General features: G+C 38.2%; 5 protein-coding genes across 5 annotated transcripts; 2 read left to right on the forward strand and 3 right to left on the reverse strand.

Moving 5' to 3' along the window:
• Positions 1-4323: 4323 nt before the first annotated feature.
• Positions 4324-7571, reverse strand: insm1a (insulinoma-associated 1a). Its single transcript, XM_058379671.1, has one exon. The coding sequence runs from the start codon at positions 7408-7410 to the stop codon at positions 6103-6105; it is 1308 nt and encodes a 435-aa protein (XP_058235654.1). The 5' UTR covers positions 7411-7571; the 3' UTR covers positions 4324-6102.
• An 822-nt stretch (positions 7572-8393) lies between these two features.
• Positions 8394-47302, reverse strand: cfap61 (cilia and flagella associated protein 61). Its single transcript, XM_058379670.1, has 25 exons — positions 47164-47302; positions 46892-47040; positions 42188-42338; positions 41996-42072; positions 41593-41660; positions 40442-40559; positions 39918-40047; positions 38331-38540; positions 36910-37022; positions 35069-35108; positions 33971-34104; positions 33639-33750; positions 33469-33537; positions 32561-32767; positions 32052-32180; positions 26105-26232; positions 20725-20817; positions 19967-20135; positions 19559-19733; positions 16917-17203; positions 16186-16513; positions 14628-14713; positions 12026-12231; positions 10764-10851; positions 8394-9508 (listed from the first exon to the last, which is right to left on the reverse strand). Exons 1-25 carry the CDS (start codon positions 47182-47184, stop codon positions 9326-9328), a joined length of 3471 nt encoding a protein of 1156 aa, XP_058235653.1. The 5' UTR covers positions 47185-47302; the 3' UTR covers positions 8394-9325.
• Positions 47303-47460: 158 nt separating this feature from the next.
• crnkl1 (crooked neck pre-mRNA splicing factor 1) lies at positions 47461-53683 on the forward strand. Its single transcript, XM_058379495.1, has 14 exons — positions 47461-47671; positions 48426-48578; positions 48673-48764; positions 48863-49021; positions 49112-49278; positions 49881-50059; positions 50213-50383; positions 50750-50941; positions 51048-51107; positions 51366-51446; positions 51529-51768; positions 51854-51955; positions 52486-52734; positions 53062-53683. The coding sequence occupies exons 1-14, from the start codon at positions 47624-47626 to the stop codon at positions 53419-53421; spliced, it is 2253 nt and encodes a 750-aa protein (XP_058235478.1). The 5' UTR covers positions 47461-47623; the 3' UTR covers positions 53422-53683.
• Positions 53684-54034: 351 nt separating this feature from the next.
• Positions 54035-58254, reverse strand: naa20 (N-alpha-acetyltransferase 20, NatB catalytic subunit). Its single transcript, XM_058379496.1, has 6 exons — positions 58119-58254; positions 57453-57477; positions 57262-57352; positions 55557-55692; positions 54424-54569; positions 54035-54332 (listed from the first exon to the last, which is right to left on the reverse strand). Exons 1-6 carry the CDS (start codon positions 58244-58246, stop codon positions 54247-54249), a joined length of 612 nt encoding a protein of 203 aa, XP_058235479.1. The 5' UTR covers positions 58247-58254; the 3' UTR covers positions 54035-54246.
• Positions 58255-59694: 1440 nt separating this feature from the next.
• On the forward strand, positions 59695-93769 carry cd109 (CD109 molecule). Its single transcript, XM_058378668.1, has 33 exons — positions 59695-59821; positions 59954-60126; positions 60214-60242; positions 61531-61767; positions 61846-61971; positions 64161-64200; positions 64312-64393; positions 65697-65787; positions 66110-66224; positions 66736-66845; positions 68029-68316; positions 68716-68814; positions 69663-69725; positions 69841-70017; positions 71223-71375; positions 72647-72730; positions 72823-72892; positions 73934-74036; positions 75257-75371; positions 76012-76125; positions 76763-76981; positions 77608-77749; positions 80217-80393; positions 81313-81394; positions 82655-82883; positions 83327-83498; positions 84147-84337; positions 87332-87484; positions 87566-87631; positions 89710-89843; positions 91457-91613; positions 92123-92225; positions 92330-93769. The coding sequence occupies exons 1-33, from the start codon at positions 59754-59756 to the stop codon at positions 92524-92526; spliced, it is 4359 nt and encodes a 1452-aa protein (XP_058234651.1). The 5' UTR covers positions 59695-59753; the 3' UTR covers positions 92527-93769.
• The last annotated feature ends 50410 nt before the right edge of the window (positions 93770-144179 follow it).

A 144179-nucleotide genomic window follows, 5' to 3' on the forward strand; every position in this document is an offset into this window, starting at 1 on the left:
TTGCTTTCTTACAACATTTCTTGTTCTTTCCATCATAATGTTTTCTGTCTCTATCTCTCCTTGTCTGCTTCTTTCTTTCTCTCATTTACCCCCTTCACTTCTCTTTCTCACTTTCTCTCTCACTCTCTCACCTCCTATATCTCAAACCCCTCTGTGTCTCTGTGTGTGTCTCACTTTCTCCCTCTTTCTTTATGCTCTGACTTTTTAATAATAATAATAATAATAATAATAATAAGCTAGTTTGGTACAGGATTGGTGTTTGTACCTTTTCATATGACTTCATCACTATGAAATAAAACTAATCGAAATACATCACCAAACACTGTAATGTAAGTGTAAACACTGGGCAGGTGCGTGTGTGTGTGTGTGTGTGTGTGTGTGTGTGTGTGTGTGTGTGTGTGTGAAATCTGACGCATTATAAGTCTGGACTTGTTTTGTTAACAAAGCAACTTCACGGAACACTGGCATTTCTGGTATTCATTAAAAACACACACATACACTCACTCTTATCCCACATCATGCCATACCATTTGAAAGTGTCCTACTATAGACACACACACACACACAGTTATATATCCACCATCACACTTACTGGAGATGAAGTGATTCGGATTGATTACTGTAAGGAGAGATTGTGTGTGTGTGTGTGTGTGTGTGTGTTTATCTGCTGTTATCTCTGGCTCGCCTTGCAGCTGCACTCCACCTGTCACTCAAATAGGGAGTGGTTTGTGTGTGTGGGTGTGTGTGTGTGTGTGTGTGTGGGCTTAGTCTCTGTGTTAGCGGGCATGTGTGTGTGTCCACGTGCATGTGTTTGTGTTATACTGTAAGTAAAAAGTTCACTAAAGGAATGTCTGATGAACAAGAAGACTGGTTTATTGTTTATTGCATTCATGTGCATCACATTCCTCCAGGAGACAAAATAAAGGAAAAATCTTTTAAAAAGTGTCTTAGCTTCACTTAGCTTAACTTTTTAACTCACATAACCTGCTCTTTTATAATACAGCCTAGCTGAGACAACATAAATGTTTAAAATGACACTAAGTTTTGGGACACCCCTCCAAATCATTGAATTCAGGTGGTGTTTTTCAGGGGTTTGGGCTTGACCTCTTAGTTCCAGTGAAAGGAACTCTTAATGTCTCAGCATACCAAGACATTTTGGACAATTTCATGCTCCCAACTTTGTAGGTGAACAGTTTGTTCCAACCCCCCCTTCCTGTTGGAACAGGAAGGACCCCTTCCTGTTCCAACATGACTGCACACCAGTGCACAAAGCAAGGTCCATAAAAAAGACATGGATGAGTGAGTTTGGTGTGGAGTCCTGACCTGATGGAACACCTTTGGGATAAATTAGAGTGATTGTAATATGAAAGGCTGGTGACTGTAATCGTAGGAGTGCAGGTGGTTGTTGTGAGTTGGAGTCTGTAGCGGCCATGTTCTTAAGCCACAGTGATGTTATGTGATATGATGGTTGCATCATCACTGACTCTTTTCCCATAACAGCATGCCAATAGATGTCTAGATAGCAGGCAGGTTTGGTTTATATACTTTATTTTTCTAGCATGGTCATTTAATTAGAGTCTTATTTCGTTGTTCTGTGCACCGATTTTAGGAAAATCTACAGTCTACAGTCTACAGGAACGCTAACCCCTCCTTTAAGCTCTGAAATAAGCCAGGGAATACTCTGTATGATACATTAAATATTCAACAGCTAATGATGTTTAATGTCAGAGTGCCCTTATAATTCAGAAAGCTTTGATCAGTGTGATTCCTCTCTCTCTCTCTCTCTCTCTCTCTCTCTCTCAGTGTGTGTCTGAGCAACCTGATCTCATGAAAAATGTAGGCGATGTTTTAAGTAAAGTCGTAAGAAAGGATTTGACGGAAAACCCCGCCCCTAACTCTACCCAAACAAGTTAAAAGGAAAACTTGCAAATGTAAGATCTGGTTATTCTGATGTGGAGTGTGGAAACAGATAAAGCATTATCTTAATCTCTTCTCCAGTTTTTGTGTTTTTGTAGCAGATCTGGAGGCTTTGGTTCTGCTTGAACATCGGGGTGTTGCTGTCTTGTTGTGCCGCTCCTGTTGCTCCTCTATCATGGGACTTGGTTGCCAGGGTGAAGCAGGTGCTACCCAGGTGTGTGACCTGCAGAAAGCACCTTATAACCCTGTGCAAACTGCATGCATGCGCTCAAGATCACTTTCTAGATAACTCGATTGAAGGTAGTGTATGTTTTTTGAATATGCTTTTAAGTACATGGAAGGAGAAAAACACCCAAAGTGACCTTAGCTATTTTGAAAAACTCTGAAATAAATGAAATAAAAACTATGCAAAAAAAGCATAAAATATCTTAACAAGTGAAAATACACTGATCAGGCATAACATTATGAGCAGTAAGAGGTGAAGTGAATAACTCTGATTATCTCCTCATCATGGCACCTGTTAGTGGGTGGGATATATTAGGCAGCAAGTGAACATTTTGTCGTCAAAGTTGATGTGTTAGAAGCAGGAAAAATGGACAAGTGTAAGGATTTGAGCGAGTTTGACCAAGGGTTTGACCAAATTGTGATGGCTAGACCACTGGATCGGAGCATCTCCAAAACTGCAGCTCTTGTGGGGTGTTCCCGGTCTGCAGTGGTCAGTATCTATCAAAAATGGTCCAAGGAAGGAACAGTGGTGAACCGGCGACAGGGTCATGGACGGCCAAGTGAAAGGCTGGCCCGTATGATCTGATCCAACAGACGAGCTACTGTTGCTCAGATTGCTGAAGAAGTTAATGCTGGTTCTGATAGAAAGGTGTCAGAATACACAGTGCAGGATGGGTCAGGGCTGTTTGGGCAGCAAAAGGGGGACCAACACAATATTAGGCATGTGGTCATAATGTTATGCCTGAGTGGTGTATCTTGATTAAGAGCAAATGTTCATTATTATAAAACATAAAGCTATCAAGCCTGCTGGTAGAGACATTTACTCATTTCAAACTGTAAATATTCCCATTTTGCCTCTTTCTAGAATTAAATAGAAAAATGATCTGCATATAGAAACCTGAAATAGTTTAATAAAAGTCTACAAATATGTTAAATAATCATGCATGAGGTTTATTGTGACCTTTCAATGTCTACAAGTAGGCTACTATAACAGGATGCTTGATAAATCTTACTGTATTCAAGACATTTTTACCTGCAAATTGGCTTTTTTCTTTTGCAGTGATGGATCTTTGTATTTCCACTCATTCACCCACCAGGTGCTTGCATTTGTGTGACTTTTTCTTTTCTTTTCTTTTTTTAAAAAAAGGGTAGAATTGAAGGCAGTTATAGATTACACAAAGAGCAGAAGTGCAACATTTCCTTGTGACTAAAAGTGGGACTGGAAGATTCACAATTTAGCAGTGAATTAGCATTTTAGTCACGGCTAGTCACATCAAAGAAGTGTATTGTGATCTCTATTGCTACACAGGTGCAGGAAAAAAAAACATGGGGTTGTTAAGGTGGAATGTTTGTGAGCTTATTTATCTTTGCTTTTCAAGCCTGCCTAAGTTGGTTGTTAGAAAGCTAGTGAGCTATATACAGTACATGCAGTGAAAGAGAGAAAGGGAAAACATTCAGTAGCATCTAAATAGCTTCTGTAATTCACTGGTTGCTGTGCTGCTGTTCCCCTTATCATTTTTAAGAGTAATTTATTGTCAAGTTAAGAATGCTTAAATGAGCTCTTCCACATGTTGGATCTCTCTTTTTTTAGAGGTCAACACAGCCAAAGCAGCTGTAGCGGTGCTAAATTTCACCAAACCTGATGTTGATTGCTTTCAGCAAGTGTCATTTTCCCTTTCGCCAACCATTACACTTTTTCACTGATGCATGAATACCATGTTTATAGTTACATCAAACCAACCTGACTCTCCCATGGTGGAAAATATACAGACAGTGTACACAGGAGACCCTTAAATAAACTTCTCCTTCCAGATTGATTATATACTTTGTTAAATAAAAGCGTAAGCTTGTTTAATCAACTTATTATTGGTCTTGTTAGGCCTTGGCTATGTTACTGTAGATATGTAGACATTAAAATGAGCTCATGAAATGACCTTCTGTGATAGAAAATTAATCAATGGCTTCAAAATTCAGCACCAAGATGATCATTTATCATGTCATTTTTTATTACTATTATTATTAAGTGGAAGGTCCTTAAATTCTTAAAGAACAAAAGCAAAAGCCACTGAAAGGTTCTTCAGAGAATCAAAATGGGTTCTTCTATTAAAAAAAAGACCTTTTCTACAACCTAAATTTTATACTTTTATACATAATTTCACAAACAGACACTGCAGTCATTAATACAACTCGAGTGGATTCTGTTTAATTTTTTTTTTTTTTTGATTGTTTTATTGTCATTAACGTTATTTGGACACATAGCAATACTGCAGAAACACACAAGCACTGACGGAATGATTCCCCGAAACTAATCGGCCTATAGGGAATAGGCTAATTATTGTAAGGCTACCTAACAATGGTGGGAAAAACAGTCTTGCGACCCCTATAGGCTACTTTTTTTTGCCTTCTTACTGTTGCATTGATTGAGATTGAATCAATTAAATTAAACATTTGGCCGTTTCAAAGTGTCTAGCCTAATTCGGACATTGAAATAATTTAAATAAAACATTTGCAATAAATAAATACATAGATAAATAAAGCCAGTGTGAACGTATACACACATCGGAATGATATAAAAATAAGAAGCGTACCATTTAAAGGATAAATAAGACATTTCAGTCACCCCACATTTACACGATTAAGGCAGTTTTACAGCAGAATGTGTGTGAACTATTTCAAGGCATTTCTGGCTACACTAGAAGGCTAAAACCCTTTTATCATCATTATTATTAATATTATTATTATTAAGGTCTTAGAACAAAAGCTAAAGTCCAAAGTCCACAGATCCACAAGCTAGATTAAAGCTAAAGTCATATAGGTAGATTTCCATTCCTGTGATTTAGAAGGCATTTTCAGTAACGGCACAGCCAGGATTATCAGTTTCTTAGGTCTAGATGAGCTAACACAGTAAAGAACGTGTGCAGAGATTCTACAAAAATAAGTTAACAGTCTAAGAGTGCACAGCGAAAACCATTGCGTTGAATCAACACTGACCAGTGATGGCTCTGAGGACAGGGAGGCAGAGTGTCAGGAGAGGTCTCAGAGCCCGGGTTTATGACTAAGTCTGACCCATCTGTGCTGAGGAATCTGAAATGAGGACTCTGTCATCACTTCGCACAACATCTGAATTGCAAGGTGCGATCCTTTGCATTTACTATAAAGCAAACCTGAAAGTTACAGTGATACTAAAGAGTAAAAAAAAATCCAAAGCCTGAGATAAGCCTGCAGAAAACACTAATCTAGTAATCACCACTTCATTTAGATACTAGAGCATTTTAACTGATTTTCTTTATACTGTTTATTGTGAGTTTTCATATACTTCACTTCTTTTACTGCACTCATATTCATGTCTTTGTTTGTTTAATGTTTAGTTGATTGTTGATTTTAGTAGCATAAAAGCATCAATTTTCATAGTCTTAAGTACAAGATTAGTCGAGTAAATAAATAAATAAGCAAATAAATAAATAAATACGTTTAGTTGAGTTAAATTAGGCCTATAAAACGGTTTAGGGTCTCGACCTTCTCCCAGCTCACGACCACCTGCAGTGTTTCATTAACTCTAAGTGAAGTGAGACAGTGTTGTATTAACTAACACTACTGCATTAACCCATACCTGTTCTCCTGCACAGTGGATTAGAAATCGTACGAGTAAGCGCGATTTCGTAGCATTTAATACGAATCATAAGAAAACTTACTTTCTTACGAATAAGCATGCGCGAGACCATGATGATTAACTGACAGAAGTGTGAAGTAAAGTCTTCGGTGTCTGTGTATGTGTTAATTCCACACTGTACATCAGTCTGTGTTAACTGAACACCTAATATTTTCGCTGTGCACTTCATTCTGATAAACTACGATCGTGTATATTTCAAAAGCGAGGCTCTATAGCTGTGTCGTTTCCCCTGCACGTGCCGCCGAGTTTTTCTTCCCCCCCCCATTAATGTTTAAAGGCACGCGGGCTCTTCAGCAGGCGGGCCGCACGGGCACCTGCAGCAGAATCACCTGCCGGTTTTCTGACGGGTGGCACTTGTTGATGTGGCGCGTGAGCGCTGGGGAGCTGTAGAAAGCGGCCGGACAGTGCTTGCACGGATACACGTGAGACGCGTGCTGCACGCGAACGTGCCTCTCCTGGGCCACGCGACTTGGGAAAGTCTCCCCGCACACGGGACACGCGCTCAAGTCCAGCGGCGCCTGCACCGGCACCTGCGCATGCTCCAGCCGTTTCGCATCATTCTCTTGTAACGGCGCGTGACTCTCGCGACTTGCACTCAGCGGACCGTGATGTGTCAGGACGTGTTTCTTCAGATAAGCCTGCCGTTTGAACTTCCTCGCGCAGCGCTGGCACTCATACATGCCGTCTGAGTCCGAGCCTGAACCCGACTCGGAGGCTCCGGGACTGGGCGTGTCGCGCTCTCGCTCGAGCTCACCTTGCACATCCTTATTCGTGTCGTCCGGCGTACGGGGTTTTTTGTCAGTGCCATCATTGCCAGTCGCGGTCAGCTGCTTGGGTTTGTGCCAGCGCCGGTGCGAGGCTAGATTGGCGGGGCAGCTGAACGCCTTGTCGCATTCGGGGCACCTGTACTCGACACGTACAATGCGCGAGCACCTGTGCTGTGCGAGGGCGAATGGGTCCGCGTATGCCTCCCCACACAGGCGGCACACGAACTCGCCAAGCGGTTTGTCCAACCCGGAGCGCGCACTGGGCTTCTGCTCAACCGGACCCTCTTTGATCCTCAGCCCTAGGACCGGTGAGGTCGTGACCTCGTCCTCGAACTGCAACTTCCTGATCGCTTTGGTTTTTTTGGGCGCGGGTTTGCTCTTGCGCTCGGGATCAGGCGCTGCTCGTTTGCTCGCGATCCGGTTGCTGTCGCTTGTGCCGATCTTTAGGTCCACGGGAGCGCACGCGAGGTGCTGCTGAGCTTCGAAGCCGCTGAGCGTCGGGAAAGACTCCGCCGAGACGGGCGAGCCGAGGTCGAAACGGCGCTCGAGCGACACGCGCTCGTGCTCTCGGCTCACAGGGCGCGTGGGGCTGTACATCGACTGGCACATCGTCTCTGGGTTTCCGAAACGCACCGGTTTGGGAGCGTGGCTCAGACTGTCCGCCCGCTGCGTTGCTGATGCAACTAATGCTAAAGACGCAGATGCTGATTGAGGCGCATCGCTCGGTCGCTGTATCTGCTCGCGCTCCTGTTCTTCCTCGTGCTCCGCGCGGATCCGGTACGACACGGGTGTCGCTTTCCGGTTTCTCTTGACTAAAAATCCTCTAGGCATCTTCACAAACGAAAGGAAGGCACTTTCAGATGGACAGGTGGCACTGAACTCGTCTCAGTGCGCGCGGGATGTTTTTTGTTTTAGGCGTTTCCGTTCTACAGTGAGCGGTCCCCACCCTCCGCCTTTATTTCCGCGAGCTGCCTCTTTTCATCACCAAGGCATAGCTGCACTGTTTTTAAGCCGAAACGATGAAAGCGACGTCCCCCTCCCAGCCAATCAGATGGAGCACGAGATCCCTGCGGATCGGTGAGTGGGAGGGGAGGAGAGAGAGAGAGAGAGAGAGAGAGAGAGACGTTTCGGTTTAGAGGAGCTACAGATTGCCACGCAGATGTACCTGAGAGCTTTTCATTAGAAGAGGATGCTTCTTTTTTCCCCTCTCGGTCTGATGGATTTCTATAGACATGCACGCGCGATGTGGGGTGGGGTGGGGAGTCCGATCATTCCAGCAGCATTTGAAACTGCACGAGAGGAGGGTGAAAATATCAACGCAGTACACTGGGTTCTGTTAAGATGCTAGAGGAATGCACAGTGCCGTGGATGAGTGTACTCATGTATCTGCTTTAAGACATCCTCATTCAGTACCACAGTGCACAGCTCTGCATAAACACCTGCAGGCTGAATACACTAACAGCTTATCTAACACACTTCAAATACACACACACACACACACACACACACACACACACACACACACATGGCTCTTATCTGTGAACAAATACATACATTGACATGCAGCTACTCTCTTCTCTCTTTGACTGTTTTTCTCTTCTCAAACCTTTTCCTTTCTTTCTTTCTTTCTTTCTTTCTTTCTTTCTTTCTTTCTTTCTTTCTTTCTTTCTTTCTTTCTTTCTTTCTTTCTTTCAGTTTAAATATGAATAGTTTAGTATCTACTTTCTATAATTTAGAAATATAGTTTAGATGAAAAATAAAATATACAGACAGTAGACAAAAATTAAAATAGGCAGAGAATCTGTGCTTTTGTTCCTTTGTTCCTTCCTTCCTTCCTTCCTTCCTTCCTTCCTTCCTTCCTTCCTTCCTTCCTTCCTTCCTTCCTTCTTTAAACTTTGCAAACAGTTTAAATACAAATATTTATGTATCTAAGCATTAAAGTATTTGGAAATATTTTTAGCAGAGACAAAAATCCATTCTTATCTCAATGCAGCCAGAATGCACTTTCATAGAAACTATACATGCTGTATATGATCAGAATTTGCTGTGACGCTGTTTGTGTTTCAGATGATGAAGTTAACATAGAAGGTGATGCTAACTAAACTACCTGACATTTAAAAACATGAACTGTAATTTAGTTATCTGCCATGAGCTACTGTAATTAGTGAATAGTTATTCTGGTGATGTTTTCTCACTCTTTAGCTCCTCGAAGTTGCACGTTTGCTTTTATGTGTGACATGACGGCCCATATGGATGCAGACGTGTGTGTGTGCGCGGGTGTGTGTTCATGTTGAACGCACTGGAGCTTTGCGTCACATTACCATACAGCTGGCAGTGACTCTCTAAAGCTCTGCAAATCCACCCTGGTCTTTTGTGGTCATGTGGAGGAGTCACACTGCGCTTTCCAGCCTTACCTTAAATAATTCCACTGTAATTAACATCTCAGCAAATAAAAGCTAAAGAGTTGCATTTGATTAGGAATTACTTTTGTTTTTCCATCATTAATTAGTCTATATTAAATAATTATGCCACTATTTACTCTAGTAATCTACTACCAAGTGTCAGATCCATGAGTGATTTAAATAAATCAACAGCAGGAATCGTTTTCATTTTTCATATTAGATTAAAAGTTTAATGCAATATTTTCTAACATAATAATGAAAATCGGATTCGTTTTTTTACATGGAAGCTGTGCTGATCAGTTTATTCTAATATTGTGCTATAATTAAACATGCCCTTATTAAAGTTAGAGCAGTCCAGGTTGTGCATACATGGGCAGATGGTATTGATTGAACTTTAAATACTCCAAAACACTTTCCTTCACTTTGGCCAGGGCTTCCGTTTGTCCACGTCGATCTTCAGAGAGCTCCAGTGTGCTGCTACTGACCATCTCCAAGAGTTCTGTGACAGACATCGAGTCAATGCCGAGCTGAGAACAAAACAAATGAATGAAATCAGTGCAGCTTTTTGTAGTTTTAGCATATAATGGCAAAAAAAACCAACAGTTAAACTTAAGACTAGGGCTGATGGCAGCAGAACTATAGATATATTTAAAATACTGTAGAGTTTCTCCTTTAATATAGTACTGATACCAAAACACAGTCCATACCTGATACAGACACTGTGTTTCACTTCAATAACTGTTTAAAATGACTTTGTGTGAGTACATTGTTTTCTTGGTAATGAGGCACTTAAAGGAAATATGTTTATACAGAAGTATGTGTGATGATTCCAGCACTAGATTGTTGGTTGCTGCTGCATTTTTATTACCCCTGTGTGTATTTAGGGGTTATGTGCCATGCTGATACAATGGAGACAAATTAAGAAATAAATAAAGGTTGGGTTTTTACATTTAGCTTCTAGAAACATTGATATGTATGGCATTTGACAGACTCCCCTATCCAGGGCAACTTATATGTATCTCACTTCTAAGCAGTTAAGGGGTTAAGGGTGTAGCTCCAGGGCCCAACAGTGACAGCTCAGCAGTGATGGGATTTGAACTCCCTTTGAGCTTTTCAATCAGCAGTCCACTGAGCTTCCACTTTTACTTATTTCTATGCCACTATTTTTTTTTCTAATGCACCATTTTCCAGTGATAAGAACTCCAGCGCTGTAGAGAGAAAGCTATTGTAGCGAAACAAAACTGCTGTACTGAATTACTGAGAATTACTGAATCAGCTCCGGCACTTACAGATCTACAAGGTGACGAGAATAAATCTTCGACATGACTGAAGATCACATTTTTTTTTTGTATTTTTGCTCTACATGAGCCATTAATAATATAAAGAAGAAGAAGAAGAAGAAAATTGTTGTAAATGATTAATAATTATAACAATCATGAAATCATAAGTTATTTATAAGAATTGTGTATTATAAATAAACCCACATTTTAGCTTAATATTTTGCACTCTATATTTCCCTCTGTATTAAATCTGTTATAATACACTGGTTATAATTAACTATTTTATTTTCTGTTGATCTGAAGCACTTCTGAGCGTTTCAGTGTCATTCAAAGTGTCATGCAATCCAAGATCATTTTTAGGATTTTAGGAATTAATTAATTCGTTAAACAAACAAACAAATAAATAAATAAATGTTTATTTATTTATTTATTGTTATTATTCATTCATTCAATCATTCATTCATTCATTCATTCATCTATTCCACAAACATCTTGCGCTAACCTCGGCCGTCATGATCTGTTGAACTTCCTGTTGGAAATCAGCAAAGCGGTCGTGGAATACAGCCATGCACCAACTCTCTCTGAAATAGCTGCAGAACAAAAGAAAACATCGTTTGAATCTTCGCTCTTGTTCGTCTAGTAGCATCTGTGTAACAACATGGCCAATCCATTATCATAACAGTTCTGGAGGTGCAGTGAGTTTCAGTAATGACATTCAGAGCAGCTTCTTTTCAGGGCACTGAAGGATCAAGATTTAATAAGTGGCTGAGCGGCTGATGAGTGCGGCTGGCCGGGCGATCTGCCTTTGTCTCCTGGCCACGCAGCAAAGCAGATTGGACACCTGCATAAACAGATTAGACCTGAGAAACAATAGCACGGATGCTCCAGGGTCACCGGTGTTAAAATATTAGAATGGAGGTCATGCAGTCAGACACGGAGCGACACACAGCCTGCTCTCCATAGGGACATTGATAATATGATTAAAAACGCTCGGCCTATAAAACAGAAATACCTTAATGACGTGGTCTCAAAAAAGCTTTATTGATATAACACTAACAATAGCTTACTTGAAACTAGAATCAATTAAGATAAACCGAGCATGTAAATAGAGAATGATTAATGATTCTTTGAAGAAGATCTTAAACTGGGATGAAAACTAAGATTAGGTTTAGCCTCGGACTAGGAAACGGTTTGACTAGCCACTGAAAAGTCTTACACAGGGTTAGACCTGATCAATTGACTATAACACATATCTTTCTATAAAACACACACACACACACACACACACACAGAGAGAGAGAGAGAGAACTGCTATTTTATTAGGTGCACAAATATATAACAGCATATAATAATGAAATATCATCACTGGCAGGATAATCTAATAGAGTATAGAGAATATAAATTGAGAGCAAAAAAACAAGACTTTGATGCCTAATCTTAAACTGAGATTAAATTAAGATTATTTTAAGTTATTTTAGTTTGGTTTTGAATCTGTAAAGAAATTTTCTTTAATGTTGTGACAACTGTGATCTGGACTTTTTTAAAGGAATATTATACAATATTGTTTAGACAATAGTACACTTAAGTTTGTGTGTACTGCTTGTGTAGTGTGTGTGTGTGTGTGTGTGTAACCTGTAATGATTGTGAAGTATGTGTACTACCTATAATGCATGTGATGTTTGTGTTTGTGTGTGTGTGTGTAACCTGTACTGCTTGTGAAGTGTGTGTACTACCTGTAATGCATGTGATGTTTGTGTGTGTAACCTGTAGAAGTCGTGGATCAGTTCCTCGTCAAAGCGCGCATACAGACGGTTGAGCAGCAGCTGGTGTTTGCCATACAGACAGAGATAGTTGGAGACAGGAAGTGGATTAAAGGACAAACAGGTGATGCTCTCCACCATGTTATGTTGACTGAACCTCAGCTGGAAGTAGTTGCCTGTCTCCACACTGCCTGTCAGAATGCTCCGGCCCTGTAGGACACACAGGAACAAACCTGACCCTTAATATCTTCTTCACACTAGAAAGTAATGTCATCACTTTCTATGCTCATGCACGACAAAGTGAAATGTTCAAGTGAGATTTTCTCAGTTATGTCTGACGTATTGAGTTTTGCCTACTTCATGCATAATCTTTGCATTTTTCAATACATCTGATTAGACTTACTGGGCTGTCTTCTATTCTAACACGATCAGGCTTTCAGTCACATGACAACATGATGTGTAACATGGGTATGTTCAAATTGGATAGTTTTGAGGCTGTAAATCAGAGGTGGCCAATCTTACCCAGAAAGGGCCGGTGTGGGTGAAGGTTTTTATTCCAACCAAGCAGAAGCCACACCTGAGTCTACTGAAAGCCAAGATCAGTTGATTAAACAGGTAGAATAAGGTGTGGCTCCTGCCTGATTGATATAAAAATCTGCACCCACATTGGCCCTTTGCGGATAAGATTGGACACACACATTTGGCTATTGATAATACAAAAAAAATTTACATGCTTTTAAAATACTCACATTGTATCCCTAATAGAGCAAAAGAGGCGAAGTGTCACGAGCCCAGTACATCCAATCATAACCCTTCAAAAGAACAATTTTTAACGTATGAATGTTCAATGCTCAATATGTTTAAAAATGAGGCAAAAAGATTCTTTACATCTCAGCCTTATTCAGATAGCGTAGTGGTTGAGGTCACTATGTTGGTGCAGAGTGAAAGTTTCACACGTTGCTAAGCAACATACAGTATGTTTGTGCCGGAACATTGATATCCAACATACAGAAGGTGCTGCAGATACACTGCATGTGAATGGGGGTGTTTTTATGCGAGTCTGGGTTCATGGCAGACTCTTCTTTCATTTCCTACACACAACTTTTAATTCAATTGAATTCAATTTATTTCTGTGACGCTCTTAAAAATGGACATTGTCTCAAAGCAGCTTCACAGAAGTATAGAAATGGAGAAGGAAAAGAAATTATGAAGTTTAAAGTAAAGTAACTATTTTATCCCTAATGAGCAAGCTTGAGGTGATGGCGGTGAGGAAAAACTCGCTGAAATGATATGAGGAAGAAACCTTGAGAGGAACCGGGTTTCAGAAGGGAATCTCATCCTCATTTAGGTGTCACTGGACAGTAAATGTACTGTAAATGTAAATAATGTCCTTTCTATGGCAGCAGCCAAGGGCTTATGAGGAACTATTAGGTCAGTATAGTTTCTGAGTTTTATTCCTTTTAATCCTACCTGCATTAATGCCTTACTCCCAAAAATGAAAGAACTTACAGCTGTGAATTCTCATCCAGAAACATGAAGACAGATAGTTTGTGGTACCTGACAATTGTTAGTACCTCAGTAAGCTTGACTAAATAAAGCTAGTACAAAAACATACATGTAACAAGTAAGTCAAACAGTTTTTACACTATTATTATTATTTGATAATTAAAATTGTTTTTTGATCAGTTTTCGATACCACTTATCCCACACAGAGACTTGGGGCAGAAGACATTGCGGGACACAATGGCAAACATACACCCTCACACACTTATTCACACACTATGGACAATTTGGAAATGCTAAACAGCCTATAACACACATGTCTTGCGTATTAACTGGGGCAGGAAACTGGAGTACTTGGAGGAAAACCAGAAGGAGATGAAGAACATGCAAAATCAGGACGTAGACAAGATTCAAACTCCCAAACCGAGGTACGAGGCAAAAGTGCTAACCACTAAGCCATTATTTATTTTCATTTTCATTGTCTGTACCACTTATCCGATCTATACCGGTCACGGGGAGCCTCTCAGGTGTCATCAGGCATCAAGGCAGGATACACCCTGGACGGAGTGCCAACCCGTCACAGGGCACGCACACACACTCACTCACTACGGGCAATTTAGAGATTCCAATCAGCCTAGAAGCATGTCTTTGGACTGTGGAGGACCATGGAGGTGTGAGGTGAACATGCTAACCACTAAGCCACCGTGCCACCACTAAGCCATTATACCACTGTAAAATTTTATACTGATTTAGGGAAAAAAATTTAATACAATTATTAAACTTTATCATTTTTATTTTGAATTTTTATATTGTTGAATGGACTATACAAAAAAATAATTGAATTGGATTAATAATAATTATACACTATTACTAATCTGCCTTTAAATACTAACGATACTAGATATACATTATTTCTGCTAGCGGTTCTCATCAGAATGCACACTCACAAGCGGTTATTACACAGCCACAAAAGGCGAACCATAAACAACCCCCACAAATGTCATTTAAACACAGGGTCTGTATCATGGGATTAAAGGTTATTGTTTAAAGACGTCTACAGGATACACAGCTCGGTATCCACTTATCCTGATAATGAAACATACCTTAGCGCTGAGTGATGGAGACATGTCGGTGTAGCCTGAAGGTTTTGTGACATGGAGATAATGGTATCCACCTGGTAGCTTTGCACCTGTCAATAAAAAGCACAATGAGGGAAGGTGAATAAACTACTTCATTTCGTGACACGTTTTAAAGCGGTTATGAAAGATTCTCAGGCCTAACATGAGGGATGGTTAATTTAATGATAGTGATACTGTTAACAGCAAGGGATAAACAATGATGTGGAATGCTTTTACAGGAAAATAATCAATGATGGGATGGAACAGAGCAGTTCCAATGTGTTTTATTCCTCTTATACAACAGCCATTGCTTGATGACTGCATTCAATAAAGAAATCACCTCATAGTTTTTAATCAGTTTATAGATACATTAACACTGTAGTATGTCTAAAAAAGTTATTATCACTTGTTTTAGCAGCTAGATAGTAAACATGCACCTTGACATGTCTAATATGTAAATGAACTCTTTCCAATATATTATCATTTCATATTATAGTTTTCTGGGACAGATGCTCCACATAAACGAATGTTTTCTGTGAGGAGATCTTTACAGATTTTTTTGGAAGGAGTCTCCAGTGTTGACGCTTCATAACAGATGAAGTTAAAGCTGTACGTTTTTACAGACGGGAATGACTTCAGCACGGAGAACTTTCTCAGCAATGTGATGACCTAAATTCTTTGGTCTAATTTACTTTAAGGGAGAGAAAAAAGGAAGAAAGATTTCTGCTTGTATAATGTGCCATTGGTTGATAAAGGAACATTGTTAGCAATGCTGAATTGTGGTGGTTTAAGAGGAATAACCTACTTTGGGATGTTTTGTTAAAGGAAAATAATCTGTAACTCCATTTGGTGTCAGGAACCTGTCATTGTTTTCTAACAACAGTATATAGTGATGATTCAAGTATATCTCACAAGTAAAAAAAAATCAATCAGTCAACAATTAACACTTAAAAATGCACCTAGATAAAGTAAGTAACATAGGTAAGTGTACCGAAGTGTATATAACACATTGCCAGACCATATTTCTATACATTCCACTTTGTAAGTCTCTTACAATAGAATTTATCCTCCTCAATGACAAAAAAAAATAACATGGCCTCTTGCTGTAAGTACAATATAGTGCATTTAACAACCCCGCTTAAATAACTCAAGGTAATTCCACCTATTGATGCATGGCAAATGTGAGTGCTTTCTTTGTCAGTAATCCTCTTCCAATGACCTCGTTCACAAACGGACTAAGCAAACACACCACAGTACACAGCTTTGTCTGGATCATCTGTGCTCACAGCTCAGCTCTGTAAAGAAATGAGCAGCTGAATATCCCTCAGATTCCACCAAAGGGAGGGAAAAAAGAAGCAAATAGAAAGTTCTGGAAATCCACTCATCTACACTCAGCGTATACACATTGCGTTATAAACCCAGGTGTAAGTGGAAAATGTATTACTATTATTATTATTATTATTATTATTATACAGAAAAAGTGGTTCACACCTTACCACAACATATTATTAATTTGGTAAAATTAGCTACTAAAGGGACTTGCCTGTTATCTTAGGCTGCTTGTAGATGGGGATGAGTCGATCAGCATCTGGTGCAGGTTTGGCTGGTGGATCCAGTGTTGGGTCGAATATGTGCAGCAACATGGATGCCAGCTCCTGGCCCACCTCCTTGGAGTTAAAGAATGAGTGGGACCACTGATCAGCATAGCAGCGACGAGATAACTTTGTTAAAGGTCCAGCAGCATGGATTTTGCAGTCGTTTGTATGGTAGGTGGAGTCGATTACCAGCCGACCATCGAACAATAGATAGGAACTGTTTATGGCTTTGAACGAATCATAGTCCACACCTTTACAGGAGAAGTTAAAGAAGACCTGAAAAGGTAAAGTTTTCATATGAGAAGCATTTAAGGAAAAAAAAGATATTTGTCTATAACTGCTGCTCTTGAAGTGTTACAGGGCAGCATAGCATACTTGGAGGAAAGCGCTATTCCACATACATCTAACAGAATTATATATATAATATATATATATTATATAGCAATATATTATTATATTGGTCTAACAGAATCCTAAGATTAGATATTAACAGTGTGATTGACAAAGTAGAATTGACAGAGTTTCTTTCCTTTCGTTTAGCGTAAATGTTCAGTGATGAAAGAAGGAAAGAAAGAAAGAAAGAAAGAAAGAAAGAAAGAAAGAAAGAAAGAAAGAAAGAAAGAAAGAAAGAAAGAAAGAAAGAAAGAAAGAAAGAAAGAAAGAAAGATGTGTTACTCACCGCACATTCCAGTCTGAGGGGCGGGCCATCTGTTGTAAATGAGACAGATGTGAGTGGCTCAAGGTGCTGTCCATCATTCATCTGAGCCAGCAGGCAGTTATGATGGACCCAAACATCCTTTTTCTCCAGAGCCGTCCTCACTGCCTGATACACGGTCAGGTTTTGGAAACTTTTGGAAGCTGCAGTCTGATGGACCACATGAATGCGGGCTCCTGTTACCCCCAAATTCAGGAGTGTCTCCACACAGGTGTAGACATCTATGGTGTCCCCGTAAACCACAGCGTTACCTGAAGAATAAGAACGTACAAGCTCAACTTTATCTTTATCACAAACCAACAATTCATATCAGCATCTCTTCTGATTATGTTGAAATTCCATCATATAAATGCTTCTGTAACAATAATGAATTACACTAGGAACAATAGGAATGATTACAATGATAACACATTAGAACTTGTTAATATAATGTATCTATTAATTAATTAAATAATTAACAGACACCATCAGATCTGCGAATTCAGTAGTAGAAGACAAAATATCAAATAAAAAATACTAATGAAAATAAAATGTTAACAAACAGAATAGTCCAAATTGTAGAAATTTCCAAAAGGTAAAACATAGATTTGTCTCCATTCCCCCCCCCCCTGTTTTCTCTCTAGTACAGTCTTGACCAGTCTCTCCTCTATCAAGTTTTGCTTTTTAGAACATGGATGGCTGTGTCATCATCAGAATTCAAACTCATGATTTCCAAATGATAGGGTGAAATCCTTTTCTGTTGTGACTTTTGGGAATAAAGTTGGCTTGCTTTAATTATCAGCTAAGTAAAGTGTTAATTATAAATTAATTATAAATATCTGTTGAAGTAAGAACAGCTCTCTCTACTGGATTGTACAGCAGAGTGGACTACGGACCATACAGAAGGCAGAGGTTGTGGGATCTCTGTCCAGGGTGCTGAAACAGTGATAGATTAGTGGTAGTGGTGTAACGATGAGGCAATTCAATTGATGCATTGATTTTTTTATTTTTTATTTTTTTTCACCATTTTATTATTGTTATTATTATTTTTTAAAGGTACAAGCAACCGGTGTGTAAAAAATAATTTATATTTTAAACTGATGTGTAAATTGGCCCTTAAAATTTTAAATAGTCAATCTCTATGTCATCATCTTTCAATAATTAGTAGGCCTACTTCAGATTGAACAGATATTGTCCAATACTTAATTGTTGACTTATCAATTAAAATTGCATTATACTTGAGCAGAGTCAAACCAGAGCCTTAAAAATATATATAAAGGTGAACCGTATGGTGTTGAAGCCTGAGGTTTACAGCCCTAATCAGTGGTACAGTTGATAGCATGTAGTGATTTATATTTTTATTGTCTATAGATTGTGAAAGCCAATGATCACAATACATCAACATCATCATCATCATCATCATCGTAGGATCATGGTGTCTGTTAAGTTGTTTGGTTAGACAGCTAGAACCTAATTATATTTTATATTTTGTCCAAATAAAATCAATTTTGTTTGTAATTACCTGGGAAAAACACGAAGCTAAAACCTGTGAATGCACTGAACTAATTTACCTGTTGAAATAATATACATAATACATACTGTACATGTGGAACAGGCCACTTGGGGTATTTTATAAACTATTAATTAATTAATTTACTTACTTATCGTAAAGTGAATGTTTATAATGGTTACAAATAACCTTTGGCCTTATACAGAGCAACAAAAGTATTTTAAAGTCACGTGGACTATTAATATCATAAGTCTTAATACTCTTCTGGCAGGTAATATAGCCAGAAAAGCACACAGACAGCACTTTTTTTAAGTGCTATTTTAAGTACATATAGGTCTTAAGACATTGTTGGAAGGCAGTCAGTCACTCAACTGTTTTGGACATTGAGGGTTAATTTAAACACCCGTACAGCAACATACACCGGCATTACAATAGATCTATTTGTTACAGCCCAAACCTCTTGACTAGGGCATAAAACGTCAACTAAAGGGTCTAGAAAAGTCCTATTGCCCCCTCTCCCTCCACAGACACTTGTGGATGAATTAAATTAAGACACTATTCCACTGCTCTGTGATAGAATTAAATAAATATCTACCTATATATATTTTAATTAGAACAAATAAATTATAATTCAAAAGCAGTGTCCGACAAAACAAATGCAAACATCCATCATGTCAAGCTGATACTGTTTGCATTGGGATGGCATAATTTGCACTCACTCATAATTGTGCTACTTCCAAGATTATTAGAGGATCCTGTCATTAGTAAATATAATAGGCCCAATCAGACATTGTTTGTATCACTGGCTCTCTCCTCGCTCTCTTCACAGAGTAAGATTAATTCTAAAGCCCTCCTGATATTAATATCATCCCCTAAATAGATGAAGGAGGCCGACCCACATCTGACAGATGAAAGATTTCACTCTGACTAATTAGCTCGTCATTACAGCCTAGCAGTTAGAGCAGGAGTCCATGTAGGTATAATGGAGCAATCGTAAATTAGAAGTAAATACTGATCCTGAATCAGCTTCAATGACACAATGTATCTTAGGATACATTTTCAGACCTCTCTGACACACACATGGGCCATGGATTAGAGTCACAGAATGCTAACTTACCTTCTTGCTGGACAAAGTTCTCCATAAGCCAGTGGTAGGCCTGAGTGCAGTCCTGCTGGTCATTCAGAGTAAAGAGGTTGGAGGGGATGTGACCGGTATATCTGCTTTTGTGTTGCTCTGGCACAGAGCTGGTGGAGGACCATGTAGTGATGTCTACTCCAGTAGGACAAAGCATCTAACAAAAATATATAAATAATTTAAATATAATTTGAATATTTAATTTGTTTAATCAAACTCAATCTGCTTTTTTATGAAGCTCAGGTTTTTTAAATAAATCCTTCTTAATGTGCTGATAATTGAAATGATGGGTTTATATTAATAAGTATTAATATGTTATAAATCTATGGAGACTAATCTGCCATTTGTATTAACACTGTGTGAATACAGTTTGGTCATACTATCTGTCACCTGGTATTGCTGCCCAGTGCAGAGGATGAGATGATCATAGGGAACGCGGTGATCTCCGTTGACTTGTACACATGTCATTCTCCTGTCTATAGCTGTCATCTTGCCCTTTATCACATTGACCCAGGAGTGCAATGAGAGCTGAGCATGATCTCGCTTGCTGTAGCAATGACTGCAGAGAAGTCACAACTAAGCCTTTCTTATTGCTCCTTATTTACACTGCATGAATAGTCAAATTCATAAGTCAGGCAAACAAATTGTATTTATGATCATATCCAAAAGGACAGACGGAAAACAAAAAAAATGGCAGGAATGCAGAGGGCTAGGAATGAGGATCTGGGAAGGAAGAAATGTAGTGACTAGGAACATTACTTTCTAAAAAAAGTCAGATAATTAAAGACAAAGGTCCTCAACTTCTTAAATACAGCACTGACTGGCAATGTGTTGAAAGGAGTGAAGTAATAAAATTTCATTAGACATGGCCAATTGATGACTGTTTCCAATGGCCAATTGATGACTCCTTAAAAATAAAATAAAATAAAATAAAATAAAATAAAATAAAATAAAATAAAATAAAATAAAATAAAATAAAATAAAATAAAATAAAATAACACTGGCCATGAAAGATTTTGTGCCAGTAAAATCCTAAAATCCACATAATGAAATTAAATGGTAATAAAAATCTTATCCCAGACACATAAGATCAAGAGATTTTTGATAAGCTTTTTCTGTGTAATTATGTTCTAGCTAATTAAGCTTACCTTGTAGCTAGAAAGCTCATGTTGTCAGTGCTGAGGTGTTTAGGTAAGCCATGAGGAGAGATGAGAGTCAGGTTGTTGAACTGCAGGTGAGGGCTGCAATGAGGAACACATGGAAATGTAATTTGGGGCAGATATTGAACCACCCAACAGTGTGGGCTGGTTGACTACATTTGGGGTAAAGGGGAATTGGTTTAGTTTTGATTTTGTTTTTCATATACTTTTAACTAGTCGCTGAATCTTTTTTTTTTTTGCAAGGCTGTACTTTATTAAAATCATTGAATAAAAAAATAATGCTATTAACTCATAAAGCACTTTTTAAAATAACATTTTTAGCCTGGAACAATTTAGAGCGATTTTGTTCATGTCTTTTTCATTTCTGTTCCCAGTAACATTTCTAATCCCTGCTTATAATTTAATTGTCAGTAATTTACTGTAAAATCTAAAGGAAATGGTTACCTGGCTATTGTATATCGTTTTTGTTTAATGACATGACAACTACTTACTAACAGCAGAAAAAAATAATCGAATTAATATGTGGCCTGTAAAGTAAAACATTACCTTTTTACCTTTGTTTGCATTCTCACCAGACTGCAGAACTATTTTTGTGACTGAAATACCATCTGTTTTCACTACGAACGAATAAAAAAGAAGGCCTGACCCTGCACTGTGCTTTGTTGAATATAATGCTTTCATATAGATGCCTCGTAAATGAAGATGTATTTGTAAAGTGGATTTTGTCCATTTACGGTAATCAGCCTTTCTGCTTTTTTTTTTCCTCCATGAAGAATGCCACTGAAAGCAGGGACATGAGCATGAGGACAGCAGTGATAACCGCACACCATTAGAGGTGGAACAAAAGGCTGTGGGGTGTGTGAGGTTATTCTGTGAATGCTAGAGGGGCAGATGCAGTCCACTACTGACATCCCTCCATTTCCCCTGCTGCATTGGCATACATTAAAGTGCTTTCTTCACCAAGCATCACGGTAAAAGCCCTTCCTTTGTTTTCTCTTTTTTTTTTTTACTCTCCGCTGCGTGTTTTGTCCCCCTCCCTGAGGCCGCGTTTACCCTCAGGAGTGTAAAAAGGTCCCTTGTCATGTAAATGGCCTGTTGTGTGTGTGCAAGAGCGACATTATCGCAGTGTGTGTGTGCGGCTCTGCAGGCCTGGAGATCGTCAGTGTTGATCTGAGACACAAAAAGTGGACACAGGAACACTTTGCTCTCAGACCTCTGCTCTGGATTAGATAATTTCTGAGCGATTGGGAAAGACAGGAAGACAGTACACCAGAACTATAGTCTTATTTGATGTATGGGGGCAATGTCCATCAAAACATACAGTTATTGTGTCTGGAAATACATGATGCCATTTGGATGTCTGATGTTGTTCATTACAAAGCTTTGTACTTTGGCACTTCAAAGTAATAACAAACCCAAACACCATGTTAAACAGTTCTGTTTATTGTCTAGGAGTAAGTATGTTTTCTGTTCCATCTGGAGAATTAAACACACCCCCACACATCATGTCTGCTAACAGAAAAACACTAAATATACACCAATATTATGTACTGTGTAAAGGACTTTTTTGTTGCCGGTACTCGAACCTTTGGCACCGCTATACTGAAGCCGCAATTTTATTATTTGCCTCAAGACTATGACTAAAGGTACATGAACAGTTTTGAACTACAATCCCTATCTTACGCAGGCCCAGATAAGCAATCAACATAACTGAATAACGAATGTTACCTTTTTGCTAAACATTAATTTAAAGTAGGACCTCCCTTTCCTCTGTTATTTTTTTCCTACCTTTCCTGCCATTTTTAGATACCGAAAAGAACATGACTGTCACCTTGATTTATGAATATGAATGTACTTTTTTTCTTTCCTTCCTTCTCATATCTTGGAAGACTACCTGCTTAACACTTTTCTTTTTTCCTCAACATAAAAATAATAACAACACTTCATGCAAGTGAAGTGTGAATGAATTATGAATTCATTTCATTAATTTGTGTGTGAGTTAATATGAATCGCGAGTGGTGGAAAATGAATTGGAAGTAGACTGTGTTTTTCAGGGGGTTTTTTTGTTGCCTTGTTTTTTATGTGGAGAAACAACCTTAGATGTTAATGCACCAGCTTGGTTAAAGATTACATGTAATCTGGATTATATAATCTAATTACAAAAGTCAAGTACTAATCAAAGAAGGGCACATTAAAATGAATGTAATCTGATTAGTTACTTATAGATTATATTTTTGACATCAGTGAATCCTATTTTTATTAATATGTAATTTACTAAGTGCAACATAAACTGCTCAGAGAATAAGATTACTTGGTATTCTCTATTACTTATACTATATCTCAGTCTTATTTATGAGTGCCTGTGATTGAACTAGGTCAAGTTTCATCTTTCCTTTCAGTAGACCAGGATGTCTGATCTTCAGATCAAGTCAAGATACTATGGTCATTTCAACTGTAAACAACTAGTGCAGTAAAATGAAACAACGTTCCTCCAGGAAAATTACAGGAAGCAATACAGAAAATGCAAGTGTGTAAAGAGTGCAAGACGGTACAACTTGACAAGGGACAGTAAAATGTTGTGGATGTAAACATAAAAGTCTAATTTGCAGTTTGGGTTCAGGTTTTAAGTCCAATCAAACAGGAGCCACACCTGATTGGTTGTGGAAAGTATGGCTCCTGCTTGATTGAAATGAACATCCGCATACACACCAGTTCTTTGCTGATAAGATCGGACACCCCTGCATTAGATCTAATCCTGCCAGCTATCTGTTTAATGCTACATGGTGATACACCTTTTAGGTAAATGTAGGGCTGTACTTAAAAATGTCAAATCCAAGACAAAGACCAGGACTAGCTGAGATCGAGTCAAGAGTGGGTCTTAATAGGGTTGAGGAAGTCAGGATCAATTCCAAATGGAAGACTGTGTCGAGATCAAGAGTGAAAACTTCAGCCAAGCTTTTAATTCAATTGGCTCCATTCATGCATTAAACCAATAATTAGATTATGTTGTGTAAACGAAGACATTATTTCTTGTCAAATTTTCTTTATTACAAAATCATTCTTATTTATTTATTTTATTTTATTATATTATTATTATTATTATTATTATTATTATTGCATACTGTGGGTCAAAACCAAGATCATATAAAGCAAGAGCAATGCCCAAAAGACTAAAACACGTTCAAATGCAAATAAACCTAAGATAAGTTCAGGTCAATACAAAAAATTTTATCTTGACTTCAGTCTTGAGAAATCCCCTGATTTACAATGTTGCACACTTAAACAAATAAAACCTCAATTAAACAAATGATAATAAGAACAAGAAAACAAAAGCCATGTTGTTGATGAAAAAACTACAAGCAAAGAATTTATGCTGGGCTTTGAGGATTCAGACCAAAGTCAGGAAAAGTCAAGGTCATTGTTTTCCATGCAGGCAGCATAGTGCTACAGCAGGTTGTGTTTCTGCCTCATAGCTCCAAGGTCCTGAGTTTGATCCTGAGTGTGTTCTTCACATGTCCATGTGGGTTTCCAAAAAAAAATTGAACTGGTTTCTCAGGGTTGTGAATGAGATTATGAAAACTTGTGTACCTGAACTAGGAGGGTGTCCCCTTCACAAGGTGAATTCCCCCTTTATGCTTCAGACTCTGAATCCATCCCCAAGTGGTTAATAAAGAATGAATTTAAGGTAATGTGACATAGAGCTTGGCATTTCAAAAGAGTTGTCTGAAAACCTTATTTGACATTCAGTTGGTTCCATTTTTTGTATCATATTAATGTGTCAATACTCCTTCAATAGCAAAAAATGAAAAAAGAAAAACAACAAAAGTTCAAAAAATGAGCAATGGCTTTGCTGTGTTAATCTCAGTCCTGGCTGTAAAGCTGAAGGGCAGAAGCATTACAGTCACTGCTCCTCGGCACAATACCATCCTGTGTTTTTTTTTTCCATCTTATCAGTGACACACAGGCCACCATTGTGGCCGAGCTCAGACCTCCGGGGCTCAGAGGACAAGCAGGGGAACCCATGAATCTTTATCTGTCCCTGCTGCTACTGCTCATGACCCCTTCATAGTGACTGATGGAGAGGAGGGGACAAGGGGGAGTGAGGGGGATGAAGCTTTGGGTTTAGGAGATAAGAGCTCGGCCACCCCCGTCGCTTACACGTCCCGAGCCGCCATCACTTTTAGTGGACACTAACTGCCTCATTAGTCAAGTCATTAGTGACAGCAAACACCGATCGCCTGACAGGAGAACAGTGGAGCGGCTAATTAAAGGGCTAGCGCCCGTGCGAAAGCTGCCAACCTCAAGCAGCTGCATGCCCACTGAGCCTGCCAATGCCGCAAGAGTTAACATGGGAACACACACACACACACACACATAGAGACACACACATTCAAGCTGACCTCTTGTTGCCAGGTAGTTATCTGCTTTTAGGGAAACGATAACGGCTCTAAAATGCACCTTTTGTTTGGCTGAACGTTGTGTGCAAACATGAAGCATTTATATGACTGTCCTATAAAAATGTCCCTAGATTGGAATCTTTCAATAAATGGACAATACACAGCATACCTTGTCACTGCTGTGCAATACGAACCGTTAAAGCTATGAAAAAAATTAATCACAGGCTTCAAGCATACAATCACGGGCTTTGAAGTACAAATACAACTCAATCTCGGAGCATGACAGAGGCACTAATTGCCTTGGTGAAAAAGCCATGTTGAGATGAGTATTAGCGTATAAGCCTCTAAGCTCATATTTCAGGCAATCAATGTCTGTCCCAAATCCCTGGAGTCACTTCCACTAATTATAATCACCCCAAAGATGACATGCTATGCTGTTTTCTCTCCTCTCACAAAAACCTTGCTGTTAGTCTTTCTGATGAAAATAATGAATGCTCTTGAGGGCTTTAGCATTATTTGTTTCTTTTTGATTGAAGTGGGGTGTCTGCTTAAAATGACAGCTCAGGCAAAAAAATAAATAAATAAGGAAAAGAGATAAAGCCTGATTTCAATCAATTTATGACATGTTTGGTGTCTAGAGCTATGAGATTGGTGTTGCCCGCAAGTAAAGGTAACACAGACCTGCCACAATGCACTTGAGCTGTTCGGTATCTTAAGTAGACTTAATGATAAAGTATCTGACACTCTTGTCTATTACAAATGGCTAAAAGTGCATAACAGATCTGAAAACAGCAAAATACAGCAGATATGTATTTATAACACTTCTCGAAAATCTTGAAAACTGTATAGTTTTGTATAATATATAGCTGCGTTTATGTGTGGATTTAGGTTTCATATTTAAATTTCTATAAACTTGTAGATTTGATGCAGAGCCTCAGTGATTTGTCTGATTCATTATGAACCATCCTTACCAGAATGTTAGCGCTTCCAGAAAGGCCAAGCCCGTGTCCGAGGCTCCTACCACCACAATCTTGGCATTGATGTTAACTTTGTTCTCCATCGTGAGCTTCCGGTTAATGTGATTCAGTGCATAGGGGACCTGGTGAAGACAGACGGGAGTAAGAAGCAGCCTACATGTGTGACAGCTCTATTAAGGCACATATGCATAACAAGGCCAGCTAAATTGCCGCAATGGTCCATCTTTCACTTAACCAACAAATTCCAGCTAAGGGAAATTACTGCATTCTTAAAAGCTATACTGATTACCTGCACACATTTTGTGAGAGTCTCCCAGTCCCTAATGATAATGGTCTAATGGAATGGACCAGTCCATACCGTGCATTTCGCAAAGCACTTACACACCAAAAAAGTAAGAAGCTGTCAAATGTAATAAATTGAAATTCCCTAATGCTTCAAAAGGTCCACGCTGGTAATAAAAATGGAGGAAAAATTGTTATGCTTTTCTGATGTAGACTACTCACTCGTTCTGCTTTTCTTCTAACATTTGTAAAGATTTAACATGTACAATACGCCAGTGGCATTTGAATCCATTTGAACTGTCAAACCCTCCCAATCATTTCCATCCCTAATCTCCGGCTCTAATTGGTCCTTAAGCAAGGATAATTTGAAGGATTGCTCCTGTAGTACACCTTGTCTGATTGAGGATGGGTGCAGAGAAGAGAGAGAAACGTACTAAAACAGACGATGACAATTTTTCATCACAACATAAGGCAATGTAGCTGATTGCACACTCGTCAGTATTTGACCCTCTTATTCCTCTGCAAAATCCCATAATCAATGAGTGAGTTTCAAGGGCTTTATGAAATGCCTAACTGAAGTGAAAAATAAAACCCACAAGGTTAACCTTGTCTGAAATCACTTTTCTGATCATCTAAGAGTTGAAACACTGTAAACACACCCACTATGTTACATATATAATATATTGATTTTTTCTCCTACAAAAGTTTCCCCTTTGACATTTTTGAATCGGTTTTATTTATTGCAAAAAACATTACTTTTTAGTCATGTATATTCATTTAGGGATATTCATTAGTTTTAAGCTATCGTAGGCTAATATCCTTTAGATTAATGGCTGCTAATAAAAATAAATTGCTTATGAAAATGAATTATTGAAAATTTGTTCATGTCTGAGACTATCCAAGCACACCTTCTGACCAATCAGATAGGAGCGTTTAATGGTGATGGGCTATTACTATACTAATAAACTGATTAAGAAAACCATGTTATATAGCAAGGTGAAGTTTTCTATTAGGAAAGGGACATTTAAATGGTTATAGATGAAGGCTCCAGTGTCAGCGCCTTTAAATGATTAGTATGTTTTCCACCACAGAAGAAGAATTTTCAGAATAGATAACTTTGTGCTTTCCAGGTTCTCAGTACAATGAAAAAAGCCCCATTTTTGTTTTTGCCTAATTACTTTGAAAAGTGAGAAAAGACACAGACGTTTCATAACATTAAATGTAACAATAAATGGATAGAAACTGTGGTTTCTATTATTAAGTTAAAAAAAAATGATGGCCAAACACTGTGGTGTAAGAGAAATAAAGCACTGGGGACATGCAGTCATGTAAAAATAATCTATCAAACTGTGAAGTAGTAAAAATAAAGCCTTTCCTTATGCTTCCCAAATGTGCCTGTACACCTAGTGGTGGATTATCTGCTGCATGGACTTATAACAATTTAAATTTCAGATCCCTTAAAGGTCATTCATCTTGACTTAACCTGGATGACATGGAACTGTACGTGTTCTGCAGGTACAGAGAGAAGCAGGTGCAGCAGCCTGCCCTTCGTCCCCTCATGGACATGCAGGAGCAGCATGGGGCATAATGGCAAACCGTAACACGATCTGCTGTTGACAAAGAAAGTGAACAGGTGTTTTAAACCTGATTAATCCGTGTGCGTGCGGGACGCAGGGCTTTACTGAACGCTAAGCCAGCAGGCGTGCTCTTATCTCGGCCGCTGCCTGGACACCACGGTTGCTGCGCTACCAAATGGAGCTTTCTAATGGAGATAGAGTGTGGAAGAGCAGTGGCAGCTTGTTTGGAGCTGCTAATGCACCTTGTCATTGCACACACACACACACACATGCAGGGTAGCACACCTGGTCATAACCTGCCTCTGAGTTTTTGTATAACTGTACTTTGGAATTTATGCGCTTGTTGGAAAAAACTACACTCTATACTCTTTTTTAAAAGGAATATTTTAGTCCAAAAACACAGAAAAGTACACAAATATGTTTGTTTTGATTCAAAATCTTGATTCTTTACTATGCAATAGACCTGTGAAGCTTATGCTGCTAAGAATCAAAAGGTTCAGACAGAAAGAAAGAAAGAAAGAAAGAAAGAAAGAAAGAAAGAAAGAAAGAAAGAAAGAAAGAAAGAAAGAAAGAAAGAAAGAAAGAAAGAAAGTTTAAAAAATCAAATGAATAAAAAAAATGAAAAGGACATTCTCACAATTCTGCCTTCAAACCTCGGGCCTAGGTCTGATAACTAACACCAAACTCTACATGCTCAACTGGAGGCTATACAATTTCCTTTTTGCTACATTAGCTTTGTATTTCTTGTGCAAGTCTGACAATTACATGTAGAAAATGTAATTCTTTTGAGGCTAAATCATTCCTTTAAGCAGTCGATTGTATTTTTTTAATTTTATTAGTTATAGGGAAATGGAAAATGCTTTCTCTTTTTTGCGTCACAAAAACCTGCCAATTTAACAGGGGTGTGTGGACTTTTTTTTTAAATCTATTGTAGATAAAATGCAGGTTAGGTCAGTAATTAAATGAGGTATTGAAATAAGCTAGTGTAGCACAGAAAGGGTATTCTCAATAGGTATTTTTAATGATACATAATTCAGCTGCTGTTGCTTTTAGGAAACCTGAAATTTGAATTTGGGTTTAATTTTTTGGAGAATAGTAGCACTGATAAGGCAGCATCATTCATATATAGTACACAATCTCTCTCTCTGTATATATATATATATATATCTACACACACACACACACACACACACACACACACATCAGACTGGGTTGCAGGTAAACATGCGCAGGTGGGGCAGCTGATGCAGCATGGATAAGAACACTGCTTTACCTGTTAAACACCAGCGGTAAACATTTCCCACTTCCATCTGTCGCTGAGGCCATCTGCTCCATTAACCTGCACCATTAAATAACCCCTGGCAAAACGGTTTCCCAAACACGGTTATAAGCAGGTATGAAACAGTATGAAAAATTCATAATATAATAACTGTCTAGCAGAATGTGACAGTTTTCCATATGTCAGGACTGAACAATAATAGCTACTGAAAATCATAACTGTAATTGACATAATACATGATATTGAAATTTGGGCAATGTTTATTGCACTATAAAAGTTTTAAACTTTTAACAAATTTCCCTTTGCGGATTATTAAAGTACTCCATTCTACTCTACTCTATATCAGTTTAAATTGACAATTAATTTCATATAATTCTCCATTCCTAACTTAAAAAAATAAATAAAATAAAATAAATAAATAATGCTAGTCCTATTGTACCTCCTCTAATGTCTATAAGCTTTGCCTTTGTGCTAAATATCGTGCACCATATATGCAGGGGTCCTTGAATGTACTATTTTAATATTTTCTAACATTTCTCCTATCAAAGTTATTTAACATAGTGTCCATTAAACGTATTAATATAAATTATTAATAATTTATATTATTGTCATTGTAGTTATAAATATAATTTACTGCTAACTTAAATTTGTTAAGTGTTCAGTTTTTTAAAGAGTAAAAACGAGTGATGTCAACTTAAATCTAATACTAAGTTACACTTATTTTAAATTTAATTTAATAGCATTTGAAATTGTATAATTAATATTCTAAATTTTTATATTCCTGAGTACAGATGTTTTGCATGAATATAATAAAATGTAAGTTAAACATAAGTAATGAAAACTAAGGGCTAATTTCAATTTTAATACTAATTTAAATTTAATTTCAAGGAATTTTTATATTCCTGTAATGCTGCTTTGTGACAATGTCCAGTGTTAAAAGTGCTTTACTAATAAAATTGATTTGAACTGAATTGAATTGAAGTAATACAACTGGGAGAACTGGTCTTAATACAATACAAAACACGTCCACACTTCATCTTTACAGTGGATCTGATTTAGGTTTTATGTGTGAAAAGCTCAAGGATAAACGATCTAAAATGCTTCTTCAATAAATCAATGTGCCTAATAGCTGAACAGTTTGTCTGCAAAAATGGCTCAGTGCTGGGAATATATGGGAGAGCTCCCATGTGTGAAATCTCAGCAGGTTTGGGAAGCAGAGAATGGAAAGTGGTCAGTGCTCAGATGCTGTGATTGGTCAGACAGTTAGTGCTCCATAACAGCAGCTTTGACAATAGTGCCAGCTGTAACTCAAATCACAGGTTTATATTAATGCGCTCATTATCATTCTCTGGGGTAGTGACCATAACTCAACACAACGTAGTTGAATATATCTGAATGAACAACACATCCCAAAAAAATCCTCAATTGTACTTAATTACTTCTGGGGAAATGTTAAGGATCGAAACATGGCTCATTGTGCAGCGCTACAGTATATCACGTGTCTGCTTACAAATTAGAAAACAAATGGATTCTTGAGAGTGAAATGACGATAATGTAATCTGAATTATTCTGTTTGGGAAAGGTGTTTATTAAAAACTTTAATTTAGCCTTCCGTAGAAATTTCATCATTGTCATCTATTATCTAACCAAAGACCAAATTTTGTAAATGAATTACAACGTAAATTGTTCTAACTGTATAGACATATCAGAACACGTGGTTTTCTCCAACTTAGTGGTGGTTTGTGAGGAACTGATTAAACATATGTAACGTCAGATTGCTCAACAGCGTCCTCTGCTGACCGGGAAAGCAGCAACGTCTCCTAAATCTAAGCTTTTAATATTTTTTTTTTTCCCCATGACATCTTGGCCTTGTAGGTCAAAGTTTACACTTTTACTTATAATGATTAAAAGAGATGTTCTGATAAAAAAAACTATGTGATCATAAATCAACATAAAAAAGCATAAGGCTGTAATAGAAAGTTAGAAGAAAGTTCGGAGGTTTTGCAAGTTGTAGGCTTAAATGCTTGTATAACTAAGTCCAGCAAAACTCACTTTTATTACAGATATACTGAATTGTGTTATGCTTTGCAGATAAAACATGAATATATCCGCTTGTAATATTTTTACATTTGAGTCATGTTTATTAAACTTTAAATAGGATTTAAATAGGGGTTTTTGTCCTGAACCAAACAACATACCACATGGATGTTGTTGAATTAAAAAAAAAAAGAAAAGATAGAATTTAATTGACAGAACAAAGATTTCCTAATTTTTCACCCCTGCTTCTTACTAATAAAGTATACACCACTCAGTTTGCAGCAGCAACAGATACCAGTCTTTTTGGGTAGATCTCTGAAAGGGTGGATTTGAGATCTTCCAAACAGTCTTTTAGAACTGTTCAATCAGGGAGAGGTTAGGTGATTTTTACTGATGGACAATGACCTTCAATTTGGAAATCTATCTATCTATCTATCTATCTATCTATCTATCTATCTATCTATCTATCTATCTATCTATCTATCTATCTATCTATCACTGCTGAGACTAAACAACTTTCCTCAGGGACAAATTAACTACTTTATCAATCAACGAATCCAACCACCCCTCCATGCATCCATTTATTCATTTATTCATTTATTCATTTATTCATTTATCCTTCCATGCATCCATCCATCCATCCATCCATCCATCCATCCATCGATGTGAAATGCTCAGTGCTATGTGTACACTGGTTCTTTCTGACCTCCATGAGGCATCACTGTAATGAATGCTATAGTGTGGCTATGCTGCTGCTCTATCTGACCTGCTCTGTGGTGATGAGACTGGAAGGTGCATTGACGCCCAATTCCTCCAGCGGGTAGATGATCTGGCATCGTGGATGCACTGGCACCGTACAGCTCAGCACTGCTGTCAGGGAATGGGCACAGACACTCTGCAAAAACAATGGAAAGCAAAAAGCACCCCGCTGTCAGTGAAACAGTAGGTTAGGCATAGTGAAATAGTGATGGCAGAAAATTTCACAAAATTGTCTTGAAGGAAGACCATGTGAAAGGATGTATGCCCTGCTGAATACTGTATTACCAGGAACTGCCTTGCTCTTTCCATTTTCTCCCTTTTTCCCTGTTAGTTTACTATAATTCTATTTACACCTCATCATCCCTCAATCCGGCTCATAATTCAGAGAAAAAAGTGTGAATGATGACCTCTACAACATTGCATCAACACCTCATTTATGACCACTGAGAGAGTGAATGAAGAGAAAGACAATGATGGACAGTGATAGATGTTTAAGGAATACACCACTGCACCAACCTTGTCATTGTGGTAAGATGGGTAGATGCGGTAGTACAGGCATGATTTGTGAGCGAGGCGCAATGCCTCCTTGAGGAAGTGCTTGGCATAATGCTGGAAGATAGGGTTCAGGGTAAACTGGCACAGCCGCCCGTGTTCCTCACGCTGATGCTGACTGAAGTACACAAAGTTCTCTATGTCATAATTGGCTCGGATGTACTCGATGTCCTGAGGGAAAGAATGAAGAAGAGAGGATGGTGGGTGCCTTTACAGAACACTTTTACCAAACATAAAAAAAAAAAACAAGCTAGTTAAATATAGTTAGTTATAAGTTCCTCCTTCTTGGTTATAAGTTTTCCCCTCCACATCATGGGGAGATCGAAGGCGGATCTGTCTTGGAGGAAGGAGAAATATATTTCAAATATATATATTTCCAAACTGCTGCTCATGCTGCACCACAGCATTATCTGAATCGTTCCACATACTTGAACTCACAGACATTAACGTTTGGTTAGTGGCACTAAGAGACAGTATGCCATCCCTCAAACCTAGATCACAGACAATTCTGTTCTCATGGCTGTCTCAATAGCTGGATTAGAGTTTTAAATTTTTTTAGTTCGGAAGCCCAAAGCACTTTTTGAGAAAGTATGACACTACAGGTGGATTTCAAGTTTTGCTGTTTCACCCATTAATTAATAAATAAGTCCGTATATTTTTAAGATTTAGATGATAAATCCATATGTTTTTAAGACATGGTCGCCATCACATGGTGTTTTTAAGACATGGTCTTTTAAGGGTTAAAAACAACAACAAAACTAATTCATATTTCTATTCATATGCTATAAAACATTAAATGACACTCCTTATAATTGGTCAGTACAATAAACTGTCTTTGATTTAGTTTTCTTTTCCAGGGCAAATCTAATTACCTGCTCGTCTTTAATAACCAATACACCGATGATCTGGCCTTCAACCTGTGCTACAAATGCCTGAATTCCCTGTGGATGAAAAAATAAAAGCTTTCATATAGATCTTGTTGCATTGTACAGTATATCTCAGTTTTGTGCAGAAATGTGTGCACATGTAAGTCAAGACAGACTGGGTCTCGATGAAAGAATAGCTCCAGGTCCTCCATCAGGGCTTCGTGCTGAGGAACCAGCCCTTGAATTGCAGATTTATCTTCAGAAACCACACCACGCACCTCTAGTGTCCTACAAAAAATGACAACTTTTACTATATGGTTGCGTTTGTGCACCCGTAGTGTGCTGCAAAATATCTGTGGAATATAGAGATAAATGAATGAAACGGTGTTTTGTATGTAAACCTGTATAAATGGAAACATATATATAAAAATATATATATATTTGCTGAAGAAGACAACAGTAGATCTACCATCCTTAATTTCTTCTAAGAAAAATTGGGGATGATTACCTGAGAAGGCCTGCGCCGTGGAGGACGTAAAGATCACGGTGTCTGTAGTCACGTGGCACAGCTCTGACGAAGGTCTGGAGTAGAGGGGAATCCGGATCCAGCGTATGCACCAGTATGATGCAGAAATCCCGCTCCTGATTTCCCAGACCAAACAGAAATATCCCATAAAACAGTGATACCTAAAGTGCTGAGCCACACACATAATTCCCCCAGTGTTTGAGGTACATGAAACATTTTACTTCACAGTGACTTAACCCTTGTGTGGTGTTCGGTTCAAACTGACGCCTATTATTTTTACTAAAAGTGTTTTGCATATGTTGGAAATTATCTGATTTTCTTTCTTGATTTATGCCACCAAGGTCTTTATTATAGAATATTTTGTCACCCAAATTATAAATTTATCCCAGAAAAATGACACTCTCATTGTTAAATGTGATCTAGAAATTGCAAACCAAACCTTTATTACAAATGTTATCTATACTGATTAGGATTGAGATAAAGACAATGTGTTAAGGAATTTTAAAAAACCCAATAATGTCCTGGGTCAGTTTGACATGAACAGTACCAAATGGACCAAGGAGTGTACATACTGTAACACAAGGGTTAAGGACAATGAATCCACATTTCTGTTTCATCATTTACTCAGTAGGAAAGAACAAATGCAACAGACTGTCCTGACTCTTTTAATTCAGTGATAGTGTGTATGTGTGTCTCTTGGTGTAATTTATGTGGTTCATTATACCTACGACTGTATTTCATGTACAGCTTCTCAATTACCTCTGATCATGTGATACATGTGTCAGTGAAGCAGAAGCTGAAATATATCGCAAATAGAGATCTAATCAAGGGGACATTTCACTCCATGTAAAAACCTGACATGACTGTAGCACTGATGTAGGCTGCATGAATCTACAGTCTGGGCTAAAAAGAAATCAGCCCCATGCTTGCTTCTTCATACCAGCCTGTGTCTCTTTCTTAGAAATATTGGTGGTGCTGTTGCATTTTGTTCTACAGAAATCCCAAAATATTTCTGGCTTATGAACTTGATCTTGTTCATGAAGTAGGAACATGTTATACTTCATGGAAGTGTGTACTCACCGGGAAAAGTTGAAAAACATAAGGCAAGCAATCGACGGCCCTGTGAGGGAATGAATAACAAATGAGGAGGAAAAAAAGAGCTGAAAGTTGTATTGCACAGCATCTCTTTGTTGAGAGCAGAGTGAAAATTTGCCATGTTGGACGCTAAGTACGGCGTCTATGGCCAACCAATCTGTGCGCTCAACCCCTCTCCTCTCGCCTCGCTGTCACTTTAAGCATTCGGCTCATTAATTACATGCTCACTCTCAGCGGGGAGCAAGCGGACTCCATATTCCACAACAGCTGGGGAGTAAAGCGGCAGAAAGCTGTGCCCAGCAGGAGCCAACGAGCAATCAGACTCCCCCCCCACACCCCCACCTCCCGTTTACACCACAACAGATCTTAAGCAAAGGCCACTGGAGCAGAGCCAAAGGCAGGAAAGTTTCCATCCACATACACTACATCACCCGGGAAAATACTCACCGCCCCTTAGATGCTCTGTTTAGGTCACAGTGGCCTAGTATAATATTAAAATGCTATTTTTTCCTACATGATCTTTTATATACTTGGCTTATTTAATCTGACAATATTCAGGTCATATTGACCCTCAGGGTAGCAAGATGGAATGAAGAAAATGATTGTCATCTGTAAATCTGAAGCCAAATTCTGGTGTTAGTGGATTCCCCGTTCCTTCATTTTTCATCAATATGGTTTATACTACTAATAAAATAGGTTAGTATTCTATATACGGATATAAATTAAGTAATAAAACATAAGGCATGCTTACAGGAAACAACAATTAACGACAAAGTGGTGCATTGAGCTCCAAGGTGAAGTGAGTTTTTGTCAACATTTAACATATTTTATTCGTTATAGAACAACTCATAATACTTCTTACTCCATTTGTAGGCCAGTTTAAAGCTGTGGAACATCCATGGAATAAGTTACCTCCGGTCATCATTTATAACAGTGATAAGCAATGTCTTTTGTCCAAATCCCTTGTCAAACTCGCTCAAATCCTTACGCTTGCCCATTTTCCCTGCTTTTCCCACTAGCAGGTGTCATGATGAGGAGATAAATCAGTGCTATTGACTTTACCTGTATGTGGTCATAATGTTACGCCTGATCGGTGTATAAACCACAAAGTAAAAATATGTCCTGATGTCAGAAATTCTCTAAAATTCTGTGAAATTCAGTTTTACCTGTCAGAAAGCACTGACACTGGAGACTCCTTCTAAAACATGCTACATAAAAATCTTCTCACAGAAAACTTCACCATTTACCCAATTACTTGTTTTGCTTTTTAATAAACATATAATTAGGCTTCAATTATGTGGACCATCAGCTTTAGGGATGTGGTGGCTGCTATGGTTAAGGTGTTGGACTACTGATTGGAAGGTTGGGAGCTTGGATGCTTGGTCCACCAAGCTGCCACTGTTGGGCCCTTGAGCAAGGTCCTTAACCCTCAATTACTCAGTTGCAGTGAAGTACTCATTAATAAAATATAAGCTGCTCTGGATAAGGGCATCTGACAAATGCCATAAATGTAATACATAGGTTTCTGTGAATTTGCTGTTACTATAAACCTAAGACCAACAGATCAGCATCACACTCAAGAGTTTTGTGATGTAAAATAAGGTTTCATTCCATTGTTAAACATTCAGAAGTAATGCATGTACATTTTAAGAAATGTTCATGTCTTAGTTTACCCTGTTTCACTCTCTGAAATGATTTAGAAAGATCTACTTGAACAGAACATGATATGAAAACTTCACAACCAAACACAATAAGGCTCCAGTTAGTTAATAGCGGATTTAGCTTAGCAAAGCTATGAGTGATGAATAAAGTGCAGTTGAACGTACCTCGTTTCAAACCTCTTTTCTATCTGTATTTGGATCAAGAAAGCATTATCTTCTGCTTCTGAGGCTGTGCTGTTTCCTCTGTTGTCTGTAGTATGAGCTCTAATGTACTCTGTCTGATAAAAAAAACACACAAAATGCCACTAATTAAAAACAGTAGCGTTAGTCACAGGATGTATGGGTGCATAGGCGTATTGCAGTTTATTCATATTGTATTTACACTTCCTGATGGTTTTTCTCCACAGTGGAAATAAATGTTACATAACCTGCGAACCTACTGATTAATTTGCCTCGTTTGTAAAGAGATTTAGTCAATCTTTCAGATGTGCAATCTTTCAATTAGAGCTTTACTCAAATCAGACCTTATAATTAATAACAATAAGCATTTGTAAGTGGTGCAGTCATGATCGTTACTGATAATTACACTATACTCTGGGTTTTCGTGGCAAATTTCTGTTATTCCAGTGGAACCTCAGCATATCAATTTCCAAGGGTCAAGGGTCCTCACAGGAAGTCATGCCACAAAGCGTGGGCTGAAAATAGAACAGACCAACCAGGCCAGCAATCTGTCAACAAAAACACGCAAAAAATCACGTAGCTTTTGGTTGGTATAGCGGGTTGACTTTTTAGAAACAGCTGACTGAAAAATTTGTAAACTCGCTTCGGTTGGCTTCGGCTGGCTTTCCACTGATGCAAACAAGTACAATGTACACACAACTAAGCCACCGTTAGGTTCGATTCGTATGCTTGACGAAAATGCTTCGTATACTGATGCAAATTTCTTACAAAATTTCGATTCTTAAAGCAAATATTCATAAGGGAGGGCATTCATATACCGAGCTTCCACGTATATTGTATACAATTCCATGTATATTGCACATCTGAAAACAGCAAGCTTTCCTGAAATGAAGTGTTTCCCTTTTGGGTGTATCCCGAAGAGCATGAGTTTAAAGTCTGTTTACTCCTAAACAGAAAAATGTGAAAAGGAAGAAAATGACTAAAGGGTCAGTTGTGAATGAGGTGCAGGAACATCTCAGACATTTTAACATCAGGTAAATGAACAGAATTATGTTCATGTAGCTATGGCATACAGTTGTCCAACAGCTTGAGTGAAGCTTGGCATTCACTCAGAGTGTCAGGCTTTAATCATTATTACAGTGAAACATTTTTTTCTAAAAGTTAAGACAACAAAAGTGTAAACAGACAACTCCAGTTTTGGCCCAATCTTTCAGGTTTTGTTTTGGACTGCATACAGCTGGCACCAGGAGCTGTGTTCCTGGGTGGGTGGATTGATAAATGGTTCAGAAATGGTCCACTTCATGAATGAAGTGGATAATGTCATTTAATAATGAAACGCTGGCTGAATTCTGTGCTCTGAATAGCGCTAATAATCAGAGCTGAACTGTGACTCCAGCGTGACTCACCTCCTTGACCTCAGACTCTGTGCTTGGTTTCTGAGGATCACTGATGTCATCTGTTGGCTCGGTCTGCGGTGATTGGTCCAAATCCTCACTTTGCTTTTCTGCTTTCTTCTTTTTCAGTCCATCAAACGGCCCGAGCTCGTATTCCGTGTTCAGCAACAGCAGGTCAAATTTACCAGAGACAATGATAAAGCCAACGGCAAAGCCATCATTCTGAACACACACACAAAACACACATGACAAGAAGGTGTATTTTTCATAATATTGTACTATTGTCACTTGTTTAATTTCTTTTCTTTTCTTTTTCTGGCATACTTTTTCATTATCTCTTGTAAGTTTTACATCCATCCATTCATCCATCCATCCATCCATCTTCCTTCCTTCATTTTGGAGATCTTTATTTCTTTGCTTGTTAGATTTTTACTTATAACTACTGACCAACTGATGGTTGGTTTTTCTTTTTCTTTCTTTTCTGTCTTCCTCTTTTCTTTAAAGAGTAACCTACACTTGTCATTAATAGAGATGAAAAATTTGAACTCCCCCTTCGAAAGGTACAGTTTACTTTGCCCTTTACCTTATTTACTTTTAGTGCTGACCCTTTCATAAAAAAAGGAACAGTATGTTCTGTGCGGTTGGAATGGAATGCAATATTTAAAAAGCTTTAGTGCGGAAAAACAACAAAAAGCCCTGTGAATAATTTATGACATTCTCTGGAGTGTCACTTTCATAACAGTGTTAGGCGATGTGGAGCAGATTGCTGTGTGTGTGGAGAGAGAGAGAGAGCGAGAGAGAGAGAGAGAGAGAGAGAGAGACAGAGAGAGAGACGACATGCAAACACAAAACTGCAGAAATGCTACAGATGTCTGGCCTCAGCGTGCTGAGTGCGAGCATGTCTTGGCTGGCCGTTCGCTCTCATCTGCCATATGCTGCTATGAACACATGTCAGTATGAAAGGAGGGGGACATTGTGGTGTTCCTGAGGGAAGCACGACACCATACTCCCCTCCTCTCACCAAACACACACACACACACACACACAGGTTTTTGACATTTATACATGGAACATCTGGTTACGCCCTAACTGCATACATTTTAGATGAAGTAGCAACATAATTTAACACAACTCCAACTGTCGGTATATGACTGTAAAAAGGACATTATTCATAATCACACTCTCTGGTGTCACCCAAATGCGGATGAGGTTTCCCTTTTGAGTCTGGTTCCTCTCAAGGTTTCTTTCTCCTACCACCTAAGGGAGTTTTTCCTTGCCACAGTCAATACATAAATCATATAAAATAAATTTAAATATGAGTCTAATAATAATCTTGAACTTTTTATACTAGATTTCTTATGTTCTATGAAGATGCTTTGAGACAACGTCCATTGTTAAAAGCGCTATACAAATAAAATTGAATTGAATTGAATTAATTTAGTAAGTTATAGTTTTTATCTTACTTGAGCATGTGATGATTCAGTTAGTTTTAAATGATCTTTCAACATAATAAAGTTATTCATTAAAACACTGACACTTTACATTCATTTGGAATTTTGCCATTATGTCAATGCATTCTTACTGTATTTATTGTCTAACCTCAAATACAGCCACGTGATTCATTTCATCTTCAGCCTCGATTTTCTCAGCCAGTGTGTCCACCACAGGCCAGCAGTCACCCAGAGTCTTTGTCTGCTTTAAGTTTGTGAGGTCAACGAGATCTTCAGCCCTGTATCACATCATATCACATCACAATGCATCACATCATAACACATGACATCAACAACACCATCAATCCATCCATCCATCCTCTAAAGTGCTTATCCTACAGGATCATGGGGAATGCTGCAGAAAGTCTTCAGGATGGAGAAGTCTGATCATCGCTAGCAAGCCAAGTTCATCAGTGTGGATCATTCTATGTATTTGTGTCTCAACTAATACTACATTGCTCACTACTTGTGAATGCTGGGTAATACTGGCACTTCAGATTGTTTTACTTCCTCCGAACTGCATACTTTATTAATTATCAAGAATTTCTGTTTGCAAAGGGTTGAACATGTGTGTGTGTGTGTGTGTGTGTGGTTTGTGTGTGTATGTGTGTGAGGTGTGTGAGGTATAAGCACCTGGCTTTGCGCACATGCAGTCTCGGACTGTAGTTGTGCCTATGGCACACGAATGCACCACACTGGAATTCATGTGTAACACAGGGCATGGGCTCGAAAATGTCCATCAGAGCTGGCTCTAAAGAAAACAGAGCATCTGAGCATAACTCTGTGTTCTTAGTTCTATTGTATCAGCACTCTTTAGCACATCTGGACAAATCTGGAACTGTTCAACGCTTTAAGAGCCAGCTGTTGGCTGGCAAAATTGCTACATGTTCAGCACTGAAATTCTGTTGGTCCAGAATTATGAAGCTGTATCATCACCATGAAAACAAATTTACTTAGACTGGAATGAATTATATTATATTATATAATATCCATGATTTATAACACTTAAACTACACAGGGTTGTGGGGAACCTGGAGTCTATCCCGGGGATTGTGGGGCACAAGACTGGGGACTTCCTTATCCAGAGTGATTTACATTTTATTTTATTTTATATATATATAACTGGGCACTCAAGGGTTAAGCACCTTACTTAGGGGCCCTAACAACATTCTAATCAGTAGTCTAACACCTTAACCACTAAGCTACCACATCCTTGACCCAGGAGGTGTGAGGAAAACATAGTAACCATCATCCCCTGACAGCTGAGGGGGAAAAATCAGCTAAAAAACTTCAAGGGAAATATTGCACATACGCACCTTATATCTCTATGGACTTTTGCATGTTCTCTCTGTGAACCCTGTGTTTAGGTTTTTTCTGCATACCTCCCACCTCCCAAAACCGTACCAAATGGTTTATTAGCTTCTCTTAATTGAACCTAGGTGTGAATGAGTGTGGTGATCCACATCCATGGTATATTCCCACCTCATGCCCAGTATTCCCAGGAGTCCACCATGACCCTTACCAGGATAAAATGCTTACTGAAGGTGAATAAATGTTGCAAAGGGAGGATAACAAATCCAGGGAGGACAATGAATGTGTTCAAATTCCAGGAATAAAAGCTCTAATGTCTCTGATTATATAAGCCAAAATATTACTGTATACATTTAAACAATTTTTTATACAACAATAACGAATGGCTTCTTTATATCCAAACATCTTTGGATAAAGGTAGTGTAACTAGGAGAATGTCTCAGCTGAAGATGGGCACTGTGTGGATTTCTTACCTAGGCTGTTGCTGTGTGGTGTGACGAGGCAGATGTATTCCAGCTCTGTGATGGCATTAAACACAGTTCTGGTAGTGATGAAGAAGACAGAGACATCATGCTTCATGTCTGCTTTGCGTAAACCCTTTTAAGCTCACAATGTAAAATCTAACTTTATCTGATTGCAGAATTCAATGTAAAGGCTCTGAATGGAAACAGGAAGACATTGCCATGGTGGAAATGTAATTTTCGCTGCCTCAAACAAGATTTCAACTGGCCTTAACTGGATGACTATAGAGAAGTCTGGCTTATTCAAGTCTAAATACATAAAAGAATGACAGGCACAACAAATCAAAATAATGCTGTGTCGTTCTCAGAAATGCACAAGTTGTTTAAAATACTCTATTACATTTTCATTTTTTACCTGATAATCTCTTTAGCACTGGAAATAGAAAAAGCAGGCTGGGCCACAAAGAGATGCAGGAAAATTGTGTTTAAAGGCTACAGAGATATAAAAATCAATAAATGATTAGAATGAACTTTGGACATGAGACAGATCACAACAGAAAGTTTTCTCTTTATTGAATCATATAATCATTAAAATCATTTTGCCTACTGTGAACTTTGCGGCATTGAAATGGGTTTGAAGAAGCTGCTCCCATGAAGCCTGATCCACCAGGTCACCAATGGGATGGTCCACGAACGCAGCATGGGCCAGGACCTCATTCCTTGCTGTGCTTATAGTAACCGCCAGATTAGCCTTTTCCCTAAAAACAAAGCACACAAGAGGTATGAACACAAAATTGATATGATATCTATTACATAGACAAGAGACTGGAATGATGGACCCTCTTTACCAGTACACTGGCGTTCCATTCTCCAAGCAGAATCAGATTTTTATAAAGTATAAACAAATTAAATTTTATAAAGTATAAACAAATTAAATACATTATCACCATAATTCTGACATAAAATGAATCAGGACTCTGTTGGCTTTCAGTGAGAGACGTTGTTTTCCATCTGCTGGGATAAACTTAATTTTAGTGGTTGAAGAAAACACCTTCAAATTTTAGATCCAACCTTTTTTTGTAGTCATTATGTCATTATGATAGTAATAATGTTCTTTTAACAGGCTATATAAAGTAATTTATACGTGGCCTAGGCGTCTCGTTACCAGGGTTATTAAATGTCATGACGACTGCGACGTAACCCGGTGGGCCGTCAGGGCCAGCAAGGTCTTCTCTGCTGGCCTAAACAGCAGGGATCTGAATCACTGACTTGCATTTTAATATATTTAATATATTTTTCCATGAATGTGTATTAAATTATTCCCAATAGTCTATTCTCTACATTTCATAGCTTTTCTCTTGGTTGCACTGCTTCCAGTAGTGTATATTTATGATAAGAATATTTATCCAATCATATTTCAGCCAGTGGCTGACATCATGTGTTGCCAGGGTGAAAGAAATCTGCCTTAAGGCCTTCAGAATCAATAGTGCAGGCACCTGTAGCTTAAAATAAGTGACAATGAAATTGTTACATTAACCAATCAGATTTCGAGTTGGTGTCACTGGGGCCGATCTAGCAGGCATACAATTACGTCAGCAGTTTCCAGTCCTTTGATTGGATAATTGGAGTAGTCAGAGGCAGCGAACCGCACAAGCTAAATAAAATATATATTTTAACTCACAATGGCTGACAGAGGAGAAGAAATCGATTTGGTGGCAGACATCCTTACAAATACATTTTAAAGGCTAATAAAATGGACTATTCCTTGTGAGGTGTGACTAATGTAGTCACTGTAGACTAATTTCTTTTTACTTTGCTATTTAACGGTTAATTAGTATCTATTGTCGTAGCGTCATGATGGAATAGAGGTGGATTAATTCAGGAAGGACACCAGTGAAGGCCTAGGTGTGAAATGCACGGCCCTCCACTGCAGTAAAACGGGATTTTTTTTTTTTTTTTACGCCTTTTCGCTTTTCCCACCAGTATACAAATATTTTTTTTTTTTGTCAATTGTCTGTATGGTCCATAACAAAAAAAATAAACTAGTCTAGCATAAGGAGGCATAATAAATACATTTAAAATCATAATAAAATCTCAACAATAATACTAGTAGTCACACTGGCCCATATAAATTTCTGGTAAAGGGTCGGCCCAGTCCTGCCTTAAAGAAAGGAAAAATTATGTCACCCTTACAGGAAAAATGTTTGGGGACCCGTGTTCTAAACCCTGCTTTTAACCCAGGTAGAGGAATGTTTAACACTAAATTAGGTTTAGCAGTGCTTTTTACCCGGGGTTATGAAAAACTGCTCTGAAGCAGAATTAGCCAGGCTTTTTGCAGTGTTATCCCCACATTGTGGTGACAAACGTCTACAGTGTGAAACGATGTGGTGTTAGAAAGTTACAACTCAATGTGTAGTGACAGACAACTAATCAGAAATAGAACAGTGCATGAAGGGAAAAAATAATAATAATATCAAATGATGATGGAAAACATGTCAATAGGAGAGAAGAGGAAGCAGTTGAGGGCAGAAAAGTCTGGTCAGGAAAAAAGCTGGATGGTGAAGTCAGAAGTAGTCGAGTATTTAAGGAACTGAATGAAAGATTAACGCAAGCTGGATATCAGTAAATATCTGATCAACTACATGACCGACCTAAAGAAGGATTTACATCCCAACATTTTTACTCACCAGTGCGAGATTTTGTTTAAAGTGGTCGTCCATTGTATTCATCCAGTCATGGTTGTTTATGACACAAATAGGCAAGGAAGAAGGTTAAGCCAGGGTTTAGGAATGTACAGTGTAATACGTCAGAATAGAAAGAGCCAGGATTAATTGTTTAAAGTATGCGCAGTGTTGAAATGTTAAACCCAAGTTTCTCTTTACACAGAGTTTACAGTCAGTCAGGGTTAAATATTTCAAGTGGGAAAAGTCTTGAACGAATGCCTTTGAGGTCCAGCAACATGTAAAGTAATCACAGAACATATATTGTCTTTAATCTTGCAGAGATCTGTTTGCTAAAAGGGAGACTATCAAGATGGATATTGAGTTCTGAAATTAAATCAATACCCATCGTGGTATTGATACCCAACGTGGTAGCAATTTGAATCGCTGATCCACCAATCTCCTAAGCAAGGCTCTTAACCCTCAACTGCTCAATGAGATAAATTGTAAGTTGCTCTGGATAACGGCATCTGCCAAATGCCAGAAATGTAATGTATATTAGCTGTGTTTAGAAATGCATTAGGGCATCTCTACACAGAGAAGGTTGATTCTCAGAGTAAAGCCCTCTGCAACTGGCCGCTGACTTTTTGGTGGATGGCCTTCGCTAAATGTCACAAATACAAATAAAAATGGATTTAAAAACATCTTGATCACAGCTGTTATTGAGACTACTTATGAACTGGACTAATGGAGCTGAGGTTAAGGAACTGTCACAGGAACTGATGGAGCTGAGGTTTGAGAAAACAGGCAAAATGTACAGATCATGCTGATATAAACTGGATATAAATAGATCTATTCATAACTCATTTGCACATGTGTTTACACAAACAAATGAGAAAAAAATAAATGAAATCCCTTAATTTTTAAGGGGAGGAAAACAATGAACCTCCTCGTACACCTGAGTGAGTGTAAAGTTACACAGAAGAAGACTTACTATTGTAAACCTTGATTTGATCAACATAAACCTATAAATGAAAGCAAATAAAACTCAATTATGACAACACCATAACACACCTTCTAATTCCATGGTCTTTCCTGATGTTTATTTCTTTCTACATTGTAAAACAATGCTGAAGGCGGCCGAAATACACAATAATGTCCTTTGAACAGTTGATATTGAGATATGTCTGCTACTGATGCTCTGTAAAGCCTTCATAACGGCTCTAATCTGAGGTGCTGTTAATTGGTGATTTCTGAGGCTGGTAACTCTAAATGAACTTCTCCTCTGCAGCAGAGGTAAGTTTTGGTCTTGCTTTACTGGGATGGTCTTCATGTGAGCCAGTTTCATCAGGGTGCTTGATGGGTTTTGCGAATGCACTTGACAATACTGTTCTTGCAAGAACTATTCCAGAACACCTGACCTTCGTGTCTTAAAATAACAACTGACTGTTTTTTGTTGTCATTACATATGGATTACTGAAGTCCATGTGTGTTATTTCATAGTTTTGAAATCTCCAGTATTGTTCTAGAATGTAGAAAATAAATCCCTAAACAAAAAACACTGAATTAAATGGTGTGTCCAAACTTTTGACTGGTAGTGTATATTTAAAAAAAAAAAAAAAAGTTTAGTGGCATAGTAATAACCTCCATTGTGTTTTTAGGTTTATTGCAAACATTAACACACATCTTTTACCAAACGATTTATAAATGAGGAGCAGTGTTGCCATTTCTATCTGGTTTCTATTTGTTTGTTTGCTTTTAATCCAGTGCTTTCCATGGGTCACACCATTTTTAGGTTTAAATCCAGATACAGATACAAATAAATCCATTTAAATCACTAAACCTAAACCTAAACACTGCAGAAATCAATATTGTGGTGGTGATGTCTTATAATATATTGTCACAAGTTACTTTATAAGATGATATACAGTGGCATGAATTAGGAAATTCTGAGTTTAAATCCATGCTGATTTGTGATGCACTGTAATCCATACTGAACAAACAAGTATCTAAGATATGTTGTATGATATATATATATATATACAGCTCTGGAAAAAAAATAAGAGAGCCCAATCTCCAGATTTGAACCCTATTGAAAACTTCTGGAATGACATCAAGAGGAAGATGGATGGTCACAAACCATCAAGTAAAGCTGAGCTGTTTGCTTTTTTGCAAAAAGAGTGGTATAAAGTTCCCCAACAGCAGTGTGAAAAACTAGTGGAGATCATGGAGCCAAAAGGCATGCAAATCGGGGTTATTCCACCAAATACTGACTTCTTAATGTTATTCAGCCAAAGCATTAACACAATTTGTTTACAAATGATTTGCATTTTGTTTTATTTGAGTTATTAAAGCTCTGCAAATACTGCATGATCTTGGGTTATTTTGACGTGTTGTCATTTTCCTTTAAATACACACTCTAAATAACAATAGTTACATTTTGAATTTAATAGAAATATTGTCAGCAGTTCACAAAAAATGAAACAAAACTGTTCATCTCACCAATACATGAACCTGGAAGAAAAAAACATAAGAAACTGATTATTTTGCAGTGGTCTCTCTATTTTTCCAGAGCTGTGTATGAGATTGCTGTAAAGTATATCATGCCACTGAACCTGTCCCTGTATGAATGAATTATCCTCAGCACTCACAGCAGATGGATCACATTGACGCTGCCAAAAACTGCAGCAGTGGCTGGACTGGTCAGTGCAGTGATCTTGTGAGCATCACAGGACTCTGTTCTTCTCACAATTACAGATGTCTTTTCCCCACTGGAAGAGGTAATGGCCGTCATGTTCTCCTGAAAGAAAGAAGGAAGCATACAAGAGAAATTCGATTATCACTCATCAGCATTAAATCCGTTACACTGCATTACAGCACAAGGCTAGATAGTCAAAATATATATATATAAATAAATCGCTACCATTCCTGCACTCTGTCTCATCAACACTTCCTATTAGTTTGGATACTGAATTAGAAACTGAACGTGGCTTAGGCGTCTCGTTACCATGGTTATTAAACGTCATGACGACTGCGACGTAAACGGTTACCGTAAACGAAATTTTTACGTCTTTTCGCTTTTCCCACCTGTTTTCGAATACCCCCCCCCCGTGCCTGCTGTACGACTCCTCATTCTAATTGGCTAGTTCAAACCGGAAGCTTTCTTTCTAACGCCAAACCCTTTAAGGAGCAGCCAATCATAACGAAGAAAGGCAGGTCTCAACGTAATACGGGTGGGGAAAATAACTCGAGGAGGAAAGTTATGGCGGAAAACTTGGTTTTGATTGAATATCGTTGAGGGGTTTGTGTTTAAGAGATTAAATTGAATATCGTGAACTCTTTTTTTTTATTTCATTCTCGTGGTAAGATAATATTTTGAAGCCATGGCGTCCACCGCGGCAGGGAAGCAGAGAATACCGAAAGTGGCAAAGGTAAGAGTTGTGCTCGTGCATGGAGGCTAATGTGTGTGTGTAGCTAGCTAGTCGGCTAAGCTAGCTAGGTATTTTAAATTAAAATGACAATAGCTGTCATTATAACCGTACTATAAAATAATGTATAGTTTTATTGCAGTGTAGTTCATCTGTATACTGTAGTTATACGGACCTATTAGCTATACCTCTGTTTTAATAATCATTATTTTTTTTATGAAATGCTATGCTGTTAGCTCTACCGAAGCTACAAGCTATTAGCCTTGTTTGCTTGCTGCTTGTTTGTTTGTTTGTTTGTTTATTTATTTATTTATTTATTGGGTAATTAATTAATGAATTCTCAGGGCTTACACATGATATGAATAGATATTAAAGAGGGGGGCGAGAGATTTAAGCAAGGCATTGCACAGCGTCTGTACCTTACTGGCATATTTGTTATTTAAAAAATAAAAAATAAAAATTCTGAATAAAAGCAGTACATTTATTCTATTTGTGAATGACGTCACTTAATAAATGACGTCACGTATATACTCAAATTGAAAGCAGGTAAACAATGCAGGGGGAAAAAACATTTAAGATATTGTTCAACATTCTGTTCAAATTGGTTTTGGAGATACTGGAAGTCCAACATCGAAGGTCACACAGTGAATCATTACATGCATCCTTTTGTACAGTGTTATGTATTCAGTTGTTTAAGGAAAGATTGTATTGCTAGATGTGATGGTTATTAAACAATGACGTGCTTTTCCTCTACCAGGTGAAGAATAAAGCCCCGGCTGAGGTGCAGATCACAGCCGAGCAGCTGCTTCGAGAAGCCAAGGAACGAGAACTCGAGCTACTCCCCCCTCCACCCAAACAGAAGATCACTGATGAAGAGGAGTTAAACGATTACAAACTACGAAAACGCAAGGCAAGATGACCAGCCTGGGTGTTTTTTTTTTTTTTTTTTGGTCTGGTTTGCTTCATCATGCTCACCTTCAATATCTTTGATATCTGCTCCTCAGGGATTTGAAGACAATATCAGAAAGAACAGGACCGTCATAAGCAACTGGATCAAGTACGCACAATGGGAGGAGAGTCTGAAAGAAATACAGAGGTATAACATGCTGGATATCTATTAATTGTAACAATCATAACACTCAGTTAAATGAATTCAGGTTAAATGATTTTGCATTTCCGGTGTCTTGTTTAAAGAGCTCGGTCTATCTACGAGCGAGCGCTGGACGTGGATCACCGGAATGTCACGCTGTGGCTGAAATACGCCGAGATGGAGATGAAGAGCCGGCAGGTCAATCACGCTCGCAACATCTGGGACCGAGCCATAACCATCCTGCCTCGTGTCAACCAGTTCTGGTAATCATTACACTATAGCTTAACTTCGCTTCTTGCTGATCTGCTCTGTTTAATGGGACTGACCTGGTGCTGGTCTGGATGTGTTCATAGGTACAAATACACCTACATGGAGGAGATGCTGGGGAATGTAGCAGGCTGCAGGCTGGTGTTTGAGCGCTGGATGGAGTGGGAGCCGGAAGAGCAGGCCTGGCACTCTTATATTAACTTTGAGCTGCGCTATAAGGAGGTGGAGAAAGCCCGCTGCATTTATGAGAGATATATCCTTATCAGAGCGCTCGTGTTGGGGATGTAGAAATGGTGACTGCTTTTTTTCACTACACAGAAATTATCGGAAACTCAGGAGCTTTCCATTCCAATATGACTAAACAAATACAGTTCTATTTGTATTGACTAATAAATACCCAATGAAATTAATTAAATGGATGGGATGAGGGTGTCATAATTTGAACACTGTGGTCTCTGAACTCACATGGAATAAGTGTATCAGGCATTTTCACCCACAAGAGGCTTTTGAGTCACTGGTAAACTCTGTGATAGTGTTTCTTTCCTTTCAACTTTATAAGTACACACTTCACTCATGGCACCTTGATTTTCATAAAGATTTAGCTCATTTTGCTCAGGATTTCAGCTAATGCAGATGAGCTGTCCTTCACAGCTCTCATCTGCTATGATGCTGTTTAACTGCGTGTTTATTATATATACATATTGTTCCTTACAAACTGGTGTTAAAGAAATGGGTGTAATCTCAATTCTAAACCAAAATATTGTGATTCTCAGTAAGCTGTATGCTGTTGTGTTATTCATTACTTTTATTGATTTTTGAACTTGTGTCAAGTTTAAGTCCTTAACTCCCCTGCACTTGTGATAGTCCATCCCGAAGTGAAGAACTGGATCAAATACGCCCGCTTCGAAGACAAGCACGGTTACATTGCTCATGCGAGAAAAGTGTACGAGAGGGCCGTCGAGTTCTTCGGCGAAGAGCACATAGATGAAAACCTTTTTGTGGCTTTTGCCAGATTTGAGGAGAAACAGAAAGAGGTAATTTTTCTGCTGAAAATGGCATCCATCAGAAACCGAGGTTTAACTCTGGTGATGTTTTTACGTTTATCTGTGAGATATCAAATTGTTTTTATTTCATCAATGAGATTCTGTTACCCATTTCCTGACTCTGTATGTGTGTGTGTTTTTCAGTTTGAGCGTGTGCGGGTGATCTATAAGTACGCCCTGGACAGAATCCCCAAACAGCAGGCCCAGGAGCTTTTCAAGAACTACACAGTGTTTGAGAAGAAGTTTGGGGACAGGAGAGGAATCGAGGACGTCATCGTCAGCAAGAGGAGATTCCAGTACGAGGAGGAGGTCAAGGTAAAATATCACTAAATATTCTAAGAAACATGAGTGTTTATCTACACGTTGGATTGCAAACACCGTGCTTACAGAGGTTCAGATAAGCAACTAACATGACTGAATAATAACAGCAGTTACCTTTAATGCTTAACTATTTATAATTCTAGAAATGTACATAATCAGAAATACATGCTATCAAACATGACTACAGTATTCTAGGGCATTTAAATTTGTTCTGTTTAATGTTGCAAATAAATACTATAAATAATAACTCTTCATTTTTATACCACTGCAAATCTTCACCTACATGAAACTGATTGATTAATATAGTAAAGAATAGAGTATAGTGCGAGGTATTAAGTTGTCTCTTGACTCTTATTACAGGCAAACCCACACAACTATGACGCCTGGTTCGATTACCTGCGGCTAGTGGAGAGCGATGCAGACGCCGACACGGTCCGAGAGATCTACGAACGAGCCATCTCTAACGTTCCCCCCATCACAGAGAAGAGACACTGGAGACGTTACATTTACCTGTGGATCAACTATGCTCTCTATGAGGAGCTGGAGGTCAAGGTCAGGCCTGACTCATGGCAGTAAACTAAAGTGATGTTCAGCAGGCTTTAAATATGTGCTGTGCAGTGAAATTCATCATCATGTGCTGGTTTGCTTCTTGTGGCAGGATCCTGAGAGAACGAGACAGGTGTATCAGGCATGTCTGGAGCTCATCCCTCACAAAAAGGTACACCGTGAGGGATAAAATGTTATGAAGTTGAGGCCAAACAGCAATAGTAGATTTTAAATACTACATGTTGACAGTGTTTTTTATTTATTAGTGAATGATACACATTTTGTGTATTCTTGAATGTTTTTATTCATTTTTAATTAAGGTTAATGTTGTGAAATTCGTCATTTTTATTTTAGCTAAATCATCGCCTGCATTATAGCATCTCGTATTGATCAATTTTATTTATTTGTCTAATTTCAATCTTGTTCATAGTTTACCTTCGCTAAAATCTGGCTGCTATACGGTCAGTTTGAAGTCCGCCAGAAGAACCTGCAGAAAGCCAGACAATGCCTGGTAAATTTCAACAAGCTTCAGAATTACAGGATTAAGTTTATTGAAACTGCAGTCTGATTCTTTGGTTACTCTGTAATCACAGGGCACTGGCATTGGGAAATGCCCAAAGAATAAGCTGTTTAAGGGCTACATCGAGCTGGAACTGCAGCTCAGAGAGTTTGACCGCTGCAGGAAGCTCTATGAGAAGTACCTGGAGTACAGCCCGGAGAACTGCACCACCTGGATCAAGTTTGCTGAGCTGGAGACGATCCTCGGAGACATCGAGAGAGGACGAGCCATATTCGAGCTGGCCATCAGTCAGCCTCGCCTCGACATGCCAGAGGTATTGCCTGCTCTTGCAATTCTTTTAAATTTCACCTGGAATTTTCTGTGGTCCTAATTTGATGTGTTTTTTTGTAACTCTGTAGGTGCTATGGAAGTCCTATATTGACTTTGAAATCGAACAGGAGGAATATGAAAACACGCGAGGACTTTATAAGAGGCTCTTACAGCGCACACAGCACGTCAAGGTAGGGTTCTTCTCAACATTACTAACACAGGGGCTCTGAACACGTTCCGGGGTGCCATCATTTATCTCTGTAGAGATAGAGAGTGTTATCTAGAGTGATTAGGTCTGTAAGGTCTGAATTAAACATTTCTTCATTGTGTTCGAGTTGTCAGTCTTTAAAAGCAGCAGGGATGTCATTAGTTTTAGCAGATCTAATCACATAAGTGTCACGTCTTTAGCCGAGCCTAGTGTAGCTTTAATGAAATGTCGTTACACAAGTGAGTATAAAGGGCCCCCCCCCCCATAAATCTCGTCTACAAGCTTCCTTATACTGGTTTGTTTGATTTGTGGTTAAGACAAATAGCCTACGTAAGCCTATGATGTCACTGTCAGCTGCAATAGCAAATAACTCGGGCTGAATATCTCTGGCAATAGAGAGGTATGCCAGTGTCATGTCAGTTTTGTTATGACAGAACCCCAGAAGTTTAAGGAAGCTGACATCAAGAAGTTAAGCAAAATTGTAGCTTGCAAAGATATTTCTGTTGTGTGCAGGTATGGATCAGTTACGCACAGTTTGAGCTGTCCATTGAGGGTGAGGAGCGACTGCAACGGTGCAGGCAGGTCTACGAGGAAGCTAACCGAAGCCTACGTACATGTGAGGAGAAGGAGGAGAGGCTCATGCTGCTCGAGGCCTGGAAGGACTTCGAGCAGGAGTTCGGCACCTCGGCCAACAAGGACAGAGTGAAGAAACTGATGCCCGAGAAGGTGAAGAAGAGGAGAAAGCTCACAGCAGAGGATGGGGTGAGTAGGAGGAAACAGACTGTATGCAGTGTTCACATTAGATTTTCATATCACAATGATGGTACTGTTCAGTTTGTAGCAGTTTTATTTACATGGCTGTTAGACAGTGCAATGTAACATTGCTTCTCAGCTTGTAGGCTTTGAATGTATGATAATGATTAGATTGCAGTTCAGTCACACACATGCACAGCAGTCATATAGTAAATAACTGCTCATTCATTCACTGGTTCCTGTGATCATGTATGCCGTTTTTACTGCTGATATGTGTGTGGACTATACCGTTCTATTTGTCTGGTTTTATTTATGGTGTCTCGTATCGTTCTCCAGTCGGATGCAGGATGGGAAGAATATTACGACTACATCTTCCCGGAGGATGCTGCCAATCAGCCCAATCTCAAACTACTGGCCATGGCTAAGATGTGGAAGAAGCAGCAACAGCAGGACGAGATTCAGGAGGAAGCAGAGACGGAAAAGGACGAGAGCGCCGAACCCGCACAGCCACAAGACGAGCAGGAGGAAACCGAAGAGACACAGGAGAATAAAGAGAGTGCGTGTGACGATCGTGATGACAGTGACAGCAGCAGCAGCAGTAGTAGTAGTAGTAGCAGCAGCAGCAGTAGTGAAAGTGATGAGGAGAACTCAGAAGACAAAAAAGTGGAGAAGACAAATCCTGCAGAGGAGGACTAAACTGAAAAAGATTTTTTTTTTTTTTTTTCTTTTTTCCTTTTATTCAGGATCAGGATAAACTGGACTGATGGTGCATTCACTTCCTCACAGACTGTTCTCACTATTCTTTTATAACAAAATAAAAAAGAAAAGCAAGTGCATTTCAATTATTTGTCTTTATAAGATGTTCATGAATTAATTAGTTAAATGATCATCCTAAATTAGCCAAGATTAGGAGCTTCAAGGCTAACATAACTCTCAAATAATGGAGTTAAATTATCTATCTAAATTAACAATAAAAAAATAAATAAATAATGGTACTGAATAATTATTGACCACCAGCAGAGCACACTGAGATGTAAAACTGAAGCAGTGACAATGTAGTGACCAGGGGTTGTGAGACAGGAATCTTTCATAAGCGTTTCCATCTACCTGTGGTTTCCTGATTCTGAAAAGATGATCCAAGCATCAGAATTGTTCTGCCCAGTAAAACAGAGCTACACCCCAAACAAAACATTTTCTCTGCTAAGGTCAGTGCAGTGCAGTTATTTTGTTTTGTCTACAAATTTAAAAACTAATAGCTGCAGATTGATTTCTTCTGTAGTCTTCTCCTCAGACAGACAGACAGTCAGAATGAAGGTAATATTGTGTTTTATTTCACTTGTGGACAAAATTGTGCAGAAATGGTGGAACAAGTAAAGCTTTTTATAAATAACATTTACAAAGCAGTGACCCTCTGACGATGAAATTGCAATAGGATATGAAGTCAACTAAACTTGATAGATCTTGCATCTTTATTGTCCCAATATGGGGTAAGTGAGCGAGTCAGAGAGCCACTGTTCAGTGTTATTCTATGTCTTCTGGTCGGACAGGGTGCGGGAGTGGAATTATGGACTTCTTCTCTGTGTCTCTTGATAACGCTTTCCTCATATCTGCAGAAATGAAAGAAGTCATAGTGCTGAGGTTTGTAATAAGTTACCATTTATTATAATATAGACTAAAGAGTCGAAGCAGGATTTTTACCGTAGGCGTCTTCGTCCGGTTCTCCGTTGCTGGCTGAGTAATATTCGATGACGGTTCTGTAGACGCTGTAGCCCAGCTGTTTGTACATGTTCACTGCCACTTGATTGGAGACACGGACGAAGAGGTCAACGAAGAAGCCTCCTTTCCTACAAGAGCGAACAGATCTGTCATCATCAATTCATGCTGAGTTAAGTCATGCAGCCTGCACCAATGTTTTGCAATATAATTAAATGTGCTATTTTTGGGAATCCCAAGACAAATCTAAGAATAGGTTTCAACAAATAATTCTGAATTGGGTTGTACCCTATTTCATACAAACATAAGGAATTATTTTCCAGGAACAGCACATCCTGAAGTGTTTTTTTTTTTTTCTCGTGTAATACCACATCTGGTGATGGTGACCTCTGCTGGTGGGGAGAGAGAGTGTCCAGCGCTTATTACACCAAGATTGTGGAACGTCTTTAAAACTACTTCGGTTTTGTGATCATTTATGTTATAACAGCTAGAAAAGCTGTTCCCTTAGCAGCCTCTCCTTTCTCCGTTTTTTTTTATCATCAAAAAACTGTAAAACCTCCTGAAGACTTTCCCATGGAAGAAAATTTACCGACTGCTACAAAGCGCAGACTCCTGAGACTCTTTCCATTACTGTGAAATAAACATCTTCTTACAAAAACACTTCCACACCTCTGATTTATATGATTTTCTTTTTAAAATCAGACTTTTTAACCCAGTTATTATTAAGCTTAGATAGTACAGTGTCTACTTTAGTCCCTGTCTTTGGGAGCAGTGGTGGGTCAAGTGGTTAAGACCCTGGGTTGTTGATCAGAGGATCAGGATTCAAGCTCCACTTTTGGATTCAATTAAGTAAGGCCCTTAACCCTCTCCGCTCCAGGGGCACTGCATCATAGCTGCCCCTGCGCTCTGACCCCAACTTCCTCAGCTGGGATACATGAAGAAAAGGATTCCACTGTGCTGTAATGTATGTGTGGTGATAATAAAGGCTACTTACCATTCTTAAGTGGTTACTAGAACTAATGCATTAATATAATCCTCTAACTGAATGTATTACTGCAACCCCTTTATTGCAGGGATTTCATCCACCAGTGCCCTCCTAAATTCCCAAAGAACCTCACCGTTCTGAGATTTCCTCCAGCATGTCCATGAGCCTAGCAGCCAAACCCAGCCTTCTGAACTCAGGAGCCACTGACAGAGCCGTGACGTGTCCGTGCCACTCCTCCCGCGCCACAGAGCCCTCGGCCTTCCCCATGACTGCAGAGACACGAGGAAAAGGGAATGAAACCATGAGCCAATCATTTAAAGCACTGGCTCTCAGAGTTAGGTCTGCGATTATCATTTTGTTACAGAGAAAGAAAAAATAAGGCGTTTACTAAAGCTGTTATATCAAATGAGTTCTTAGTTATTAGCCTGCTTCATTCTAATTCCAAAACAAGTGAGTTTGTAAATAACATCAACTTGAACCCTGTTGAAGAAAAAAGCTCAGGAATAAATAGTTCAATTTCTTCCATTAAATAATGTAAGTAATACTCTGGGAGGCACCTTCTTCTGTGCTTTTCCATCAACTGAAACCAAACAGAGAACAAAATATAGATGATGTTTGAAAGTACATGTGAGAAAAAGATGATTATAAGTAAGTTCTTGCTTTTGTAGGACACAAAAATAGTCTACATATGTGTTATGGTCATGTGACCTACTAATGAGCGTAACATACAAGGTGAAAGAAAAGAGCTTGCATTAAGGATATGTGTTTGTGTAGGTCAAGTCGAGAATCAATTTCTTCTAGTTTATTGATAAGACAGAGAATTTGAATAAGAATCGGTTAGATTCAGATTAAGCCTATTGTGTTACACCCCTACTATACCGATATGGAGTTCTGGGACCAATTAAGGACCATGATGTCATTTCCGGGTAAATTGTGACAATACACTTTTCTAAAAAATCTGTATCTGAATTTCCGTAACAATTAGAAACCTTCCCACCAGCTGACTTGGTGTTAAAATGTAGTATTGAATCTTTACAATTGCTAGATGATAACACTAACAGTTTTTATTTATTAATGACCAAGACACTGCATTTTCAGCCTTTTCTAGTTATGTTTAACTGTAAACATCCAGCAAACATTACTAAATCATACCACATTCTGTTGTCTTGTACCACTGTGTACACCGATCAGGCATAACATTATAAGCAGTGAGTGGTGAAGTGAATAACTCTGATTATCTCCTCATCATGGTACGTGTTAGTGGGTGGGATATATTAAGCAGCAAGTGAACATTTTGTCCTCAAAACTGATGTGTTAGAAGCAGGAAAAATGGACAAGCGTAAGGATTTGAGCGAGTTTGACAAGGACCAAATTGTGATGGCTAGACCACTGGATCAGAGCATCTCCAAAACTGCAGCTCTTGTGGGGTGTTTCCGGTCTGCAGTCGTCAGTATCTATCAAAAGTGCTCCAAGGAAGGAACAGTGGTGAACCGGGGACAGGGTCATGGGCGGCCAAGGCTCATTGATGTACGTGGGGAGTGAAGGCTGGCCCGTGTGATCCGATCCAACAGACGAGCTACTGTTACTCAAATTGCTGAAGAAGTTAATGCTGGTTCTGATAGAAAGGTGTCAGAATACACAGTGTGTGAAGGGTCAGGGCTGTTGTGGCAGCAAAACAGGGACCAACACCAATATTAGGCAGGTGGTTATAATGTTGTGCCTGATCAGTGTATGCACGATGACAATAAAGCAGTTCATCCATTCACTCAATAATAATATCCAAACAGAATAGTATTTTTTTTAACTGTTAAGCCTTTGCCTCTAATAAATTGACTCACTGTAGCCCATCAGCTCTCCACCCGGTGCCTCTGCCACGATGAAATACTCTGGCCAGTGTGCCAGATACTGCAAGTAAAAGGGAATGCCATACTGTAAAGGACACGGTTAAGGAAAGAGACTGGACAGACGTTCACATCATACACACATCATCATCATCAACAACAACCAACAGTGACAATGTAAAGGATACAGTCTCTGTTAAAGGGTCCAAATTTCTGCAAGAAAAGGAAAAGAAAAGATCAGATCAATCCCAAACGGCTGAAAACACACAAAAACAGGATATATAGCGTGCATTATTATTATTTATTATTATAATGCAATGTACTGCATGACAATATTTCAGGCTCTCCTTGGTCAGTAATTAAATGGACATGTAGTGCACTAAATAGGGAGCACGAGAGACTATTTATTTACTCCTATGTAGGGCACGGATATGCCTTATTCGAATATATTTAGGATTTAGGGAAAAAACGTAGCCTTTATTTCACAAAAACAAACAAAACACGAACAATTTTATATTTCTGACGATGTTCAATAAATATAAACACAAACACGCCGCTTATTGACAACAGGAAAGCTAAAGGTAAACTAGCGACTTGCAATAGCACTGTGGCCGTATCCCAAATGACTGTCACTTGAACTCAAATAGTGCACTATGTAATATGTATAACCCAGTACTAGGCAGCCTATCTAGTGCACTTACATAAGAAGTATTATGTTATTGAGATTCAGCCGCGGTACGATAGAGTTAGCATTATACACGGTAAAGTGTGGTACAATAACACTCACTCGCATATGGAGAATAATAACGCTACATGTCTGCCTCTGACTACACCATGAATAAGGTCATACTCACATGTTATTAAATTTGAAAAGATCGTCACAGTTAAATGCGCGTAACGTCGTCATATTATCAGTGAAAACTGGAGAACTAAAAAAATAAAAAAAATCCCAGGGCCGAGTGTGACCTCTTGTGTACGTCATACAAACGGAAGTCGTTTCCCGAAAGAGCGCCATCTGGTGTAACGTATGAAGAAATAATAATAATAATAATAATAATAATAATAATAATAATAATAATAAATAATAATAATAATAATAATAATAATAATAATAAATAATTTCTAACGTCTTCTTCTTCTTCTTCTTCTTATTATTATTATTATCTAGCCTCTTTAACAATTAATTATTGTCACGATTCAGCATTTAAGAAATCCATACATAGCTTCAGATTATTGATGAGTTAATCAGATTTGACGATGCCAAAGAACTCCCAGAGACGACATGATAAAACCTTGAAAGGAACCAGATTTAAAAGAGAAGACTTGTACCCTTCTGGGTGACAACTTTGTGTGAACAGTTTGGGGATGATCCCTTCCTGTTCCAACATGACTGCAGACCAGTGCAGAAAGCCCTGACCTCAACCTGATAGAACACCTTTAGGATGAATTAGAGCGGAGACTGCGAGACAGCCCCAAACTGGGACGTCTGCCTTTATATGCACATGAATGTAATACAGAGTTGGCCCGCCCTTTGCAGCTATAACAGCTTCAACTCTTCTGGGAAGGCTTTCTACAAGCTCTACATTCGTCTAGAAGTGCATTTGTGAGGTCAGGTAATGATGTTGGACGAGAAGGTCTGGCTCACAGTCTCCGCTCTAATTTATCCTAAAGGTGTTCACTCGGGTTGAGGTCAGGACTCTGTGCAGTCCAGTCACGTTCCTTCACACCAAACTCACTCATCCATGTCTTTATGGACCTTACTTTGTGCACTGGTGTGCAGTCATGTTGGAACAGGAAGGGGTCATCCCCAAACTGTTTGGGAGCATCCCAAAAGTTGGGAGCATGAAATTGTCCAAAATGTCTTGGTATGCTGAAGCATTAAGAGTTCCTTTCACTGGAACTAAGGGGCCGAGCCCAACCCCTGAAAAACATCACCTGAACTCAATGATTTGCAGGAGTGTCCCAAAACTTTTGGCAATATAGTGTATGTGCTGATTGAGTGTACTTATGTTTTGAGAGACACAAAAACAACGATTTTCATGCTGATGTTGTTATGAAAAATACTAATAAAATTAACAATAATATTAATAATATTTCAAAACTATTATTATTATTATTATTATTATTATTATTATTATTATTATTATTATCTCAATTAATATTATTTTTAAAGTGTTAGTTTTGACACATATTTTTTTGGTTCAAAATGTAATTGAAAAAGCCATTTTTTGACCATGAAAAAGAGCCTGAGATTAACTTTTATAAATCTGAGGCAATCTCCCCCCTGCTTCCACATGCTGGACCTGTTAGGTATTCTATACCTGGCTACCTATACACACAAGTGATATTGTCTTATTGTTTAAAAGGAAATGGGCAGCGCTTGTCCCTCTGGGTAACAAAGATCAGGTGTCCATGCTTTATTTAACACAAGAATACTTTCTGAGTGGTTTCATAACCACAGAGGCTTCACATGAGTCTAAGACTTACAAATGGAGCCGTTTTGCATTTTCCTAATGATTGGATTTCTCGCTGTTATTGATGGAGAAAACACAACAAGGTAGTCAGACATTTGATTCTGTTTTGTTGAAAATAACAGTAAAGTCCACTAAGTGACACTGTAATGGATTAACCTGATGTGCAAAAGCTTGTTTTTGCTTAATTCATTTTTCTGTGTTTCTGTGATTCCCAGTCCAGCTTCACTTCAGAGCCCTTCGTATCTGATCTCCGTCTCCAGAGTGATACATCCTGGTGTTCCAACTGCATTATCTATCACCATCCTTATCAAATCATCGGTTTTAGTTAAATCTGAGATAATCCACGGAAACAGCAGCCTGGGACAAGCTCAGAGCATCGTCGAAGGAGGTAAATGACTTAGAAGAAAGAAAGCAGGAACAATTTGCAATGTTTAATAAATAAATAAATGTCTCTTTCTTTGCATTTTGCTCAAAGGATCCACTAAAAGACAAGTGCTGCCTCCTGTGAGTATGATTTATTTCTTAATTTCTAGATAAATCCTGAAAAAAGGTAATATTGCACTTGACTGATTCCTGTTGAGAAGTTAACATTATAGCAGCTTGAAATGATTAAAATAACGACGCATAATAGAAGTATATATATAATAAAATAAGATAAGATAAGATAAAACTTGATCCTTGAAAGAAAGAAAGAAAGAAAGAAAGAAAGAAAGAAAGAAAGAAAGAAAGAAATTTAAAAAGACAAATAGTATAAGAAAAGAAAATTGTAAATAAATAAATAAATAATATTGCACAATACAAATAGTAATAAACTAATAGCAATACAAATAGTAAAAGAAAGTAAGATTATATGAAATTATAAAATATAAAAAATTACTACACAGCTATATATATATATATATACGTATATATATAACAAAACTGGAATATTAGAGTAGTCTTGCTCAGAAACTTCCAGAATATTTACGAAACTGCAATGGTAAGATTTCTGTGTAAGACTTTACAATAACAGTTCATGAATAATCCTGCTCTAATACCTTATAATTACTTAACTAAAAATAAAGTCTCACATAATTATGAACTAATGACGAAGTAAGGCATGTACTAATCACAAACTAATAAAGAGCTAACCTTAAATACCGCACAAGTCTCATGAATTTGTGCATGAATAATGACCACCTTATGTATGTTAGTGCATGTTGTTTTAATTAACATCTAAACTACATCAAACCATCTATAATGATGAATATGAATTAAACATTTACAATTTCAAATTGTTTCTGTGTGATGGAAAAATATCAGTGAGAATCAAGGGGAAGCCAGTGGTGGCCATGCTGTATGGTTTAGAGGCAGTGTCACTGAGGAAGAGACAGGAGTCACGGGTGGAGGTAGCAGAGCTGAAGATGTTGAGGTTCTCTTTGGGAGTGACACGGTTGGACAGGATTAGGAACGAGTACATCAGAGGGATGGCTCATGTTGGACGTTTGGGGGACAAAGTTAGGGAGTCCAGATTAAGATGGTTTGGACATGTTCAGAGGAGGGAGAGTGAGTATATTGGTAGGAGAATGTTGGACATGGAGCTGCCAGGCAGGAGGCAAAGAGGAAGGCCAGAGAGGAGGTATATGGATGTAATAAACGAGGATATGAAGCTATTGGGTGCAAGTGTTGAGGATGCAGAAGATCGTAACCAATCATGTTTTATCATGACTTAATTCAGTCAACGGAATTCATTATTCCTCTTTCTCTCTCTCTCTCTCTCTCTCTCTCTCTCTCTCTCTCTCTCTCTCTCTAGATCCCTGAGAATGATTCCAGCCACCGGTCCCCCTATAAGCTGATTGTAAAGGGTTATATTGGACAGACTCTGGTCTTCTCTAATTTTACGCTGCTGCCATACAGACCTAGGAGTGTGTCTATCCTGCTACAGACTGACAAACCTAAATACAAACCAGGCCAAGACGTGAAAATCCGAGCTCTGGTTCTATCCCCTGATGGCAAACCGCGCGACAAACAGATAGACATCATCATAATGGTGAGTGTGAGCAGCGCAGGTGTTATGGGTGTACAGTACATCAGTAACTAGATCCATCTAATCTCGCTTTTGAATCAGGATCCACGGGAGAATCTGATCCGCCAGTGGCTGGCTGTTGACACTGTACTTGGAGAGATGGCTAAAGAGTTTCAGCTCTCTCAGAACCCTCCTCTGGGAGTGTGGAAAATCATAGCTACAGTCAATGTAAGTGGATTTAGTTGATTTCCCTCAACTGATCTGCTTTCTCTTAATCTGTTACATATCTGGCATATGCCCTCATCCAGTACTACTTAAATTATCTCATTTATACAACTGAGGGTTAAGGGCCTTACTCAGTGGATCTGGGATTCAAACTTACAATCTTCTGCTCAGTAGTCCACTGTCTTAACCACTACCACTTAGGTCCTTGGACAGCATCAAAACATTGTGTAACACACATTCAGCCAAATGCATTGAACATGAGTACAGCTAGCATAATTAAAGTAAATATACACGGTGTGTGTCTTCACTGGCAGTAGTTTTACAGTTTTTCTCAGTTGCTTTGGAGCATTTCTCGAATCGTCCTTAATATTTGCAAACCAGGAAGTGCATTCTCAAAACAATTTGTACAAACAGCACAACACATTGGATTTCTTGCAACAGCATGTACTTTACTCAAAATCCTTAGGTATTCTCTCAAAAGTAAGTTTTTGTGTCAATGAAAATGTCATCGCCATCAGAATGACAAGTCCTTTTGTCATTGTTTATATATGGTATAGTCAAAATGTTTAGTCATGTTGTCAGTGCATGGTTTCAGGATTTCCTGATATAAACTATGGTTTGGATTACAGTGATTGACAATGCAAAAGGCTGAATTTCTTCTGTATGGGATCTATGAATTTCAACTGCACAAATTTACACATTACTGTATGTGGGATATTGATTGTTAGAGACTGAACAGGATTCACACTTTTATTGTACTTTACTAGTGGACTGAAAAAAAAAGAATTACAATATAACATCATATAATGTCGTTGTGATAGAAAAGAAAAGGACACAAAAGCACAATGGGGAAAAATATAAAATTACAAAAGGTAAACATAGGAAACACCTCTTAGTGCATGCCGTTGTCTGTCTATACCCCCTGACGTCCCAGTCTGTCAGGCCACAGATTTTCATCCACATCACAACAGATATCATCCCTTGCAATACAGCATGGAAAACTCACATTATCCCAAAGTATCACATATTTTGGCAAATCATCTTGAAATGGACCCCTCTCATCATCAGGGATGAGAGCCCTATAGAGGGTCTCTAGGAAGGTGAGGAGATGCTGTGTGTTGTATGGGCCTATAAGGGGAATATGAGTTAGCACACCCTGCTCTGAAATAGCAGCACACACAGTGATATTTCCTCCCCGCTGGCCTGGCAACAATTCAACAATTTTGCTCTTTATATAGGCATGCCAGTTATAGGTTCACGAGATCCACCTCGAGAGATTGACCTGTTTTAGTTGACCTGTTGTAGACCTGTTGTAGTTGAACATTGGTTCTTCACGCCCCTTCATTAGTGACATTCAAATTTCATCTGCACAATTCGTCAATTCAAGACACATTTACAAAAAAACAGGGTTTTTTTTTTATTTATTTCTTTTCTTTTTTTTTTTTTGTTAAGATTTTGACAACTGGTTTAACTATTTTGCATTCAGTGACTTGTGCAATGAACTGATGCTGAAATGTTTTGGGGGTTAAGATTATTTAGATGAAACTAGTATAATATATTTTGATCAACATAAACAAGTGATAATGTAGGAAACAGCAGACAATTGTACACAATCAATTATATGCATGTACAAAAGCATTTGATCAAAGCAACGAGAAATGTTCATATGATGCGCACAAGTGACTAAATGATGTGGCGGCTGAACAGGTAGGTTTTGAGAATTTCATTTCTGATCTGAGAAATGCTCCAAAGCAACTGAGAAAAACTGTAAGTTAGAATCTTGTGCTTGCAATTTCTCCAATTCTACAAGTTTTCCTAAAACAAAAGCACACAAAAAAATCTAAATAAAATCCAGCGATTCTGGCCGCAACAATCGCAAAAAAGCTCCATGAAATCCTGAAGGGACTGAAAAATGAACAAAAGTTCAAAATCATGTTTCTTCTGGGGTGGTTGTGTGATGATTGTGATCGCTTAACCAGTGCTAAACTGAAGGCTATACGCTTCTATTCCTTGTTGGCTAGATTAGCCTTGTAGCTCCAGTACAAACCTAAAGGACACAGACCTCAGACACTCGGCAGAACTGGTGCCGTAACTGGTCCGTGTTTGTCTGTAACTAATGCATTAGAGTGAAATGCTGTACATTATTCAACACAGTAATAAGAGAGGAAAAAATACTTTTGCCTTGTTTCCAGGAAGTCACTCAAGAAAAGATCTTCAGTGTCAGTGATTACGGTAAGATTTTAGAATAATGAACTGAAGATGTAAATGCAAATATATACATTTATTATTTGCACTGAAAGCATCTTGTCTGTTGATGTTGTGTTGGTTGGCATGTGGCTGCAGTGTTGCCGAAATTTGAGGTTCTGCTCGACGCTCCTGATGTCGTTTACTATGAAGAGAACATGAAATACACTGTTACTGCACAGTGAGTCCCCCATTCATCACCATCAGACCTTAAATAATCTGTTTTATAAGAACGGAAATGGGTTAGTTACGGTGTTTTCTGGGATTGATTGAGAGCTTGGATAATTGTGCAGAAGTAACCATGCCCTCTCTCTCTCTCTCTCTCTTTCAGTGTGTGTGTGTGTGTGTGTGTACTCATAGATAGATAGATAGATAGATAGATAGATAGATAGATAGATAGATAGATAGATAGATAGGCAGACAGACAGACAGACAGTCAGATAGATAGATAGATAGATAGATAGACAGACAGACAGACAGACAGACAGGCAGATAGATAGATAGATAGATAGATAGATAGATAGATAGATAGATAGATAGATAGACAGACAGACAGACAGACAGACAGACAGACAGATAGATAGATAGATAGATAGATAGATAGATAGATAGATAGATAGATAGATAGATAGATAGAAAGACAGTCAGACAGATAGATAGATAGGCAGACAGACAGGCAGACAGATAGATAGATAGATAGATAGATAGATAGATAGACAGACAGACAGACAGACAGACAGACAGACAGATAGATAGATAGATAGATAGATAGATAGATAGATAGATAGATAGATAGATAGATAGATAGATAGATAGATAGACAGTCAGACAGATAGATAGATAGGCAGACAGACAGGCAGACAGATAGATAGATAGATAGATAGATAGATAGATAGATAGATAGATAGATAGATAGATAGATAGATAGGCAGACAGACAGACAGACAGATAGATAGATAGATAGATAGATAGATAGATAGATAGATAGATAGATAGATAGATAGATAGATAGATAGATAGAAAGACAGTAAGACAGATAGATAGATAGATAGATAGATAGATAGATAGATAGATAGATAGATAGACAGACAGACAGACAGACAGACAGACAGACAGACAGACAGACAGACAGATAGATAGATAGATAGATAGATAGATAGATAGATAGATAGATAGATAGATAGATAGATAGATAGATAGAAAGACAGTAAGACAGATAGATAGATAGATAGATAGATAGATAGATAGATAGATAGATAGATAGATAGATAGATAGATAGATAGATAGATAGATAGATAGATAGATAGATAGACTAAGTAATCCTGATCAGTTGTTCCTAATAGATCCTTATTGGTTCTTGACATACTTTTACAACAAAACATCCCCATTTTATTCTGAAATGCTCTCTGATTTTCTAGATCAAGAATCATGAATGAGTGTTTATTGTCAAATCTAAAAAATATCCTACATGTTTCCTTTGCAGATATCTTTATGGAAAGCCAGTCGCTGGGAAAATGTCAGTAGTATATGTTAACAGCTTCCAGGGTACAACATTGTATGAAGACTGGAAACCGGTAGGCTTTATATACACTGTTGTTTAATGTTAGTAAAATTGTGATACTGACCATGTTTTTTCCTGGCCAGTCGCCTCAGTCACCTCAGGCTTGCTCACTAGGACTGTTTGTCTGTTTATATGTTTGTTGTTTTCTTATGTTGTTTCTTATGTAAAGCTGCTTTGAGACAATGCTCTTTGTTAAAAGCTATACAAAGCGCTATACAAATAAAATTGAGTTGAATTGAAATGAAATGTTGTTTAACTCCCTTTAATTCAAGCATGCATATGTGTGTGTGTGTGTGTGTGTGTGTGTGTTTGTGTGATGCGTATCTCTCTCACAGATTGATGGAAAAGCTGAATTAAGCTTTGACGTTTTCTCACTGTATCAAAATTCATATGAGTACATGCACCAAGACCACATCGATATTAACGTGCAGGTCACAGAACTGCTGACTGGTAAATATTTTTATTTACATTATTAAAGTGTAATATTTGACCGTTCTTTAAACAGTAAACACTAAATAATATTCATTATTCCTTATTTATTTCTTAGTTAAAAACTGATTATTCTTTGTGCTTTAATTTTTGTTATAATACTGATGGAGTCTGTTGTTATTTCATTAGGAAAATGTATCACATTAATGAATTATGATGAAAAAATATTAATAATGGCAAAGCATTTAATTTTATGTTGTTTTAACATTAATTATTTGATTTATTGATCCATATAAAGATATTTTAGTATTTATTCACATGCTGGTCATTTCAGAAATCTGTATTTATATGTTTATTTAGGCCACACGTGGAATTATACAGTCTTGCTATACAGAGATGATCACCTATTATTCATTCCTTATTATTATATAACATTATTATATTATTTTTCTTTCAGTTTGCTGGGACGGGTTTTGGGATAATGTTGTTGATGCTGTTGTCGATGATGATGATGATGATGTTTTTTCTATAGGTGTGACCTACAACAGCTCTGTTCGGGTTTCTGTTGTGATGTACAGATATAAGCTGGAGTTTCAGCATTATCTGTCCACCATCAAGCCGTCTCTGAACTTCTCTGCCCAGGTTAGTGCAAGATAAAACCAACAAAGCATTTTAAATGAAAACAACTATTTTAGTTTCATTTTCTGAGCATACAGATCTTGAATTAAACCTGAAGTTATAAAGTTAGAATACAAAATGGCTACTTTAATAGGAACATCTGTATTCACCGTCACATTTGTGAAGATATCCAATCAGCCAATCATGTGGCAGTAGAGCTACAGGTCGAAAGCATTAATGTTACATTAAACATCAGAATGGGGGGAAATATGATCTTTGACCTCTGACTTTAGCTGTAGCATGGCCGTTGATGCCAGATTTATGAATGTGTCAGAAACTGATCATCTCCATGGATTTTCACACACAACATGGAGTGGAAAGAAAATCATCAATAAAAACATCATGTGAGCCGGAACACTTGAACAGAAACACCTTGCTGAATGGATTGGGCAGAGGAGGTGCCAGGGCCATACTGATTAGATATGAAATAGTCGTATCTCAAATCAGCACTTTTTATAACCATAGTGAGCAGAAAAAGCATCTCATAGAGTTCCACTCCTGTCAGACAACTGGAAATTAAGGCAACAGTGAACATGGCCTTACCACTTTCTTTATTTATTTATTTATTTATTTATTTATTTATTTATTTATTTATTTATTTATTACAAGAATGTTACTCCTTTAATAACAAAGTGTGACAGTGCAACTGATTGATTTAGTCTTTTGATTAGGGGAATTTTGACACAACAGTTATCATAATATCATAGTATACTATTACAGTATGTATTATATTTAATAATTTGTGTGTTCAGAAAAATAATTTTTGGTCATTTGGATCTTAACACTGTGGCTTAGTAGTTAGTACAATTGCCTCGAACCTGCAGGTCGAGATTTACATGTTCTATTCATACTTCAGGGTTTCACCTGAATGCTCTGGTTTATCCCCAAGTCCAAAGACACATGTTGTAGCCCGATTGGACTTTCTAAATTGTCTGTAGTGAGTGAAAGGGTATGTGAGTGTGTGATTGTGACCTGTGATCGGGTTAGGACCCTTGCCTCTTTCTCTGAGTCCCGAGGGATAAGCTCCAGTTTCCCTGCAACCCAGTGTAGTATAAGTGCTACAAAGAATGAATGGATGGATGGATGGACCTGAGCAGAACATAATGCTCAATCTTAATGTCTTTAATCATATATTTCAATGTTGCAGCTAAGACTGTCCACCTATGACAACAGTCCGCTGACGGCAGAGGACCTGAGTCAGAGTGTGACTCTCACTGTGACTCAGGAGCCTTTCAGTCCATGGATGTTCTCATGGGAAGGTTCAGTAAAAGCCGCCAGGGCCTGGAATTCATCTTATTTGGATTTCGTAGACTCATCGTTTCTTTATCCTAATGGAAGTATTTCATCAAAAGTCTTACAACTTCCTGTCCCTGCTGACGGCATCATCCCCTTACAGATTGAGCTCTTGGAAAATGTGGCTATGCTGACAATAGAGGTAATGAGAGACAAGTATGATCCCTGTCTCCTGCATTACATGTCCATGTTCTGCCCTACTTTCTCACTCAAACTTTTCAATAGGCTTTTCATCTTGAACTGTCTGAAAGCCAAGACCAGGCTATGCTAATACAAATCAGCTAGTTTAAAAGTCATTATAGCTTCAAGGTAAATCAGAGCATTAAATGTAGATTAAGTGGGTGGTGAACGAAGTTCAGAAATATTACAGACACTTGTATAAAGTAAAACCAACACTACATGATTATTTTTTTGCTGTATACCAGTAAGATGCTATTTACTTTCTAAAGCATCTCATAAACACTCACAAATTTTGTTGTAATTATGTATTGTATCACATGTTATGAGGACATTGTGCCATGCTGCCATGTGTATGTTTTAGGCCCAGTATGAAGACATTCACAAGAGTCTACAGCTGCACACAAGATACTCGTCTCCTTCTAGATCTTACATACAGCTGAGAAGCAGAGGTTCTGCACAGGCAAGGCTGATTCTCATTTGTATTTTTCTTCTGAATTATGTATATTTAACTGAATTATGTATATTTAACTGTTATGTATATTTAACATCTGCTTTTTTTGTCCTAAAGTATACTGTGGTTAGCATATTCCATATTTGCCAAAAATTCCATAATTATGATATCAATTATCATAAGAGCCAGACCACTGGCAAAGAAAATGTGATTGTTGACATTTATTGGCTGCATTTTCTGGGTTGCTATTTGGAATGGCTTACTTATTATTATTATTATTATTATTATTATTATTATTATTATTATTATTATTTATGTATGTATGTATTTATTATTATTATTATATTTATTTATAAATAAAAGTTTGGTGGGTAGGGGTAAAAATTATTATAAATTATTATATTTTTGCTGCTCTCTTTTTGGAAATTTGGGATGAATAAAGGTTTATCTTATCTTGTACCAATTACTTTTCTCAACAGTTTCTGTCTTTAGTGTTGGTACCGAAGGATTTTACATGTGTATAAATTCCTTACCTCATTTAATTTTTGGCATATGGCAGACACTCTTATCCAGAGCAACTTACAATTTATATCATTTTATACAACTGGGGTTAAGGGCCTTGTTGAGGGGCCCAGCAGTGGCAGCTTGGTGGACCTGGGATTTGAACTCACAACCTCCCAAGCAGTAGTCTAACACCTTAACCACAAAACTACCACATCATTAACTAAACCAGAAGTGGCAGAGTTGTTAAAACCCTTATCAGAATGATTTGGATCACTGGCCCTTTCATTGGGCTACATTTTGTGTGAGAATACAGATACAGGATGAACACACTACATTTAATGTGACTCTTTCAGATCGGGCAATCCCTCTCCATGACTGTGGAAAGTAATTTCCCCTTAACTAAAATCCACTACATGGTAAGTTTTATTTCTGTAGAAAATGTGTGTGCATTAATTCAATCTGAATTGTTGGTCTGATTTTGCCTTTTAAATATAGTAAGCAGTGGTTTTTATCTGTGTGTGTGTTGTGTAGGTAATAGCACAAGGCCAGGTGGTGGCTGCTGGTACTTTGACTTCCTTATACTTCTCTCTATCTCCTAATCCATCATGGGTTCCTCTGGCAAAAGTGCTGGTTTACTGCATCCAGCCAGACGGAGAGATCATCAATGATGTGTTGGATGTTTCCTTTACAAAAATCCTGCGAAACCATGTAAATATTAAATTCACAAGTACTTGTTTGTCAGATAATCTCCACATAATCAAAAATTACGATAAACAGATTAACTTTTTTAGATGATAAGTGGTATAAGGGGAATAAAACACTTCAGAATGTGCTGCTATAACTTCTTGATGCTATACCCAACTCCACTTCATGTCAGTCTGCATAACAGAACCTAATATATATATATATATTTTTTTATAAAAGCACAACCTGTTGGGTTTTATTTTAAATATTGTGCTAATGTTGTATTTTTTAGCATCTTCATATATATAATTAACTTCATTTTTTTTTTTTTTGAAGCAGCTCTTGCATTGTATTTAAGAACTGACCTCCTGGTACAGATACATCAAGCTTTTCTAATCAGTTGTCCATGAGAACAGGTCAACTTCAATTCCAGATCAGTTTTCAGGTCAAATGGCCGGATTATATAAGATCCGTTTCTAGATTTATCTTCTATAATATCGCACAGATATGTTGATACAGAAACAAGGCCACCTTCACACCCTGGCCCAAGCACACACCTCTGACCTGAATAATGGTCGAAATCCTGTCCTTGTTTAAATGTGGGAGTTGTTTAGTATTTAACGGCAGGGTTCTAACAAAACAGGAATGATTAGAATTAATAAAAAGACTTATTTCCTGTGGCAGAAAACACTGGCACTAGCGACTCCTTCCAAAAACTGCTACATAAATCTTCTCACAGAAATAATCACCATTAAAAGAATGAATAGGAATTTGTGCTATGTCAGTAATGACCTCAGAAACTACACTGACCTATTAGTTCCTCAAGTGCTCTTGGTTTCACAATTCTTTGTGACTATAAACTATTGAGAAAGGACATTTACATTATTTACTGTCCAGTGTCACCCAATTGAGGATGAGGTTCCCTTCTGAGTCTGGTTCCAAGCTGCTTTGAGACAATGTCCGTTGTTAAAAGCGCTACACAAATAAGCTGAATTGAATTCAGACTGGACAATAGTGTCTTGTATCAGTGTGCTATGACATGTGCAGTGAGATTCTGAGGCAGAGCTTGCACAAATATGGAGATCTCAGCATGCTTTTTAAGTTGTTGAGCCAGAAAGTGCATTTCTCAGTGGAGTTGGAGCTGATTCCTGTTCTGTTAGGCTTGTTTCGAGGATCAGTCTAATAGAATAAATTACAAACTGAAAATGAATAAGCTCTTTTGACTGCAGGTGTCGTTAAGCTGGGAAAAAGAACAAGCAGAGCCATTGGAGCATGTGACTCTATCTGTGTCTGTAGCTGAGCCCGGATCACTGGTGGGAATCCTGGTAGTAGACAAAGCAAGCCTGGACTCAGACCGGAGCAATGATTTCACAGAAAAGAAGGTACGGGTTCATTCACACGATACTGAATACACATTCACGGTACATGATAAAGACAGTGAGCCATTGCAAAGACAAAGATGGGGGTGTTGTTTTCTCAGAGTTATTGCTTTGACTTATTCTGGCTATTATACTCGTAGGAGGACACCGGTAAATCCACACCCATAGGGAGTTCTTACTTGATTTCATTCCCACATTGTCTTTGTAATATTAGATCCTATGGACAATAACTCCTATGTAACCCAATGTCCAGCATGCACCCATGACTCAGTTTAGTGTTCACACAATTAATAAAAAAAACCTGTTTCAGGTTCAAGACTGTAATTCCCGACTGGCTATAAGCCATACTTGTACTTAACAATACGTGCTGAGTCTATTTACGGTCTGTTTGTCCTCGGAACTCTGAAGGTATTTTTGGGTAAAAAATAATAGATAGTAAATTTCATTACACCTGTAACTGTATTCCATGTGCAACTCCGTAATTGATGCTGATGACGTCAGAAAAAAATCACCAAGAGAAAAATATCTGAATAGAGAAATCTCATTCCCAGATGAAAACCTTATCTAGAGCTGAATGAATCTACAGTCTGGGCTAGAAGGAAATCAGCACAACTTTTCCATACCATTACAATTCCTCTTCAAAACTATCGGAAGCTCAGTTTATTTGTTTGTTATGAGCACCAAAGATATCTGGGTTCGTGAGATGATAATTTAGGACTTCAGCTATTATTTCCTGGTATTTACAGCAAAATGTGGTAAACAACATAAAGCATAGAACCTTTAAAAATGAGAACCACTCATTTTTTAGGTGAGAAGGTATAGGAATAATATTAAATAAATCGTAATGAAAAAATTATTAATGGTGTTATAATAAATATAATAAAATTTAGTTGCATAGCCCTTGCTTGCAATAACTACATCGAGCCTGTGACTCACTGACATCACCAAATTGTTGTTTTCTTCATTTTGATGCTTTTTCAGGCTTTAACTCAACAGTTGGAAACTAGAATGAATTTCCTGGTTAAATAATTGTACTTTTTGACTATAGAAAGCACAGTTATAGAAGAGAAATTATTATCCAGGGTCATCCAGATGAGGATAGGTTCCCTTTTGAGTTTCTTGCTTTGAATTGGTCTTGTTGTTCCAATAGTTTTGGAGGGGACTGTAAAGTATTATGTTCTTGGGCTTGGTTCCGAAAAAAATTCAAAATAATCCACCTTAAAACGTCATGTTTTTATTCTACAGGCAGATCATTTGATTGATCTCTTTTACAGGTGATGGAGGAACTGGCTACTTACACTATGGATGTGTCTCTGATGGACGTAATGGAAATTAGCAACCCATACTCTGTATTTATGGTAGTAAAAGTCATAAAAACTCATGTTTGTGACTCTTTTTATGATTTTCATTATTTTTGAAGTAAGCTGATAGTGCAGTTTTCCTTTTGTAGGTGAGTGGCATCACAGTCCTCACTGATGCAAACCTAAACGCAGACAACATCTACGCCAGGCCTGAGTTTCGTAAGTCTAATAATTGTAATTATTTAAGTCATAAATACCTAAGAAAAAAATTCCAAATCCACACATACATAATGGACAAGAATGCTATACTGAGTGCATATATTTATGTATTTAGTATTTATGACAACAGCATTGATGTTCTGAAAAAAAAAATGCTGTCAGGAGATACCTGCATAATCTGCATAGATGGGAAAATGGGGGAAAAGACAGTACACTCTCTTATTCTATTTATTCGGCCTTATATAACAAAGTAACAAAAACAAACAAATAAAAAAAAAACCCAGATTTTAATCTTGCATCTATTCTCAACACCATTTATCCTACTGGGTAACAGGGAACCTGGAGCCTATCCCACCCAAGAGACTTAGGGCACAAGGCAGAGTAAACCCTGGACAGAATGGCAGTCCATCAGAGGACACAATCACACACACTTTTAGAGATGCCAGGCAGCCTACCATGCATGTGCTTGGACTGTGGGAGGAAACCTGAGGCACAGGGAGAACATGTGAACTTCATGCACAGACATGGTGGAGGTGGGAATTGAACCCCCCTGGAAGTGTGGGGCAACCATACCGTAAAGTTCAGGATGTAACAATTTTGAGAAAGCAAATGAACATTCAGAAAACAGGACAGAACCAAATAAGTAGACTCTTCCTACTTACTTTTCTGGAACAGGAGAGTAATAAGCAGCTAGGTGTTACTAATGAAATGAAGCTAATGAAAAGTGGTGGTTTGGTGTTCTGGGACACTCAGGTGTGTGTCCTTCTCATGCAAAGAAAGGACATCAGCCATGACCTCATAGATGCAACTGTTTCTACTCATCAATCAGAGAAGGATTTTAAGGAAATCTCCTAATCTTTTGAAATTCGCCAATCTACAGTTTACAATTAGAGACAAAAAATCTCTAGACACTAATTCACAAGCAAGTCTCACTGGGAATGTGTGAAGAGTCAGATTAGAATTGTGGGATTTGATTTTGTCTGTCAGGAGAAACTCAGGAGAAATCTGATCACTGACCTGACCCTGATATACCTTCTACAGCAGGAGAGGGACCAATGCTGATGACTTCTGAACAGACAGACCAGGAACCTTATCAGCGGAGGAATTTTCCCGAGACCTGGTTGTGGCTCGACACCAACATAAGGTAGAAGAAAGAAATATTCCTGCTTCTTGTTCCTTTCAATCTAGCATTCCTGTCCTTTTGGGTTTTTTTGTTAGAAACAAACATCTGATGCAATTTACAAAGATGGAAGTATGTTGGAAGGATGTTTTCTAGTTTTGGCTCAATACATATGCATTTATCTAAGTTTTCTTATCCACAAATAATACTGAACAAAGATTTAATGAACTAACTCTTTTGATTTATAATGTTTCCAACACCCCAACAAATAAAAGGAATAGACACTTTGCCTTAATATCAGATTCTCAGTCAAAAGAGATTTCATCATTTCATCTCTCTTCAGTATTTTTTTGTTGTTTTTGATAAGAATTGTCTTATCAATTGTATTATTCAAGAATTGTCTTATCAATTGTATTATTAAGAATTGTAAAAAAAAGTTTTTACAATGCAAACAATAAGATCTCAATAACAAATCAGGATTTAAAAATGCTATCAATTTTAAATAATCATGTAAAAATCTCTATGTGAATAATCACATTATTCCTTTATCACATCCTAGATTTCTCAGCTGATTTAATCATTTTGACATGCAAATTTATTTTCCAAGACAAATATATTTAAAAAGCTAATTCTTACTTCAGAAAGACCTAGTTTTCATTTTTGAGACATCATTTTATTAACAAAATTTAATTTAATTCCTCAAATACTCCATTATTGTTTATATGATGTCATGTGTTACGATGTGCAATACTGTGCAAAGATGACTAAAAATAATGAACTTAAATATTTTCTACATGAATTAAACTAAGCAAAGTCAATATTTGGTGTCTTAAGCCTTGCTTTTTATATCAAACTGTATGCCAGTAGTCTCAGATATATGTTGTGTCTTTTCATATTGAAATTGGATTGTAGATTCTGAGTATCTTGGAGAATCTGACACAGTTTTTCTAGGGATTTGTTCATTACACTTGCTTTTGTTTTTGCGGCTAATCCCTGACAGTCAGCATTCACCTTTTTGTCAATTGTTTTTACTTACTAGGCTGGAAAAGTAATGCTTGGAGAACTTAAATGGTTTTTCTTAATGGCCCAAAAATAGTATTTACAAAATTTTCAATAAAAGTCTTTTGCACAGTACTATGCACTTTTTCATAATTACCCATGAAATATATGATTTTTTTAAAGACTGATAGTGAAACATCTCTCCAAATATATACACATCATATGGTAGTATTTTTGTGTTCTAGTGAATCTACAACAGCAGCTTTCACCCTCACTGTCCCAGACAGCATGACCTCATGGGTGGCCACTGCCTTCGTCATATCAGAGAATCTGGGTTTGGGGCTCAGCGCTCCTGCAGAGGTAATGTGCTGATCTCATTATCTTCATTGTGCTGATCGTATTATCTTCATGTAACTGTAAATATAAATTCATTTGAGTTTGAATGTAGCTTACGCAATGTTGGTGGTGGAAACTGCTGATCTCCTGGGTTTTTCACCTACTGCAGACTGTTGAGTTTCCCTAGAAGTGGCAGTTCTCTGAGCAAAAAAGGTTGTTGATGAAAGAAATTGGTTTAAGCTTTCAGAAACTAAAATGACCATTATTAACAACCATGGTGAGCAAAAAAGCATCTCAAAAATCTTTGACCTTTGAAGTGTATGGGATACAACAACAGAAAATCAGACTGGGTTCCACTCCTAACAGCAAAGAACAGAAATCTGAGGGTTCAGTGGGCACAAGCTCACCCAAACTCTACAAATGAAGATTGGAACAATGTTGTCTAGTCTTTGTCCAGTTTTGGTTAGTCATGTTCACACATCCTCCTTCTCACACTGACAATTTATTTTCATTGAGAGCCGTTGACTTCCCATGAAATGAGTGACAGCTACCGTTGGTGACTAGATGTGGGCGTGTCCAGTGATATGTATATTGATGCCACTGTGCATCAGTTTGTGTAAAGTTTGACGTGCTTTTTAAAATTCTTGACCTTATTCTCTCACAGCTGCGTGTATCCAAAGACTTCTTCGTGTCGCTGAATCTCCCGGCGTATCTGGTCCGAGGTGAGCTCCTGCTGCTGGAGATCAGCCTTTTCAACTACATTGATCTGGACCTGGAGGTAATTTTTCCTGTTTTAGTCATCAGCCTGTGTAATAAATTACTGCGGCCTGCTTTTACCAATATGAATGAAATCATTTGAATCTTCTCAATTAATAAGGATTCGCTAAGGTTATGGAATAAACAACATGAATGATATTTAAATAATCAAAAACCAAGCGGTGTAAAGCAGCTGGATTCACAGTGGTGCTACTGTTACCATATAAAAGTTGATTGTTTTTCAATTATAGCAGCTTTGAGTTATTTTATTCTTCTCATGCCACAGCAAGTACTTTTTTCATTTTTCAATTCATTTATGTGTACTGTGTAATGCATCAGTTTATGCAGTGTCCTCCATATAAGTCACTGTGTACGTAGTGTATTAGAATAAGTAAATGAATATAAATCTTGCAGATGAACTATTGTTGATGTTATAAAAATTAATTAAGAACTTCTGATCAGTTTGTTCCTTCAGACAGAATAAGAAAAGGACACATAGAGAAAGAAATGTTGACTTGATGACCTACCAAAGGGTGGAGATTCAGAATTTCCGAGTCGACTGCCGTATTCCAGGATAGCCTTATGAAAACTGGAAGTAGATGAAACAACTATTGTGATATTTCTCTGTCTATTTCTCCACATTTCTCCCTTTTTATCAGGTTCTCCTGACAGTGGACGAGAACAGTATGTTTGAGTTTGTGACCTCGGCTGCTGACGAGTTTCTGTTAGCAGGCATGCGTCATGTGTCTGTAGGAAGGCAGGATAGCACCATGGTGATGTTCGCCATCAGAGCCACCCAGCTCGGTCAGATGCCCATCTCTGTCAAGGCCATGGGCTTCTTCGCCTCAGATGCGGTCACTCAGACAATCTTGGTGAAGGTGACTTCTCTCTAGTCATTTTTTGTAACTGTAAAAATTACACTAATCACTCACAATCCCAAAAAAACTCGCATTAACTGTTCACTGAACCACTTTTGACTTTAAAATCATACCAGAATCACTTAGAAGCTTCAGCAAGCAGATGATTTGGAGGAGAATTAGCAAAATAACAGCAATTTTAAAGAAACTGAGGCTGCAGCTATAGACCCAGAATATTTGCAAAGATAAATACGAATTGATAATTGGAAATTTTTAGCTTTGTGTATCATCATACTGGTATCTTACAGTATACCAGTATAACCCCCATGTTTTCCAAATAATTCTAAATAAAATGCAGGCTTTGAAACAAATCTCAGCTGTATCCCTCTCATCTGTTGTGAAGAATAACAAGTTATTCAATTTGCAAATGAAGAACAGTTGTCTGTTTATTCTCCCTGGGCTTCTCATGTCTCTTCAATAAACGTGGCGGCTTTGTATCTAACCAGATGAAACAGGTCCTCAGCATCATCATAAAGATTTACTGTGTGTCTTAATCTCTTGGTATGCATACAGACCAAAGCCGTCTTTTTGATGAGCACAAGCTCGCTAAAGACCTAATGGAATCGTTTACTCGTTTGTGCTTTCAGCCAGAGGGGAGGGAGCAGTCGTTCACTCAGACACTCTTCCTGGAGTTTGACCCAATGAAGACATCTCTATCTAGAGAGGTGGAGTTTCATTTCCCTTCAGCAGCTGTTCCAGGCAGTCAGAGAGCCCAGGTCACTGCGGTCGGTATGTCGGCTCTATAAACTCTCCTCTCCCTGACGCACGGCTCAACCCTGACCAGATTAGAATGACAAAATCAATAACAGTTTGTTCGCGTATGAAATACAAGTGCACACCAGAGGCTGAGTGAAGCAAAAAATTCGTAAATGGGCCTTTGTTTTCAATTTTTTTGTGCTTTTTATTTATTTATGCTTTTTTTCTTGCTTGCAGCTGAAAGCAAGATGAAATAGAGTTGGCTGCCAAATTGGCATCTTTTTCTCTATAACAGAAATCATCAACATATTTTATCAAAACAATGTCACCATGGTTTTATTTACTTGTCTAGTGTCAGGACAACTCCTGCATCCTAAGGGAAACCGAACATTTCCCAGAAAACGCAAACATGACCACCCTGGACTACACTTCCCGAAAGAGGACAACACTGTCATGTTCACAGTCACTGGACATTTAATCATACACACCTGACCTCGATCACAACAGTCAATATATAAAGATCACACACGGACACACACAGACACACACTCAGTGCAAAGTAAATGCTCAGTGTGCTGTAGCTGGCTTTAACATTAACAGCTACCTAAGCTATCTCAAGTCTACCGAAGAAGTTAGTGATAGAAACAGACGTAAGAATTTCGAAAACGAAAGCAAATATTGAAACATAGGTATTATAGTTGATGTGTAAAACTATTATGGGTGTATTGTAAAATATATATTACTAATATATTTTTCTGTGCAAAACCATCTCAATCGTGCACTAACTCACTCCTGTTCGCTTCAGACGGGACTCTAAATGAGGTGTTAATGGCTTGTGATGAGTCTTAATTTTTTCTTCTGGTAAAACAAAGTATAATCAAATCTGTCAAAGAATCCTAGTGAAACCATATGTGAGTGGAGTGCTGGCCACCAAAAACAGTTTGGATTGAATGAGGAAACAAAATAACAGTGAGATATATGATTAATGATAATAATTATGAGACAATGACTAATGAATAAATATCGAGACATGTTGGTAAACATTGTTTTGCAGCATTTTAGACATTTTTGGGGAGGCGGTGCTTTCAATGTAGGCCAGTGCAAGTAGAAAATATCAGAATTTCCCTATATGAAGAGTAGCTGTTGTTATGTGTCAAGTCTAACCCAGCTTTAGAGCTAATCAGAGACCTTGAAGGAACACAAGTTCACATTGTGCAGATGATTTTATTTTTATGATTCAGTTATGCCTATTAAAGTATATAGTTCAGTAAATACTATGAATTAATCAGTTACGGAAGAGGTATGCAGTAATGAGAGTGAGGAATGTCTGTTAACTCACATTATTTTTCCAATAAAAATGAGCCTTTGGTGGAAATGCTGACATATCTGAGGCGGAAAAAGGCAGTAGGGTGTTTTTGGCTTTGCTTCAGTCTAGTGAGGATTTTTTTTTTAATTTTATGGCTAGCAGCTGTGTGAGGGTGTTTCTGGCCCTCAGCATGTGATACTGTGAAATGTCTGGCCTTCTGACACAGTGCAACACTCAGAACTTTCTGAACATCTTCCTGTTTTTGGTGTTGCTGATTCTAAATTCATGAACAAAGATTTTTTTATTTGTTGAAATTGATTAATTTGGGTATTTTAGATTTTAAATGATTTTGATAGATTTGTTTGATAGTGTAGCCTTGGCATTTGAATGCCCTGCCTTACAAATTGAATTGAAATTTTGCAAGAAATCCATATGCATCGGCATACGAAGCATTTCCGGCATACGAAAGAACCGAACCGAACCGAAGTTTTGCGTACGTCTGGGAGCCTTTCGAAACTTGTTTGCATCAGTGGGAAGCCAAGCGAAGTTAGTTTACAAATTTTTTTTCAGTCAGCGAAAGCTGTTTCAAGAGAGTCAACCCACAATGCCAATGTTGCCTTCGGTATGCGTTCAAAAGCTAGTGATTTTTCACACGGTTTTTTGTTGACAGATTGGTGGCGTTGGTGGTCTGTTCTTTTTTTAGCCCAAGCTTGGTGACACAACTTCCTGTGAGGACACGGAATGCTTAGCTTGGGTCAGTTCTTTGTAAGCAGCCATACAGTTTACATACGCTTCGTATTGGTCATATTGCTAATATTTTTGGAACAGATCATCTGCATTTACATTATTTCTTATGGGAAAATTAGTTTTGTAATACAAATATTCTCCTTAAGAACTCGCCTCCAGTACAAATTTTAAATTGGTATGCCGAGGTTCCACTGTATATCCGTGTTTCACTATGCACATGTAGGTTTGAGCTTGGGAAGCTTTCGGAATGTTTGCAGGTGTGCTATTGAGAACATTTTGGCATAGTCTGGTATACTAATCATCCACAGAAAACCCTGTATATTAGTAAATGATGGGATGTAGAATAATAATAATACACAGTGGTATGGTGTGAATTAGAGTTGACTTTCTGAATCTTACAAGACAGAAACTGCACTACAAAACATCTATTCTGTGTATGTTTAACAGGTGACATTTTGGGACCGTCCATCAGTGGTCTGGACTCCCTGATTCAGATGCCGTATGGCTGTGGTGAGCAGAACATGATCCACTTTGCGCCGAATGTGTACGTGCTGCAGTACCTGAGCAGGTCGGGCCGCACGGACGAGGAAACACGCACTAAAGCTCTGAGCTACATGACACAAGGTAATATTTGTTTTCTGAAAAAATATATAATATTTAGTTCAATATTCTCTTTAGACATTGCCAGTACAAAGGATCATTTAAGAATAAACAAGTTCACTTGCTCACTCTTGCTAAAGATGGCTCCACATGAACAGCCTAAAGATCCATCAGATTGCTGTAGATGACACCACTTAGAGACCATGAAGATGACTTTGGACTGCAGTTGATACACAAAATTTGTGACATGGCTTAGGACTGCAGTTGCTATGAGAGCTTCAGGACTGTAATTGCCACAAGCACTCAAGTCTCGATCAGTGAGCAGGTGATAACTACAACAAAATAGACTGGTTATATTAATAATTTCCTGGCTACCTAATTAACCAGTCACCTGCTGTTCCGCACATCAGTTCTCTCAGATTTTGTGGGCATATAACAGATCAGAATAAGAGGGTTCTTTGCAAAGCCTGGATGGGTTATAAACACGGATCTGCAAGGAGGATTAGGCAGCTCTTGTGCGTAACCAGTGTCAAAATTATTAAATTAAGCTGAGTAGATATGATGAGATATCTCTTATGCAATAAACCCCTTTTATATTAGCAACCTGATGCTTGCTTAATTATAATCTGATTAAAGAGTCTGTCAGGAATTTAATTTAGAAATCAAATTGACATTAGTTGACAAATCTTATCCTCTTATTATAACAAATTACCACTAAAAGGCTTTCAGAAAGTGTAACTCGAAGATCCTTAAGTCTTGGCACTCTGTCAGTGGTTAAATGATCCTAGGCTGTGGTTTAGGCTGCACACATAACTGGTTACACACTAGCTTATGTGTTACACAGGGATTTTGTACAGGAAGTGCCTATGTATGAATATGAGTTATGAGTACAGGTTTTCTGACAGTCAATGGGAATTGAGTGTTTTTGTCTGTCTATAAATAGGCTATGAGCGCGAGTTGTCGTATCAGAGGATGGACGGCTCTTTCAGTGCTTTTGGAGATAGTGACTCTTCTGGCAGTACATGGTGAGAATTTATTCATTTACCTCATTAAAAATCTGTAGTCCAGGGAACGGAAAAGATGCATGTTTTATTTACTTAGTTCAATATGACTAATACAATTTTGTGTTAAAACAGAATCCCATTCTTCTGAATTCATATTAAGTCAAAACACGGTAAAACATTTTTTGATCAGTTGTAGCTCAATGCTAACCGGGTTGTCAATCAGAAGGTCAGGGTTCAAGCCCCTTCATTGCCAAACTGCCACCACTGCGCCTTTGATCAAGGCCCTTGACCCTCTCTAGTCCATGGGCGCTTGGATTTGCGAACAATTTCACAGTGCTGTAATATTGTAACATCCGGGCACCCCCGCCCTGCGCTGGGCTCGAACCTGGATCTCCATGGTAGCTGCGTGTGCCGACACGCCATGGAGACAGACCCAGATGCAGGATTCAAATAAGCGCTGCTTTATTAACATAAACACGAGACGTGGGGAAGACTAACCTAAACACTAGACATGACAATAATAAAACAAAACAAGGAACATAGAATAATAGTCGACAAGGACAGGTACAAAAGGATCTCTATTTATAGGGCTAAACATTAAGGCTAATAGGGAACAGGTGAAACAGCGGGAATGAGAACAATAGGAAAGGCGTGGCACAAAATACACAAAATAAAGCAGGCTTCATAGAATCACCTGCCAGCACCCTCTCCAGGCCTGGCAGGGAACTGTCCAGAGGTTCCTGACAAATATATATGTCCAAAAATAAAGGCTTTTAATCACTACATAGTTCAAGAGAGTTTTGTCAGGTTATAATAATACATTTGAAAAGACAGTATTGCATAACACAGACCGAGCACAGGTTAGTGTTTACACCATGGGGGTCTGTGGGAGTCTTTTCTAAAAAGGGCCGGTGTGGGTGAAGGTTTTTTTCCAACCAAGCAGAAGCCACACCTGAGTCTATTGAAAGCTGAGAACATCTGATTAAACAGGTGGAATCAGGTGTGGCTCCTGCTTGATTGGAATGAAAACCTGCACCCACACTGGCCCTTTGCGGATAAGATTAGATACCACTGCTGGTCTAGGATGATACAGAACATTCAAAATGGGCTTTGCTTTGAGTAATGGGTTGAAATTACAGACAGAGGGAAAGTGTTATCCCTTAAACAATGACTGTTTCCACTGAAAAGATGTTCAGCAACTTTTTATGATAATGTACAATTCTCAAACAGCAATTATCACTTAATACTGCTTGCTTTTTTCTTCCTTTCTTTCTCTACTAGGTTGTCGGCATTTGTGCTGAGGTGTTTCCTCCAGGCTCAACAGTTCATCTTCATTGACACAGCGATCCTGCTCAGGGCGACAAACTGGCTGCGGGCTCAGCAGCAGGATGACGGATCCTTCGCGGAGCCTGGACGCGTTATTCACACTGAGCTGCAAGGAGGATTAGACGGCCCAGTGTCTCTCACTGCTTATGTCCTCATGGCTCTTCTAGAGGACGTTGAGTACAAGGTAAGTACACTGGGTTGGGTTTGGGTTGGAATCTTCTAGACAAAAAGGGGAAATCACTGTCAGTGAAGCGGTTACATCTGCGCTCATATTTTGTAGTTTTTGACATTTTATAAAGTAATATCAGTGCTTTACTTGAATTAAATTGGCTTAATCCAAACCTTAATAACTGAAAAAACTAAGTATGCCAACAAATAAAGCCAACTTGGATGATGGAAGATTCAGGAACTAAAACTCTCCAGCTCCATTAAATAGTCAGGATATTACTGTACATATTTAAATAATGGGTCTGGTTGGATTATAATTTTTTTTATAGTTCATTGCAAAACAATTGAGCAGCTTTTATAAAGTCAATATATCAAACTCTGTCTAAATAAACATCCAAAAGATGCAATACCATGTGGAAAAAAATATTACATTATTCATCATGTGTTTTTATTTTGTAGCGTACCTATGACAGTGAGGTGTCTGCTGCCATGAACTATCTGACCTCCAAACTGAGCCAAGGCATCTCCAGTAACTACAGCCTGTGTCTGATGACTTATGCACTGTCTTTGGCTAAAAGTCCATCAGCTAACATCGCTCTCATTGAGCTTATGAAAAGAGCCCAGATACATGGTGGGTAAAAAAACTGACAATGTAAACAGATATATACTGCTATATGGTCAATTAACATTCACCGCAGTGTAACTTTGACATACAAACGCCCTCAATTATGAATTGAACGTTGCATCGGTATACCAACGAACCGAACCAAACATCGGCTAAGTTGTGTGTGTGTGTGTCTGAGAGCTGTTCAAAACTTGTTTGCCTCAGTGGAAAGTCAAGCGAAGCCAAGCAAAGCGAGTTTACGATTTATTTTTAGTCAGCAAAAACTGTTTTGAAAGAGTCAACCCACAATACCAATACCGTTGTCTTTGGCATGCGTTCAAAGCTTTGTGATTTTTCGCAAGTTTTTTTGTTGACAGATTGGTGGCGTAAGGTGGTCTGTTTTATTTTTAGCCCAAGCTTGGTGGCACGCCTTTCTGTGAGGACCCTTGACATGGAATACTTGGCTTGGTCAAAAATAAATATTTTTTTTGGGGTGCTGGTACTGAAATAAAAAACGAATGCAGGTTCATGTTGTTTACCCAGCTGTCTCACTGTGGTTTTTAATATGCTGGATTATAAAAGTGGCAGATGCAGATGTGGTGCAGGTGTTTATACAAAACTGATACACAGCACCTGGACTCAAGTCAACTCAGTGTTTTTCAACTCTTTGTTCAGACGGTGTGCCCATGTGGAGCACTGGAGGAAGCAGCGTGTCGGAGTCGTGGCAGCCGCGCTCAGCTGATATCGAGATGGCGTCTTACGCTCTGCTCTCTCTGTACAAGCTGGGCAGTGTGGAATACGCCCTCAACCTCATGAAGTGGCTCAGCCAGCAGAGGAACCACCTCGGAGGATACGGCTCCACACAGGCATATATAAACACGCGCGTGCACACACACACACACACACATACTATATTCAATATCTGTTTTAGATCCCAAACATTAACATGATTTTCAATGATACATCAGTTATTAATCTTGTCTTAATGCCAGCAAAGGGGGCGTGACCAATGTCAGCAGTCATAGTTAAGAAGTTGTGGCCTCTGTGTCCATCTTGGTGAAGGAGTATCTGTCAGTCTTGCTGAAGGAGGTATGGCCCCTGTATCTGTCAATCTTGGTGAAGGAGGTATGGCCCCGGTATCTGTCAATGTTGGTGAAGGAGGCATGGCCCCTGTATCTGTCAATGTTGGTGAAGGAGGTATGGCCCCTGTATCTGTCAATGTTGGTGAAGGAGGCATGGCCCCTGTATCTGTCAATGTTGGTGAAGGAGGCATGGCCCCTGTATCTGTCAATGTTGGTGAAGGAGGTATGGCCCCTGTATCTGTCAATGTTGGTGAAGGAGGTATGGCCCCTGTATCTGTCAATGTTGGTGAAGGAGGCATGGCCCCTGTATCTGTCAATGTTGGTGAAGGAGGCATGGCCCCTGTATCTGTCAATGTTGGTGAAGGAGGCATGGCCCCTGTATCTGTCAATGTTGGTGAAGGAGGCATGGCCCCTGTATCTGTCAATGTTGGTGAAGGAGGTATGGCCCCTGTATATGTCAATGTTGGTGAAGGAGGCATGGCCCCTGTATCTGTCAATCTTGGTGAAGGAGGTATGGCCCCTGTATCTGTCAATGTTGGTGAAGGAGGCATGGCCCCTGTATCTGTCAATGTTGGTGAAGGAGGCATGGCCCCTGTATCTGTCAATGTTGGTGAAGGAGGCATGGCCCCTGTATCTGTCAATCTTGGTGAAGGAAGTATGGCCCCTGTGTTTGTCAGTTTCAGTGGAGGCGTGGCTTCTGGGTCTGTCAGTCTCAGTGAAGGAGGTGTGGCCTTTGTGTCTGTCAATCTCAGGAAAGAAGACATGGCCTCTGTCTGTCAGTCTAAGTGGGGGTGTGGTCTCTGTGTCTGTCAATCTCAGTAGAGGCGTGGCATCTGTGTCTGTCAATCTCAGTAGAGGAGTGGCTTCTGTGGATGTCAATTTCATTAGAGGTAAGGCCTCTATTGTGCAGGAGGTATGGTAAAAAGACTAAATATACCCTGGTGTCCAAAAGCTTCACAGCCATTAAAATGTTTAAGGATACAGTCGTTTGGTTGTCTGCAATTGCATGTGCTGATTTTCAGCAGAATGCAAACTTTTGAACATTGAGAAGCACTGACCATTTTCACTGAGTCACTGCAGTAGAAATGTTCCCAAAATAGCATGATTAGCAAGTTATATAGTTATATACCAAGTCATATAGCACTATGCAAATTGCATCTTTCAGCTATATAGTGTTAACCACCAGTCTTGCTATTAAAGTTCTGATCAAAATTTTAGACTTAAAATTCTCTGTATAGTTCCTCAACAACTAAAATCAAGGAGACAGCGAGCTGGAATGTTTTAGGAAGGAAAGACCAGATGATGTGCATCTTATCATAGAAAGCATGTGGCTTGCTCCTATCTACTGATAGACCGCAGTGTCTGTTTTCTCTCCGTGTGTAAATAGCTGATGTGTGATAAAGTGTGAAAAACCCGGGAACTGTTTGAGGTCAACTGCTACACAAGAGATGTCAAGTCAAGCCACATAAAACATCAATCTCATGTCCTGCAAATGCATTAACATTTGCTAATGAAGGCAACTTAACCATATTTATACATAAGAATAATTTCTTCATGAACAGATCATATGAACAGATATTTAGTTTTTATTGGCATATTTATGGGTCTAGATTTTGTTCTAATCTCTGTTCACTCACTGCATCTATCATTAAAGACTTTTTTATTACATTTTATTTTATTATGATTCTAAACTGAAAGTAAAGTAGTTCTATAAACTGTTAGTGAGTTTATGAACACAAGTGTAAGGAAATGCTTGTTTTATATATATAACTGTTTGTTACACTTTGTAACATTTATTAAGAGTCAGCATGCAGTTATTATAAATGTGATCCTGATTTCATTGAACATATTGAGATTGTATTCAATTCATATTTTGTTAGCATGATTATGAAATAATGAAGCAAAGGCTGAAGAAATACAGAATCTTTCATTAAGTTATATTCACATCAGGGTTGCAGTGGATCAGGAGTCTGTCCCAGGAACATTCAGCACCAAATTTTTCTTTTCCATGATTCTGAAAATAGTTAGCAAAATCTGTTCACCCAATCATCCAGAGATAATTAGTTAAAATCCAGAATTTCACAGCCATCAGTCACAAGCAGACCAAGACATTTGGCCTCATCCAGAGCGTCTTACATTTATTTTATTTGTACAACTGAGCAGTTAAGGGTTAACAGGGGCAGCTTGATGGTCTCACAACCTTCCAGACAGTAACATAATGCCTTATTCACTGAGCTGCCACTTCCCATTTGTCATGCTGTCAGGGAGGGAGGGATGGCATACTCCGTCATCTATCAATTACACGGACACTAGCCAGTCACGTGCTCCTGTGGATGTAAAAGTGGGCAGGGACAGCGCTTTCCTCCACCCCTGATGTTTAAACGACGTGACTCAGTGGAAACACATGATAGTTGTTGTGTGATAAGGGAAAGCTACCTGGCGTGTAAAATTAGGAATAAAATCATTGACGGTAATAATTCCAGAATTCCACAGTTAGCCAGGTTTTAGTGTTAACCCTTAATGAAATTTTCATGGGCTCCAAGAAACATCAAGGAAGGCTGGTTGAGAGTGGGCATGAGAGTGAAATCTTACTGTCACCTCCTTTGGTTGCAGCATTATATATTATATATCAAAAATAGATACCAGCATTCAGCATTATTGACTCATCATCTAGATGCATTTGATAGGTATTTAACTCTAATAATAGCCTGTATATACAGTAGCTGTACACTTTTACAAAGTCCAAAATGCACATAAACTGCTCTTCTTGCTGTTCAGGACACAGTGATCGCTCTACAGGCTCTATCAACCTTTGCCTCGCTGAGCAGCACAGTGCAGATCAACCTGGAAATCACGGTGATGACACAGTCAGCTACAGTGGCTATGTTCATGATAGACCAAAATAACTACCTGCTCCACCAGAGCCAAGAGGTTACCATCTGTACACAACACTCTCTGAAACCCTACGCTTTGTGTTGATGTGGTGACTTATTGTGATTTTTATTTCGACAGATTGAAGCTGAACAACATCTTCAGCTCCATGTGTCAGCTGTGGGAAGAGGATTCGCGCTCTTCCAGGTTCAGTGTCTACTCTTATTTTATTTAAAATATAATAAAAAAAATTCAAGTCTGATGTATCAATTTTTATTATGTTATTGTGACATTATTACATCTCATGGACTCTATACAGAAAGTATATTATATTATAGATAATATAGAAATTTATAGTATAGAAAATAACATAGAAAAGTAGTGTATGTCTGTATATGTCAGGAAAAAAAAATCATTGTATATTATTTATTGCGTAAATAATACTGATTGGGGTGTGCTGTTATAGGAAGTTAACATCAGGGCACTGTGATATGCCCTGACACAAAGTAAAGATCCTGTTACATTATACATTTCATACATTTGCATTTACATTACATGTTTCAGCAGCTTTATCTTTAAAATACTCATCCATCATAAAACTGATCAATCTTTTACATAGTCAAAGAGTTTGGAAAAAAATTTTCATTTAGTTTAAAAATAAAGGCTTTTCACACTTGAAATAGTCATTTTAAACCCTGGTAAAATATAATCCTGGGTAATTTTGTTTCATGGTTCACATTGCTCATACTTTACAATTAATCCTGGCTGTTCATTGTCTTGCATTTCTCTTCAGTAAGAAGTTCTCTATTCTAATTGACATGTTTTCTGTCACCATTTGACTTTTCCCCCCTCAAATGCTACATATACTGTTTACACATGATATGTTTAAGCATATGATATGGGGAAGTGGTAGTGATTAAGGAGCTGAACTATTGATCAGAAGGTTGTGAGTTTGAATCCTGGGTCCACCAAACTGCTACTGCTGGGCCCCTGAGCAAAACCCTTAACCATCAATTGCTCAGTTGTATAAAAAATGAAAAAAAAAAAAAAAAGTAGCTCACTGCATAAGGGCATCTGTCAAACACCAAAAATGTAAACGTTATATGAGGCATGTTCTGTTCAGTATCTGATTTGGTGTCTGTTGGTAACCATCGTCGTAGTACAGAGCCGTAATCTTCACATTGTTTCTCACTGTTCACGTTTAGCACTACAGTGTGGGGTTAACAATGCAAAAGCCATACTAAAACTGCTTCATAACCCCATAATCACTACTAAATTTACGAAAAGTGTAAAATTTTCCTCTACCCGTGGTTAAAATTAGGGTTTAGAATGATGATACCCTGGGCTTAAGTGCAGTATGAAAAGTTATATAGAGAGCTTTCATATAGGACAAGGAATCCACAATATTCATCTCGGATTTACATTAACATTTACAGTTAAACCTCCTTGTGATGACATGCTCGATTACATGCTTTCATTTTCTAATTGATAAAATTTGTTTTGGAAGTTTTACATGATTGCATTATATCGATTACATTTTAGTGAACTGCAGTAGTACTGTTTGTAAACCCCAAATCCATGGTGTGTTGTGGTGTCAAGGTGACTGTTTTTCATCCAAAATGTGCATGGTAGAGTCTTCTAAAGCACTGTAAGTCGCTCTGGATGAAGGCATCTGCCAAATGCTATAAATATTAATGTACTGTAGCTCTGAAAGCTTTTCATGCTGTTTTACAACTTGAGTTTCTGCCAGCATTAAAGTCAGACATGTTCCCATAATGCAGTAGCTTACACTGGCATGCTGTATGGAGAACATGAGTGTCAGCTGTGCCTTTAAGGCAGGATGACTTCATGCTCGGGCTGTTGGAGATCCACTCTGGGGACTGAGACAAAGCCTGGGAGAGTCCAGTTTACAAGGTGCTACATCTGAGCATAGCAGCAGTGAGTGATACGCTATAAGATGGTGTTCACTGTGACTGTAAAAAAAAAAAAAAACGTGAACAATGTTCCATTGATGTCGATGTGAACTGTCTCACTCACACCCATTAGCTATTGTAGATACCCAGAACTGTAGTCAAATCTCTTCAATGACGTAATAGCTGCATCTTGAGTCACTTTAAGAGCTTTCAAAGGGGGAGAAAAGTCCAAACACATGGAAGCATTGACCAGTAGGCTAGAAATGATTTATTTCACATACTCAGCTTGCTGCAAGATGATGATCAGAGATTTCTGGATTTCAAGGCAGTTCATGGTTAATTTGTTTGTTCTTTTCTTCGCTGATTCTACAGCTTACGACATTCTACAATGTAGAGGCTCAAGGGCTGTCACGCAGACGTCGCACTCACACGTGTGAGGCCTTCGAATTGTACATACACGTCATGGACAACGACATGTACAACGTCAATGTTCATATATGTTTCCGGTAAGAGACCTCAACATATACCGGAATAATGTCTTTGGGAGACACTAGGTTTTTTTTTACACTTTTTTTGTCAGATAAAGCACAAATATAATTCAGTCCAGAAAGAAAAGCAGAGAATGCTGAACACCAAAGGCATATGTACAGTTTTGACTTTGCGCAGACTTTATATAAATAAACTTTGACCTTGGTTTTGTGAGTCAATAGAAAGCAAGTATAGGCTCTTTGATCTATTAGAAAACCCCATCATTATTTAGAGACTCTTACTGTTTTGGTATGCTATCCTGGCGTATATCTTGTCCAGATACATTTAGAGCTTTTTACACTTGAAATAGTTACCCCTAAGGTCTGCCTATCTGCACCCGAGCAAGTATTTTAATTATTCTCAGCTTTGTAATCTTTTTGGCCTTTTTTATGTTTGTTGTGTAGGTCACCAGATGGTCATTGATATCCAACGTCTTTCAGTGTCACATATTTCTCCCTTTCTGTGGTAGGCAATTGCGTGATAGTCAGCATTTTTCCGCCTGACGAGCTGTTTTTATTCAGCGTTTTTACATCCTGGCACACACTGTTCAATTTCTGATTGGGTTTCTGTTGCTAAGCAAGTTGCCAAAGATTCATGGTTTCATATTGTAAATAAACAAGCCCAGGTCATGTGATCAACAAACATGATATCATAGATAAGGCAGGGAGAAGAAGGAAGTAGAAATACGGCTTGGTATTATCAGGACACTGAGTGTATACTCCATATGTTCAGTTTACTTGTGGAGGATTAAAAGCAACATTCACTAAACGGCACGTCACAGCTGAAACTTCGGTCTTTCAAGTTTTCAGCTTGAGCTGTTAAAATGTTTAGTAATGATTGCCAACACTGTAATGAGCTCTATAAAAACTTTCCACCATCAGCTTAATTGTTGTCATGAGTTGTGTCTCAAGTCTAAAACTCAGGCTACGAATAAATAAAACACTAATCTAGAAAATCCTGAAAATGATTACAAATAAAAACTTTCAATAATCAACCACAAACTGAAAATGCTTTAAGATAGTACAAACAAAAATACAATTTCTGACACAGGGAAATTTGTCCCTATCCAATGCTGAATTTCTTACTTGGTACAGTGTGTCAGGATAGTAAAAGAATTCCACTTATACACTTGTCACTTTATATAGTAGCACACAGTAGTTTTTTAAAAATATATGTTTAATAAATTTTTAATAAATGTTGGTATTTTATTTATCATTTGTAAAAGAGAGAGAGAGAGAGGAGGAGGAGATTTAGCCGCTAGTTTGGAAAAACCCTGGTATAGAGTAACAGTTAGCGTAGTTGTGGTTTAATCTACAACTTTCCCAGAATTAGTCTAACAAGGAGTTTTTAACAGCTGTTCTCACTCTTAGCATTTTAAATGGTCCTACATTTTAACATGTCCTACTTCTAGCAACAAGCCCAATAATTCAGTTAGTGATTTCTAGTAAACAGCTTTGGTCCAGGGTCTTGGCTTCTGTGAGATCCAGCTGGATTATTTTCCTGGTAAGACTCTTAGGACAAAAAAAAAACCTCACACTCCATTTCAAGCTGTTTAAATGCTTTTCAATGACCATGTCTTCATCATTTTTAGGCTGTGTGAGAACCAGGAGCTGAATCAGACTGGAATGGCAATTCTGGATGTTGGCCTACTGACTGGCTTCAATTTGGCTCAAAGTGGTGTCCAAGTGAATGAGCTGGTTAGGAGAGTGGAGACGTCTCCAGGAAGAGTCATCTTGTACTTAGACTCGGTGAGCTTCTGATGCCATTTTGTTTTTATTTTCAGATAGTATGTAAAAGCCTTGAGAACTGACAACGAATCTCCATCTGAAGACTCCAGATAATGATGTGGGTGCATGTTTTCTGCACATCAACAAAAATGAACTGAGGTCCTTTTTTTGGTTAGTTTTTTGTTCAGCTGCTTATAGGGTCTTTTGTGTTATATCTCTTAGCTCTCAGTCCATTTACATAGACCAGGGGTTGGCAGCATCGGTCCTGGAGAGCCGCCATTTAATTATATGGTTTAAATTATATCCATACATTATCTGTCACAGACCTCTCAATAAATGAGCTGTTATTATAGAAACAGTAACATATCAGAACAATGCATTATCCACTATATGGCTAATAGTTTCTGGAAAACTTGACCAACAACACCCATATGTGTTAAACATCCCATTCCAGATTTGCTGCTATAATAAATTCATGTCTTCCGGGAAGTTTCCACTAGAATAAAACTGTTATCTGCTCTTCTTCTTAGGTAACCAAAGCTGAAGCCTGTGTTGAAGTCCCAACTACTCTGGAGTTTAAAGTGACCGGTGTTCAGGATGCAGTGGTCACTATTTATGACTACTATGAGCCAAGTAAGCTTCAGACTTCTTTCCATTTAGAAAAGCACTTATATTTACGCTTACCTTAGCTTTGAGTGTCCGGGTGAGGATCTTTCACATTTCCTTTCCCTTGGCAGGGAGGAGGGCAGTGGGGACATACACATCTGAGACCAGAAGAGATGCATCGTTTTGTTTTTTCTGTGGGGAGGACTGCTCTCAGTGTGAAGATTTGGGGATCTCGGTGTTTGACAGCGGTATTTCCTCACACCATCACCAGGGTTGGGTTCAGAGTCTAACTTTGCTACTCCTCATCACATTCTCAATCTGTTTCTAGATAAGAGGTGGCTGATATCTCTTTTTGTGTTAATATATATATATATAAATATATACAATAAAATGTGTCTGTTGTGTAGTCAGGACTAAGGTTGACAAAGCCCTATAAGGTTAGTGAATACTTTAATGTAATTAATTATGCCTTCTTATAGCACAAATAATTCATGATAAAACAACAGAACCCAAAACAGAGTGCGTTATTGTCGTCACTTACACCAAGCTTATTTAGAACGAGTAAAAACAGAAGCTTGGTGTATGTAACCTGATCAGCCATAACATTAAAACCACCTGCCTAATATTGTGTCCATCCTCTTTGTGCTGCCAAAACAGCTCGGACACTCTGACAAGTCACTGACTCCACGAGACCTCTGACCATTGCATCTGGCATCAAGATGTTAGTTTTACCATTTTGTCTGATGCCAGGTCTGATGCTCATGTGCCCATGCTAAGAACTCTTGATGGGGGACCGGGGCCTGTCTACAGCTATAACACCTTTCTATCAATTTGTGCCACAGTAGCTCTTCTGTAGGATCATACCTTCACTTCCCACATGCATCAGTGAGTCTTGGGTACCCATGATCCTCACTGCTTTTCCTTCCTTGGAGCACTTTTCGTATTTACAAACCACTGCATATCAGAATCACCACACAACACCTGCCATTTTGGAGAGTCGTCTTACTCAGTTCCACACACTTGCCCATTTTTCCTTCTTCCAACACGTCAGCTTTGAGAACTTACTGTTCAATTGCTGCCTAATATATCCCACACCTTTAAAGGTACCACTGAACAAGATAATCAATATTCTTCATTACACATGTCAGTGATTTTAATGTTATGGCTAGTCAGTGTATTTTTTGTTATTAATAACTGAATTATATTTGAAAGAAAAAGCCACACAATCCTTTTATTTTGTTGTCATCTTTAGTACACTAGACCCAAATGGGTGTCCCCCACTTTTCTTGACACATTTTCTCACTGTAGCTGTTAGTTCCTTTCTGTATGAATAAATAATTGCTACTTTAATAGGTAATAGGTAATTTTATAGACTAGCCTTTACTGCTATTTATTCTCCTTATATAAAGTATATAGGTATGAGGAGCTCAGATTGAGAAGAACATATTAACAGCCAATCAAAAATGAGTATTTTGTGGTATGAACTGTAATTACCTAAAAACTGTTATTATTTACACATAAAATTACAAGAACACACATCAGAATTATAATAAATGACTATTGTCTGAAAATGTGATGTTATTTCTAAATTCTACTACGGAGGTAAACAGAATTTAACAGATTTCATGTCCAGGCTCTCATAGATTTTTATTTATAATCGCCAAAGAAAACAGATTGGTTCAACAAACGGGTACCAAAAATTTAAATATCACCTCATGATAAAAATACTTTCATGTGCTATGTATGCGTGTTTAAATGTGTTGTGATGCAGCTCATTATGCTAAGCAGTAACTATAGCATGTCCTAGTCGATCTGAATTCCAGCACCTGCTGCACTACACACATTGGCTGAGGTTTGATTATGTGGATTTATCAGAGTTCATGGATGGCAGATCGTTTCAGAATCAGAAACATGCAGGTATGTGGACATACTAATGAAACACACATCTATAACACATTGCTGTAAGTAATAGTCATTTAGAGGAAACCAAATAAGAAATAAAAATGATTTGGAATCATTTTGATGCTAGAGGACGTCTCATAGACTTATTGTCCAGGGAGTAAACACCATGTGCCGCACTACACACCGAGTTAAAAGATCATATTTGCTTCATTTAGTCTGTATTAATGCACTTAACTAGCTAACTAGCTCAACAAAATGCATTACGTTGTGTTAGCTACCGGTTTTTCAGTTAGGTTTCTACAGGCAGCTAAGGTCACTGAGTGAGGTTTACTTGTGTGGTGGGTTAAGCAATAAACTTGTTTTGTCCACCCCGATTATATAAAGTTGTATGATTCTTCAAAACAAGTGCTCTTTTGAAGTGCACTGAAGATGCTGTGAACACATAAATAGCAAGAGATTTGCTCCACATGGTGACTTCCTGACTGGAAATGAATCACTTTAACATCCAGGCCTAGCTGAGACATGTTTATAGCCAGACACTGAGAAAGAGAACAGTCTAGAATGAAAGGAGAACTTAAGGGCAAAGAGATTTTAGTCTGCTTCGTAATTCTGCACACAAATATTGTGCTTCAAGCTGATGTGTCGAGCAAAATGCTCGAGACTTGAGTGTGTGAGAGAAACAGTCTGCTGTGGGACTTTATGGCTTTTCTTGTAATGTTGTTCTTGAAGTGCTTGAAAAGAGGCAAAGAGGCCATTAGCTAAAGGATCACTAGCCTCTCGTGGGTGATGGCGTAAGCTTGGCCTAAAAGGAAACACGTTCCCTGGTTTCTCGTACGTGCTTTCAAATAAACACTCATGTCCACAAGCAAACTAAGTAATCACTTCAACTTTACAGCATGCTATTTAAGGCTTAGGAGGATTTTCAACATCTCTCAAGACTCTCTTATAGTCATACCTGGGTTCCTGCTTATATCTACATGTTCTCAAAGTCGTGCAACGCTGTGGTGTTATAATTTGCACAAGCTGTACCGTGAGTCATTAGCAAGGAGACATCGGTTCTCTGTCAGCTTTATTAAACACAGACTTTTTTTTTAACTTCTGGAACAAACGCACTAAAATTAGCTAACACATAGACGCTGCTATGCTACTTCATTAACATCACATTTTGTGGTTTGGGGGGAAAAAAACAATACAGTGCATGAATCCAAAATTCCAGCAAAACCCACAGTACGTCGCTTCGTTCCATTAAGTCATCAATGTGGTTGCAATCGTGTGCTTATAACCACAAGGCTTTGGGACCACATGAAATGTGAATACATGGAACCGTTTGAGTGGAACAGAGCCGATGCTTGTAACATAGACACTACTGTGTAGTCTTTAAAGCCTGCAGTGTTTTAATGTGGAGGATCATCCAGCAGTTCTGTCTTAAACGAACTTCCTCTGTCTGCCTCCAGTGCCTTGTGGGATGAGGCACAGATGACAGTGAGACACAATCGTAAATCCTATTGATACGCAATATTTCTGAATATAAGCTGAGATATTTCCAGCTGTGTTGTTAAAACTAAGAAAAGATGATTGACGTGCACAACTTGCAGATTAATGAATGTTTCTAAAAAATAAGCATAATAATTTCCACACATGAAAATGGAATTTATTTTGAACTAAATTTCTTATTTTTTTTAATTTTCTTATTTCTATTTATTGATTATTTTAAGTAAGGTTTACATGGCCCCAAGGATTATTCTCAAACAAATAAATAAATAAGTGTGAGTTTTTACTCAAACATGAACAGGCAAATTAAACTTTTTTCATTGATTATTTTGCTTATCTATTTTATGCAAGAGAGCTTAAATGGACTGCGCAAATCTCAACACTGTAAGACACGCACAACAAACTCTGCTTTCTTCCACATATAAACAACAACGGTTTATTCTTCAGCAAGTGAAATAGGGCTGTGTAGAAGGCTGAGGGTGATGGAAGCTCTGGAAATAAGTGATGAATTACTCAGTAGGGAGAAATCCAAATCCGGATACAGCAGGGTCCAAATGTCAGAGACCACACAGAAAATCTGTTTTTGTTTTCATTTCAAATGGGGAATAAAGACGTTTTCAGAATTTTTAAATATTTTAAACAAAGGAAGCAAATGTTCAGTATCTTGAATGTTTTCTGTATTTAATATTAAACATTCTGCTCTATTTCTCATCTCTATTTACATGTATGTAAATTAATGATTTTGATCATGTTATCTGCTTTAATCTAGCCATGGGGTCACAGTCCAGTGACTTCTGTGACGGTCCCAAGCCCGGATAAATAGAGAGGGTTGCGTCAGGAAGGGCATCCGGCGTAAAACATTGCCAAATTTAACCATGCGAATCGTCAGTACTCTGAATTTCATACCAGATCGGTCGAGGCCCGGGTTAACAACGACCGGCATCGGCGCTGGTGGAAATTAGGCTACTGTTGGTCGAAGAAGTAGAGAAGGGAGGAGAGAGAAGAGGATGGTTTGGACATGTTCAGAGGAGGGAGAGTGAGTATATTGGTAGGAGAATATCGGACATGGAGCTGCCAGGAAGGAGGCAAAGATGAAGGCCAAAGAGGAGGTATATGGATGTAATAAATGAGGATATGAAGCTAGTGGGTGCAAGTGTTGAGGATGCAGAAGATAGGGATAGGTGGAGGGAGATGATTCGCTGTGGTGACCCCTGAAGGGAAAAGCCAAAAGAAGAAGAAGATCATGTTATCTGCTTTTGCAGAGAAAGTGTCTAATCTCTTCTGCTGAAGCTTGTGAACTAAAATGGATCGTATACGCACTGTCAATAAAGCAAAAATATGACAAACCAAATACTAAAAATCTCTGGAACCATGTAAAATTTCAAATGTTTTAACTTTTCACTCAAGTCATTGTCAGTAATATAATTTGTAAAGAAAATTGTTGTATTAAATTAGAAGACATTTTTGGACTTTTGGACCTCATTCATTTAAATGACATTTAAAACACTGTCAATAAAACTAAGCTCTATCATTTCCCACATTTTTTCACAAACATCTATCGTCTCATGTCATACCACGTTCAGATTATTTATTTATATTTAATAAATACAAATTTTAAAAAACATAAATTATAAATGTTACATTTAGATTTATCTCTAGTCAGTAAAGCCAGAGGTGTTTCACATAATGTAAGGCTTATGATACACAGATTTCAAAAATGTGTTATTTAACGAAGAAAAAATGTATAATCATTAATAATAATGTGTGCGAAATTTTAATTATTTTATTTTATTTTTTTATTTAACCCTTATAGAAGGAGTCTTGAGTGTCAGAGAAAAGTCTTCAGGAGAGAGGACTTTATGATTTTGATCTCGACTTCTTTGTAATGTGCTAGGCTCTATTTTATCCTGTTATATATTATAATAACAGGGATGATAGGAAACACCACAACATTGACTTGTTTAATCAGATGAGAAAAAATGGAATTTATCTCTGTTTTGTTGCATCAATGTTCAGCATCGAATGTTTTTGTTATGTCACATTCCACAGTGGTGGTTAATATGAAGCTCATAGGAATGTAGACAGTCAGGTCTGTAAGAATTTGTAGTTTTTCTGTTTCTACCCTAGGGGCAATAAAATCAACTGAAAAGTTCTTTTTTCAAGGTAAATGTTGATATCAAAACCCATTCCTGCTCTATGAGATGCCCCAAGTGCTTCTTTGTTAGTGTTTAAAATTTAAGAAGTGTTATCCTTAACCACTAACATTTTCACACTGAAAACCAACAGAGTCCTGACTCTAACTATCAGACATGCAGCAATAAAATAATAACTTTGTTTATAGTGATTGAAAATGTCTGATCTGGCGGTTTCTATTACACTGGCAGAACAGAAATCCAGTGAACTGGTATAAAGAGTTAAAATGTAAGATGTGACGTTCTTTAATTAAAACAAATAATTGTAATAGCAAATTGATGTGGTTTAAAGGGGGAATAAAACACTTCTAGGAAAATAATAAAACTTTGTGGTGGTAACAGTAACCCGGCCACATCACACCTCCTTGATTGATGATTATGTCTATAATAGTACTCTCCCTTATGTAACACAATTCTAAGGGTACTGGAAGACACCAGAAAGAAACCGATTCAGAGAATCAGCCCTTTAATTGACTGCAATATTTAAATCAAATTGTCTGGAGCAGCTGCGGAAGATGTTGTCATTGTCTTCAACTGCTGATGATTAACATCTGAAAATTGCTGGTCTGAAAGTAATAGGTTCGCTGCGTCACTAGATGGCGTAGAGCCTTGTATAAACAACTAAAATCTATTGATCCCCAGATGCCACATTCCTATTAAGTGAGCTGTGGATTTGATCTTTTAATAAATCACCCTAGAAACGTGTTTGCATCAAAACAGTGCAGCTTGCGTAAACACGACACTGAGCTAACCTCTGTAGTGAGTTCGAAGTCATGGGAACGTAAACATGAAGTCCTGTGGAAAACATGCAGCTTATAGCGTAAGTCTTGCACTCAAATCAAACACTTCTCCTCTGACTAATTTCTGATGTGAACATGTCCTGCACATTTACAGCAATCAAGTCTAAAGTTACTGTACACAAAGCACAGTATCTAAGCTCCACTGCAGGGGGAAAAAAAACCTGGTCTTATCCATCCTCTAGCTGCCAAACACTGTCTTGTGACAGACCTTGGATTTGATTCAAACAGGCCAAATGTTTGGAAGCTATAGGGACAAGGCTTGTCATCATCTGACTCCTGGCAATGCTTGAACCATTCAAGCCATATTCAAAATTCAGAAATTGAGTGTTATTAACAGCTCATAACTGAACAGGTTTGGAGCAAAAGTGCACTCAGACAATTCAAGGCTTCAGGACTGCAGATTCTGGCTTCATTTCTGACAACTCATGGAGGCAGAAAGAAACTCTAGAGAGAGCACACCTTCTGTTCCTCCCCAGCGGCAACGAGGAAATGAGTCACAACTCAGCATTTGTCTTTAATTCAGACATTATGAAGCCTCCAAAAGCAAAAGCTGGCCCACAGGCTGATAATCTCTAACCACCACTAGGTGGTAGACTTGATCAAGCCAAATCTGTATGACATCGCAGCTCGCCAAACAGACATTATGACCTCTGGTTATATCTCTGCTTAAAACCATTTTTATGGACGGTATGAGGGTTGAGGATTTCATGGTTCAGCAATGCCTACTGACCACAAGCTCACCCAGTGCCAAAGAAAACTGTTATGTAAAAAAATACACTCATTCCAGTCTGAGAAGAACTAACCTTGAGGGTATGAAGTTTAGACATTCAAATGAACAGGGTCTCTCAAAACTTGAACTGTTTTTAGAAAAGAGATTACTGATTAAAACAGCTTCCTTGCCTCAATCTAGCTTTGGTTTTTTTTCTCAAAAGCAAGTTTAAAAGTCGAAGCCAAGGTTGTGTCTAGGAGTTCAGTACATTTAAATTGTATCCTTGAGCTAATTTTGCTTGTCCAGTGCAAAAAATAAAAGAGTCATCTCACTGGCCATGGAATTGCCTTTTAACTTGATATATAAGCAAGATGTGATGTCATACAGCATGAGATTATACATGACCTGCAAAACTTCTCACATCAACACATAAAGTAGCATTTCTCATTGAACCACGATGAGACATGATAAGCCTGGCTGAGGATGCACTCATTTTTGCTGAAGATGATCATGGAAACAACATACACAGACATCCCCAGAGATGGAAAGAGTGGGAATAATCCCAAACCAGGTTGACTTGAATCACTGTGGTGTTACCAGCTTAGCCAGCAGTAAACGGCAAGGCTGTGGGTGAGATATACGTGATTGATTAACTTTCCAGCACAAGCCGTAACCCTCAGGGTTCATTCTGGTCAGTGTTTCAGGTCTCGTCTCATTCCTCACCACCAGTGCTGTAATATTATTATAATGTATATGACGTAATGAATGCGTGCTGGCTGAAAATTGGGCAGAAACGTCTGAGACAGACCATTGCAGTAGCATTACCGCATTCTCCCACATTTGTAATACTAGATGTTTAAGTAGCCACAGAAGCGCTGTGATGATGGAAACTTCTCTTGCTCGCTTTCTAACTCCGTCGTTCCTTCTCGCTTACCCTCATCTGCTGGCACTGTAATTGTTGGAGCTCAAGGAACAGCAGAGCACTGGCTACACTCACATTACATTTGGTTGGAAGCTATTTTTTTTTTTCTTCTGCAGAGAGAGGTGATTTATCAAAGCCAGAGGCCAGGTGTACAGAGATGCTTTCCACATTACAAAGTCTTTAATGCTCATCAGTGTAACAGGAGATAGTACGAACATGTCTTCCTTAAAACTAATCCAAGTGTGACTGTTTTTCAGCTCTAAGAATCATCATATTGTGCTGCGTTATCTTTATCGGTTTTCCTGTTGACGAGTGCGACGGAAAACTTCACCTCCTACATTAAGTTAAGACCTCTAACAAAGATATTCAGTAGATTCATCTTTATTTGCACATAATTAACAGGGAAAGTTAAATCAACAAATTAAAGGAAAACTCCATCCTGGATCTATGTATTCTGTATATGCTGATGTGTTTAGTGAATCTGGTGCTAATTTGTTGTCATTTTTTTCTTATTTCTGTGAGAAGTTAGTGGTTGTGGGCGACGGTGATGTCGATTACAATGAAGTTTGCATTAAAGGAGAAACAAAAGCAGTTTCAGTGATGGGTTTAATACATGAGGATGATGATTACGGAAATAATATGCTATTTAGGCACCAGATCTCAACCCGATCAAACACCGAATGGAGATTTTGGAGTGAGGTGTTAGACATTGCTTCCCACATCTATCATCAAAACACCAAGTGAGAGGAAAAAAATCTGAAGAATTGAATTTGTTCATTCATCTAGTGAATCTCAAGCAGTGGTGAAGGGTCTGGGTTGTTAATTGGAAGGTTGGGGTTCAAGCCTCAGCAATGCCAAGCTGCCACTGTTAGCAAGGCCGTTAACAATCTCTACTCCAGGGTGCTGCCTCATTGCTGACCCCAACTTCCAAAGCTGGGATATTTCACTGTGCTGCAAGGTATATGTGACAAAAATAATGGCTGCTTCTTCTCCAAAGACTTGTAGAATCTCTAAGAAGGTACATTAGAGCCATCCAAAATGTTAATTTCACCCATCTGTATATGAAGGTATGTAAAAGTAGCTGTACTAACAGAATAGAAGCCCATTAGACTGAGAAAACTCTTCTGACTCATCAGAATCAACGATTTTTTTTATCGTTCCTTAGTTATCAAGTGTATGAATAGATTGAAGCAAATTCATAGGTTTGCTTGTCCAAATCATTGGATATTATTACACAGAACAGGCGAAGCTCAAGCATGTATTATTTTGCTGCACTCATAAGTTTCCATTAAAGAAATGAACACACATGATATGATATGATCTTCCTCTCAAGCAGGGATATGCAAAGAAAAGAATTTCATTCTGCTGTGATGTATATGAGACAAATAAACCTTCTTCATCTTAGTGAAACCAACAGAGTGGAAATCACAGTTCAAGAACAAAATCCAGAAATTTCCCGAATGCCACCAAGAAAAATGTTCAGGCAGGCAAATCAGAAATCCAGAAAACTGAAGAGTGTAAGCTGCCCTAGAGATCTTTCCTTGTTCTCCAGCATGGCCAAGGAATAACTACTCCTCACCGATAATAGATTCAATTGAGAGAATCCAGTTGGTGGAACAGTATTGTTACCCTTTAAGCAGTTAGAAGATTAGGCTTACTAGACCATAAGTAGGGAGAGACCTGTTCCAACATTTAATGGAGATATTTTCAGATACATATCTATGTATTTATGTATCAATGCTTCGGTTTCCTAAAATTTCCTGTTTTTGTTTTGCCCCAAACCAAGATCTTTTTGTCCTCAGGATTGTGACGTGGATTAGAATTTGATTGAATAAGTTGTTGCAGGCTGTACTCCATTAAAAACAACGACCCACGTTCGATTTTGCGTTAATGCTTTTAAAGCTTCCAATGTTTCCATTGCGTTTAAGTTCTTGTGCAATCTGAGAAGACAGCAAGACGTTTTACTGCAAAAGAAGGTTCCGGAATGAATGAAACATTATTAATGAGAATAATTATACACGTAAATGAAGCGAACCAAATGCTTCCCATATTTCATGGCTAGTAAGACTTGTTTTGGCTAAGCAGGTGGGGGATAGACAACAGCTGTAATTCTCTGCATCTCGGCTTCTTATGAATTGCGATTAATGTTTTTTTAGCTGAGTACTATTGAGTTATTGTTTAATGATCTTTAATATTTGCTTAAACAGTGAGAAGTCATATCTCCATTCTTTGGCAACAAGTCAAGATGATGTCATTTACCCTGCAGAGCCTGTAGGAAAGTTTTCATTTGACTCACCAAAGATGACCTTGTTCTGGTCTGCCGTGGTGGGTTTTCTTTTCTTTCTTTCTTTCTTTCTTTCTTTCTTTCTTTCTTTCTTTCTTTCTTTTAAATCTTGGACAGTCGTTCACCATCTGAGATAAAATGATCTAGTAGCATTACCACATTCTCCCATATTCGTAATACTAGCTGCCACAAAAGTGCTGTGATGTTGGAAACTGTTTTTCTCACTTTTTTCACTCTTTCTTTCCCTCACACTCGTTCAGCTGACACTGTAATTACTGGAACTAAAGGAACAGCAGAGTTCAGGCTACGCTCATGCTACTCTTCAAATCACAATGCACGGCTAATGATTTTCTTCTTGACATCACGCAAAAGACGCTGCCGCATTTTCTCACTCAAGAAAGCGAGGTGATTTATCAAGGCCAAGTCTATTGAAATGTTTTCCACATCATAATGCCTTTAATGATGATCAGTGTTACAGAAGCCATAGAGAACATTACGTCTTTCTTCAAACTAAATCCAAAAGCATCTGTTTTTCAGCTTTTGGAGGTCCATTGTAGTGTGTGCCGTGACAGATGGTTGTGATATCAGATGGGAGGGCGAAAATCTCATATCAATCAAAAAGCAATGAAACTATTAGGTTTGAGCAATGTATTATATCACTAGGTCTCACCGGTGCCATAATAAGAATGATATTGGGCAAAGTTTTACGCACAAAATAAAGCAGACAGACAGCTGCCTTCATTATGTCCGTGTTTCAAGTCTGTAATGATCCACTAGGGTCATGTCCCATTTCCTCCGAATACCAAGCATGGATAACAGAAAAGCTCTAACTCCTAAAAAGAACCCACTAATATTTACATATTTCATGTACTTTCTTTTTTTAATCAACTTTTATCTAATGATTGATCAAGTAAATAACTCATCTCACACTTATTACACAATGCCGATGACTGGATTCTGGATTCTTCATAGTATTCTTTGCCCAAAAGAAATCATTTTGGACATTTGTTAACAGCAAATCATCTGATTGTGATCAACAAAGTGAAATTTTATATTCATATTTATATTTTTGTCTTTGAAAGATGCCTTTTATACCACCTGCCCTTGATCATAAACTACTTTACTCTTGTAACCTGTTATCTCGACTGAGAATAAGAGCTTTCATTTCTATTACATGCTTCATGTTCAATGAAGCTGATAAAAGAATATAATTCATCATAATTTTATGAGTAGAGTCACATTCATTACCTACATACACTGTATTATATTAAGATGATGCAACTTGGCTGATGTAGTGAGGTTACAGGGACCCATGTGAAGAAGGTTATTGTGAAATGACAGAGACTCAGTGGTTAAGGCTCAGGGTTACTGATCTCAAGGTTGAGCCAAAGATCTGCCCAGCTGCCACATAGGCCCCTTGAGCAAGGGCCTTAAACAATCTGCAATCTGAGCCCAACTTCCTCTCAAGCCGGGATATGCAAAGAAAAGAATTTCACTCTGCTGTGATGTGTATTCTTCTTATTATTGTTGAATCCAACAGTGTTGAAATCACAGTTCAAGAACAATATCCAGAAATGTCTCAAATACCACCAAGAAAAATGTTCAAGAAGGCAAATGGGAAATCCAGAAAAGTGAAGATGCTTCAGAGATCTTTTTTGTCCTTCAGCATGGTCAAGGAATAACCACTCAAAACTGACAATAGATTCAATTGAGAGAGGCTAGTTGGGGAAACATGGCTGTTACCCAATAAGCAAGTATTCTTTTAGCAGCTAGAAGATTAGGGACCATAAGTAGGGGGGGACCTGTTAGTGGTTGCGGGCTATGCTGATGTCGTACAGTACAATGAAGTTTGCATTGAAGGAGAAACAAATGCAGTTTCCTTGGTGAGTTTAATACATAATATGATGAAGATGATGATTATGCAAATATTATGCTATGACCTTTTACAAGCACTACATCTCAACCCTATTGAACAGGGAGATTATGGAGTGATGTGTTAGACATTTCTTCCCACATCTATTATCAAAACACCAAGTGAGAGATAAAGGTTTAGAGAATGGAATTTGTTCATGCATCCAGTGAATCTCAAGCAGTGGTGAAGGCTCTGGGTTGTTATTGAAAGGTTGGGGTTTATGTCTCAGCACCACCAAGCTGCCACTGTTGGGCCCTTAAGCAAGGCCCTTAATCTGCTCCATCTCTGCTCCAGGGTGCTGCATCATGGCTGACCCCAGAGCTGGAAAGATATAGATGTATTTTTTTAAAGGAAATGCTTAAACAGCATTAAGCATGTTGTTCATGAGACAATGTCAGTGTCCTAGTCAGTATAGATGTAGGTTTCATCTGTAACAGGAAGGACTCTGGACTAGTGAGGAACTTTAGTAAATAGAGGGTTGTTGTTGTAAAATGGTGCCACAGTCTTCTAACTAACCTGTAAAACTCTTTCAGGATTATTCCAATATGAACACATCGATTATACTCGAAAACTTTATATCAATAACTGAGATTCTGACATGATTATACAATACTTTAAAAGCCAACTATTCATTTATTTATTGCTATAATAAAGCAGTTTACTTGAGGACTAAAAGGCAAATGCGCTAATAAAAGCATGACGATATCTGGATGCAATTTCTTTCCTGAACCAAAAATCTCATTCGTTCTCTTCAGGTCTGAAAGGTTTGGATGCGATTGAATATCCTACCAAAGCAGTTTATTTAAAACAATAAATTCCAGCTTGATTTTTATTCTTGTTCATCATGGTGGTGGTGATGACTCCATTGCAGAATATTTACATTGCTGTGCTTTTAGAAAAGGCAATGGTTTCACTGTATAAGGAGAGCATACAGAACAAACAAATAATTATTGATGAGAATTATTATCCATGTAAATGGAGCAAAACAAATGATCTCAGAGTTTCATGGTTCAGAATGCATGTTTGGGTATTTCCATTTTAATTAGGATTTGGCTAATGGACTGGAGAACAGCTGTAACTCTTACTCCATCCCAGTTCCTTGTGGATTGTGAGATTAAGAGTATTTTCCACAAGGAGATTAATGAAATATCACTTAATGATCTTTAATATCACTATTTGCTCAGTCGATTTCCCCCTTATTTGGCGTCAGATCAAAATGTTATTCATCGGCATAGCCTGTAGGATAGCTCTCATTTAACTCAGACAAAAAAAAAACAGACATGGCCTTGCCCCTGCCTGTAATGGGGTTTGTGTTTCTTGCGTGGTTAACCCCAGTCATCATGGAAAGTCAGGAAAACATTGTCTGGGGCTATAATCCTGGGGATATTCAGGAAAAGATATGTTATTCTACTAAAATGCAGCATTACAAATAATTCCCTAGCTAGATGGACATCATCCAAAGTGACGATCAAGGTTAGGTGACACAACTGCACTGATAATAGTTTGTATTACATTCAACCTACCAGCTGTAGCATGATACACTTATGTACCAATAACTGAAATAAAACTATAACTGTTTCTGCTTTACCTTGCAGGCAGATTAAATGTCATCTTTAACCATTGCATCATGAACATAATGAGTTTTGCCTCAGAGGTGAAATCAAAGCAAGACAATGTGATCATTCTTAACAGGTCCAGGCATTGTCTCCACTTTAGCGCTCAGAAACCTCAGAGAGAAGAAGGATTCACATTTCAGAGAGCTTTGACCTCCACCCTAGTTGTCAGATCATTATTAGACAGAAGAATGACAGACTAGACTTCCCTAACCATGCTAAATAGTAATAATTAACCACTGCCCATCCTTGGATCCTGTAAATTGACATTATAATTTTCTTTTCTAAAATAACTTTTACATAAAAACCTCTTCACAAGAAAGGAAACAAAAGGATGCAGCAGACAACCTTAATTGTTGTTGTAAGTACAACAAGGCATTCAAATTTATCCAGAACATTTTTCAGACATAACGTACAAACTTAATCTGTACACATGTATTAAAAGGCATACATGGGGTGACAATAATCAGGCCCTGCTTCAATTCAGTGCCATAAACATGAGGTTTCAATACATTTTATTGTGCATCGCATTGATCTTTACACATAAAGATCAAAGTTTGTTTGTTTCTAAATGCTAACAGATCTGCGCTTTTTTTTTTATTTTTTATAAATAATATAATCCTAGTTAACACAAGAATGTAGCAGACCTAGAGATGAAAATATTTTCATATGATATGCTTACTCCCAGGGGGGATTAGTGGTTTGCACATTTGCCTCCGGGGTTCGGGGTTCAATTCCAGACACTTCTATGTGCAATGATTCCCTGTGCTTCAGTGGCTTCCTCTGGGTAATTCAGTTTCCTCCACCAGTCAGAAGACATGTTGTAGGCTGATTGTTACATATAATGTTATCTAGGGGAGAGAAGATTAAAACATTTAGGAAGTACTAGGTTGCGTTTGTGGCTGGTAACGACAAAACCAAAGTTGCTAGTGTGGAAAAAAGAAAAAGGAAGAAGTTGTCATCCATGGAGAATAAAGAAAGACCAAGGTATAAGGGATGTGAGTGGCACTAAGTAAAAGAAAGGAACAAAACAAAACTCCAATCTAGCTCACTTATTAACCCTCTAACCTATCTAAGCAAACAAAAAGAAAATCTTTGTACCTAACTACTGTAACTCACCAGAACAAAACCTACAGGAGGTGGCGCTCACTCCTAAACTAGTGTGTCTAATAAAGAGAACTGCTTTACGTGTGCACAATATATGTCACGTGACATCTGCCAGTCTGCTTTTCCCAGGCAATCAATGAGACGGATCACCATCAGGAAAATAACAAAATTTAAGGAATCAATGGGAGGGACAGATGGTGATGGGTCAAATGGAAATGGAATAGAACAAATGTAACTTAATACAAACGTAAAAGTTTAGTGTGAACAACAAAATGATCATGAAAGAACGGTGTTAACCAAAACTAAAACGAACAGCTAGTCGAGACAAGCTCCACACTATTGGCCACCAGTGTCACAACCTCACAGAGTTTGATGAACTTTGCAGACCAACTGCAAACATGGGGAGAGCCTTAGAAAAGACAGAGTGCAAAAAATAAAAAACGCAGACATACCCACAAGGACGTAACAGCATCTCTAAACTGTGTGATTTTGCCCCGTGACACCCCATCCAAGGTGTTTTCTACCTTGTGTCCCAATTCCCTTAGGATAGACTCTAGGTTTCCCACAAACCTGTGTAGGATAAGTGCTACAGAAACTGGATGGATGGATGGGATGCTTCCTCTGAGGGTGGCTGAATTCCAGACGTATTAATCATTTCCTTGTGCCAGACATGTTCTGTGGTCTTGACTCCTACAGTAGTCTGGGTGGTCCTGTAATAACTGGTAGTTTTGCAAGAACTATCTTAATACATAGATTGAATAAATACAGCAAAAACAGGTTTTGCTAACTAAATTAGTCATAAAACAAAATTAAGGTTTCTTGAGAAAAATTGGGCCTTTAGAATTTCATGCAAAGGTAGCACTCAGAAAAAAGAAAATCCTCAAGCGATCTTTGGGTTTACTTGTAGAGTTTACTTAACCCTTTTCTGACACAGTAGGTTCAACGTTGAATTTTTTCTCCTGAAGGACAATCTGAAAAAAACTCTTTTTTGTATTTTTAAATAGTGCAGCTTAAGAAGCTTTTATTCTCATTTCAACCATATTCAGCTGCACACAGTAAAATGAAACAACCTTCCTTCAGGATCACGGTGCTACATAAACCACAGAGCTACCAGAGACAAAACAGAACTAAATACATTAAACAATACTACATAAAGTGCACGTGTGCAATCAGTGTAAGACCAGTACACAGTTCAGTAGACAGTAAAGTGCAACAGAAAAATACTATGGATATGAACGAGCTAAAAAGGACATTTAGCAGCAGAGAAGATGTAGGTGGTCCATACAGATTGTTTTTGTAATTGTAGCACCAGTCTAAAATGTTGTTGTTGTCCTTCAGCTGCTCCCTTTTCAGATCATCTGATCCGCATATATTTGATTTGGCACAGGTTTTACGCCGGATACCCTTCCTGGCGCAATCCTGCCATTTAATCCGGGCTTGGTACCGGCACAGAGAGTTAACCACTCAGTCGCTGGGTTGGTTCCCTGCCTGGGAATCTGGCTGCGGTACTGCAGTGCGAGTGCAAAGGCGTACAAATGAGTTTAAGCATGAGTATGAGTAGTGTGTGTGTGTGGGAGCTGGGATGTTGGTGTCAGAAAAAGTTGGTCTCTGTCCGAGTGAACCCATACACCCCCCCCAAAGAAGGGTTTTCCTTTCAGACAAGATTTAATGTAGAACCCATTTTCTACAAAGCTTGAACAGTAAACTATTCATGAGGAGGCCTTTTTTGACATATTGTGAAAAATTGCGAGTAGAATAAAACTCATTAAGTCCAATATACTTGCCTTGTAAACACCCAACAAATATTAGCTAGATTTATTATACAATGATACTGTCCACAGCTCCTTTAAAAAAACAAACCCTGAGCTTTGAGTGACTTATTGTTCCTTTAAATCCAGTTGAGCAAACAGTTATTATAGAAGTTGCATGTTGATGCAATAATAAACACTAGAAATAGTCTACTCTTCTTTGTAAGATAAATATATAGTTTATAGTTTAATAGTTTCCCTCCTTTTCTGCACTTGTACTGTGAAGTCACTGTATCATTTTATGGATTAATTTAATCTGAATTTACCATGCTATTAGCCAACCTTGCATCACTATTTTATGATCCTTGAAATAGTCATAGCTTCAAATTACTCACTGGGGAAATAATGAACTGCTGTTATGAGTTATTTAGCTGGCAGGCTAATATACTGAATGTCTGGAATATTTGCTGTAAACCTATATATTCCTTATAGAACAGAATAATTGAGTCCTGGGGGGACCAAAGCAGATTTATGTGCATGTAAAAGCCATGATGCTTTAAATCAGCATGCTTAAACAGTTGATGATAGTCAAGCGTGTTAGCCTGGTGTTTCAACACACATACATTCATTTCATGGACAGAAATACTATACAGAAAAATAATAAGTATTTTTTACTTGTGAAACAAACAATTTGGTATAAATACTTTGTAATTAAAGCACTTCTAGGTATCATGGATCAATAAAAAAACAATCAGATGTCACATTACAAGCAGATGTCTTCACAGATAAATCTAGCATCTTCATTCATTTATACGGAACCAATAAATGTGATAAGATTATAGATAATATGATAAGATTTTTATATAATATCTATGAAGTAAAAAGTGGGCTTGTACTCACTTGACTTTTGGTTAGTGTTCAAAAGCTTTTTCTCTTTACTAATCACACAAGGGTAAAATGGTCAAGGACTAAAGCAGAGAGTCCAAGCTTCCATGTTAGCACTGACCAGCCGTTTATACAGCGAACACTAACTTTTCAGGAGATTTATAGGTCCAGTTAAAAGTTAGGATGTCGGCTTGAAGTGTTTGCTCTATTAGGTTTTACAAACCTGACACATCCAACTGATATCACACAAATTCAAAGGAACAGTGAACCCAGTGCTGACATGGAGCAGGAGCTGCGAATCTGTGTGATATCGTGTGCATGAACGTTTGCTTTAAGCCTATGTAACCTAAAAGCAGAGGCATGTCTTTAATTTTCTAAACAGGCCTCATCAGTGATGTTCAAGTTACCCCTTTGGCCCACTTGGTGTAAGAGGTTCTCAGGTTACCCTACTGTCAGGTCAACACTATCTATATTCTACCATCTAGTGTATAAATAGAGAAGGGTAGCATGGTTATGTGTCAAATGAACAACTAATGGTCTTTTACTCACCGGAAATATAAGCTTATGCAAATGACCTCACACTCACATAAACTCAGGTAGAGTGGATATAAAAATTCTACACACTACTTACAGCTTAAGAACATGCAATTTTAACAGGGGTGTGTAGACTTGTTATATCCACCATTCTCATTTTGGGAACAAGAAGGTTGACTTATTGCCTATAATGAAAGCTTTGTTAAAAACCACAAGACTCTTGAGTCCCAGTAAATGAACTTTGGCTAGAAAGTAACTGAGACTGTTTTGTGGCTTCTTGTTAAGGTTATCAGTTGTTGCTGGATGTGGGTGTTTGTAACCAGCTAACTAAGCTGCAGGTTCAGTGCCAAATTCAATTTTGAAGTCAAGAAAGTATCCAGACTCAAGAAAGTATCCAGAAGAGTCTCGCTGTGACTGGTCATTCAAGATACTACAAATAGGTGGTGTTTGTCTGATCTCTTAAAAAACATCTGAACATCATAAAACATTTGTTAATTAAAAAATTAATTGTGCTATATGTCCTCACAACATACAGGTACACTCATTGTATCCTTAGTCTGTGACACTGAGAACAAGTACTGATGTACAGTGGAACCTTAACATACGAATAACTTCCATTATGAATTTTCGCCTTAAGTTGAAATTGAAATTTTGCAAGAAATTTGCATCGGCATACAAAGTATTTTCAGCATGCGAACGAACCGACAACCGGCAAAAACTTTTGTCAGTGGAAAGCAAAGCAAAGCCAACCGAAGCGAGTTTACAAATTTTACAGTTTTTTTTTTCACTCAGTAAAAGCTGTTTCAGTAGAATTTTTCGCAGATTTTTTTGACAGATTGGTGGCGTGGGTGGTCTTTTTCATTTTTAGCCCAAGCATGGTGGCATGACTTCCTGTGAGAAGCTTTGACATGGAATGCTCGGTTTGGGTCAATTCTTTGTAAGCATCCATACAGTTTACATACGCTTCGTATTGGTAATATTGGTCATATTTTTGGGTGGCTGGAACGGATTATCTGCATTTACATTATTTCTTATGGGAAAAGTCGTTTCGCAATACAAACTTAAGAACTCGCCTGCACAGCAAAATAAATTTGTATGCTGAGGTTCCACTCTTCAGTGATAGAGACTTCAAAGAGCTTTTGTACATCACTCTGGATAAGGCTGACTGCCAGATGTAAATGTAAATGTAAATATTTGTTAAATGTATATAAGTCGCTGTGCCATGATTTAAGTTTCTCTTGTACTGCCGGTTTGCTGAGGTGAAATAAAACATCTGTTTTCAGAAACTAAGCATTTTATTCTTTGTAGATGCCAAGCAGTTGAGAGTGAGAGGTGGAACAGCCTGGAACCCATATGGAGGCATGGCATTTTCCTGGGCATGATTACATATTTCCCATTTTGGTTAGACAAAGATCTTTGACTTTTTCATTTTTGGTCATTTTTTTTTAAAGATTAATATAACAAAATCAAACATAATAAACATTACCTAAATAAACAGAACATGAAATTATATCCAGCAGGCTCTGGCAGGAATATAAAAAACTGGAATATTGTTGAGTCAGAATTACATGCAGACCCCCTCACCAACCCCCCACGCCCCCCCCATGGTTCTTGTCAACAGATTTTTGCCTACTTCCTTTCTGCAATCGTCCTTCTCAATGAAACCCAAAAGAGTTGCCAGATTCAGGGGATTTCCTTTAGATGGCGCCTACGGTGAACATCTGAGCTCCACATGAGGGTCTCTCAACTGAGCCACATCTATCAGACTTTTAATGCAGATGTGCTGAAAAGTGATAGATGCCGTATTAGCGTACCCTTTAAACAAGGCTCAAAGTGCTTTGGCTTTGTGAATGTTTACATATCGCATGTTGTTGTATAGATTTATTAATGGATGCCTGGAACCCCAAAGTGTTTTATGAGTCAGACACTTTAAGACACTTACAGCAAGAATGTAAACAGTGTTTCTTGGTCAAAGTCTAACCAGGAGGTCCAGACGTCCTGTCAAGGAGGAATCGTAGAGAATTTCAGTGGAAAGAGGTGACTAATGAGACTGATGCTCCTCCTCTTTTCTTTTTCCTAGATTGCAAGCCAGCTGGGTGCAGCCAGACAATCCTCATCTTTTAAATACTTAGCTATAATGCTGTTGCTGGCAACACAAATAGTTCAGAGGAGATGAAATAGATCAAAATAGATCAGTGGAGATGAAGATGGAGGCAGTCACGGGAGATGAACTCGCCTGAACTCTGGGTCATGAAGAGGGAGGGATTAAAGTAAGAGCTCCTCATGTTAATAACATCAGGGAACTTCTGGACCTTTTGTCAAAATCAGTTCTCATATCTCCAGTCTGTGGAAGCATGTCGTGCCGTGGCTTAATAGTGTTTAATTGGTTTATATCTGCAGGGAGAAGAGCGCAAGTGAGTGATGTAAATAGTTTAGTAAGGTACTGCTGAAACTTGCCTGATGTTATGCCTGAGATCTGGAGGCTTCTGAGGCAGGGTCATGTTTCCCAGATGCAGCGTGAGCCTGCAGATTGAGCAGACCAAACAGAGGTGACTCATTGCGGTCTTGTTGCTTCCTTTGTACAGCAGAAAGCACCAATTTTAGACACGCACATAACCGTGGCTGAGGATTTTCTGAAATTGCTTTAATGTTCTCCATCAGTTTTCTGTTCATCCGGACACCATTCTTTGCCCCCTACCCTGAAAACAGCTCATGAGTCATCAGTAGGTTATTAAGCCTTTCACTGAGCTGAGAACCTTCCTGTTTACTCCAGATCCTGCCCTAGTTTCAATATCTTCACACACGCTGATCATTTCCTGCACCTGTGTGTATTTTTCCCCACACCTGTTCATTGTCTCAGTCTTGGTCTATATATATTCTATTGTATCTAGTGTTTCTTTGCTCAGACTTTAGTTTCATGGAAAGATCGCATTAAAGACACCTCCATCCACCTGCTTTACTCCTGTTTTTTGGGAAGACAAACATTTGTACATTGAACACAGCACCCTCCATAAACAGAACCCAAAACAGACCCAAGTGCCACAGTTTGACGTAATTCTTAGTATGTATATTTTAAAATGGTTTTTTTTCTTCAGAAATTTGGAGAAGGTGCATATAATTATGAAAGTGGTATAGTCCAGGATAAGATGGTACAGTACATCTACCCTTTTGCAGTTTGTGTGACGCCAACATGACTCCCATAGCAGGAGAAAAGAAAATGTCAGGAGCTATTGCTTGCTAGCTCATACATTGAAAGTTAGCAACCAACCACTAGCTACCTTAGCTTACCTTAGCTACAAGCTAGATATTTTAGAAAAAGATACCAATATCTGGTTGAGTTGATCAGATGTCTGATCTCCAGATCTCTAAACTGAGGTTTGACCTTATAAATGAGCATTTTTTTAAACATTTGTTAACTGCAAATAAGATGACGTGGATGCCAAATATGAAGACATCTATTGTTTTTTTCTTTTTCTTTGAAAGACAGGGGAGGGGCGTGGTTGGTCAGTGGGGTTGAGAGTGGACTGACCCCTCTAGTCCATTTATACTAGTCACCCCTACCATGATTGAAGTTTCTCTAGAATTTCCAGCTTGCTTTAACTCCATTTATTTCTCCATTTTTCTCTGTCGTTGGTGGAATTTCCATTTAACTGCTGCCCCAGCTTGTGAATTATAGAACTTAATATTGTGCATGGCATATACAACATATGTGTTGGATTGTACTGCTGACCTGTTGAGTATATTCCGACATGTACAGTTTAATGATAAGGCTGATGTTTCTTCTCGATAAAGAGTAAAGTGAGCTGGAGCTGGAGATCAGAGACGTTAACTGAGCTCATGTCTCTGGCCTGGCTATGAGATAACATCATTAAAAGCTTTCACACTCATTTGCACAGAAGTTTTGCAGTACACTGGTTACCCAATACAACGTCATCTAAATGTGTGCTTCTATTCTGTTCTTAATGCTTTCGATGAAAACCAGTCCATATGCTGACGTAATGTACCTCTTTGTAATCTGACCACTGATTTATAGTCGACATTTTTAAGTAAAAAGACAATGTGATAATATGTCGTATGGAAAATGTGCTTGCCCAGACCGCTTGATCATTGTTAGCACCTGTCTCAGTTTTTATTTTAGTGCAGAACCATAAAATATTGCTACTTGTTTCCAAATTTTTCCTAACTTTCTGGTTGCCTGTGATGGTGTTGGACATTGATTATTTGGCAAAAGATCAAATAAGACTTAGGTTATGTCCAAATGTATTGAAAAGTATTGAAATCATAGCAATGGTTTCATTACTATGGCATGTAAAAATGTTATTTGTCCTCTGGTGATACCCAGAATTTTAAAGCCATAGTAAAGAGTATCCTCTTTCAAGGCAAAACTGCATTTTATCAGCCCAGGCAAAGGTGATAGAATCCCTTTCTTCACAAAAGAACAGTTTTATATGTTTTTCTAGTGACTGTTATATAAGGATCCTTGGGGTTTACCACATTTTATCTTCATGCATTTTTCTTGAGAACAGGAAAATCCCCAGTGAAATGTAAGCAGTTGTAATTTATTTTAATCTCCAGTAGTAGCTCATTGGTTAAGGTTCTGAGGAAGGTTGGCTGTTTCAGCAAGGCCCTTAACCCTCAACAGTTTGATTTACTGAATGAGATTGTGTGGACTCCACTCTAACTTGTAAACTTTAAATAAAAGAATCAGTATAAATATATAACGTAAGCATTGACTTCATTGCTTGGTTTTATTTAGTGTCTCAATCCTCTGAAGTATCTGGATAAGTTAAGCCATAAGAAACCATCTTATCATCATGTCCTCTCTCATTCTCTACCACAGCTCCTAATATCTGCATGCACCATATCACCATTTTTTCTTACGCAGTGGTACATGGCTGTTCCTGTAGCTGGAGGGTTTTTTGAACATTTTCCAACTAAGCTACATAAACAAGGCCTGAGGTCTTATTTTCCACTCATTAAATATAAGAGCCTACAGATGGTACTATTGGATAACCTTTGTGACTGGACTTGTACTCGACATGTTCTTGTGATGCCTTAAGGTTCTATGCCACTGAAGATCTGAATTCCATGATGTGGTAAGATTTATTCCCATGTTTATGACAAGCTTCTCACAAATCAAGATCTGTAAAAGTTCACAAAACTGCTATTCAGTAATATCACAGACTTAAAGAGTGATTCCAATGAAGTTTTTATACAGATTTTGCAATTGTCTAAATGTAAATTGGTGGTAAAATGTTTGTTCAGGACATTTCAGTGTCAAGTTTAGATCAACATGTCTTCAAATCCTAACAAATGGCTAGATAAGTATTAGCTGTTTCTACCACAAAAACATGGAATAAAAGGAACTGGATAGTTTTCCTTTTGACATTTAAATATGTTCAACTTTTTATTTTCAATTTAAACATAACAAAGATATAAGATTGTTGGGGAATATTACTACAACCCTGGCAATGCAGAGATTAAAGGCAGCATGCATAACGATTCTATGAAGATAAACTGGATTAAAATTTTAGACTTTATTAGACATTATCAGAAATCCCAAGAGCTTCTTATCTTTAGCAGCTCTGACAGTAGGGCTGATGTGTTCATTCAAATGACCGGTTTATACTCTGCTAGTGCACTTTTCTAAAGCATTAGAATTTAGTAGCTTTTCATTTCCAGGCATGTGTATGTGTAAGACTTTAAAGAAATTAATAAGCAGTATTATCTACTTTATACTTATTGATATAATGAAGCTTTCTTTAAAGAGGGTCTGTAAGGAGAGAAAGTGTCAGAAAGTTTTCCTTCATGTAGGACTCTTGAGGGTGAAGGACTTTCTGTTTCACAGAAGATGGCAAGGTGTTTTTTGTGGTCTTGTGAACTTTAAGATGGTCAAAGAGAGACTGGTGACCAAAGTACTGTGCAGAAGCAGCTATAGTATAAGTTATAACAGGAACTAACTTGTCTCATGGATGGTGGTAGCTCAAAGTTAAGGTGTTTGACCTAGAGATCGGAAGGTTGTGAGTTAAAATCCCTGGTCCACCAAGCTGCTGCTGCTGCTTGGCATATAAGAGGAACAAAATTTTGGGATCTGCTGTCATATTTGTTTTATTCTTTATTTGGTTGAACTGGCATGTTAGCATCCTGTGTGAGTAAGGTATGAGAAGAATGTCACCATCAGTTCCACTTTACGTGCAATTTATTGAAAGAACATTTTTGCGAGGTGCTGTTGAGACAATGTCTGGGGGCTGTCTAGTTTTACCAGTGTCAAAACTCTCCTTCCAGATCTTTCCAGCCACAGTGTCTCAAAAAGTCTCAAAACAAGGATGAGTGCCACAAGATGATGTAAGAGCTTGTGAGGACTGCAGTAAAATATGAGACCACAGATATCTCATTAAGCTATCTAGGTTTACCCAACAACTCTTAGTAAATCATTACCAATCACCATCAGATAGTAAAGGCTTGCATTTTGAAGGGATAAAAGGTTCTTTAGATCAAGTCATATCTTTCAGATCTTATATCTTAGCCAAGACAGAACAAAGCAGGAAAAGAAAAATCATGCAAGTGGAAGGGAAGGAAAAATTTAGATGTCTGGCTGCAGGTGGTCAGTGGTTATAAAGACATCTCTCTCCTTGACTGCTACTACCTCACTCCTGGCCATGAACATTACAATTCTGTCCAGTAAAATATTTTACACTAGCTTTACCCCACCATTCACCCAAATCCTAAGACTCTGTGTGAGAGTTTGGTTCTATGTGCTTTCCAGGCATGGACAGAAGTTTATAAAAGGTTACAGTTAACTCTGGGGTTTTGTTGAGTTGATATAATCAAGCTATGCTGGAAAACAGTGACTCAAATACTTTCCTGTAAGTTCATTTGGGACTGTGGAAATTTCCTAGCAGAAATGTGGTAAAGGAAATATGCCCCAAATTTCCTTCTTCACCTGCTGTTAATGTGAAAGCTTTGTTGTGTGCATGTTGAACACAAGGGCTGCCAGGCTCCGACTCCAGCTCAGGTTTGGACCTGAGGAATTTTTGCCCTCGAGTCTAAGAACTTATGTCAACCTGAGTGGTTAAAACTGCAGAGAGATCTATAATTTGCAAAAAAAAAAAAAAATAATAATAATTTTAATGTGCTTATGCACTCATAAGGACATTAATCTGACAGGAGGAGGGTTACTTGCTTGCTCATGTTGAGCTCAATGTGTCAGAGTTGTTGGGAGAAACATATTTTAAAACCTCTAAATGTTGTGGTAACTCTAGTAACTACAGAGTCTTAGTGGACCAAACTACTTTTTATTACTGTTTGAAGGCCTGAAAGCCTGAAAGCCCAGGTAGAATCTGCCAAAGCTGTGTAATTCTGGTCCAAGCTGACAGCAGAGTTTAGATCATATTATTATATGTTTTAGATGTTTTACTAGCTTTATTCAGCAAGCTGTACTAGTACTTAATATTAGCCTTGTACTACCGATTGGGGCTTTGATTCATCTCAGCTTTAATATGTACTCTATACCAGATTACAGGTTTGTATTTTACTCAGGAAGTTAAACTTGCAGGTCAAAAAAGAGAGGGAGGAGGCCTAGGAGAATTTTATAGCACTTTTCATGAGAATGGCATGCACATGTACATTTTATGGCAGGAGACAAACAAAAAATGAAAGAAGGGAAGAAAAAGAGGCTGCACAATATGTCAGAATAGTGAGGATGCTACATAAGTCATGGTCTGTATGGTCAGGATGCTCTTTATCTGTAGGATGTAATTTGGACATTAATGTTGTAGCAGGTCAGCAGGAGGTTGATGAGCTGCTCTTAAACTTATCTCCCGCAGGTTCTGTGTGGTGGAGGAGAGCTGGAGGAATGTCAAGAATTCAGTGCAATTGAAAAATGGTGGGATATCACATGCACAGCACATGCTCTCTTCAATCTGAACCTACAAGAAACAGGTTAGGTAATCATTTTATATTTTAATATACATTAATCTGACATTTTTGGCGGTTCATGGAAAGGTTAAAGAGCTTAAGTCCAGTGTGGTTTTTGGTGTTACCATATGAATCACACATTCTGCCAATTACAGCAAGGTTGGTATTAAATGATGACACGTATCGCTTGAACATTACTGACACTTCATGAAATCAGGATAGAGTGTCATGGACTTGTCTTCACTCTATCCTAAACACCTCCTTCCTGAGGGGTCATCAAGTGTACAACGATGTAATCAAGCCTTATCTGCATTACCTAAAACCTAACCCAAATCCCAATGGACTCAAGTTGCATTGTGATTTTATATATACAATACAAATGCTTATACGTACAATTAAAGGAACAAGGATTTAAAAATTCTAACACTGACTTCCCAGAAGGTCTGAGACTCAAATTAAAAACTTTCTAGCCCCTCAAACGTTCTGCAAAGTCTTAATTACAGATTAGTTTGGATTTGATGTGTGGATTAAGTTGGTTTAATTGTCGCTGCTGCATTTTTTTGACTCTATGTTCATTTAATTTTATAAAGAACATGTACAAATGCTTTATAAAGTGCATTATACATAGTATATACACCTATGCAAGTGCTCATAAAGTGGATTTAAAGTATTTATTACTTTTCACCTATGTTTAATATGAAAGTTTTACAAAGTAAATTGCTAAATAATAATAATGATAAATAATAATAATAATAAAACATCGTGTTTACACAAACACCCAACACTTTCCCTCTGATCTTAATAAGCCTCTCAGACCCATTGCTATAAATCAAGCCTACAGAATGATGCTGCCGCCAGCATGCTTCACTGTAGGTCTAAGACTGGCCAGGTGATGATAGCTGCTTGGTTTCCACCACATATAATCCTTGGACTTTAAGCCAAAGAGTTTACTCTTGGTTTATTAGACCACAGAATAGTTTAGGTCCATTTCTGACACTGTCCAAGCAAGTAATCTTGTGCCTTTTACTAACACACGCACACACACAAAAAAACCCACACTAGAATTTGATCAGAATATCCCTCATGTTCTTCATTATTTCCCTAACTAAAGGCACTCAGGTTGACTTTTGTCCAGCTCTAGGAATAGTCTCTGTGATGACTTCATCCATTTAAGAATTATGTGCCTCCAAACACTTCTGTCTCATGGGTTTACACACAAATTGAATGATTCTTCATGGTTTATTTGTTGTTTGGACATGCAGACTCTCAGCTGTATACAGAGGTGTGACTGTGTAATCAACTGAATTTACTGAATTTTATTCTTTCAGGGAATTCTCCGGGATTAGTGGAAACAGAATGTACTCAACATTCAATTTTAAGTGTCATGTCAAAGGGGCTAAATACTTATGTACATGTGATATTCATTCATTCAGTTAGTCAGTCAGTCAGTCATTCATGTGTCTTCGGTTACTGCTTCATCCTTGTTAGGGTTTCAGTGAAATCAGAGTCTATCCCTAAAAAATATGATTCATGAGACAGATATAAAACTTGACACATGGCTCCAGTCCATCACATGGCATGATGCATTCCGAAAGCAGAGAATCTGGAGGAAACCCAAGAGAAGATAGAGAAGGTAAAACTTCAGAGATCAGGATGAAAATGGGGGAATCTGGATCTTTGAGGCAGCTACTACAATAGCTACATTAAAAGATTTTACTTACAAAGTGACACAGATTAGGCATGTCTAAGGTTATGCATGTCTAAGTCAAGTTCATGCATGTCTAAGTGTCTAAGACCTTGTCGCACTGGCCACAAATTCTCGCTTGTTCTTAACCAGTATCATAGAACAGTCTGGAAAAATTAGTTTAGCATCTGCTGTGGTTTTCTGTTGTGTTGGAAATATTACTTTTACATATAGTCCAATTCACCAAAGTGATATTTTTCAAACTTTAGTGCCTTATACGGCCCTTAATAAATCCTTCAGCTACTGTTTTGAAAGGCAAGCTCTCCACTGACCCTCCCACAGTAATCAAGTGCCAGATTTTCCATTAAGATTGCAACATAGGATCAGGACGAAATTTTCCAGACATCTTGCTGGGAAGGTTCTGGTGTTCCTTTTGTTTTACTACTGTAGTACAATTAAGTAGCCTCTTTTATCTGAAAGGGCTGAAATAAAAACAGGGCCTGCAGGGCCTCCATCTGATGCAGTTTATCTTTAGAAATAAGAGGAAGCTAACTAAATTGAATCGTTGATACAGCTTCCTAATCTTTTTCTGTTTACAGGTATTAATAGTGTGTGATGTAGGTCACATACTGTACATCCGATATTACATGACAATCGGACCAAATTCTGTTAATCAGAAGACAGTAGGATGGGAAATATTCAAATCTTTAAAAAATAGACATCAGTGGAACGTAATATGTATATTACTACATAATATAAAAAAAACAGGGGAAAATAAGAGCTAGTTTAAGAACCTGATAAAGGTGTGTGGAGAGGACCAGCCTGCCATAGCACGATTTTCTTGTAGAGGAACATACTGGGCCAAGGCACTGGACGAGGCAATACCCCTAGTAGAGTGAGCTCTAATACCTAGAGGTGAAGGTGGAGGACAGAAGGCCTGCAGGATGACCAGACGACCAGCCACCCTGGGCACCTAGGGGAGGTATCCCACCCTGGGGTGCAGGATAGCCTTGGACATGCCGGGGCAAATTCTAAGTAAGTGGAGGTGACTGATAGAGCCTGTTGATCTCCTACCCTAAGGATGGCCTCAGCAGTCTGGGAAGGTGGCTGCCCAAAGAAGGCCCCGAGGACAAGTTTGTGGTTTGCTGTTAAAGTGTAGGGGGATAAGCCAAGAAAAAGGCGAGACTGCAAGGTCTCCAGCACTGTACCGACCTGTTATTATATACATATAATAACATATATACATATAATGTAACATATACATATTATTAGGTAAATGCATAGCTTGCTAGCTGAGGTTAGGAAATCTAGGTGCTACTGCAGTTTTCTCAGCAGAACCTCTTAAATTACATTTCAAGACAGCCTTCTAAAGTAAGTGATGTTAAGTTAATAATTTGACTTATAGGTGATAGGTGATAACATTGCATCAAGTAATCACACTGTTTCTCAGGTAGTTTGTAACCATTACCTTGTTTCTTCATTTCTTCAGTAATCTACCAAAAAAACATTTCCACCTTACAAACACCAATAAGCTATTAAGTGGAACAAGTGTGTGTGTGTGGTGTCCAGTGATGGACCCGGTGTTCCCTGGATAGGCTCCAGATCCAGGATGAACCTGTCCAGGACAAATTGTCTGCTGATGATGAATGAATGGCATCTGGATAATGGGCCAAAATAGCAGCAATTCAGACAATCATATCTAGGCTTTGGTGTCATTTTAGATTTGAGCCAAACATGGCCCACCTCTAAGTTCTGATCTTATCAAGGTTGAGACATGACTCTGGAAACCAGATTCGGTCAAGTTCATTGCTTTGTTCCAAAGCATTCTGTGGGCCAGATGAAAGTAGTAAGTGTGTGCTGACACTCAGCCATCGCTAATCTGGATTATTACAAACCTCTCTGCGATCATCATGCTGATGATTAGTGCTTTCCATTATGCATCCCTTTATCTTTTGATTAACTGGATTAGACAACAAGTCTCATCTCAAGAATTATAAACAGTAAACGGCATGTAATAAAAGCATAATAAAACCAAGTGACATCTTATGGCAGGCAATGTGGGAAAAGTCCTGTGTACATTTCTCCCTGTCATCTCCATCAGGAACACTGTGCATGTGTCTGGCCAGACATCTTGAGACAGCAAATAGAAGGGATGAGAAATAAATGCGCTTTCAACATTTTCTTGGCCATGCCGATGTTGTTTCACCACTGGATGTCAGTGTGTCCCAACAGAGATGAGTGTGTGACACTCTGGAGGTCTGATAGCGCTGCATTCACATATGATTTCTATTATCTCAGTCTGTCTCTTTATCTCACTCTACCCTCATAGCCCCTTTTCCCAGACATCACACCATTGCTCCACGTAGCAGAACATTCTGACACGATCGTCAATAAAATGGAGTGTATTTTCCGCTACCGCTATTTATCTTGGTTGGCCACATCTGGAAAAATATTGTCTTCTGAATAAAAAAAAAAATATGGACCAAGTAACATGCATTTCCCCTAAACGCTGTGTCACAGCACCTCTGAGGTTACAAGAGTACATTTTAGGGCAACTTCAACATCTTTATGCGTTTACTATACTGATGTGAGCCGGATGTTCCTGTTTGTGCAAATTGCAATTCTGCTGTGCTGCATGAGCGTGCGTGAAAGAGCCATGGGTTCCAGATGCACTCTCTGTGAAGTCACGTTTAAGTGAAATTAAATAAGCTTTTGGCATGATAAAAAGCACAATAGTATTTAGAAACAGGTGTTAAATGTTGCCATCAGATTACAAGGCACCCACTGAGATGAAAGTATTCCAAGGTCATGCTATCAGATTGTATGACATATGATACATGTCAGTTGCAGCTTAGTGTGTCAGCTAATGAGGAGAAGATTGTGAGTTCAAATCCCAGGGCTGAAACTCTGTGGAGGCCCATGAGCAATTACCCTAGCAAATGTCAGGTTAATTTCTATCTTACTAAGGAGAATGTTAAATTCTGACTAATTTGACACTCCAGTTAAGAGGATATTTTTTTGTCTAATTATGAAATGTGCGGTTGCCAAGTCTCACGCCAGCTCAATTACAGGAATTTGCGCTGTTGTCTCTTACAATTTCTGGTAAAACCTTGAGAAGTATAGCTATTCTATTTCTAAAAGTCCAGCAGTATTACACCATAGCAAAATATGTCCAGACCACCTTGCATGGAAACACTTAGCGGTTGTGTCTTTGTTTAGAATTTTATTTTTATGTAAACCAACAAAATCTCACTCTTTTATTATAAAAACCAACAATAACCTTGTGCAAACTGAGAAAGGCCATTTTATTTGTCGTCGTTACTGTTGTGATAACAAGGACAATTAATCAGGTAAACAGAACTACAGCACACAGTATACATTTGTAACTTTTGGTTTGTATGTAGAGACCATCTGGACTAAAAGTTTAAATTCTAAAAAATGCAGACAGACCCAGGATGTTTCCTGCAATGTGCAATTTTCAGACAATGCACAAAATTCCTTTAGACTTACAAGTTCTGCAATTCCTAGCAAGTGTATGTAGATGAGTGCCAATGCAGCTCATCTGCATTTAGTAATGCCCACAAAAGGAAAAACTTGTACAGAGCTGAAAATTCATAATGAGGACAAAACTGCAAAAGAGAAGACATTTTTCAGAGGCAGAAGTGTAACACCTGTTTATGGGTACATTTACACAGACTCAGGAACTTCTGAAGGACTAACTAACCCGATTTCCATGAATTTCTTGTTTAAATGCTGCTATGAATGATTAATAAATATATTATTTGTTCATATGCGGCTTGATAATTAAAGGCCAATGTGATTAAAGCAACTTTACTGGTTTGCAAACTGCAACTGGTTTGCTTGATGTCTTGATTGAGTTTCTACCAAATATTGGTTTCTATCACTTTTTAACAGGATTATGCAAACAATACCACCAGTGGCCTGTCCAAGCTTAACCCTTTTTGTGGCGCTCCATTCCACTGGTGAAGTGGAAATCTTATTGGACAATTTCAATCAGTATAAACAAATGAACTATTTTAGCACTGCAAGTCTGATATAAAATAAGTCAGGAATGAGTCTGTTGGCTTTCATTGTGAGAAGTATCACTCTGTTGGGAGTTTTAGTGGTTGAAGATAACACTTTCAAATTTTAGATGCTTATGAACAAGCACTTCTCAGAGAGCAGAAATGGCTTTGATATCACTACTTACTTTGAAGATAAAAATATTTGTATGGAACGTTTCCATGAATATATTGCCCTTACTAGGCTAAGTAAAAACAGAATTACTTTAGAACTAACTATAAATCATCCTGAGATTACACTCCTGCCTTCCCTTTGAACCATCTTCAGGGTTAACTACAAACTCCCTATTAACATGATCATGGCTTTGGACTTAAAGGCTTATTCACAGGTGGGAGATGCCTTCTATGACTTTCAAGTAATTATACCCAAACCCTTTAGCTTCAGTCCATTGAACTGCAAAGTTGCATGCTGAGATTTCAGTAAGGGCCAAACACATGGAAAGCATACTTCTTTTTCGGCAAGAAAGAAATCGACAACATCTTGAAATGTAGAGATTGTGCCAAGCAGCCTACAAAGGTATTCTCACACTTTGGAGCAATGAGATAAAATAATGAAAATTAAAACCGACAGCTAGCATAACATGAACTAACAATCTAGCTGCATTTCACCAAAGTCATGTGAGAGCGTTGAGCCTAACCATTGATCTGCATTCTACTGGAAATACTCTCACAGTGCATATTGGAAAAATGCTTGAATTTCATTGCTTAAATTGAGAAAAGCTGCACAATGACTGTGCTTTGAAGAAGGCGTTAAAGACTGTGGCTAGTGCCATTAGAAAAAGCACCAAGAGTCCCAAGAAGCCAGAGAAGCAGCCTGCCCCTGAGAAGGCATTCAGAAGCCTGAACATGCCAAAGGCCTTTAAATCCAAGAGTTGTAAACCAAAAGCTTAACATTTATGCACATTAAGTGGGGATTTAATACAAAAATCGTCCACAGGATCTCAGATGTAGCTAAAGATTTAAGAATTATTCACAAGTTATGCAAAGGTTAAGCATGCTTGCAAAAACAGAGATGTGTCTTAGTTATGCATGATATCAGACTGAGCAGAATTCAAGCTTTACTGCTATTATTTTATTAATCAACAACTTAAAGTAACAAACATGCAATAAGGTACAGGTTACAATTTTAAGACTTTGGTTTAGGTTCAGTTCAGTATCTATATTTTAATTTTATTTTAACTTTAACATTAACTGTCAGTGCTATTTTATATGCTGGCAGAAATGCTTTTAAAGTTCTCATATATTTAGTTAATAAGTCACTGTCTGCAGTACGGTTAGATCAGCCATAACATTAAAACCACTGACTGGTCTATATGGATGGATGCCGTTTGACACTCCTGACCAGTATGTTTCTGACTATGTCCAAAATTCAGTAGCAGCCAACTGGTCCGAATACAAAGTGAATAACACTGATTATCTTGTTACAGTATCTCTGTCAGGGGGTGGGATGGGCTCTATTAGGAAGCAAGTGAACAGTATGTTCTTGAAGCTGGTGTGTTAAAAGCAGGAAAAATGGGAAAACATAAGGATCTGACTGGCTATGATGAGGACCAAATTGTGATGACTAGACTGCACCAGGATGCATGAGAAGAATGCAAACCAGCAGAGGCAGTGTGATGCTCTGGGCAATGTTCTGCTGGGAAACCTTGAGTCCTGGCATTCATGTGGATGTTACTTTGACACGTACCACTTACCTAAACATTGTTGCAGACCAAACACACCCCTTCATGGCAACAGTATTCTCTAATGGCAGTGAAATAATGCTCCAAGCCAGACTGCAAAAACTGTTCATAGCAAATATAGCCCAAATTAAATTCTTAAAACACTGACAGATATATAAAAGCATTATTTTATACAAAAAACTCAGGCTAGTAGAGGCTGTTCATTTAAACAGCTCCCTACTGGATACATAAAGTCCAAAATTTGAGCCAGTTCAGTTTCTGGGATGCTCACATTCTGAACATTTCCTTTAATAGAGAAAATGCCTGACCTGATGAGAAGCTCCAAGTGCGTCATTACAGTCCATGTGTGTGTGCTGAGAAATTCCCTTACTAAGCTGTGCTTCACATTAAAAGCATGCAGCAAAAAAAGGGCTACACAGATCTCAGAAAACTGAGTAGAAATGCTTTATTAATCCAAGGTTTTTTGGATACATGCTCTTTCTCTACAACTATATTCTACGTATACAGGCAGTTGTATATTCTATTGGTCTGTAGGCACAGAAAGCTGCCTCATCAATCATATCTCTATTTAGACAGTTGCTTGAATATTTCATCTCTTACTCTTACCTACTTAATTCCCAGACAATTCCTCACATCTACAAGGAATAGTCAGTTGAAAACCTTTTTTTTTGTATTTTGTTTTGCAAATACGAGACACTAAAGTGTATCATGGGTTACTGAGAACGGAAGCATATGTTACAGCATACTACAGATGTACTGTTGCTTTAACTTAGGTTGCATTGTTAACATTTTCATATTTAGGAAACCCCAAACTCCATCCTGGAAAAACATAGCTAAAACAATGGAAAGGTTCCCTTCTGCTCCTAGATTAGTCTATGACATTTAGTTCATGTGTTCCACTACATAAACATAATCCAGAAAAAACTCACATGAGTCAGTGGAATACATGAATATGTGAAAAGTAAAAGAAAAAACAACCTAGTGCACACTCCTTATATAATAATATTTTAAAGCTCATGTTGCTAGTCATTCAGCATTCCAACTTAGCACATCTTGGTTTGGCTATTGTATTCTACTCTTATTTGCAAAAAATTCTAGAAATCAATCAAAGTGATCTACGCTCAGAATAAGCCATTTCGAAACATCGATCTTCTGCCATGTCTTAATTGATTTAAATTTGAGCTTTGGGTCTTTATCGTGCTGGAAAGTGAAATTTTTTGTCATGTTTAGCTGAAAAAGAGACACCTCTATTTTTATGACAAAATATATTGGTGTGTGGAGCTATCTGTGCTTCCATCTCCCTTGAATAGACCCTCAGTCTCCTGTGTAGACCCTCAGTCTCACCATGTTTCCCTGTGTATGGTGTTCTTTGAGGGATAAGATGTCTTGTTTTAGAGTCAACATGTCTTTTTCAATTACACCCAAAAAATTTCTCCCTTTGTCTCCTGAAAGACAGTTTGGGGTTTGTTTGTTTGTTTGTGAGAGGGCTTCTGGGGGCTTCCTATCCCATAGTCCAGACATATGAAGAATGCAAGAGATTGTTATTGCATGCAGGGAGAGACCAGTACTGGACAGCTGCTCCTTTAATGTTACTGTTGGTCTTAGGAGTTTCACTGAGAGGGGTTGTCTTTTCTTTTCATCTATTATTGAGGGATGTCCTGTCTGTGGTAAGGTCAGCGTGGTGCCCCATTTTCTCCACTTGTTGTTGTTGACCTTCACAGTGTTCCATTGTATATTTTAATGTACATTTAAGAAAAAGCATGAACATTTCATGTCTGGGTTTTTAGTGTTTATTCATAGTGACCCAGCAGACAAGTAGGTTGTGTGGGATAGTGGTCACTATAAATATTTATATTTAAACAAACTGTTTTCCAAGCTGCCCTGATGCACCTCAGTGCTGCAGCTGAAGTCTGCTATTCATTCCGAATCCACCACCTGCGTACCACACACACTGATTTTTATTAGTCAGATTAATTAAAATGCTCAGATGACAGATGACTTATTCAGAATGAGGAACAAAAAAGGGTGTGGAAGCACAGACTAAACCAATCAAAATAAGATGCAGACAAAAGCTGTCATATAACTCTCCTGTTAGCACAACACACAGTCACATGATGAGAAAAAAAAAGAACAACACTAGCCAGACTCATTCATATCTTTTATATTTGATGTGAAGAGAAAACACAGCTCTTAGCCAAACACTGGCTGTCAACTTTGCTTTTTTTGCAGGTGCAAACATAATCTGCTACCTCATGGGATAATGACCATTTGACTCACCTCCTGAATTGGGATTTGTCTTTGTTTGGTCTTCTTCCTGTCTCTTCTGTAATCCTATTTTTGAGAGTGAAAGGAATGCAGCAGTGTTTTAAGGGACCTAGGCTGGGATTTGGTATTACTGGTGTAACCACAGCAGAGAAAACATTGATTCATGGGATTTGTAAAAGAGGACACTGACATGGAGAGAGATAAAAGTGAAGAAGGGAGTTAGAGGCGGGTCTGAGCTGATAGATGGAGGGATTTGATTTTGAGTAAGATTAAAGATAGAGGTTAGAATCGGTGGGAGGTTAAAAAGGGGGTCGGGGGAAAATCTGCTAAGCATGAACTGAGCGATAAGGGGAGAAATGTTAGATCCATACAATTTAAAAAAGAATAATTGCACTAGATTTATACTGTTAGTAAGATTATACTAACGGTATAATAAAGTCAGTTTGACATGGTGAGTTCACTGAGTGCATTGAACCAGCGGCAGCGCAAAAAGACCACAGGGCATCAGAGAGCCTTAAATTATGCTTGTTATTTATTTATTTCTAAAATTTTCTGAAACATCATTATGTAGATTATTTGTGGTGATCCACAAATAATGTCAATTTCTGAGGGCTGGATCACCACAAATAATCTACATCATTGAGACATGGTCATTACTGATATTTAAAAATTTCTAACATGCCGAGGAGTCAGTATCATGTTATATTAATCATTATATAATGCTTTGAAGAGTACACATGCTTGAGCTGTCAGAACTGATATAGTACGTATTCCCTGAAGGTATCTTCAGATTGAAAGGGATATTTTCCGTGACGGCAGTTCGTTCTCTGCGCTGTGGCAGCCTGTTAAAGGTTCCCAAACTTGGATGGTTGCCTGGTACAAGACCAAGTTTAGACAAGCTTCCAAATGAGATGCCTTTTATTTCATATATGGGATTTCTCATTTAAAAAATAGCTAAAGAGTAAAAAATCATTGGAAGCAGAATCAATCCGTTTGTATTTTGGCAAATGGAATTGATTGTTTATGTACGGACAATAAATTTAGTCCTGAAGGAACTATTCTCTTTTGGGAAGTACACAACATGATTGCAACAACTTGTTAAATGTGCTTGAAATCACGACTACAAAAAACACACATTTTCCATTCTAAACTGCCCACACAGATCTGTACAGGTCTGCACTGACTCAGTGTGGCATTTGTATGTGTTTGTCTCAGACCACGCCTGTTTTGGTCTTATTTAACCCCTTTACCGAGACCCACCGCTGAGTGCACCTCCCGTGGTCCCTGCTCAGCAAACGAGGCCCAGCGCTCCTCCATGCTATACACGATGCTGGAATTCCACATTTACAAATGTGAGTCATAGTCCTAAATTTTCAACTCGCTTTCTCATCAACAACACATCCATCACAGCCTGTCTCTGAGCCGCCTGCTGTGCTTTGGGTCTGTGATCGAGGAAGGATTTTCGAATATAGTGCTCTATCTCAGTGGCTTGTGATCAAACCTCTGCACTCTCAGCTACTTTTTCTATACCATTTGGAATTAATGATCTCTTAATCATGTCATGAAAACTGGACCCATAGTATTGTTATACTTGCATGAGCAGTATATCATATATCATTATGGTGACTAGTGCAAGTGAGTATAAAAGTCCCACCTGTCCTTCAAAGATAAATAGCTGTCAGTATAATTTCAAATTTTTGGCATTCAAACTTTGGTTTAAGATTAATGTTCTTTACGAGGTTATGAAGTTCAGCCCCATCAAGAGTGCTCCTGATCATCATCTGGAGAAACCATACATTCAGGTGGGACAAGCGAAGAGCTCACTGGCCAATAAGCATCAGCTGTCTGTAATACAGCTTATAATGTGTGTGTGTGTGTGTGTGCACAGTAATTTCTATGCAATAATGCATTCCATAATAGTTTCATTGGCAAGCTGTTAATAGATATGAAGTTTCAACCCACATATCTGATATCATGAGCAGCCATCACTGTACATCATGTACATAAATACACATAAAAAAGTCATTTTCTCATAAATCCAAAAGTACAGACCAAAAGATATCTGTTATTTCTTAAAACTAAGGAAAAAGACACCTAGAAAACAAAAAAAACCCCATATATTTCCTTTTGCAAGACTGCAAAGAACACATACCTGTGCAAACAATGCTCTGGGAGCAGGTGGAAGACAGGAAACATGAAGAAGGACGAATGCGTTCCTGGCAAGAATGTTTTTGACAAGTTATCTTGTAAGAACAAACTTGCAACAACATGAGGACTGGGAACAACCCTGGAAGAATTTGAGATATGTCTTTAGTGCCTTAAGTCCTAGTAGTTGTCAGCTCTACAAGCCATGGCATAGGTAGCAAACCCAACAAAGCCTACAGGAGCGTCCTCCTGGTCCAATTCAAAAGAGAATGAAAAGGAATGATAGATTTTATTTGGAACAAATAAGAAAATTTATTAACTGTATAATTCATTACACACATCTTTCCCTATGTGTTTAAGACACGCAGTTCTACAGCTAGTGTGTAATTATTGCATGTTTTTGCAGTTAATCTTAATTTTTCATCTTGTTCACTTCAAATGAAATGTCCACTATGTGAACATTGAGTTTTTTTGTTTAATACTTTACAGACTTTTTTCAATAACCTAATTAAACCACTTTGCTATTGAATTCTTTGCTCTGATTGGTTGCTTGATGCTGATGAATTTTCTGTCACCCTTCACCTTGTCAATGATTAGTTTCCTATAACAGCACTCCTATTTGTTTTTATTCTTTACTTTATTTAAACTGTTTTTTTGGGTATTTTTGTACATTTAAAGTCAGGTGTATACTTGCGTATTGATGTATGTGTACACAAGGTGACTGCTGTATCCTGCCTTTGCTGTATCTTGACTATACACATGCAAATAGAAAAGACCATGCACATGCGGTGCTTTACCGAACCTGAACAGTAGGTGCTGTATGTAAAACAGTGTTTAACATGTTTAGATTTACATTTACATTTTTGACATTTGGCAGACCCCCTTATCCAGAGCAACTTTAAAGGAATTTTTAAACAATACAGAAAAGAAACAGGGAAAATAAGAGCTGTGTTTCAGGAAGAGATAGTTTTTGTTTAAAGACAGCCAGTGACTCAGCTGTTTGGACATCTAGGGGAAGTTCATTCCACCACCTCGGCGCCAGAACAGAGATGAGTCTAGATGTATACCTACCTCTTACCCTGAGAGATGGTGGGACCAGTGATAGTGGATGTGAGGGAGCGAGGTGCAGTGAGAGGAGTAATAAGATTGTTTCAAAGTATTGTCATTGTGTAGTGTCTGATAACTCAAGAGGAAAGCTGTGTGATCTTTGTCTTTGTCCAGCATCAGTAGTCTGTAACTACAGTACAGATGGTGAGTTGTGTATAATCCCAGTCATTTGAATTTTATTATAATCTAGCCAGTGATTTTTGATATTTACATATCTGAAGTAAGAGTAGAAGAAGCCTTTATTGTTGTCACATTGACATTACAGCACAGTGAATTTCTTTTCTTCGCAGGTTAGAAAAGCCAGGTTAGGATGTTTGGGGTCAAAGGGTAGGGATACAGCATGATACAGCACCTCTGGAGCAGAGAGGGTTAAGGGCCTTGATTAGGGAGCCTAGCAGTGGCAACATAGCAGTACTGGGACTTGAACCCCAATCTTCTGATGAGCCTCCATTTCCCCTTAATTTGATAAAGGTGTTGGTGTGAGATCTTTGTCTTTGTCCAGCATCAGTAGTCTGTAACTACAGTACAGATGGTGAGTTGCGTATAATCCCAGTCATTTGAATTTTATTATAATCTAGCCAGTGATTTTTGATATTTACATATCTGAAGTAAGAGTAGAAGAAGCCTTTATTGTTGTCACATTGACATTACAGCACAGTGAATTTCTTTTCTTCGCAGGTTAGAAAAGCCAGGTTAGGATGTTTGGGGTCAAAGGGTAGGGATACAGCATGATACAGCACCTCTGGAGCAGAGAGGGTTAAGGGCCTTGATTAGGGAGCCTAGCAGTGGCAACATAGCAGTACTGGGACTTGAACCCCAATCTTCTGATGAGCCTCCATTTCCCCTTAATTTGATAAAGGTGTTGGTGTGAGATCTTTGTCTTTGTCCAGCATCAGTAGTCTGTAACTACAGTACAGATGGTGAGTTGCGTATAATCCCAGTCATTTGAATTTTATTATAATCTAGCCAGTGATTTTTGATATTTACATATCTGAAGTAAGAGTAGAAGAAGCCTTTATTGTTGTCACATTGACATTACAGCACAGTGAATTTCTTTTCTTCGCGCATGATACAGCACCTCTGGAGCAGAGAGGGTTAAGGGCCTTGATTAGGGAGCCTAGTAGTGGCAACATAGCAGTACTGGGACTTGAACCCCAATCTTCTGATGAGCCTCCATTTCCCCTTAATTTGATAAAGGTGTTGGTGTGAGATCTTGCATAACTAGCCAACTTTTTCAAACACTGTACTAATAATTACCCAAACTACACCAATCAGCAGAGAAGAACTTTTACCAGGTGTATCAGGTTCTTCTCTCTGTAGGCTGGTTTCTGTTAGGTTACTGCATCCCCACTGTGTTTTATACTCCTCTCCCTTTCTCATCGCTTTTTCTTCTCTCACTCCATACCCCAGCCTTGATCCTGGACTTTGTAGCAAAAAACAGATTTTTTTTTCTTTTTCTAACAAAATATGCTTGTGTGGCTATCAGTAAGCTTGAGGGCTCACCCACGATGTAAACTATGTGTGGGGAAACAGTGACATGACTGAACCACACCTTTTATACTGGTGTTTGTTGACAGAAGCAGTTAGGTCCTCTTTTATCCATCCAGATCAGATTGGACTGGTTTCATTAAAGGCAGGCAGAAATGTTAACAATGGGATGACAGAAAGGAAATAACCTCAAAAAAAACTTTTACAGTCAGTCAGGCAAACATGTTCACTGTCCCCATTATTTCTTGCTTTATTATTATTGTTATTATTGATATTATTGTTATTATAAAATTGCTACAGCATTAAAGTAAATCAAATGAATCTAGAAATGTACAGTATATTACAAAAAGCAGGAAGCAAAGCAAGAGTTGTCTTTGAGAGGAAATTACAGGTATGTTAAGAAGCTTTGTGTTTTTTGTTCCTTGTTACTTCCAATGGATTTCCCTCTTTCTGTCTCCGACATGTTCGGCTCTAAGCAGACTGGCTGTCTTCCGAATATTTGTAAATACAGGATGCCTAACGTGACACAATTCATTTAAAGACACCATTTTATTTTTCCACTCTTTGCTGATTAATGGTATGCACCTGTGTGAACTTATTCGCACAGACAATTCTGACATATTTGCGCACTGAGACACTCGGTCTGTGTTTCATCCATCATCAAATATTTCTCAACAATGGAAATTATTTACCCTTTTGATGTCAAGTCAATGAAATGACTTTAGTACTGAAAGACACAACATCACAATCGGCGTGCAGTAAAATATAGTTTAAACCTGAAACTATTAATATTTGCTTATGCACAGCACACAGGCTTAATAAATTTAAATGGATTTGTAGCCATTGGCTAAAATTGTCCCAAAACAACACCGCTGTAAAATGATGAATGTGTTTTTATATTTCTTTGCTAACATCGAGAAATGGAAAAGAACAAAAGAGCTCTTGTGATGCATAACAGAAATCTTCTGCCATGCATTGCTCACATTTCCCCGTTCCCTCTGCCGATTTAGAGAAGGACTGCTTTTTAATGTCTCCTTAAATCTTTAAAGAGATTCTCAAATAATTGTTTACTTGAACAAACTCACAATACCCGAACAATTAACTCACCTCGAAACCATAATGAACGTATTATCATGAATCTTTTTTTTCTCTGAACTGAAAAATGATGTCATATCCTCTTCCCAAGTACTTTCCAACAGAATATGGGAAATTTAATAGCTTTCATAGAGAAAAGGCTTGGTAAATTGTGCTTAAACAAGACATATTGTGCTCTTTTTATTAGAGTGATTTTTGCATTCAGACTGTGTGGCAGATGTGTAATTTGTGGTGTTTCATGCATACTTTATTTAACCACTGGCATGGCATGAAATTTTATGTGCTGGAACATTCTTTGATTAAATGCAAGTACATTTTTTTTGCATAGAATTTAGGTGATGCTTAACTATACATTTTGATATTCAAATATCTGTAAGACTTAATCAGGTTATTTGGTTAACAGCTAAAAGAAATAGGGAAAAAAGCTTTCTTCAATGTGGTATAATCAATTATCCTGTAACCATTATGTCTTTTCCATATGCAATACTGTAAAGGAATGAAATACAATAGGACATGCTATTAATGGCAATTGGTGATTCATTTCCAATAACAGCACATCCTGATAGTTTTTATATCTCTTATATCACAGAAATTTAACAGCACTAGCAATTTTATTTCTTAAAGTTGTGGAACATCCATGAAACCAGTAGCTCCTATTATCTTTTACAGTTTTGGTGGTGTGGTAGCATTAATTTAGCATTAGTGGTTAAGGCATTGGACCGCTACCCAGAAGGTTGTTAGTTCGGGTCCCGGGTTCACCAAACTGCTACTGGTGGCCCACTGAGCAAGGCCCATAACTATTTCAGCTACAATCAGTCATTTCTACACTTTTTTCTTTCTCCTGCATATAATAAAACAAAAGATTTGCAGCTTGTCATGTTACTGAGTCGTCTGTCCTAAAGACGGATACAAAGCCATATACAATATATCCACTTTCAGCAAAAACACAGTCAAGTCTACAGGCTGGTTTGACACCCACTGAGAAGATTCTGCCCTTTATTAACAGACTATAGTCTCGCATTAGCAGCACACAGGTCCTCTCCCAGTCTGGGGAACTTGCAGGCAATCCATGTTTTCTGGACTAGAGTCCAGCAAGCAGTTAGGCAATGTGCCAGCAGCCACTAACTACAGATCTGCTCCAGGGTTCAGACTGCTGTTGGCATGGGTAACCTCAGAGAGGATGTCTGAGGGAATCACACAGGCTATCGGTCCAAAACAGAATGAGACAGCTCCACTGAGATTGTCCACATGTGAAAGCATCAAAGACAGGAGTAAACAAAAGGAACACTGTGTACAGCGTTACTCTGAACAGTATGTCATAGAGACTGTTGTCACGGAGACATGCCATTGAGTCTCTTCCCATGATGGATGAACTTGATGCAGAACTCCAAGGTTGGAGTGGAAGAACTCATGGCAGCACAGAGCCCTGACCTCAACCTCTGAGTTCACTGAACATATCTGGGATAAACCAAGCTTTGTCACCTGGCATCAATGTTCAGCCTCAATTCAATTTAGCTCAATATTATTTGTGTAGCACTTTTAACAATTTACAGTGTTGTAAAACAGCTTTGAAGGAAAACATAAATTAACGTAAATTATACAATTTCAAATTGATTTCAGTTGAACAAGAAAAACTCCTGAGATGACATTAGTATCTAGAGGGAACCCATCTTCATCTGAGTGACACTGGATTATAAATAATTTCCTTTCTCTAACTGTGCACTATATACTCAAGTGCAGCTGTGTAACCAGGACATTTAATGATTATCTGAAAGTCTAATCTTTAATATTTTTGTGGCTAAATGGGCAAATTCCAACAGCATTGCAATATAGTGGAAAGCCTTCCCAGAAGTGTAGAGGTTACTATAACAGCATAAGTGGAGTAAATCTAGAATAAAATGCTTAAATGAGAAATTATGGTCAGATTTCCACAAACGTTTTTGCCATCTAATCTACACTATGTGACAACTGGGAAGTTTGTATTGGATGAAAATTTTTCAAAAGTTAGCTGGTTAGTTGATATTATCTTATTTTCCCAGCAATAACAAAGAATTTTTTTTTCCTTGTCTGGGTTTATTTACACATCTGGACATGAAGAACAGAACAGACAAATTTTTCTAAAATTTGTCAAAGTTTTCTGCCAGTTTAAGTGGAATCAGCAGTTCCAGTCTCTTTTATTTACTTTGATGCAGTACAATTTATTCTCAAATGAAGTAAATGGAGTAGTTTTGACCGTCCTTTGTTCTCTGAACATGTTTGTCTTGTGGAGTGAAGGCAGAAATTTGGTCCCAAATATCATGACTGCAACAGATGATACACCACTTTAAAAATACACAAAATACACCACTTTAAACACTAAGGTAAAATATTATAGACACTTTGATTTAAGAAGGTGATTTAATCATTGGGTGTCTAGAGCCGTCAGACTTATCTTGTCTTATCTTATCTAGGATCCAGGTGCTACTGCTCTCTAATCCACTCCAGAGCCAAACATGGCTCTGTCAATCACCTGAAATCCAGCGGACCTGTTTCCTATTTTCACCCAGTACTCATTACATCTAAGCATCTCTGTTCACTCTCACACTTCCATGGTGAAGTTTTGACTTTCTTTTCAGTTGCAATTCCAAGCATTATTTCTGATCGTTTTCCTGGCTTTTGACCATTGCTCACTTGTCTATATTTTGATCTCCACATTGCTCGTTGCGTGTGCCTGACAATTTAGATTAGTTAAAAAATATTTTGCTCGCACTTAGATCCAAATGCCTCAAACTTTGCAACATGCTGGTTTTGGGCTGTGTCTCTATCTTTGTTATTTGTTGTCTCAATCAAAAGCAGAGAGTACGATTTAATTTATTATTAATGAAATAAGGCAGTAATATGAGTGCTGGGATTGTGTAGGGAAACGGGGTTGAGTTTGGGGAGAGTATTATTTATGGATTGATAGTTGTGCTGGAATTAATGAGATGCTACAATGCGATTATGCCAAGGTCATAAATGTTTGCTAGAATTAAACTGTCCTTTTAAATATGGACTATTGATTGTAATGTAGTGAGCCCTTGGGATTATCAGTGTTGGAATTTGGGCAAAGTAAATGTTTTTCCTGATACGAACGGACAGTTTTTTTGTTCTTGTTGTTGTTTGTGGGGTGATTCGTCAGGCCAAGCCATCTGGCTGTGAGTCTCTGAGACTCGTGCTCTGTGACGCAAGGTTTATTTTATAAAGCAGATGTCAGATCTCATACTATTTAAATGCTTCAGTTATGAGCTAACTGGAGATGTAGTTTATATGCATTTATATGTCACAAGCTTATTTTCAAGGATAATACTATAGGATTATTATTGCAGTCATTGTTGACTTCTTGAGATGTTGGATAGAGTTAAAAACTTAATGATTATTACTGAAACTATTTGGGTTGCACAATGCATCATATGAGGCATCTATTATTATGACACACACACGCACAGCTGCATCCACGATTTCACAGCTTCAAGTCTGTAAGGCTTAATATTTCTTCCAAATATTGAACATAGTAAACATAAGTAATTCAAACTCATGATTTTATCATCTGTCCTTTTGTCTAATTTCCACTTTGATTAGACAATATGTATTTTGTCTATCTACTTTTATTTTCACATTCAAAGGATGTTGTGTTTGGGGGCCAGAAACTTTACCAGAGTAAAATAATATACTTCAATTATGTTCATCTATGACTATATTGCACATTCATCTTTTTAACCAATGCTGATGATGTGTTGCAGCTAGATCAGTAAAACGAGGTGAAAAAGATCAACCCAACTGATGGGCTGTATTAATCTACATTCTGGGCTACACGGAATTCAGCCCAAGCTTTACTCCTTTATACCTTTCTGTTGCTGGTGCGGTTGCCCAATTCCACAAAAGAATGTTTAACAAATAATCTGATCTTGATGCCGAAAACATTTTCTCGCTTTCAAAGACGTGGATACAGTGAATGGTACAATAGTAGGCACAAAGCAGAGTACTGAGGCATTTTGTTTTTATCTTGTTGACCATAGATTAAACAAAAAGTGAACACTGAGTAAGAACACTGAGTACGTTAAACAAAAAGTGGGAGATGGTGGGGTGAACTGAAAGTGTTCAAAAACAGGTGTATTTAGGGTCTCAGCATAAAGCTAGTAGTTGTGTTAAAATATTGAAAGCCTTTAATAGAGAAGGATGATGAGAAATAGAAGAAGGTAATGACAAGAAATTGGTGATTGAAGCTATGTGTTTGTTTAGTGGCACTCATTAACACTATGTTCTGTGGTGTGGAGGGGAAAGAGCAGGTGGATATCAGAAGATCTGAGAGTGAATGATGAGTATGAAGAAGAAGGTTAGAAAGTAAGCCAGACTTGAAGACACAGATCAGATCAAGCATTTATTATTCTGAAATAATCTCTCTCTCTCTCTCTCTCTCTCTCTCTCTCACTCTGTCTTTCGCCACATGTTGATATCAGTGTTCTTGACCCCTTCTGTTCACCATATGCTATCCATCCTGATGATGTCACCCAGACGAGTAGGTCACCCTTGTGAGTCATAATATCCTCACCATGGCTTTCTTATTAGGGATAAATTGCTAGATTTTAAGTTAAAAATAACATTCAGATTTTATATGTTTACGTATAGTGGCTTTGTGACACTGTCCATTTTAAACGCTGATGTGCATGACAGGTTCTAAAAAGAAATAATAATAGAACAATACACAAAGTAACAAGGACTCAAACTAAATTTGACTGTAATACAAGAACAGGTTAGCAGGAAGGTAAATTGTTTTAAAAAAGAAGCTGCTCAATAAGAAGACAAACCCCATCATCTCCTTTCCATTCTTATCCCCCTACAATCCATGTGGATCTCTTTAAAATGTGGGAACAGTCAAGGATTGTGGCAATGTCTGGGGGTGTGAGAGATGCTAGTGTGCTAGCCTTGTTAGGTAAGTTCAGACAGCTGATCAGCTCTTGGCCCACGGTAGCAGGGAATGTGGAGGAAGCGCCAGTGAGTGTTACGGTCCTGCAGTGCTCTGTAAACACCTGCCAGAAGCAGTTGAGTATACGCAGTTCTCCTGTATTAATGCTCTCTCGTGGACATTTGTGAGCTGGAATGAGGTGACATTTGTAAGACAGCACAGAGTTTTACAGGCTCATGCTGCTTCCCACTTCATTTCTCAGTTGGAAAAAAATAAGAGTGATCCAGGAAGTGGTTTCAGTGGAAGGCTTTGGCTTGGACAAAGATGATAAATAATGCCACCTGAGCAGGCAGTGGGAACTGGAGTCTGTCCAGCTCAACGATTTTCTTCATGGACTTTTGTCATTAGAAAGTTGAATAGACCAGAGACCTGTCGATACATCAGTTGTAGGTGAAGGAATAACAGCCGAGGGGAATAACAGACTTTTCTTAATAATGTTTTTTTTTCTTTTTTTTTTTTCAATTGGCGATCCTCCCAGGCCTATTCACTGTGCTTTTACCCTCTGATATTTAAGTGCTGATATTTAAAATCTCCACCAAAGCCCCATTAAAAAAACAACAACTCAATAACACCATATCCCTCATATCCTCACAAGGAACCTGGAGTATTTCCCAAGGGGCACAGGGCACAAGATTGGGGTCAGCCTGGCCAGGGTGCCAACCCATCACAAGGCACAAAGTTCAGAGAAGTTAGAGATGATCATTAGACTAGGGGAGAAAATGAAAGTACCCAGAGGAAACTCATGATGGATGTGGGAATAAAACCCCCAACCCTGGAAATGCTAACCAATAACTCACCGTGTCAACATATATGAAATGTAATTGAGTCATATGAGTCCATGAGATATATGATCATTCATTCAAATGATTTAATAGATAATGAGCTTAGCAATAGTATTCAGTGATAGATTTTTCAACTGTTTTTTCTGATTACTATTAAAACCCTGAGTCCTTACTGCATGATTTTTTTTTTACCATCCAGAAGGACAAAAGCTGTTAATGGCATATAAATGGTGTTGATTTCATCATTAAGTGATGTGAAGTGCTGTGAGTGATGTTAATTTGCTCCTCTACTTCAGATACGATCATGATCTCACCAAAAATGTTTACTGAGCTTTCCTCACTGAGATCTCACAATATACAATAGGTGGATATAGGCTAAGCAGAAACAGCAATGATGAAAACACTTACGGTTCCTCTGCAGAGCAAAAGTACAGCTCAGTTTGTCTTTTTTGTTTAGACTAGTGAATTTTATATAATGTCGTGTTTTTTTTATGAGAATGATCCATAAAGAATAGAATGTCAAAATAAAGACATACTTTGGTGAATTGAAAGCAGCTTGTTTCATCTACAACTTTAAAAAAAAATCAACATTCGAGACGTACAGGACATTTCAGGCCTCAAATTTCATGTCAAAATGCCAAAAAAAGAAAAAGTAATATACATTTTGGGAACAAAATAACACACAGTTTATCATACAGAGCATACTGTAGTGTGTTGTCCAATATGTGTGTGATACCGCTTAGTACTTATGCTAAAGTAGTGCTGAAATAATAACACGATTCTTGATAGATACACTATGTGACATAGAAATTCAACATACACTATATAACCAAAGGTTTGTGGACAACCTGACCTTAACACTCACATATGCTTGCTAAACATCATATTCCAGTCTCATTCCCCCCTTTTGCTGTTATAATAACATCCACTTTTCTCTGAAGGCTTTTCGTTAGATGTTGGAGTATAGCTATGAGGATCTGTTCTCATTCAGCCACAGAGCATTAGTGAGGTCAGGCACTGATGTTGGGTGAGGAGGTCTGGGGTTCAGTCAGGGTTTAAATTCATCCCAAAATGTGTTCAGTGAAGTTGAGGTGTTGAGGTCTGGGATCTGTGCAGGTCACTCGAGTTCCTCTACTCTTCGTGGAGCTCACTTTGTGCACATGGGGCAATGTCATTCTGGAACGGGTTTGGGCCTCTTAGTTTCAATGAAGGGAAATTTTAATGCTACAGCATACAAAAACATCATATATAATTGAGGGCTTCCAACTTGCAAGCAAGAAATGATCAGCTGTATAATATAACAAATAAAAATACAGTAGAGTTTTCCCATAGCACTTTTCATATCAGTTTGTATTTACATCACAGACACATGCAATTTTAACAGGGGTGTGTAGACTTGTCCACTGTATATTGTATGCAATCACTGGCCGTGTGTGAGAAGAAGAAATCTAATGCATTAAATTGTAAGTAGTAATTAGCAAGTTTGTTTTTAATGTACCTAAGTAAGTGTACAAGTATTTAAATTCAATAATAATAATCAAGCAAAGCATAAACACACTAAAATTATAGTACAATATTATCAGTGTACAGTTATGTCCCTCTGAGTTTAAGAGTAAAAGCACTGTGACTGTGACTGTGGCTTAACTGGTTATCTGTAGTACTGCTCATGGTTTAATTTGTATGAAATGTCACAAGTGGTTTAGTTTAGAGCAAAGGGCAGGGGTAATGCTCACTTTATTTGTAATCCAGTTAAATCACTCTAGCTCATTACCATTTCTTTTAATTGTATTTTGTAAGCTGACTAAACCGGGAGACTTCAGCTTTTCATTAGCGAAAACAATTAATAAAACATCAAACTATGTGCAAATTAGCTGCAGTTATGGTTATGTCTATGGAAAAACAGAGTATGCGATATGAGGCAACAATAGAGCTCTTAAAATAAGCCGCAAGATGACTCTTAGCCAGGATACCATGGAAAAAAAAGTGGAATAAATATATGATCAGCTCTGAATGTGCCTGTTTGCTTGTAATACGCTATTAAACATGTCTAGACGTTTATGTTGAAATCTTTCTTGAATGCTGCAGTGTAGTGAAGATTACCTTTCCATCTTCTGGGCTATGTGGTAGGTCAGGGTGAGTCTTGTTAAATCACAGAGACAAGAGTGATAAAGACCTAATGGAAAAAGGCTTTAAGACACTTGTTCCACTGCTGAAAATAAAGCCCATTAAAACTGGGACACAAAAATAGTTTGAGCTGCAAACCAAATGACATGCAGCTCAGTGGAATATGTAGGATTAGATTAAATTATTAATACAAAACTGTTCACTGAACACAGATCATCCATAGCATTAAAACCACCTTATATAATACAATATAATATTGTATAGGTCCCAGTTGTGCTACCAAAACTGCTCTGACACTAAAAAACTGCTCTGGTGCTATGTGGCACCAAGATGTTATAGCAGCAGATTCTGTAAATTGGGATTTGAGACCCACACATGCTCGATCAAATTCTGAGGAAATTGGATGTTCTTCAAACCATTTCTAAATAACTTTTGCAGTGTGGCAGGGTGAAACTTTATCCTGGTGAAAGAGGCCACGGCCATTAGGAAACACTGTTGACATGAACTTGGTGTACTTGGTCAGCCACAATGTTTAGCTAGGTGGTATGTGTCAAAGTAAAATCAACATGAACACCTGGATCCAAGGTTTCAGAGCACCACAGTGCTTCTAACGGCATGCTTTCTTCTCATAATGCATCCTGATGTCATCTCTTCTTCAGGTGACACACATGCCATGGGCATCCATGACCTGTAGCCAGGTTAACAGTTGTCCTTCCTTGGATCAGTTTTGGTAGGTACTAACTACAACATACCAGGAACTCCTCACAATACCTGCCATTTTCGAGAAGCTCATACACTGATCAATAAATAAGTGTATGTGTAATACTATGTAAGTAACATACAATAATTAAGGATAACATTATGAGCAGTGAGAGGTGAAGTGAATAACACTGATGATCTCCTCATCATGGCAGCTGTTAGTGGGTGGGATATATTAGGCAGCAAGTGAACATTGTGTCCTCAAAGTTGATGTGTTTTGAAGCAGAAAAAATTTGGCAAGCAAGTTTGATGAACGGCCAAATTGTGATGGCTAGACAACTGGATCAGAACATCTCCAAAACTGCAGCTCTTGTGGAGTGGCTCCTGGTCTGCAGTGGTCAGTATTTATCAAAAGTGGTCCAAAGAAGGAACAGTGGTGAACCGGAGACAGGGTCATGGACGTCCAAGGCTCGTTGATGCATGTGGGGAGCGAGGCCCGTGTGATCCGATCCAACAGATGAGCTACTATTGCTGAAATTGCTGAAGAAGTTGATGCTGGTTTTGATAGAAAGGTGTCAGTATACACAGTGCATCACAGTTTGTTGTGTAAGGGGCTGCATAAATGCAGACCAGTCACAGTGCCCATGCTGACCCCTGTGCACCTCTGGAAGCACTAACAATGGGCATGTGAGCATCAGAACTGGACCACAGAGCAATGAAAGAAGGTGGCCTGGTCTGATAAATCACTTTTTCTTTTACATCACATGGATGGCCGGGTGCATGTGTGTCTCCTACCTGGGGAACACATGACACCAGGGTGCACTATGGGAAGAAGGTAAGCCGGCGGAGGCAGTGTCATGCTTTGGGCAATGTTCTGCTGGAAAAACCTTGGGTCCTACCATCCATGTGGATGTTATTTTGACACATACCACCTACCTACCCAATGTTGCAGACCATATACACCCTTACATGGAAACGGTATTCCCTGATGGCTGTAGCCTCTTTCAGCAAGATAATGCGTCATGCCACAAAGCAAAAATGGTTCAGGAATGGTTTGGTGAGTACAACAACGAGTTTGAGGTGTTGACTGGGCCTCCAAATTCCCCAGATCTCAATTCAATCAAGCATCAGTGGGATGTGGTGGACAAACAAGTCTGGTCCATGTAGGCCACATCTTGCAACTTACAGGACTTAAAAGATCTGCTGGTAACATCTTGGTGCCAGATACCACAGCACACCTTCAACAGGTCAGGGCTGATTTGGTAGCAAATGGGGACCAACACAATATTAGGCAGGTGGTCATAATACTATGCCTAGTCGGTGTATAGCCTCCTAAATACCTTTTTCTTGTATTTTTTTCTTGTATTTTTTGTTGCAGTTTGTTTTGATGTGCCAGCTAGCTTAGCCAAATGCACATGCTGAGCAATGTTTCACTCAGTATTAGGCTAATCACCAAATGGCTTGTGAGTAAGAAGTCACTCATAATCTCTGAAAAATATCATAACACAAGAGACATGACAGAAATGAGACATGAGAGAAAATAAATTCCCAGCTAATTTCATATGGTATGAATTGGATTGCTGGACACTGGAGGTGACAACCTCACATGCTTCAAAAATATGGATTAGTCCAGTTGCCTCTCCTAGGGTGGTCTATTTTGTAGGAAAGCAAAAACTAGGATTGCACTCAAGTATGTGATTTAAGGCGCAGTTCATTTATGACAGTCTGTATCCTGAGCGGTGACTTGGTTTTTAGTTCAAGCCATATAACGTTTATATTTGTTCTAGTTCTCCTATTTCTAGCCCTAATTGTGCTTCTGGTTTTGATATTC

Source organism: Hemibagrus wyckioides, linkage group LG25, assembly GCF_019097595.1.
Source record: "Hemibagrus wyckioides isolate EC202008001 linkage group LG25, SWU_Hwy_1.0, whole genome shotgun sequence".
Taxonomy (NCBI): domain Eukaryota; kingdom Metazoa; phylum Chordata; class Actinopteri; order Siluriformes; family Bagridae; genus Hemibagrus; species Hemibagrus wyckioides.

What these genes read in the sequence shown, in the direction of transcription:
- insm1a (XM_058379671.1), bottom strand. Translation starts at nt 7,410, where the DNA reads ATGCCTAGAGGATTTTTAGTCAAGAGAAACCGGAAAGCGACACCCGTG.
- cfap61 (XM_058379670.1), bottom strand. Translation starts at nt 47,184, where the DNA reads ATGAGACAGAGTGCAGGAATG. An exon ending in TATTCTTTCATCGAGACCCA is followed by an intron (nt 33,538 to 33,638) that starts GTCTGTCTTGAC and finishes TTTCATCCACAG; the next exon opens with GGAATTCAGGCATTTGTAGC. An exon ending in CATCTTACCACAATGACAAG is followed by an intron (nt 32,181 to 32,560) that starts GTTGGTGCAGTG and finishes TTGTTTTTGCAG; the next exon opens with AGTGTCTGTGCCCATTCCCT.
- crnkl1 (XM_058379495.1), top strand. Translation starts at nt 47,624, where the DNA reads ATGGCGTCCACCGCGGCAGGGAAGCAGAGAATACCGAAAGTGGCAAAG. An exon ending in AGCTCATCCCTCACAAAAAG is followed by an intron (nt 51,108 to 51,365) that starts GTACACCGTGAG and finishes TCTTGTTCATAG; the next exon opens with TTTACCTTCGCTAAAATCTG. An exon ending in AGAAAGCCAGACAATGCCTG is followed by an intron (nt 51,447 to 51,528) that starts GTAAATTTCAAC and finishes CTGTAATCACAG; the next exon opens with GGCACTGGCATTGGGAAATG.
- naa20 (XM_058379496.1), bottom strand. Translation starts at nt 58,246, where the DNA reads ATGACGTACACAAGAGGTCACACTCGGCCCTGGGATTTTTTTTATTTT. An exon ending in CTTTTCAAATTTAATAACAT is followed by an intron (nt 57,478 to 58,118) that starts GTGAGTATGACC and finishes CTTTTCTTGCAG; the next exon opens with AAATTTGGACCCTTTAACAG. An exon ending in ACCGGACGAAGACGCCTACG is followed by an intron (nt 54,333 to 54,423) that starts GTAAAAATCCTG and finishes TCATTTCTGCAG; the next exon opens with ATATGAGGAAAGCGTTATCA.
- cd109 (XM_058378668.1), top strand. Translation starts at nt 59,754, where the DNA reads ATGGAGCCGTTTTGCATTTTCCTAATGATTGGATTTCTCGCTGTTATT. An exon ending in TCAGAGCATCGTCGAAGGAG is followed by an intron (nt 60,127 to 60,213) that starts GTAAATGACTTA and finishes TTTTGCTCAAAG; the next exon opens with GATCCACTAAAAGACAAGTG. An exon ending in CTACGCCAGGCCTGAGTTTC is followed by an intron (nt 72,893 to 73,933) that starts GTAAGTCTAATA and finishes TACCTTCTACAG; the next exon opens with CAGGAGAGGGACCAATGCTG.